Below are 106,154 nucleotides of genomic sequence, written 5' to 3' on the forward strand. Positions count from 1 at the left end.
TTCCAGACTACTCACGGTTTTGGGCCTGTAAAATGCCAGGGCGGTATAGGAACCCCACAAGTGACCCCATTTTAGAAAAAAAAGACACCCCAAGGTATTATGTTAGGTGTATGACGAGTTCATAGAAGATTTTATTTTTTGTCAAAAGTTAGCGGAAAATAATTTTTATTGGTTTTTTTTCACAAAGTGTCATTTTTCACTAACTTGTGACAAAAAATAAAATCTTCTATGAACTTGCCATACACCTAACGGAATACCTTGGGGTGTCTTCTTTCTAAAATGGGGTCACTTGTGGGGTTCCTATACTGCCCTGGCATTTTAGGGGCCCTAAACCGCGAGGAGTAGTCTAGAAAACAAATGCTTCAAAAAGACCTGTGAATAGGACGTTGGGCCCCTTAGCGCACCTAGGCTGCAAAAAAGTGTCACACATGTGGTACTGCCGTACTCAGGAAAAGTAGTATAATGTGTTTTGGGGTGTATTTTTACACATACCCATGCTGGGTGGGAGAAATTTCTATGTAAATGGACAATTGTGTGTAAAAAAATCAAACAATTGTCATTTACAGAGATATTTCTCCCACTTAGCATGGGTATGTGTAAAAATACACCCCAAAACGCATTATACTACTTCTCCTGAGTACAGCGGTACCACATGTGTGGCACTTTTTTACACCCTAAGTACGCTAAGGGGCCCAAAGTCCAATGAGTACCTTTAGGATTTCACAGGTCATTTTGCGACATTTGGTTTCAAGACTACTCCTCACGGTTTAGGGCCCCTAAAATGCCAGGGCAGTATAGGAACCCCACAAATGACCCCATTCTAGAAAGAAGACACCCAAAGGTATTCCGTACGGAGTATGGTGAGTTCATAGAAGATTTTATTTTTTGTCACAAGTTAGCGGAAAATGACACTTTGTGAAAAAAAACTATTAAAATCAATTTCCGCTAACTTGTGACAAAAAAATAAAAACTTCTATGAACTCACCATACTCCTAACGGAATACCTTGGGGTGTCTTCTTTCTAAAATGGGGTCATTAGTGGGGTTCCTATACTGCCCTGGCATTTTAGGGGCCCTAAACCGTGAGGAGTAGTCTTGAAACAAAAATGACCTGTGAAATCCTAAAGGTACTCATTGGACTTTATGCCCCTTAGTGCAGTTAGGGTGCAAAAAAGTGCCACACATGTGGTATCGCCGTACTCGGGAGAAGTAGTACAATGTGTTTTGAGGTGTATTTTTACACATACCCATGCTGGGTGGGAGAAATACCTCTGTAAATGACTATCTTTTGATTTTTTTACACACAATTGTCTATTTACAGAGGTATTTCTCCCACCCAGCATGGGTATGTGTAAAAATACACCTCAAAACACATTGTACTGCTTCTCCCGAGTATGGCGATACCACATGTGTGGCACTTTTTTGCACCCTAACTGCGCTAAAGGGCCCAAAGTCCAATGAGTACCTTTAGGATTTCACAGGTCATTTTGAGAAATTTCGTTTCAAGACTACTCCTCACGGTTTAGGGCCCCTAAAATGCCAGGGCAGTATAGGAACCCCACAAATGACCCCATTTTAGAAAGAAGACACCCCAAGGTATTCCGTTAGGAGTATGGTGAGTTCATAGAAGTTTTTATTTTTTGTCAAAAGTTAGCGGAAATTGATTTTAATTGTGTTTTTTCACAAAGTGTCATTTTCCGCTAACTTGTGACAAAAAATAAAATCTTCTATGAACTCGCCATACTACTAACGGAATACCTTGGGGTGTCTTCTTTCTAAAATGGGGTCATTAGTGGGGTTCCTATACTGCCCTGGCATTTTAGGGGCCCTAAACCGTGAGGAGTAGTCTTGAAACGAAATTTCTCAAAATGACCTGTGAAATCTTAAAGGTACTCATTGGACTTTGGGCCCTTTAGCGCAGTTAGGGTGCAAAAAAGTGCCACACATGTGGTATCGCCGTACTCAGGAGAAGTAGTATAATGTGTTTTGTGGTGTATTTTTACACATACCAATGCTGAGTGGGAGAAATATCTCTGTAAATGGACAATTGTGTGTAAAAAAAATTAACAAATTGTCATTTACAGAGATATTTCTCCCACCCAGCATGGGTATGTGTAAAAATACACCCCAAAACACATTATACTACTTCTCCTGAGTATGGCAATACCACATGTGTGGCACTTTTTTGCAGCCTAACTGCGCTAAGGGGTCCAAAGTCCAATGAGCACCTTTAGGCTTTACAGGGGTGCTTACAATTTAGCACCCCCCAAAATGTCAGGACAGTAAACACACCCCACAAATGATCCCATTTTGGAAAGTAGACCCTTCAAGGTATTCAGAGAGGGGCATGGTGAGTCCGTGGCAGATTTCATTTTTTTTTGTCGCAAGTTAGAAGAAATGGAAACTTTTTTTTTTTTTTTTTTTCTCACAAAGTGTCATTTTCCGCTTACTTGTGACAAAAAATAATATCTTCTATGAACTCACTATGCCTCTCAGTGAATACTTTGGGATGTTTTCTTTCCAAAATGGGGTCATTTGGGGGGTATTTATACTATCCTGGAATTCTAGCCCCTCATGAAACATGACAGGGGGTCAGAAAAGTCAGAGATGCTTGAAAATGGGAAAATTCACTTTTTGCACCATAGTTTGTAAACGCTATAACTTTTACCCAAACCAATAAATATACACTGAATGGGTTTTTTTTTATCAAAAACATGTTTGTCCACATTTTTCGCGCTGCATGTATACAGAAATTTTACTTTATTTGAAAAATGTCAGCACAGAAAGTTAAAAAAAAATCATTTTTTTGCCAAAATTCATGTCTTTTTTGATGAATATAATAAAAAGTAAAAATCGCAGGAGCAATCAAATAGCCCCAAAAGAAAGCTGTATTAGTGACAAGAAAAGGAGCCAAAATTCATTTAGGTGGTAGGTTGTATGAGCGAGCAATAAACCGTGAAAGCTGCAGTGGTCTGAATGGAAAAAAAGTGGCCGGTCCTTAAGGGGTAGAAAGCCCTAGGTCCTCAAGTGGTTAAAGTTCCCACTGACTTCAATGCTTGGTACACACGATACAATTTTCTGACAGATTTACCTGCCAGATCGATTTTTTCCAACATGTCCAATCTGATTTCGATAGATTTTCATAGAAGTGAACGGAAATCGATCGGTAAATCGATCCAAATTCAGATTGGAAAGAAACGATCTGGCAGGTAAATCTGCCAAAAAATTGTATCGTGTGCACCAAGCATAAGACCGCACCCTGCGTGACATGCTCGGTCTATACAGTGGAAGTACTCTTTACCTTCATTTTTGACAAAAGCTTGCTTTCAAAGAAACGAAATGAGGAATAATTTGGTCAGTTTTATTTGACATTTTTGAAAATTTTACAAACAGATATTTTATAAGCTGTTTTAAGGCTACATTTTGAATTCATAAATAAGAAACTGGATACGCAGCCACAACACTCAGTAGCTGGGATTTTTCTTTCTTTAAATAAGGATGTAAAGAATATATTATCATAGTTAATATTTGAAGATTTTAAATATATATATTTTTTTTAAAATACAATCAAAGAAAAAAATACTTATACTTAAAACTATAAAAGAAAATCAGCCACGATATGCATTTAAAAAACCCACATCTGCATACCGAAAATCATCCGAAGGGGAAATTTGACCAGGCTTTAGTGTTTTGTTTATCCTGAAATTTAAAGGACAACTGAAGTGAGCGTTATGTGAAAGCAGCCACCGGACAACGTGGGCTTGATTGACAGCGGCGCTTCTCACAGGCGCAGTAAGGACGACCTCGAGGTCATCCTCTGCACCGTGCAGGGACCCCCGGCTGGTGGCTGCGAACAGAGCTGTCTGCGTGGGACATTCAGCTGCGAGGGGCTGGAGGAAGCCCCAGGTAAGTAAATCAGGTTTGCCATTTACTTGCCTGATTATTCCTTTAAGGCTTACACTATAAAGAGTGTATGGGGTATAAAAAAAGATGTGGTTTTTCTATGCATTTAGGACCACATTAGTGTAGCATTTGCAGGTATTTATGCACATTTTAAAACACGTTTGTGTTTCTGTTTGCATTTCTGTTGAGGTGATACTTAACCGCTTTCGGATAGCAGTGATTGAAATCTACTCCCTGTTTGGAGGCTGTTATTCCTGCCAAGGAGTAGATTTCACTCACCACCGCCACATGCTCTCGCAGAGCAGAGCTCTGTGAGCCGGTCAGGAGCCGATTTAATTGGCTCCTGACCCTGTCATCAGGGGCGTAACTAGAAATCACTGGGCCTCCCTGCGAAGCACTGCACGCATTTTCTCTATCAATTACATTAGCTTCTGTGATAAAACGTGCATCTTTTCACACAGACACACGTGGTGTGTAGAAAACGCATACAGAAAACGGTCAGACGAGTGTGCTCCCAGCCTCAGCTTATTACACTCACTCTGTCCACCTCTGATGGAGCAGAACTGACTCTGCAGACTTCTCCAGCATCACTACAGTACAGAGCACTTGGGGAGGGGTAGAGAGGTTAGGGGCTGGGAGCTGTATAGAAGTGCCTGCTGCACACTGAATAGGGACTGTCTACAATTATTTGTCTGCAAAACTATAAATGATTCCTTAACAGTGGCTGAACAGATGCAGTAATTAGAACAATTGTGCAGAGAGCAGAAAGATTTCTTCTTATGGTGGCCATACAATAAAAACATTCGATTATCCCGTTTATTCAATCTAAATGATCGAATCAAATGAAAGTTGAAAATATTTTTTTTTTCGATCAAGAAATTCGAACGATTATCCCGTTTTTCTGAGAAAAATCAGATCGGACATGCTGGAAAAATCTTTATATTCGATCTAATGGAATAAATCAAACTAAATTATCTAATCGAAAAAAATTAAAGATTGTACCATGTATGGCCACCCTTAGTGCTCTTAGTTGTCTGTCTCTCAGGACAAGGCACCCTGAGGTTTCTGGGTCCCCCTGCAGCTGCATCCCTTGCAGGGTCTATTGTTACGCCCCTGCCGGTTATCAATGTGAGCCAATCTCATTAGCTCAGGGCCCTTTCACACTGGCACAGTGTGGCATCTTAAAGCGACCTACCGCTAAGGCAGTGTTAGTCTATTAGTCTATCAGGCCCTTCATACCGACGTGGTGTGGCACAATGTAAGTGATGTTTTCGCTGCATCCCCAACGCAGGTGCATACCTACGTTACCGCGCATCTCCAGCGGCGAACCAGAAGTTATGAAAGTCTATGTGTTTTTTAAAATGCCCGCCGCAAGCTTTACACGTCAAGCATGTGTGGAAGCGTATTCTAGCAATATGCTTCCGGGCACGTAATCGCTTCGGCCACAGGAAGTGAGCGTCACTTCCTGCTTGGCCGGCTGCCAGATGAGGATTACCGTGTACTAACGCGGTAATCCTTGAAGCCCTGTTTTTGGCAGTACGGTGTGGCCCCCACATTGATCACAGGGTCAGGAGCGCACACCATTACAAACCTCCCTTATGGGGAGGGGTTCTTTTTATTAAAAAAAACCAACACTGCTCAGTTCACTTTAAAAGAGCAAGTTTTTGCCAAAAAGCCTTCAGACTCTATTCCTGTAGCTAGGAATAGTCAGGAGAAGGTTTATTGGCCAAAGAGCTTACTCTTTTTCTTCTAAGTTATGATTCTGCTCTCTGTGGAAGGAAGGGGGGCGGATCGGTTGGTTGGCAGCGGCTGAGCTGATTGATCCAGCCACTACCCGCCTCAGGAAGCCGCTCGGCGCTGCCAAGGTCTCCAGAAGAGAGCCTGCATGTAGCCTACTACTGGCAGCTGCAGTAGTGAAGGGACGGCTCAGGACTTCGCAGAGCGGTTCTGGTGACAAGTGTAGTCAACTTGTCACCACTTGCTGCCCCACATTTGCTGGTGGATTCTGGTGCCCTAGGAACCAGCCTTGGGGGCCTTCCCACAAATCCGGCTTTGAAAATTGCGGCTTTCCGGAGAAAGCCGTCGGTTTTTCTTAGAGGAACACAGATCAATGAATGGGATCTGTATTCCCATTCATTGATCTCAGGGGCAGCCAAAGGCGGCGGGAGAGCACACTGCCCCGCAGCAGCTGTGCAGTCTATCTGGACGGATATATCCATCCAACAGGGGCACTATTGCGACAACAAAAACTTTTTAAAATAAACTTAAAATGTACTTGTAGGGAAAAAAAGTGCCCAGTTTAGATACTTAATACTGAGGCTTCCCCAGTCTTTCTCCGCCTCGCTGCTCCAGCCACAGGACCCCTTGAACTTCATGGGGCCACACTGCACAGCAGCAGAGGCACAGAGCCAATCAGGGTTGCCATCTTCTGCCTGGCCACGCCCATTCGTAAAACAGGAATACAGCTGTGAGTTTTCAGAGGGTCTTGGGTGGTGGCCTAGAATCTTAAAAAAAAAAAAAAGCGGTGGCCTGGAGGAGAACAGGAAGACTTTGGATTTTCCAGAGGCTTCCCGCTACGGAGATAAGTACCCATTTCTGGCACTTTTTTCCCCTTCAGGTTCACTTTAACATTGTATATAACTTTTTTAAAGTGTACCCGACCCGAAGCTGCGGTAAGAAATCAGATACTTACCTTAAAGAGGGACTCCAGTGAAAATAATGTAATAAAAAAAGTGCTTCATTTTTACAATAATTATGTATAAATGATGTAGTCCGTGTTTGCCCGTTGTAAAATCTTTCCTCTCCCTGATTTACATTCTGACATTTATCACATGGTGACATTTTTACTGCTGGCAGGTGATGTCACTGGAAGTAGCTGCTGCTTGCTCTTTTGGCAGTTGGAAGTAGCTGTAAACCGCTATTTCCCACAATGCAACGATCCTATTAAGGCTTCCCTCACAAGTTGGTGGCCCCAAGTTCCTCTTACTGGATGAAATGCGTGCAATAGCTGACTGATGCTACTGCACATGCGGGCTTGTGCGCAGTGGCGTAGCAATGGGGGGGGGGGCAGAGGTAGCGACCGTATCAGGGCCCTTGGGCAAGAGGGGCACACTCCTCAAACACATTATTAGCTCTTTATTGGTCCTGTGCTAATAATATCTTCTATAGCTGATTTGAATAGTAGTGATCATTAATACACACTTTTCCATCCCCTTCTTGCACCTCTGACACTGTGGTTGTCCTTGATTGGTTTTGGTGCGCCGTATCAATTGTTCTCTATAGCATGCTTGGGGGGCCCCAATACTAAACTTGCACTGGTGCCCGCGGCTTCTTAGCTATGCCACTGCTCACTCGGCCATTGCGCTCTTGATCCAGGAAGAGAAGCTGCGTGGTCCTGATGTGAAGGGGGGGCCACACTCAGTAATGGGGGGCTTGCAACAACCGAGGAAAGTCTCATTAGGATCCTGAGGCTTCCCTCTCTAAATAGTAAGTGTCAGATTTTGAACCTTAACTTCTGCTTGGGTTCGCTTTAAATATTTGGAATACCGAACATACTCTGTTAAAGGCCTCCATTTGTACCTTTTGTACCTTTGTGACTGTCACTCATGTTCACTATATGCACCTTGGGCATTTCATTGTGTTACACACGGACAGTAAAGTACTTGACCGTGAACTCTTCCCCACTCGAAGATCAAAGGACTGATCTCTCTGCTCTTGTAGGAATTTAGCCCATTTTTTTTCTCACAAAACGATGAAGTGCCACTGGAACAGGAAGCACAGGAAATGACCCGCCAGATATGGACCCCAACACAATAAGAAAATACCAAGGAAGAATCTAACACCTTCCCCCATTTAGTCCAACAGTAGAATGAACTTCATTGGTTGGAGATGGACTTCAAACGCTGTCCTGGAGTCGCTGACAAAAGATGATCGGTTTCACCGTACACAAACATGCACACACATTAAAGCAGATCCACCAATCAGGATTCCCATGTCAAGTGCTAGACGAGCCTGATTGGCTTAAAGAAAAGCAGGTCTGGTGCTGATACAGCCACCTCTGTCTGATGTCTCCTGCAGTCAGTATTATTCATCATGATCTCTTTTACAACCACCACCCCCTACAATCACGAGGCATAAGGAAATGGGGAAAGCAGGCTTTATTCAGGAAGTCTCCAGATCTCTATGGTTTGCTCCCCAGAAGCGGCAGCCACAGTGCGTCCGGATACACTGACCTGTGATAACATAAGAGAGATGGTTATAAGAGGAAAAAACAGAAAGTGAAAGACAAAAGACGAGGGGAAAAAAAAACACTCCAGCGAAAAAATAAGCAGTTAAAATCTGACAGAACTGACAGGTTTTGGACTAGTCAATGTCCTCATGGGGGATTCTCAGGGGTTTCTTTGTATTCAAAAGCATTTTCTGAACAACAGTTGCTAAATCTAACTGACAAAATAGTGTACAATTGAGTAGGGAGACTGGCTGGTTTCTTACTAATTTGGCAGTTAAACGATCAGGAAATGCTTTTGGAAACAAAGAAAACACAGAGAATCCCCCATGAGGAGATGGAGTAGTCTGAAACCTGTCAGTTCTGTCTGATTTTAACTGCTTACTTTTTTCACCGGAGCGGTCCTTCAAAAGAGGGGCTATAGTGACATATAGTAGAATGCAGTATGTATAAGAATTTCATCTTTTTTGTCCATGCCATTTGAAGGATTTTGCTAAATCAAGAAGCTAAAGAAAAAACTTGATTTGTTTTAGTTAAAGAGGCCCTGTAGTGACATATAGTAGAATGCAGTAGATGATTCAGAATAGCCACTGCAGAGCTGCACCTGACAGCACTAAAGAGGTCTCCACCTGTGATACATTTCAGAATGTAAATCAGGGAGAGGAAAGATATTACAATGGGCAAACACGGATTAAATCATTTATAGAGGATTATTGTGTAAAAAAAAATAAAAAAAAAATTTAGTTTTATTCATTGCATTACGTTCCTCTTTAACCTCCCTAATGTTAAAGGGGCACTATGGTGAACATTTTTAAAATTCAAAATATGTGCAAACATAGACAAATAAGAAGTACGGGTTTTCCAGAGTAAAATGAGCCTTAAATGACTTTTTTCCTATGTTGCTGTCACTTACAGTAGGCAGTAGAAATCTGACAGGCGACAGGTTTTGCACTAGTCCACCTCTTCAAGGGGGATTCTCAGCAAGGCTTTTATTCTTTATAAAGATACTCCCTAAAAAGGATTTAAACAATGATGCTGGTCAGCTTCCCTGCTCGCTACAGTTTTTTGACAGTTGTACAGAGCAACTGCCATTCACTAAGTACTTTTGAAAATAAATAAATCCCTTAAAAAACCCCTATGAAGACATGGACTAGTCCTAAACCTGTCGCTTCTGTCAGATTCCTACTACCTACTGTAAGTGACAGCAACATAGGAGAAAAGTAATTTATGGCTCATTTTACTCTGGAAAAAAAATGTAGTTCTTATTTGTATATGTTTGCACATATTTTCAATTTTACAATGTTTTGTCGTAGTGCCCCTTTAAGTACAAGCCTTAAAAATGTAGCTAGGAACAGTAAGGGCTAGTCAGGCTCATCCAGCAATTACATTTACTCACCTGCGACGTCGCTGGCGTGTGGGATCCCTCGCGGCTTCCCTGCAAGCGCGTTCCCCGAGTTTTCTCATCGATCTCCATTCTTCCTCCTTTGTCGCTTCCTGTCTCTCAGAGATCACATGTTCCCCGGCGTGTCCCTGTGACGATGCTGTGTGCGCCCCCTGGTGTCGGGCATACGCAGCGTCATGACATCAGCCGGTGTAATGTCAGATATTGCAGCCCCGCACGTTGTGCAGCCCCGCATGCGCAGTAGGAGCCTGCGCCCCATTACATTGTGCAGCCACGTGTGAAACGCCCTAAATATCTCCGCTTCCGCACCACGTACACCCCCCAAAATTTTCAGGGGAGGGAGGGGACCCCCACATCTAGCTCTGTGCCGAATTGCAGCCCCTGAGCCCCGATGGTTCCCAAGACTGATTGCAGCAAACCTATCTCGGGAACTAGCGGGGCTAGGGGGCTGCAATTCGACACAGAGCTGGATCTGGGGGTCCCCTCCCTCCCCTGAAAATTTCGGGAGTGTACGTGGTGCGGAAGCGGAGATATTTCAGCTAAATAATGTCTAACTTCCCACTGAGCATGCGCAATACTCAGTGAGGAAGGCTGCTTCCGGGCTGCAATATCTGACATTACACCGGCAAATTCATTTTTTTTTGTATTGGATGCAATACAAACATCCGTATTGCATCCAATATAAAAAATTCTAAGTACACAACAAAATATTAAGTGCTTTTTTATATTGTATGCATGCTTGCGGATAGATTGCAAGACCGCTATTGGTATAAAAATCATGAGTCAATTAAACGCCGCAGAGGTTAAAGAATTGTAACTATTTTTTTACAGAGAAGTGTGCAATCCATCATGCCCTATTTTGCTTCACAGAGGGACAGTTGTGTGGGAGGGGAAAATATCTGAGACATCTTTGTTGTATTTTGTGCCAGAACCCTGGACATACACCAAAACCCCACCCACCCCCATATGCAGAACGCTGTGATGTACTGTGTGTTTTGGCCCTAGTTAAAAATGTCTAGATACTTATGCCTGAACTATTTACCTATGACCAACACATAGGGCAGCATTCGTAAAGCTTTGGACGTTAAAAAAAAAAAAAAAAAAAAAAAAAACCTGTCGGGAAACTTCTGAATGCGATATTTTTCATTTTTTTAAGCATTTGCAAAGATTTACACAGGTGCGGTAGAAGTTTGGTAATTTACCGAAAAAGAACATTTCAACAACAGAAGAATGTGTGCATCAAGCGCCAAGTGAAACCTGATGTATCTGGCTTTGCAAACTTGGCCTAATTGGCTTAATCAAGAGGCATTGCTCATGTAAATTTGCCAGAATATGCAGGGTTAGTTGTAAAGGCGCATACACACGCCGTAGTTTTACAAGCGAGGGGTCCATCAGACCCTCCCGGGGTGCGGTCGTTCTGCTGACAGTAGCACGTGTGTACAAGCAGCCGGCAGTCTTATCAGTCTGCCAACAGCTTGTACACACGTGCTACTGTAGGCATAACGACCGCACCGCGGGCGGGACTGATGGACCCGTCCCTTGTAAAAATACGGCGTGTGTACCCGCCTTAAGACACTGCATATTCTGGCAAGTCAAATTTACATGAGCAATGCCTCTTGATTAAGCCATTTAGGCCAAGCTTGCAAAGCCAGATACATCAGGTTTCACTTGGCGCTTGATGCACACATTCTTCTGTTGTTGAAATGTTTCATTTCTTCCTTTGGAGGTGGGTGGCCCTCTCTGGGGGAGTTGTCTGCACCTGTCTCCCCCCCCCCCCCCCAGGGTGCGATGCGTGGGGGCCACCCCTGAGCCTTAACCAGCTTGGCGTGGCCTATACTTCACTCCCCTTTCTTGTGGTACTCCCAAGTCGTGCTCATTTGGCAGATTTTACATTAATTGCATAGACGCAATGCGTTACAAGGTAGGTACCTATCCTTTGGAAGGCGGGTCTTCCTGGCACTGGCCATGCTTGGGGGGCGCCTGCACTTCTGTCTCCTCCCCCCCCCCTCCCTGGGTTGCAACTGCAGGGTCTCTGAGCAGTGAGAGGGCTTGGAGCACTGTTTATGCAGTGCCCCGTTTCATTGGGGCATGGGGGGCCTCCAGGCGTCGCCCCTGGATAAGTGCTAAATGTAGCATGAACTAATCCCTGCATATTCTGGCAAGCGAAAGCAAATGCAAATTTGCACGAGCAATGCCTCTTGATTAAGCCAACTAGGCAAAGTTTGCAAAGCCAGATATATCAGGTTTCACTTGGTGCTTGATGCACACATTCTTCTGTTGTTGAAATTTACAGAAAAAGACCTGTGTGGTAACAGTTACATGCTGTTCTCCCACTGACAAGCAACGCAATATTAAAAGGCATCCCCAGAATCCATTTAGATGTACATGGTATATTATAATGGTAGAAAAGCTTGACCCTCCGGAGAAGGTGTCGCATCCTATCTGAGGGAGGTACTGGCTGTCGCTATTGGCTCTCTGCTCCTGTCATAGGATATCATACCCTGAAGGCATGTGGAAGCTTGCTTTCGCCACATAGTTACATAGTTATTTTGGTTGAAAAAAAACATACGTCCATCGAGTTCAACCAGTATAAAGTACAACACAGGCCTGCTCCCTCACATATCCCGCCATGTAATTAGGGAATGTTACTGGGCTTTATCGCATCTTCTAATCTTTGTGAATTGACATTTACTGACATGTGTTGAGGTATTTAACCGTGCAAGTCAGTAATTTACTTCACTGCTCGGTAATTTCAGCTTGCCCTGCGGTAACAACCTTAGAGAGTTGACATTTCACTAAATAATTGGTATCATCAGCTGTTTTCTGCATTACCGCACGCGGTAATGCTTTGTGATTGCTTGCCATAACCTTCAAGAAATTATTATTCACTTGTTGCCAAATATACCGTACTTTTCACCAGGGGCGTCGCTAGCTCTATTTTAGGAGGGCCCGTGCCCCCAACATGTCCTGAGGTGCCCCGCTGTCCCGCCCTGGCTGCCCACTAGTGCGGGCGCTAGGACCTAGCAGACACCGCACTGATATGCGGAAGTGACATCACTTCTGCATATACATCGTGGTGCGCCCGCTCTAACTGGTCGGGTCGCCCGCTGATCGAGGTCTGACGCTGCTGCTGCTGGCTGTCAGGTGAGGGGGCCGCCTGTCACTCACTAACTTGGGGTCCCTGTCACTACCTAACCTGGGGGGTGCGTGTCACTCGCTACCTAACCTGGGGGTCCCTGTCACTCACTACCTAACCTTGGGGTCCCTGTCACTCACTACCTAACCTGGGGGTCCCTGTCACTCACTACCTAACCTGGGGGTCCCTGTCACTACCTAACCTGGGGGTGCCTGTCACTCGCTATCTAACCTGGGGTCCCTGTCACTCACTACCTAAGCTGGGGGCGCCTGTCACTCACTACCTAAGCTGGGGGTCCCTGTCACTCACTACCTAACATGGGGGGCGCCTGTCACTCACTACCTAACCTGGGATTTCCTGTCACTTATTACCTAACCTGGGGGTCCCCGTCACTCACTACCTAAACTGGGGGGCCTATAAAACTTGTACACAATTGTTTAAGCGGGGCTCCATCCAATATTTCGATGGGCAGGCCCGTTATCTGTAGCTTACACCGCTAAGTTCATGTACATTTGGCCCCACCCATGGCCACACCCACTTACTGAATGGCCACACCCATTTTTTTGCCGCAGCCCCCACCTAGTGCCCACAGGTGCCCCTGATCTCCAAGGACCCTACGAACGCCCGTTTTTCACACTGTAGGATTCACCCGACTATGAGATGCACCTAGGTTTATGAGGAAAACAAGAAGAAAAAAAAAATGTCAGAACTATAACCCCTGTCTCATGTCACTACCTGTCCTTAAGATCTTACAGTTTTATAATCCCTGCCTCAGGTCACTGTCATTGTTAGTGTATCTCGTATCATTGTTAGTGAGGGATTAAGGTGTAAGGTCCTGAGGACAGTGAGTGGCAGCTCTGACTTGGGCTAATTTGCTGCTGGGGAATTTTTGATGTAATTGGGAGGAGATTGTTGTTTTATATATGTATATGCTGCAAATAGCACCTACACCTTGCAAAGTAATCCTGATGAAGCCCTACGGGGTGAAACATGTTGAGCATTGGGTGGTGTGGTCACTGTAAATACGTATGAACACCTCCATATTACAGTGACATTGAACAACCCAACGGTTTGTTACATTTGTTTATGGACTGTGGGTGGGCAAACCTGTCAGTACTATTAGGTGAACTGAGTGACATTAGGTTGTTGTCCCCAGTGGCATTTAGACCCCACTTGACACAGTCTCTCTATAATTGTGTGGTGTTGTTCGAGGACCTGGGGGATAGTTACACCCCACTCTGTGACATTATAGGAGTGGTGGAGGATCAACAAAGACCTCTCCAGGAGTACCTCACAAATTACCACACACAAAAAAAGTTGCTTTGTTTTATTAATAAAAGTGTATACATTTTCTATAGTAACATATAGGGCATTTTCCAGTGGACCGAGTGCAATATAATGACAGTTAGTTTCAGCAGGCAGTGATTAGATTGTAAGCTTCTGAGGACAGTTTGTGGCAGCAGGCATGCATGTACCCCTATCCCTGGCAGTTTAGTGGCTCTGCTCCCCCCCTTAGCATTTCAGTATGGCCAGAATGTCCCCCATTCTCTCCGTCCGCGAGGCACTTTTTTGGGGGGGGGGGGGGGGGTTCTTACGGTCCCTCCCCCCCCCCTCCCCCCACAAAAAGGGTCCCGTCCCTTGACGAGTGCCATCGTCCTATACTATAAAACCCCTGTGTCCCTGCATACTCTCCTGTCCCTGTGTCCGTGCTTTTGCACTACTGCACATGTGTAGCATGGGCGGCAGTTGGGACAGGAGGAGAACGGGGCCAGGGGGCGGGCGTGTGCAGTAGCACTGACATGCGGCAGTCATGGGCAGGAGGCGGTTGTGAGGGTGGCCTAGAGCCCGTTTTTAAACAGGCTTAGGTCTGCTAGTAACAACATAATCAATGTTACTCACTTCATCGGTCAGTGGTTTTAAAAGGAAAGGTAATTAAAAAACAAAAATCTACTTCCTCCAGCCCCTGGCAGCCCGCTTGTGCCCTCGCCGCAGCTCCGATCCCAGATGGTGGCCCGGGGGTCCCCTCCGGTGCAGATGCCGACAGGCATCTACTGCGCCTGTGTGAGAGCCGCTCGCGGTCACGCTGCCATCATCTGGAGTGTTCACCGGAGCCGCAGTTGGCATCTGCACCGGAGGGAACCCCGAGCAACCAGCGGGGAGCGGAAGTGCAGCGAGGGCACAGGACGGCGGCCAGGGGCTGTAGGAAGCCCTGGGTAGGTAGATTTTTGTTTTTTAATTACCTCGGACCTTCCCTTTAAGGTTGTGGCTGATCAGTGTAAAGGTTACACCATAGGGTTGTGGTTCAGAGGCCCTTTTATCCAAGTCCATTACCACACTTCCCTACCTCCAAATTATTGTCACAGACTTACCCCATTGACCACACTGTTGTGTGTCAGTGTGCACAGTGTCCGCGGAGGGTCAGTAGGAATGTGGATCTGGGAAAAGTGAAAAAAAGGAAAAAAACAAAAAAACAGTAAAAGCTATTAATTTCTCATATACACTTATAAAAAGTATTGTATATTGTATATATACAATTCCAAACCCTTATGTTCATGAATATTCAGAAATTCCTTCTCTTGCTCAGTCTTTACTGAGGAAATAAATCAAACAAACAACGCTGATGCTTCCTTTGTGTGTGTGTTTTGGTTGTTTTTTTAACTTTTATTCAGGCTGACAGCATGAGCCAACGTTTCAAGGCCTTAAAGTGAATCAGAGATACATTTTTACTCATTGCATAATTGTGCCCCTTACATATACTGTAGTTTATAGGGCATTCCTCAAGCCAAATACTTTTTTTGTTGTTGTTTTAATACTAATTCCCTATAAACTAAATAAGCCTCGCCCACAGCTCCTCCAGCGTCTAGGCATTCTGAGTCCCATGTAGCAAGTGCTCATGGGAGCTCAGTCTGGGGAGGAGGAGGTTTTTCACGAAGAAGGAGGCGTTACCAGCCAGAGATTTCAGAGGCAAGGGGGTGGAGAGAAGAGAGGAGTTAAGTTTTCACAGGCTGAGGGGTGGAGATGCAGAGCACCTTGCCTGTGTAATGATGACAAGCAGAATATGGCTGCTCTCATTGTATCACAAGAAGAAATAATCATATTCTGTTGAAGCTGTTTGCAGCTAGATTTGCTGTGTAAACTAAACTTTAGATAAGTAATCTAAACTTTAGATAAGATACATAGACATGTTACTTGTTATAGTTAGTTTTTCATCTCAGAGCCGCTTTAAAGTCTCTTCCTCAGGGCAAGCAAGTCTATAGAATACACCTAATACATATGGTTCGCAGATAAAAAGCCTAAAGGCACTCGCTAGCAAGTGATGTGTGCTGGCGAGGTCGAGAGGTTCATTACAGGGGGAAGAGTCCATAAAACATGCAAGTTGAATATTATTACGTAAAGGAGTTTAAAGAGGAACTCCAGTGAAAATAATGTAATAAAAAGGTGCTTCATTTTTACAATAATTATGTATAAATTATTTAGTCAGTGTTTGCCCATTGTAAAATCTTTTAAATCCCTGATTTACATTCAGACATTTATTACATGGTGACATTATTACTGTTGGCAGGTGATGTAGCTGCTGCATGTTTTTTTGGCAGTTGGAAACAGCTGTAAATGGCTATTTCCCACCATGCAACAAGGTTCACACAGACAGGAATCTGCCAGGAGTACCACGGTCCTCAGTGTTTCTTGTGGGAGGAGTTTCACCACAATATCAGTCATACAGCGAAATCACTGTATATTGAGGCAGACCGGGCACTGTCACTTTGTATGCTTTATTGCCTCTATAGCCATGCAAATGGAATATCTTCATATAGATAATACAACGTATCTGCCATACAAAAATGTAACAATCAAACCTTGATGATGCTGGTGCTGGGGATGGTGGTGACCAGGGAAGAAATGGACGGCACAACAGCCGTTTCACGCCTGACTGGCGCTTGCTCACGTGTGTCCTGTATAATGGCGGCACCACGCGGCTTCCATATATGTGTACGCAAGCCGCACCTCCGCCGCACGTCATTGGTTGGTGAAAGTGGGGGCTGTGAGGTCGGGGGTGAAGGGGCGGGGACTCGCCTTTGCGCGATTTGTAAACAAGGGCTAGCATTAGCTCCTATGTGCATCTAAGCTGCCAATATGCAGAAACTTCGTCTTTACGTGTCATCCATAAACTTGTGATTATGCATTCTTAAATCGTGCACTTAATGTGCTTACTATTAGTGATAAAATTGACAACTTGTGAAAACACACTATGTGTAAAACAAAATACAACAATTATTGTCGCATGTCGCGGCCATTATACAGGACACACACGTGAGCAAGCGCCAGTCAGGGTGCCGAGTGTAGTTTTACCCTATAGTGTACCTATCAGTCATACAGTGCCCCCTGATGGTCCGTTTGTGAAAAGGAATAGATTTCTCATGTAAAAGGGGGCATCAGCTACTGATTGGGATAAAGTTCAATTCTTGGTCGGAGTTTTTCTTTCAGATATCCACGATAACACGGGGAAGCCCTACAAAACTGCTCGACTCACCTTCATCGTTTTATCGGTAGACGTTGTGTACAGCGCACCAGTTGAATGCCAGATACCGGTGACTTGCGAGGTGTGACCTACATCGAAACACTGGGAGCAGGCAGAGGAGGGGGGACAAGAAACAGCAGGAGAATAAAGCAATGAACAAAGAGGAAACGATATGACACAACAAAACAAAAGGAAGAAATGGAGAAGGAACATGAGAAGGGAAATGGAAGGGCATTGAGGAAAAGGGACAATTGGGAATGGAGAGGATAAAGAAAAGGTCAAGTGCCAATGGGAGGGAAAAAAATAGGATAGACAGGTGAAAGGGTAAAACATATATAGTATAGATGAGAGAATGGAAGAAAAATAAGAGTTAAAGAGAGAGGAGAAATAAAAAGAAATATGATGGCCAGGAGGGAAAAAAAGGATAAGAGAGAAAGAGGTGGAAAGGAAGAGGATATAGGAGAGAGAAGATTAGGAATAAGAGGATGCATGGGAAAAGAGAGAATGGATGGCAGGGGAAAGGAGAGAATGGATGGCAGGGGAAAGGAGAGAATGGATGGGAGGGGAAAGGAGAGAATGGATGGCAGGGGAAAAGAGAGAATGGATGGGAGGGGAAAGGAGAGAATGGATGGCAGGGGAAAGGAGAGAATGGATGGCAGGGGAAAGGAGAGAATGGATGGCAGGGGAAAGGAGAGAATGGATGGCAGGGGAAAGGAGAGAATGGATGGCAGGGGAAAGGAGAGAATGGATGGGAGGGGAAAGGAGAGAATGGATGGGAGGGGAAAGGAGAATGGATGGGAGGGGAAAGGAGAGAATGGATGGGAGGGGAAAGGAGAGAATGGATGGGATGGGAAAGGAGAGAATGGATGGGATGGGAAAGGAGAGAATGGATGGGAAGAGAAAGGAGAGATGGATGGCAGGGGAAAGGAGAGATGGATGGCAGGGGAAAGGAGAGATGGATGGCAGGGGAAAGGAGAGATGGATGGCAGGGGAAAGGAGAGAATGGATGGGAAAGGAGAGAATGGATGGGAAAGGAGAGAATGGATGGGAAAGGAGAGAATGGATGGGAAAGGAGAGAATGGATGGGAAAGGAGAGAATGGATGGGAAAGGAGAGAATGGATGGGATGGGAAAGGAAAGAATGGATGGGAGGGGAAAGGAGAGAATGGATGGGATGGGAAAGGAGAGAATGGATGGCAGGGGAAAGGAGAGAATGGATGGGACAGGAGAGAATGGATGGGATGGGAAAGGAAAGAATGGATGGGAGGGGAAAGGAGAGAATGGATGGGATGGGAAAGGAGAGAATGGATGGGATGGGAAAGGAGAGAATGGATGGCAGGGGAAAGAAGAGAATGGATGGGAAAGGAGAGAATGGATGGGATGGGAAAGGAGAGAATAGATGGGAGGGGAAAGGAGAGAATGGATGGGAGGGGAAAGGAGAGAATGGATGGGAGGGGAAAGGAGAGAATGGATGGGAAAGGAGAGAATGGATGGCAGGGGAAAGGAGAGAATGGATGGGAAAGGAGAGAATGGATGGGAAAGGAGAGAATGGATGGGAAAGGAGAGAATGGATGGAAGGGGAAAGGAGAAAATGGATGGAAGGGGAAAGGAGAGAATGGATGGGAGGGGAAAGGAGAGAATGGATGGGAGGGGAAAGGAGAGAATGGATGGGAGGGGAAAGGAGAGAATGGATGGGAGGGGAAAGGAGAGAATGGATGGCAGGGGAAAGGAGAGAATGGATGGGAGGGGAAAAGAGGAGAGGATGGATAAAAGAAGGAGGTATAAGAAGATGATTAATAGGAGGGAAAAGCAGAGGTCAATGAAGGAAAATGGTGAGGACAGTTAGGAAGGAAAAGAAAGGGTTGAATGGGAGAGAGACGATAAGATAAGGGTAGAAAGTAAAATATGGAAAAGGACAGATGGAAGAGAGGAGGATAAAGATGGGGATGTAAAAGGGAAATGGAGGAATAAGAAGAGGATGGACGGGAGAAGGAACAAAAAAGAAAACAATCAATCAGGGATGTCACTATGGAGATTGGAGAAGAACTCTCACAACATATGGGTTGCTGCTCAGACAACCACGGTAAGGGAGTTTATCACGGAAGATTACCGCTGATCGGCGATAGCATACAGCGGTAAGTGGCAGCCTGCACACACCACATATCTCTTAGAGAGCCGGGTGGAAGTAGTCGGGGGGACGGGGCAGAGGCGGACAGGGGGCGGGAACGCGTGTAGAGAGGGACCGACAGCGGCAGGGTCACAGACTCATCGTAGCCCTCCTGCAAACCCCACACACAGCCGCAGGGACACAGGATTTTAAGCGAGATGACAACTGAAATTGCAGCATCCGGACCATAGGACGCAGGCACATTTCCCCCCCCCCATGTTTGGGGGAGAAAAAGTGCGTCTTATGGTCCGAAAAATACGGTACGTCCATCGAGTTCAACCAGAGAACAAAAGTACAACACCAGCCTGCTCCCTCACATATCCCTGTTGATCCAGAGGAAGGCGAAAAACCCTTACAAGGCATGGTCCAATTAGCCCCAAAAGGGAAAAAATTCCTTCCCGACTCCAGATGGTAATCAGATAATATCCCTGGATCAACATCACTGGGCATTACCTAGTAATTGTTGCCATGGATGTCTTTCAATGCAAGGAAAGCATGTAAGCCCCATTTAAAGAGAGACCAAAGTCTCCCAAAATACTTGTTTTTCGATAAATTCACCTTTAAAGGGATACTTAAGTCAGGGCTAAAAAATGAGGTTAACTCACCTGGGACTTCCCTCAGCCCCCTGCAGCTGATCGGTGCCCTCGCAGCTCCGGTCCGATGCTCCTGGACCCGCCGGCGACGACTTACCGGTTTCGCCGTCACCGGCCGACAGGCATGGGAACGCGAGTGATTCTTCGCGTTCCCAGCCACAATAGCACCCCTATACTGCTATTGCGGCAGAAGGCCGGGGACGGCGAAACCGGAAGTCGTCCAGGAGCATCGGACCGGAGCTGCGAGGGCACCGATCAGCTGCAGGGGGCTGAGGGAAGCCCCAGGTGATTAACCTCATTTTTTAGCCCTGACTTAAGTATCCCTTTAATATCAATGCCCTAACTAAAACGTCACATCCCCGCGGCTGAACACTAACTAAATCACCCCAAACTCCCCGGGGCACATTGCGGGGAGCGCTTCCATGAAGAGGCAGAGCTTTGGACTGTAGCTCTGCCTCTACACGCATCCATCTGCGCAGATCGCTGCCTCCACCTGCCCCTCTCAGTCTTTCACTGAGAGGGGTGGGGGAGAGGCAGATTGACGCGCATGGAGGCAGAGCTACAGTCCAAAGCTCTGCCTCCCCGGGCAGCAAAATCCACGACCAAGAAAGTCGTGGATTTTTTCCCGGCAGTTTGGGGTAATTTAGTTAGTGTTCAGCCGCGGGGATGCAGCGTTTCAGTTAGGGCATTGATGTTAAAGAGGTTTTTAAAAGAAAAACTTGAATTCTATGAGACATCAGAGTCTCTTTAAATGCAGATCTAGAATTTGCCATAACTACTTCCTGTGGCACATCTTAATCACTCTTACTGTAAAGAACCCTTTCCTAAATAAATGGCTAAAACGTTTTTCCTCCATGCGCAGATCATGTCCTCTAGTCCTTTGTGAAGGCCTAGGGACAAAAAGCTCATCGCCAAGCTTTTATATTGCCCTCTGATGTATTTATACATGTTATTTTGATCCCTTCGTCTTTTCTCTAGACTAAATAAACCCAGTTTATCTAACCTTTCTTGGTAAGTGAGACCTCTAAAACTGCAATATCCTTCCTGAAATGTGGTGCCCAGAACTAAATTCCATATTCCAGATGTGGCCTTACTAGAGAGTTAAACAGGGGCAACGTACGTTACGCTGTCATTGGTAGTAATGGTGAAATTGCCATGAACAGTTTGCACATGCCAATTTTACCGCTTTGTGAATCAGAGCTAAAGTCTACAAAGCAAGTGCTGTCAGCCAGTACTGAGGGGCAGAATGGGGGATCACTGCTGTAAAGCTATCCATTATATACGAAGGATGTGGAATAATAGGCTGTGATTGTACACAGATTGTACACAAATGTTCCCCAACCATGTACCGATATCACACTGTAATTTCCAGTACCCGCAGGTGCTGGAAGGTGCCTCCTTGGCTCCCGTACACGTGGATCAGTCCTTGGTTGCCTCCTGCCCACAGCTGAGGTGCTTCATAGGACATGCAGAATAGGTAATTGTTCATCTGTAGGAGAGAGGAGAATGAAAGCTGGTTATTACATTACACGGCACACATATTTCAGTGAACATGTAAAAAGGGCGCCGGAGATAGCCGCTAGTAGAATATCGGTAAAATTATTTTCTGACATTTTGCGCTAACTTTACCTAACTTTACCCTAACAATAACCCTCCCTCTCGATGCCTAACACCTACTGATCCCCCCCACCCAGCGCTGCCTAACCCTAAAATCCTCTGGTGGTGGTGCCCAACATTCCCTGGTGGTGCCTAACACTAGCCGACCCCCCCCCCCCCCTGCGTTGCCTAACTCTAAAACCCCCTGGTGGTGTCTAACACTAACGATCCCCCCTGGCACTGCCTAACCCCAAACCCCGCTGGTGATGGTTCCTAACACTAATACCCCCTGGTGGTGCCTAACACTAACCGATCCCCCCTGGCACTGCCTACCTCTAAAATCCCCTGGTGGTGCCTAACACTAAGGACTTCCCTGGTGCTGCCTAACCCTAAAACCCCCTGGTGGTGGTGCCCAACACTAGCCGATCCCCCGGCATTGCCTAACCCTAAAACCCCCTGGTGGTGTCTAACACTAACAATCCCCCCCGGCACTGGCCTAACCCCCCTGGTGATGGTTCCTAACACTAACCGATCCCCCCTGGCGCTGCCTACCTTTAAAAACCCCTGGTGGTGCCTAACACTAAGGACCTCCCTGGTGCTGCCTAACCCTAAAACTCACTGGTGGTGGTGCCTCACACCCCCTGGCGCTACCTAACCCGAAAACCCCCTGGTGGTGCCCAACACTAAGGACCTCCCTGGCGCTGCATAACCCTAAAACCCCCTGGTGATGGTGTCTAACACTAACACCCCCTGGTGGTGCCCAACACTAACCAATCTCCCCTGGCAATGCCTAATCCTAAAACCCCCTGGTGGTGCCCAACGCTAACTGATCCCCCAAGTGTAAAAGGGGCCTCAGTTTTTTCGATTCCCACACTTTAGTAGCACAATCTGTCACGAAAAAAAGGATACAATGAACTGATCTCCTCAACATCATGCACTTAGGGACCAATGATGACACTGACACATTTTCATCAACCTACCCTAATAACTTCCAGGCGATAATAAGAACTTTACTATACCCCCTCACAGTGGCACAGCTAAGGCGCTATGGGCCCCATTGCGAGTTTTACATTGGGCCTCCCCAAGCACCTTATACATAACAATTGACATGTTGCACCAAAACATTCCAAGGACAACCACAGTGCAAGAAGGAGATTGGGAACAGTTTGTTAACAATTACTACTATTCAAAGCATCTATAGAAGTAATAAATCCCAGCACAGATCCAATAAAGAGGGAATACTGTGGCTGATGGAGGGCCCGCCAGGGCCTAGATGCAGTCGCCACCTCTGCCCCCTATTGCTACGCCACTGCCCCCTCGTATAGACCATGAAGAGGGTCAAGCTGACTTCTTAAAGGTACCACTAGTCACATCCCTTCTGCCAAGTGGATAAGTGTGCAGAATTACTCAAAAACCTGCTATGCTGGAAACACTGGACTAGAGCTACATTCAAAATATGCTGGATTACAGGACTGGGGAGAGAAAGGTCAAGTCATAGTCATAAAGATCTAAAACCAGTAATATTTTACCAAAGGTCAATATGGCTAGGGGCACATGTCCGCATGAGAGCTCCAAACAACATGTACAGGAAGCACCCCTATCGTCTGCCAGACATGTTAAGAAAGGTTTAAGAAGCTATAACAACTAATAGACACAAATGCACAAAGCCCTTTTTCATTGAAGTGACACTGAAGCAAAAAAAAAAAAAGAAAAAAGTATGACAATTAATTGTATGTGCCATACAGATAATTCATAGAACATTAGTAGCAAAGAAAAGAAAAAAAAGGAGTCTCATATTTTCACTTTCAGTTATATAGCTTTTTTTTCTATAACACGGCATCATTCTCTAATAATTGCAGTTTACAAACTACACTCTGTATTTTAAACTATGAAACAGAGCAGAGCTAGTGACCCTTTGAACTTTCCTGCAGTTAAACTAAACAAACAAGAAACAGTGAGAGACGGTTTGAGATAAGGGCTTCAGAAAACAGCACTGTAGCTGACCAAGTTGGGTCGAAGAGCTCAGAGAAGCTCTTTTGCATAGAGAACAACTGAAGTTTAACTCTTCCTGTACTGGAAATAATATTAGACTCATATCTGTGCTGCTAATGGTCTATTTCTTAGCAGTACTACACAGACAATTCATTATATCATACGTTTATTTTCAATTCAGATTGCCTTTATGTTTGAATTTCTTGTTTGTTCCAAGCGGTTTTTCCAAGCATTTTGGCATGTTTATCATTTGGTTCCGCAGTGCAATACAAGTTCCAAATTATTATACAAATCCTATTTTTCTCTGAATTCCCTGAATAGTTGATGCGAGTGGCAGTCAGCATAATTTTCGAGTCATCAACCATCAGAGTATAATGTAAAGAGTAAAATGTTACTAAACAAACCTCCTAATGATAATGGTATGTTTTTCAAACAGAAAAAAAAAAACGTAAAATACACTGGTCCAAATTATTACGCACAACAGAGTTTCAAAACACATTATAGGTTGTAGAGAGGAGGGAGGGGGTTAGCGGAGGGGGAGGGGGGAGCGGAGGAGGATGGAGGGGGAGGAGGGAGCGGAGGAGGACAGGGGGAGTGGCAGATGCACGGGGACACAGCAAGGAATCGGCAGATTCCAATCGCAGAAAATGACGTTGGGATTCAAATCCACAAATCTCAAATATTTTACAAGATTTGAGGAATTTGTGGATTCGATCGACTTGTCGTCCCACCTCTACTTTGGACCATAGATGATTGAGTTTGATCCCACTTTAAAGCGGTTTTAAACTCTGACAAAATATTCAATAAAAATGTGTTTTCCTACTTTTTATAACCCATACAGTTATCATATTTGCTTTTGTGCACAAAGTATTAATATTCATTTAGAAATTATAAGCTCCCAAAGATCAGTTTATTTACTTTGAAAGCTGCTGGTGCATTTTATTCATAACTGTTGTATCTCTATTGTAAATGCAGCCAGTAATGATTTCTGAGCAGTGTTTCAGATCAGGACTCATTAGCAGAAGTTTCTGCACAGTCAGAGAATGTTTACTTAATTGTATCAAGTGAAGAATGTAAAAACAAGATAAGGTTATCACCAGTTCGGATGCGGCTGCCCCTGCAGGAGAAAAAGTCAGACCTGTGACTTAACCCTTTAAATGCTGGTTTTACTAAAAAAAAAAATGTGTTTGTGTGTGTATAATATATATATATATATATATATATATATATATATATATATATATATATATATATATATATATATATGCTATAAATAATCTATTAGAGCAAAGAAGAAATGCTGGGTTTCATTCCACGTTAAGCAATCATAAGACATGATCGGATTTTCCACGGGAGAGCAGCATTTTAGGTCGGGCATAGGTCCTTAACATAAATAAGTGCGAAAACTGATTTTTAAAGAGGCTTTAGAGTCTCTTTAAAGAAAACCTGTACTGAAAATAAAAGTCAAAATAGGCATACACAAGTCATACTTACCTTCCATGTAGTCTACTCCTCAGTGGCTTTCTCCTGTCCTGCGTCCTATTTGTTCACTATGATCAAGGGAATTTTGGCTGAAAATAGCCATTACCCATAACAGCTTTCTGATCAGCACACAGTTAAACTGTAACATCGCCCACTTGAGCCATAGGGAAACATGGACATTGCTTGGTACATCCGTTTTCCTCTCAGCTATAACTGACAGCAACTGATATATTTCAGATCTGACAAAATATTGTCAGAACTGGAAGGGATTATTGTCAGAAGAAAATGGTGAGCTTCTGAGAGGAACTGATGGCAAGGTAACTCTGTAATTTTCATTTGAAGTTACCTCATGTGTTTATTTTAAATATTTTTACTCACTACAGGTTCTCTTTAAGTGATAAAACAATGCACATTGCCTGGCTGTCCCACTGATGCTCCGCCTCCTGAATAAGTATGCCAATCAGGTCCTTCTGACTGAAGTCTGACTGGATTAGCCACATGCTTTTTTTTAGGTGCGTGATCCAGATACTTCTGCAGTCAAAGAGATCAGGAGGACTGCCAGGCAAATGGTGTTGTTTAAAAAGAAACAAATATGGCAGCCTCCATATACCCCTCAGTGCAGGTGTCCTTTAAAGACAGTAAAAACAACAAAATGAAGCAGAATAAGTTCTTATGTTCGGTATACACCATGAGTTTTTTTTGCCAGATAGATGGCTCAGTAGATAACTTCCGACAGGTCTTCTCTGATTTCGATCATTTTTCTGATCAATTTCTTAATAGTGAATGGAAATCGCCTGGAAAACCGATCAGAAAATCGACCATGGAAAAGGTCACCAGGAGACCAGCGCTGAGATTAGTCACCTCCCGTGAGAAGGCCTCATTACCTTTTGACATCCTCACGGTACCTGCTATACGGGTTACATTATCTGTCCCCGACTATTATGTGCCTGGGACCTTCTTGCCGCAAGGTAGTTTAGAGGAAATTATGGACATTTTTGTAGTTAACTCACTTGTACTCTTTTTCTTTTGCTGAAAGGCATTACTTGCATTCCTGAAGAACACGTCTGTCCTGTCTGCACTATATTCGCAATACATACATTAAAAACCTACTGAAGGGTAAAGTTATTTCACAATAAAGACAAGATACATACACACTAAATTCCAAAGTTATATAAAATTGTATGAAAGGGCATGCAGCAATAAAACGTGTGCGTGTTTATACTAAACATACACATATACTGTACATATACAGGTAGCTCCCTACTTATGAGTGACCTGCAGATACAAATGGCCCTAAAATGTGTAATATGATTGTGCGGTAACAAGTCAAAAACTTGATTTAAAAAAATTGTAAGAAAACCAGTGAAGTAAGTAGCTCCGTTGAACTGAGGGTACAGAAGGCAAGAGGTGACACAGTGGGGAGACAGAGGGGAACACTGAAGGCATGGGGAACAGATGTGACACAGAGGGGTACACTGGATGCAAGGGGGGCGGGGCATAGAGGAGGTACAGGGGACGGAGATGGCACAGTGTTTCGACTTATGGACAGATTCAGGTTAAAAATAAACCTACAGTTCCGATCTCATTTTTTTTCCACCTGTACTATATATATATACACACACACACACACACACACACACATATACACATATATATACATACACACACACACATATATACAGGTCCTTCTCAAAAAATTTGCATATTGTGATAAAGTTCATTATTTTCTGTAATGTACTGATAAACATTAGACTTTCATATATTTTAGATTCATTACACACAACTGAAGTAGTTCAAGACTTTTATTGTTTTATTATTGATGATTTTGGCATACAGCTCATGAAAACCCAAAATTCCCATCTCAAAAAATTAGCATATTTCATCCGACCAATAAAAGAAAAAAAAGTGTTAAAACAAAAAAGTCAACCTTCAAATAATCCAAGGTGGTGTTCTCTGAAATACTGCCAGTGCCACGTGCTACATCTGAGAGACAGAGGGAGCTTAGGGAGTTAAATAAGTGGCTGAGAAATTGGTGTAGGAAGGAAGGGTTTGGGTTCCTGGAGAACTGGGCAGACTTTGCAGTCGGCTACAGGTTCTACAGCAGGGACGGGCTGCACCTTAATGGGGAGGGTGCAGCTGCATTGGGGGAGAAGATGGCTAAACGGTTGGAGGAGATTTTAAACTAGGATCTGGGGGGAGGCGGGAGGATAAAGTCTCAACATATAGACAAGATAAGGTAAAAAGACAGTGGGAGCCTAACATTATGGGGGGTGGAGAGGGGGGTGGGGACAGTGTAAAGATTAAGGAGGTTGGTAAAACTTCAAGTAGCCCATTTCAGGTAAACAAAATTGGTAAATGTGGTGGTAAAAATATAAAGTGCATGATAACCAATGCTCGGAGCCTTGCAAATAAAATAGATGAACTAGAGTTCATTCTGAATGACAAAGGCTATGACATTGTGGGAATAACCGAGACATGGATGGATGAAAGTCATGACTGGATAGCCAATTTAAAAGGATACAATGTGTTCAGGAGGGATAGAACAGGGAAAAAAGGTGGAGGGGTTTGTCTCTTTGTTAAGAATTCTTTTACAGCTGTCCTCAACGATGAGATGGAGGAAGATTGCGAAGATGTGGAGTCCGTTTGGGTAAATATTCATGGTGGAAATAAAAGTTGCCAATTGCTTATTGGGGTATGCTACAGACCACCTCATATTAATGAAGCTGCAGAACTGCAATTACTACAGCAAATTGAAAAAGCGGCAAGTAAAAATGAGGTCATAGTTATGGGCGACTTCAACTTTCCAGACATTGACTGGGGTATTGAGGCTACCCATTCTGGTAAAAGCAGCAGATTTCTGGCAGCACTACAGGACAATTACTTGACTCAAATGGTAACGGAACCAACTAGGGGGAATGCGTTACTGGATCTGATCATTTCGAATAGACCAGATAATGTATCAAATGTGCAGGTTCAAGAACATTTGGGAAATAGTGATCACAACATGATAACGTTTGATCTGGTGACTGATAGGCCACGGGGCAGCGGGACCACTAAAACTATGAATTTTAGAAAAGCAAAGTTCAATCAAATTAGGCAGGCACTAAGTTTGGTGAACTGGGATAATGTACTACAAGGGGAGGACACTGAAGGGAAATGGCAAGCTTTTAAACGTATTCTCAATCAATATTGTAGTATGTATATCCCATATGGAAACAAAATGTCTAGGAATAAAAAAAGGCCTCTATGGATGAATAGAAAGGTTAGAGATAAAATGAAGAGGAAAAAGAATGCCTATAAGGTCCTAAAACAGGAGGGGTCCGAGGCTGCACTCAGCAATTACAAGGAGTGCAATAAAAATTGTAAAAAAGAAATTAGGCTAGCAAAGATCGAAGCTGAAAATCAAATCGCTAGGGATATCAAATCTAACCCAAAAAAGTTTTACAAGTACATCAACTCTAAAAAAAGAAAGGTTGACTGTATAGGACTCCTAAAGGATGAAGGTGGAAACTCAATGGTGGATGACCAAGGTAAGGCAGAGTTATTAAATGCTTTCTTTGCTTCTGTCTTTACAAAGGAAACAGCACTGTTACAAATTACAGAGGCGGAAGAGTCTCAATCTTCTAACTGTAATATTAAATACTTAACGCAGGAAGAAGTAAAGGCAAGACTAAATAAATTAAAAATAGACAAGGCACCTGGCCCGGATGGCATGCATCCTCGGGTCCTAAGGGAATTAAGTTCAGTTATAGATAAACCCCTTTATCTTATCTTTTGTGACTCTCTTGCAACTGGCAGAGTCCCAGTGGATTGGCGTACAGCCCACGTTTTCCCATTATTTAAGAAGGGCAAAAAATCAGATCCAGGAAATTATAGACCTGTAAGCTTAACATCAGTTGTATGCAAACTATTTGAGGGGTTACTAAGAGATACTATACATGACTTCATAGTAGAAAATAATCTTATTTCTCAGCATCAACATGGGTTTACTAAAGACAGGTCCTGTTTGACTAACATGCTCAGCTTTTATGAGGTAGTGAATGCTAATATGGATATTGGGAATGCTGTAGATGTGATATACTTAGACTTTGCTAAGGCCTTCGACACTGTTCCCCACAAAAGTCTGGTGCAAAAGATGAGGATGCAAGGACTGGGGAAGAGTCTGTGTGCTTGGATAGGGAACTGGCTAATGGACAGAAAACAAAGAGTTGTGGTCAATGGATCATACTCAAAATGGGAGACTGTTAGCAGTGGGGTCCCACAGGGGTCTGTACTGGGTCCAGTGCTCTTCAATTTATTTATTAATGACCTAGTGGATACAGTAGTGAGCAATGTTGCTATTTTTGCAGATGATACAAAATTGTGCAGAATCATCAACTCTAAGGAAGATAGTGTTATATTGCAACAGGATCTGGATAGGATGGCTATATGGGCACATACATGGCAGATGAAATTCAATGTTGACAAATGTAAAGTCATGCATTTTGGTCGTACCAATGGTCTAACACCATACAAAATAAATGGGATACAGTTGGGGACATCAAACTTGGAGAAGGACTTAGGAGTACTCATCGACAACAAGTTAAATAATCGTACTCAATGCCAAGCCGCTGCAGCTAAAGCTAACAAAATTTTGGGATGCATTAAAAGGGAAATAAAAACTCGAGATGCTAGCATAATATTGCCCCTGTTTAACTCTCTAGTAAGGCCACATCTGGAATATGGAATTCAGTTCTGGGCACCACATTACAAAAAAGATATTGCAGTTTTAGAGCAGGTGCAGAGACGAGCAACAAAATTGATACGTGGGATGGAAGGTCTCACTTACCAAGAAAGGTTAGATAAACTGGGTTTATTTAGTCTAGAGAAAAGACGCCTTAGAGGAGATCTAATTAACATGTATAAATACATCAGAGGGCAATATAATAGCTTGGCGGATGAGCTTTTTGTCCCTAGGCCTTCTCAAAGGACTAGAGGACATGATCTGCGCATGGAGGAAAAACGTTTTAGCCATTTATTTAGGAAAGGGTTCTTTACAGTAAGAGTGATTAAGATGTGGAATGCATTGCCACAGGAAGTCGTTATGGCAAACTCTATACCTGCATTTAAAGGGGGCTTAGATGCTTTCCTTGCGTTGAATGACATCCATGGCTACAATTACTAGGTAATGCCAATGATGTTGATCCAGGGATTTTATCTGATTGCCATCTGGAGTCGGGAAGGAATTTTTACCTTGTAAGGGTTTTTTCGCCTTCCTCTGGATCAACAGGGATATGTGAGGGAGCAGGCTGGAGTTGTACTTTGTACTGGTTGAACTCGATGGACGTATGTCCTTTTTCAACCAAAGTAACTATGTATGTAACTATGTATAATTATGTTCAGTTATGCACTCAATACTTGGTCGGGAATCCTTTTGCAGAAATATCTGCTTCAATGCGGCGTGGCATGGAGGCAATCAGCCTGTGGCACTGCTCAGGTGCTATGGAGGCCCAGGATGCTTCGATAGCGGCCTTAAAGGATACCACAACTGACCGTGTGTGGTTAAAATGAATGCAGCACTGTATAGGGTGTAATACGCACATACCTACTGTTCCTCCCGCCCCCCTCCGTCTGCCGCCGTTCACACTCTATACACTCCGGTGTGCGGCGACTTGCGTGGCCTCTGCCCCGGACATACTGCGCCCTGTGTGCGCATTATGTCCTTCCCCCTTCACTTCTGGCCGTCGCACAGCGCAAGGCTCATAAGCTGCTGTCCCCTCTGCGCTGCGTGTGCGCTCCATTACACCGAGCGTCACATAATTAGCATGTGACGCTCGGTGTAATGGAGCGCACACGCAGCGCAGAGTGGACAGCAGCTTCTGAGCCTTGCGCTGTGCGACGGCCAGAAGTGAAGGGGGAAGGACATAATGCGCACACAGGGCGCAGTATGTCCGGGGCAGAGGTCACGCAAGTCACCGCACACCGGAGTGTATAGAGTGTGAACGGCGGCAGACGGAGGGGGGCGGGAGGAACAGTAGGTATGTGCGTATTACACCCTATACAGTGCTGTATTCATTTTAACCACACACGGTCAGTTGTGGTATCCTTTAACCTCCTTAGCGGTATGGACGAGCTCAGCTCGTCCATTACCGCCGGAGGGCGGCGCTGGGCCGATTTTGTTAATTTTTTTAAAATCACGCAGCTAGCAATTTGCTAGCTGCGTGGGGGATTCGATCGCCGCCACTCGCCGCCGATACTCGCCGCGAAAGGAGCCCCCGCATACCCCGTGCGCAGCCCGGCCAATCAGTGCCAGGCAGCGCTGCGGGGTGGATCGGGATTCCGGATGACGTCACGACGCCGATGACGTCATCACGATCGTCGCCATGGCGACGGGGGAAGTCCTAAAGGAAATACCGTTCAGAACGGGATTTCCGGACGGGCTAATGCGCCGGCGGCGATCGAAGGGTAGGGAGGGACGCCGCAGGGAGAGGGGAATCATGTAGCTAGCGCTAGGCTAGCTACATGATTTTAAAAAAAAAACTACAAAAAATAGTGCTGCGTTAAGCTCATCCAGAGTGTTGGGTCTTGCCTCTCAACTTTCTCTTCACAATATCCCACAGATTCTCTATGGGGTTCAGGTCAGGAGAGTTGGCAGGCCAATTGAGCACAGTAATACCATGGTCAGTAAACCATTTACCAGTGGTTTTGGAACTGTGAGCAGGTGCCAGGTCGTGCTGAAAAATGAAATCATCTCCATAAAGCTTTTCAGCAGATGGAAGCATGACGTGCTTCAAAATCTCCTGATAGCTAGCTGCATTGACCCTGCCCTTGATAAAACACAGTGGACAAACACCAGCAGCTGACATGGCACCCCAGACAATCACTGACTGTGGGTACTTGACACTGGACTTCAGGCACTTTGGCATTTCGCTTTCCCCAGTCTTCCTCCAGACTCTGGCACCTTGATTTCCGAATGACATGTAAAAGTTGCTTTCATCCGAAAAAAGTACTTTGGACCACTGAGCAACAGTCCAGTGCTGCTTCTCTGTAGCCCAGGTCAAGCGCTTCTGCCGCTGTTTCTGGTTCAAAAGTGGCTTGACCTGGGGAATGCGGCACCTGTAGCCCATTTCCTGCACACGCCTGTACATGGTGGCTCTGGATGTTTCTACTCCAGACTCAGTCCACGGCTTCCGCAGGTCCCCCAAGGTCTGGAATCGGTCCTTCTCCACAATCTTCCCCAGGGTCAGGTCACCTTTTCTCGTTGTGCAGCGTTTTCTGGCACCCTTTTTCCTTCCCACAGAATTCCCACTGAGGTGCCTTGATACAGCACTCTGGGAACAGCCTATTCGTTCAGAAATTTCTTTCTGTGTCTTACCCTCTTGCTTGAGGGTGTCAATAATGGCCTTCTGGACAGCAGTCAGGTCGGCAGTCTTACCCATGATAGAGGTTTTGAGTAATGAACCAGGCTGGGAGTTTTTAAAACCCTCAGGAATCTTTTGCAGGTGTTTAGAAACAGAGAGAGAGAGAGAGAGATGTAATTATGGCAAATTTGGACTTAAAGAGGAACTGAAGTAAGAGGTATACGGAGGCTGCCATATTTATTTCCTTTTAATCAGTACCAGTTCCCTGGAAGCCCTGCTGGTCTATTTCTCTGCAGTAGTATCTGAATAACACCAGAAACAAGCATGCAGCTAGTCTTGTCATATCTGACTTTAAAGTCTGAAACACCTGATCTGCTGCATGCTTGTTCAGGGGCTATGGCTAATAGTATTAGAGGCAGAGGATCAGCAGGACAGCCAGGCAACTGGTATTGATTAAAATGAAATAAATATGGCAGCCTCCGTATACCTCTTACTTCAGTTCCCCTTTAATGTTACTTTTATTCAATCAGCAAGTCATTTTTTTTACGGTAAACAACATAGGTGTCTCCCAAAAGATAATAAGGTGATGTACCAGAATCATTCATTACTGTGGGAAAAAACATTTCTCAGCTTTTATTTATATTTGAGCAAAAAGAGTCCAGTCCAAAATTATTCATACCTGTCTCAATAATCAATAGAAAAGCCTTTATTGGCTATCACAGCAATCAAATGCTTCCTATAATTGCAGAGCAGCTTTTTGCAGGCCTCCACAGGTATTCATCTTTAGCAATGAGCTCCGAATCTTTCAGGTTGGTGGGTCTTCCTGCTATCATTCTGAGCTGTAGCTTCCTCCACAGATTCTCAATTGGATTCAAGTCAGGACTCTGGCTGGGCCACTCCAAAACGTTAATGTTGTTGTCTGCTAACCATTTCTTCACCACTTTTGCTGTGTGTTTTGGGTCATTGGTCATCCTGAAATTTCCACTGGTGCCCAAGGCCAAGTTTCTCTGCAGACTGCATGATGTGGTCGTTAAGAATCCTCATATATTGCTCTTTTTCATGGTGCCGTGTGCTGTGATTAGGTTCCCTGATCCACTGGCTGAAAAACACCCACAGCAGGAGGTTCCACACCACCATTTTTGACAGTGGGGATGGTGTTCTTTGGGTTGAAGGCTTCTCCTTTTTTACGCCAAATGAAGGAAACATCATTGTGACCAAACAATTCCATTTTTGTTTCATCTGACCATAACAGAAAAGACCAGAAGTCTTCTTCTTTGTCTAGATGAGCAGTTGAAAAAGACCAAGCGAGCCTTTGTGTGCCTTATCTGGAAAAGTGGCGTCCGCCTTGCTCTGCACCTGTGGAACTTAGCAGTGTGCAGTGTCCATTGGATTGTCTGCCTTGCGACATTGGCACCAGCAGAGCCCAGATTCACCAGGATGGCCTTGGTGGTGATCCTTGGCATTCTTTTTCACCTCTCTCATTATCCTCTTGGCCATCACAGGTGTCACTTTTGGCTTCAGACCAAGTCCACAGTGTAGAACATCTTGTATTTTTTAATAATACTTTACATGGTAGCCACTGGAACTTGAAAACATTTAGAAATGGCCTTGTAGCCCTTTCCTGACTTGTGAGCAGCCACAATGCGCAGCTTCTTTGTCTTAGCCATGGCTGTCCACAAATCAACTGCAGAGAGCTGCTGTTTTTCACCTGTTGAGTTGATTAAAACAGCTGTTACCAATTAATCAGGGTAATTAGGATGCTTTAGAACAGCTTGGACTATTTGGAATGGTATAGAACTGTGGATTTTCACACAGACTATGACAGTTTGTGAACGGTATGAATAACTTTGGACTGGACACTTTTTTCTCAAATGTAAATAAAAGCTGAGAAATGTTTTTTTTTTCCACAATAATGCCTCTCATACATCGTCTGTTGGGAGACACTTACGTCATTTGCCATCGAAAAAACTACTTGCTGGTTGAATAAAAGTAACGTTAAAGGAATACTATCGATACCCAAGTGTTCTAAAATGACAATATACAAATAATGTCTAAGTAGCTGTGTAAACATTTTCCTACTTGTCATGTTAAATATCAGAGGCAAAAGCTGTAATTTATTGAGGGTAGGATTTAGCTATATTGGGACAAATCAATTGCAGAAGGGGTGTCTGCTTCCATGTACAGCCAGAGTTGCATATCAGACTACAGAAAGCAAATATCAAACATATCAAACTCTGAAAGCAAAAACAGTATGAAAAAGTTGTGACAATTAGTTACATTTCCTCTGCTCTCTTCAGACACTTCAGTCAGAAACAGAGCTCCCAACAGCTGCAGCTCCTGTGTCCTGTCTCTCTCTGTCACACACAGAGCTACACATAGGGCCTGATTCACAAAGCGGTGCAAACTTTTCCGCGGACTTTTGCGCGCGCAAAAATTTGCGCGAATCGCGGCAAATTGCGCGCGCAAAAGTCCGCGATCGTGCGAATCGTGGCACTTTGCGCGCGCAAAAGTCCGCAAAAAAGTTTGCACCGCTTTGTGAATCAGGCCCATAGAGTTAACTGATCAAGTGTGAGGGGAATTTCCCCTCTCCTCATGGCTCAGTCAAGTCAGTTTTGGCGTCAGTAAACTTTGAATACAATACAATACAATAACATTTCTATAGCGCTTTTCTCCCATAGGACTCAAAGCGCTTAGGCTCTCTCAGATTCAGTAATTAGTAGGATGAAGTATTCACACAACAAAAGTTACATTTCTGCAAATGCCAGACTGAACAGGTGGGTTTTCAGTCTGGATTTAAACACGTCCAGGGATGGGGCTGTCCTGATCTGTTGAGGTAAAGAGTTCCAAAACGTAGGGGCAGCATGACAGAAGGCTCTGGGACCAAAAGTTTCTAAGTGGACTCTGGGTATGACTAGATTATTAGAACCTGTGGATCTGAGAATGCGGGGATTGCTACGCAGCTGTAACATATCTTTCATGTATCCAGGGCCTAGATTATTCAGGGATTTAAATGTCAGTAGGCCGATCTTGAATAGGACCCTCCATTCTATAGGTAGCCAGTGAAGGGAATGCAGGACTGGCGTTATGTGGCAGTGACGGGGTTGGTTGGTTAGCAGTCTGGCAGCAGTATTCTGTATCAGCTGTAGGCGGTACAAGGCCTTTTTTGGAAGGCCAGTGTAGAGAGCATTGCAGTAGTCCAGTCGGGATGTGATGAAGGCGTGGACTAAGGTTGGCAGACCTTCTGGGGGTATGAGGTGCTTGATTTTTGCAATGTTCTTCAGGTGAAAATAGGATGATTTCACCACAGCAGAGATTTGAGTTCTGAAGTTTAAATCCCCATCAATTAGAACTCCCAGGCTACGCACATGATCAGAGCTGCGTAGATCCGTGCCTCCTATTCCCAGTGGTGAAGACTGCAAGTTAAGTTGTTTTGTTATCATGCTCTGCCCTCCAATCAGAAGGACTTCAGTTTTGTCTGCATTTAGTTTCAGCCAGTTGTCATTCATCCATTGCTGTAGTTCACGTAAGCAGGAGTTTATAGTTAGAGTTGGGTCTGTCACACCAGGCTTGAAGGAAAGATATAGTTGGGTGTCGTCTGCATAGCAGTGGTATGTCAGGCCATGTTTTTGGATTAGTTTTCCCAACGGTAGCATGTAAATCGTGAAAAGCAGGGGAGAGAGGATTGAGCCCTGGGGCACCCCATACTTAAGTGTTACAGGGGTGGACAGGAAGGGCCCCATAGACACTTTGTGGGTTCTGCCACTCAAGAAGGATTGGAACCACTGAAGTACTATGCCATCAATGCCGCAGTATTCCTGTAGCCTGTTTATCAAGATGTCATGGTCAACTGTGTCGAAGTCTGCAGAAAGGTCTAGCAGTATGAGGATCGAGCACTCTCCTCTGTCTCTTGCCATGAGCAGGTGGTTGCATATTTGGATGAGGGCAGTTTCAGTGCTGTGGTGTTTCCTGAAGCCAGACTGGAATGGGTCATAACTGTTATTTTGTAGGATTCTGGCTTCTAGCTGGAGGTATACAGCTTTTTCAATTAGCTTTCCCAGAAAGGGGAGGTTAGAGACAGGTCTGTAGCTGGTCATTGCATCTGGGTCCAGGGAGGGTTTTTTGAGGAGAGGCCTGATGATTGCTTCCTTCAGTAAAGCAGGAAATATCCCTGATTGTAAGGAACAGTTAACAATTTTGAGGAATACCGGTACGAACAGGTCGGGGCAGTTCAACATGAACTGTGTTGGGCCAGGATCCAGGTCACAGGTAGTTAGGCGGACGTGAAGGAGGATGCTTGATGTGACTTCTTCATCAATTTCTTTGAAGTTTGACCAAGGTGTTACGTTGTCTCTGCTAATGGTCTTCAGCGCTATATTAGGCTCAGATGCTGTAAGTTGGATGGCGGACCTTATAGCGGAGACTTTGTCTGTGAAGAAATGGGCAAATTGGTCACAGAGGTCCTTTGAAGACTCGATATTAAGTTTTTGACATGCTGGGTTGCAGAGTTTTTCCACTGTGCGGAACAGTTGGGCTGGTTTGTTAACTGCATTTGCAATCTCTTGTGATAGAAAGGATGATTTTTTTCCCGTGATTACCTTTTGGTAGCTCTTCAAGTGGAAGATTAAGGCATGTTTGTCTTCTGGGGACTGAGATTTGCGCCACAGCCTCTCAAGTTTTCGGCCTTGTCTTTTCAGCTCTTTTATAGCGTTATCAAACCACTGTGCATGATGGTGTGAAGTAAGATATTTGGTGCGCAGAGGAGCAATGGTCTCAAAGGTGGAGGACACACATTTGTTGTATTTAAACACCAGAGTATCAGGGTCCAAGCTGGAGTCAGTCAATTCATCAAAGCTAAGGTTATCTCGGATATGTTGAGGTGTTAGCCCTTTTAAGCGGCGATATTTTATTTGATTCTTGACCTGGTGTTTGACGGCTGGTATTGAGAGGGAGAAGTGGATAGTGTGATGGTCTGACCAGGCAACAGGATTAATTTCCACATTGGCTATTGACAGCCCAGTATGGAATATAAGGTCCAGAGTGTGACCTTTCCTGTGAGTAGCAGAGCTGATTGATTGGAGGAAGCCCAGTTCATGTAAGGCACGCGGTAGCTCTTTTCCAAATTGTAAGGAGGAGTCGTCCACCCATGTATTGAAATCTCCAAGAACAATCCATCTGGGGTGTTCCAGTGTTAGGTTGCATAGGAGGTCTACAAGTTCCTCAAGGAAGTCTGAGTATTTTTCTGGTGGGCGGTAGATCAGCAATATGTTAATGTTTTCCTCAGCTGAAAGTTGCACCCCCAAGCATTCAAACGAGTTGGTAGGACCTACAGTAAGTGGTCTGATTTTCAAAGCTGATCTAAAGCAAAGTACTTAGCAGCACTTCCCAAACAATTCCTGTGTCAACTGAAAAAAATATGTGAATCGATAGTATTCCTTTAAAGGAATACTATCAAACTTCATCAATTTCTGGCAGTAGCATAAATCAAAATTCAATCAACAGTCTGATGGAACACAGCATATCTTTTTGCTGTGCAGTGTCTTATTTTATTTATTTTACCTTATAGATTGCGTCCCTTGAGAAACTGGCGGCGACGGGGAATGGGGCAGCTCATTATATGAGAGGGGATTCCTCTATGACAGTGTAGCAGTGCCTATCCTACTTTCCCCACACCATAGCGCATTATTCAGCGCATTACCCGCCTAAGTAGCCTGCTATGAGGAGCGAGAGACAAGACAACCTCTCTCGCTCCTACTCTGCCCAGCCAATCTGCCCCAGAAGGCTTCTGTGTGTCGGGCTCGGGCTGCCGCCGCATCGTCATTGCTGTTTGCTACGGAACGGCAAACACACATTAGCTGGAGGAGGGCGTGTCATGAGCCTTCCTCCCCTTCCGCTCCTGCTTCCAATGCTTTCAGGAGCAATGACACGCCCTCCTCCAGCTAATGTGTTTGCCGTTCCGTAGCAAACAGCAATGACGATGCGGCGGCGGCAGCCCGAGCCCGACACACAGAAGCCTCCTGGGGCAGATTGGCTGGGCAGAGTAGGAGCAAGAGAGGTTGTCTTGTCTCTTGCTCCTCATAGCAGGTTACTTAGGCGGGTCATGCGCTGAATAATGCGCTATGATGTGGGGAAAGTAGGATAGGCACTGCTACACTGTCATAGAGGAATCCCCTCTCATATAATGAGCTGCCCCATTCCCCGTCAGTTTCTCAGGGGCTCTCCAGCAGGTTATGTGACGCATCGAACCGCGCAAGGACGCCGCAAGGCAGCCGGGAGTGGCAAAAAGTGAAAAGTATGGCACTGGAGGATTCATAAGCAGTTTCTGCTGCACAACCCTGCACAGCTAATCCATTAGGGGGAAGTTGGTGTTATTTTAAATGCCACAGGCACATGACGGCCCACGTAGTAGAGCCCGGGTGCAATGTGCAGGCACATGACGGCCCAAGTAGTAGAGCCCAGCTGCACTGTGCAGGCACATGACGGCCCGCGTAGTAGAGCCGGCTGCACTGTGCAGGCACATGATGGCCCAAGTAGTAGAGCCCAGCTGCACTGTGCAGGCACATGACGGCCCGCGTAGTAGAGCCCAGCTGCACTGTGCAGGCACATGACGGCCCGCGTAGTAGAGCCCAGCTGCACTGTGCAGGCACACGGTGGACCGCGTAGTAGAGCCCGGCTGCACTGTGCAGGCACATGACGGCCCGCGTAGTAGAGCCCGGCTGCACTGTGCAGGCACATGACGGCCCGCGTAGTAGAGCCCGGCTGCACTGTGCAGGCACATGACGGCCCGTGTAGTAGAGCCCGGCTGCACTGTGCAGGCACATGACGGCCCGCGTAGTAGAGCCTGGCTGCACTGTGCAGGCACATGACGGCCCGCGTAGTAGAGCCCGGCTGCACTGTGCAGGCACACGGTGGACCGCATAGTAGAGCCTGGCTGCACTGTGCAGGCACATGACGGCCCATGTAGTAGAGCCCGGCTGCACTGTGCAGGCACATGACGGCCCGTGTAGTAGAGCCCGGCTGCACTGTGCAGGCACATGACGGCCCGTGTAGTAGAGCCCGGCTGCACTGTGCAGGCACATGATGGCCCGCGTAGTAGCACGAAGCCGCTCATGCACGGCTTTTGACTCCAATTCACACTTAACAAAATTTGGGTCCTGCGGGATTGCGATTTTTCACTCGTCGCAAATGTAAAGTTTTATTTATTTATTTTTAACGCCACTGCATTGGAATTGTTTTTGTGAAATCCTCCTGTTTTTTAAAATGGCCGGAAGTGCTGCATTTTGTTTGCATATGATGTGCAAATCAAATGTAATCAGTCAATTTGGTATGCAAATTTGAAGTTAATTACGGAACGTAAAATTGTATGTGAATTAATTCTTCACATGAGGAAAAGACATTCCCTCTGCGTTCCATGTACGCATCATTCTCAGTGAATTCACTACTAGTGATGGTCAGTGAAAGGCAAATACTGGTAATTCTAGCTTCCTTGCACATTTATTGCAAACTGTATTCAGCTTTGGACTGGCCCAATCCAATTCACCTCTTGTTGAGTTTAATTGGCCCCATTCCAAGCTTTACATAGTTTGTATTAAATCTGCATGCAAGTCAGAGCTGTATCTCATTGGCCATCTCTACTAATGGGGGCTCTGCACAGCCCTGGAGAGACCATTTAGCCAGATGAGAATCCGATAAGAGGCTCGGCCTCAGCTTACCCACCAGACAGCTGCCTAGTCTTAAGCTACGTACACACATACAACGATCGTTTGTTGTGGACGAACAAATTTTTAATTGACGAAAGAATGACCTAAGTAAAGTTAGCTTTTAAAGGTGTGTAACGATCTGATCGTTAGAACGAATGTTACATCACGTAAAGCAACTATTGCGCTTGCGCATAAAAATGAAAAGTTCCATGGAGAAATAGCGAAATGCGCATGTCAAGCCTAGTACGAACGACCGTTTTCCAACGATGTACTACTTTTGCAAACGATCGTCGTTGGAAAAATTCCGCCAAGCTACATTGTTCGTTTTTAACGATCTAGCTCGTCCGTCGTTAGACTTAATGGTCGTTGGCTGCTTTTTTTAAAACGATCGTCGTTTGAAATGATCGGGGAACGATCATTTCAAACGACTATAGTCGCATGTGTGTACGCACCTTTAGCATTGGTAAAGAGGCCCAGTGATGTCCTGAGCAGGGAAATACATTATAACAATATACACTATAACGCCTTGGTCACATTATAAAATCGCCAGCGCTATCGCAACCGCTGGCGATATATGGGGTGATTTTGAAAGCGCTTTCAGAGCGATTTCAGCTTAGAAAAGTGTTTTCTAAGCGCTTTTGCGGAGCGAAGGATTTTTCACTTCCTGATGTCGGTCAGGAAGTGAACTCTTTAACCTGGAAATTAATAAATACAATGTATTTATTCATCAAATCACTCAGGAAATCGCAATACAAAGCACTTTTTCTAGCGCTTTGCGATTTCCCTATACCTGCCATTGAGCCAAAAGGCTTAGAAAATGGTACAGGCAGCGCGTTTACGAATGTAACACTGTCATAGGAAATCATTACACAAGCGCTTTTAGAGGGATTTGCAAAATCGCCAGCGATTAAAATAAATAAAAAAAAAAAATCAGCAAACGCTTATAAAGTGGACAAGCCCTAAGACTGCATTGAAGTGGACCTGAAGGCAAAGGGAAAACATAAGAGAAATGCAGCTTGTATGTATTCAGAGAGTTTACCCTGTCTAATTCCCCCTCATCTATGACTAATTACCAGTGTAATTTGAGCTCTCCCCTGTGTCAGCTGACTGCCACGGCAGATAAGCTCTATGTAAAACACAGGATATTAACCTTATGTCTGCTTCCATGAAAGCAGGAAGTGGAAACACTGCAGATTTATTGCAGGATTTTTATCGGCTGTTACAAAGAAATGTTTCTATTTAAAGGTTATTATGCTGTTGTGTATCTTTTAGAGCAGAGAGGAAGTTCTGAGTTCAGGTCCACTTTAAAAGAGTGACTTTAACCCAGGATTGATCTTCATCCCAATCAGCAGCCGATACCCCCTTTCCCATTAGAAAGCTCTACTTTTTTCCAAATAGTGCATCAGAGACATTTGTATGGCTGTTAGTTGTGGTGAAACCCCTCCCACTGTGTGATGTCAGGGCCCTGGCAGTTTCCGGTCTGTGAACATCACTGCATTGTGGGAAATAACTGTTTCCAACTGCCAAGTAAGCAGTTTCTCCCTCTGTGCATAATATATATACATGCATAGAAAATGTATATAAAGAAACCCAACCTTTTAGCCAACAACAGTTAGGCTCCCTGCACACTGCATGCGAATCCGATTTTTAATCGTTTTTTTACATCCGATTCCGATTTTAAATCGTTACTGCGTGCTGCATTTTTCCTCCGTTTTCCTGTTGATTGCATTCAGGGAAAATCGGAATTGCAAAAACGGATTTGCAGTGTGCAGGGAGCCTTAGGCCCCCTGCACACGATTCCGATTTTTAATCGTTTTTTTACATCCGATTCCGATTTTTAATCTTTACTGCATGTTTTTTTGATCCGTTTTTCTGTTGAATGTATTCAGGGAAAATTGCAGTGTGCAAGGAGCCTTAGTGTGTGTGTTTATAGATAATGGCAGTTGGTGCCTTCTGTTTTTTCCCTTCTCTGTCAGCAATAAAGATGATAACCTGCAGGCTCAAACAACATGATTGAATTACACATTAAGTATCAATGATTTCTTGATCAATCACTGATTTGATTTGGGTTTAGTAAGGGCCCTTTCACACCAGAGGGCTTTTTCTGCGTTTTAACGCCACGGCCGAAGTTGGCGTTTTGCTTGGTAAAAGAAAGTCCATAGACTTTCATTTTACCATTCACACTAAACGCCGCGTTTTGGAGCGTTGCGTTTCAACGCTCCCAGGCGCTGTTTCTGGGCCTATCGCGGCGTTTCTTATTACAATTGATAGTGATGTATTGGCGTTAAAACGCCTTGAAAACGCCTTGAAAACGCCTGCAGCCAAAACGCAGCGTTTTAGCCTTTTACCGCTGCCTGTAGTGTGAAAGAGCCCTAAGTCTTGGAGTGCCTTATAGTAAACAACTACGTTGCCATTTGTTCTACAACGCTCTCCCCACAGGCATCTGTGAAAGGGCCAAGCAGAATTGTAACATTGTTACGGGTCCTCCTAGTGCTAATTAGACGCATTGCCAGGGCTGGCATGTGTCATTTTGCAACATGAATACACAATATAGTATAGTAGAATCCTATCATAGCAGAGAAATCTTCCATCACAGGGAAGGATGTTGAAGCCCCTCTCACACTTGCATTGGAATTCCGCAGGGTAAATTAACGACAGTGCTAGGCAATAGGGCCTAGCAAAATAAACAAGAAGGTATGGCTGCGCTTAAACATAAAACAACGATGAAACAGTACTTCAATTGTATGGTGGAGCGCCGTACTTGGACTTTCTGCAGTCACAATAGTTCCACATCCTAATCACCCCAGCGCTCAGGGTTTAAAAGACCACTATCGCTAAAAAAGTAGGCAGTTAAAATCTGACAGAACCAACAGGTTTTGGGTCAGTCCATCTTCTCATGGGGGATTTTCATGGTTTTCTTTGTTTTCAACAGCATTTCCTGAACATGTCGGTCCTGTCAGATTTTAACTACCTACTTTTTTCGCGATAGTGATCCTTTAACCTATTTTGGTTCCTGGACATAGAAACTACGTCCAGGAACCATGCGCGCTGCCGTGCGCTCCCGACCCGCGGTTCGTTAGCCAGGCAATCAGTGAATCGGGCTATGGTGCCCGATCACCGATTGCTCTCCCCCGCTGAAAAAGCGACAGCTTCTCTCGGAAGCTGCGCCTTTTCTGGCTGTTACCTCCCCCATGCGTCGCTCTAAGCGTGTGTTACGCTTAGAGTGACGTCATGTAAACAAACTCATGGCCGCCATATTGTGGCCAAAAAGTAATACTACAACTAATAGTTAAAAAAAAAATGAAAAATAACACACATTTACATTATAAACCTATTGTTTACCTCCCACCCTCCCAAAACTACCCAAATAAAATGTTTACTATAAAAAAAACAAAAAAACATTACAATTAAAAAAAAACAAAACAAAAAAACAAAACATGTAAATATTTACCTAAGGGTCTAAACTTTTTAACCAGTTCGGCCTATCTGGACGAGTTTCCTCCTCCAGATAGGCACTGCTACTTTCCCTGCGTGGTGCGCGCGACCCGCCGCTAGCCCCCTGATCAGTGAATGGGAATATAATTCGCAGAAATACCGACGCTTTCTCTCCAGAGAGCGCGGTATTTCTGCCCCCAGGAAACTTTTCCCCAGCATTTTAGTTCCTGGATGCGAGATCGTTCGCATCCAGGACTTTTTTCAATGTGCCATCTTGTGCCCAAATAGTAAACTGCACCCACGTACATTTTTTAGTAAAAAAAAAATATAATTTTACATTTAAAATTAGCAGTTTCCCTCCCACACCAAAAATTACCCACATACACTTTTTTTATTAAAAAAAAATAAAAAATAAATACAATTAAAAAAAAAAAAAAAACACAACACAAATAGTTACCCATGGGTCTGAACTTTTTAATTATGCATGTCAAGAGAATATGTTATTATATTATTTAAAATTATAAGCTTATAAATAGGGATGGACGCAAATTGAAAAAATGCACCTTTATTTCTAAATGAAATATCGGCACCATAAATTGTGATAGGGACATCGTTTAAATGGTGTAAGAACCGGGACAGATGGGCAAATAAAATACATGCGTTTTAATTACGGTACCGTATATTAATTTCAAACTATAATGGCCAAAAACTGAGAAATGATTTTTTTTTTCCGTTTTTTTCTTATTCTACCTGTTAAAATGCATTTACAGTAAAGTGGCTCTTAGCAAAATGTACCCCCCAAAGAAAGCCTAATTGGTGGCGGAAAAAACAAGATATAGATCAATTCATTGTGATAAGTAACAAAGTTATAGGCGAATGAATGGGAGGTGAACGTTGCTCGGATGCATGAGATTTTCGGCACTGCGGCGCTGAACCGGTTAAATATCAATGTAAAGATGAAATATTTCTATTTTTTTTATTTTAAACTTGTAAATAGTGATAGATGCAAAACGGAAAAAATGCACCTTTATTTCCAAATAAAATATTGTCGCCATACATTGTGATAAGGACATTTAACGGTGTAATAACCGGGACATATGGGCAAATACAATACGTGAGTTTTAATTATGGAGGCATGTATTATTTTAAAACTATAATGGCTGAAAACTGAGAAATCAATTTTTTCCGTTTTTTTCTTATTCTTCCTGTTAAAATGCATTTACAGTAAAGTGGCTCTTAGCAAAATGTACCCCCCAAAGAAAGCCTAATTGGTGGCGGAAAAAACAAGATATAGATCAGTTCATTGTGATAAGTAGTGATAAAGTTATAGGCTAATGAATGGGAGGTGAACATTTCTCAAGTGAAAACGACGGAACGCGAATGGGTTAAAGAGAAACTGTGACCAAGGATTGAACTTCATCCTAATCAGTAGCTGATACCCTCTTTCCCATGAGAAATCTTTACCTTTTCTCAAACGGATCATCAGGGGGTTCTGTATGGCTAATCTTGTGGTGAAACCCCTCCCACAGTGTGATGTCAGGACCATGGTGCTGACATTATATTGTGGGAGCCTTGTTGCATTGTGGGAAACAACAGCTGTTTCCAACTGCCAAAAAAGCAAGCAGCAGCTACTTCCACTGACATGACAGGCCAGCAGTAAAAATGTCACCATACAATAAATGTCAGAATGTAAATCAGGGAGAGGAAAGATTTTACAATGGGCAAACACTGACTAAATAACTTATGCATACTCTTTAAGCAAAACAACAGTCACAAAGCAGCAACTTTCCTTTCACCACACTGACACATTTAAAGAGACACTGAAGCGAAAAAAAAAATATATGATATAGTGAATTGGTTGTGTACTATGAATAATTACTAGAAGATTAGCAGCAAAGAAAATATCCTCATTTTTATTTTCAGGTATACAGTGTTTTTTCTAACATTGCATCATTCTCTAATATGTGCAGATAACACAACACTCAGCATTCAAAATGATTCTTTCAGAGCAGTCTGTGAACTAATGACCTCTCCTCTGGCAGAGAAAAAGTAATTAGTTCACTTACAGTTGAGATAATAAAAGTCAGATAACAGCCCTCTCCACGACTTTAAAAGTCGTAGAGATTAATGGCTTTTTTGCATAGAGATAACAACTAGAGTTTCTTAACTCTTCCTGTACTGGAAACAATTAGACTAATATATCTGATCTTAATGTTTTATTTCTTAGCTGTACTACACATACAAATCATAATATCATCATTTTTTTTCGCTTCAGTGTCTCTTTAAAAGGGATACTGTAGGGGGGTCGGGGGAAAATGAGCTGAACTTACCCGGGGCTTCTAATGGTCCCCCGCAGACATCCTGTGTTGGCGCAGCCACTCACCGATGCTCCGGCCCAGTCTCCAGTTCACTTCTGGAATTTCTGACTTTAAAGTCAGAAAACCACTGTGCCTGCACGCCCGTGTCCTCGCTCCCGCTGATGTCACCAGGAGTGTACTGCACAGACACAGACCATACTGAGCCTGCGCTGTGCGCTCTTGATGACATCAGCGGGATCGAGGACACGGCAACGCAGGCGCAGTGGTTTTCAGACTTTAAAGTCTGAAATTCCAGAAGTGAACCGGAGGCGGGGCCGGAGCATCGGTGAGTGGCTGCGCCAACACAGGATGTCTGCGGGGGACCGTTAGAAGCCCTGGGTAAGTTCAACTCATTTTCCCCTGACCCCCCTACAGTATCCCTTTAAGTAAACACAAGGCAGAACAGCATTTCACAGTGCAGACCTATGAATAGGTGTAAAACCACATGGGTTGGTGTTCCAAACTGCATCAACATGAAAAGCACAAAAGTGTTAATCTGTCACCAGGGTACAGGGGCACTCCCCCCTCTATGTCCCCCCCCCCCCCCCCCCCCGCTCACCAGATCAACATTTTGTTTCAAGGCATATTCAATGCTGTCACTCTCTTTCAAAGTGTTCAAAGCCCTCAAACAGAAAACGTACTAACGTGTAAAACCAGCTTTAATTCATTAAGGACACTAAAACCAATGCACGTATATTAAAATCACTTGTAAATGAGCCTTGAAACATATCACTGTCTTCCTGTGGATTGTTCCGAGCCGCGGCTTGTAGCCGCTTGCCTTGGTATGCTTCCTTATTCACGTCCATCGCGTCTCCCCAAGCTCCGCCCTACCGGTTTCATCAGCAAGACTGACTCAACAGGGCCTGGCAAACTTGCTGTGTCGGGTTGCACTGGAAATGCCCAATCAGCCGCCGAGCTGCCGCAAGTCAACAGCATGTCACCATCGGACTTCCCCGGCAATGGCAGTAATAATGTAAGTGTATAGTCAACACAGAAATGTTAAGTGCGGCAGCGGAGTGGCGTGCATGCGGGGAACGATGGGAATACCACGGCGAAACCTGGGAATCACAATGTACTTCCTGTCCAGCAGGGAGTACGTCACTAGGCGAGGGGTGTGCAGGGGAGCGGCGCTATGTGTATGGCCCTGTCGGCGCACTTTGCCGCAGAGTCATATGAATGACGTTTTGTGTGTTGCGATGCAATGGGGGCGGAGCATTGTACTGCAAACGCAGCGGCCAGGTGTAAAACCGGCCTAAAGATGAACTGTAGTGAAAATAACAATGAATATAATTGCTTAATGTTTTAATTATATTTATTTAGTCAATGTTTGCCCATTGTAAAATATCTTTCCTCCCCCTGATTTACTTTCTGAAATGTATCACTGGTGGAGACATGTTTAGTTCCTGAGAATAAGCTGACAGTGACATTTTGTTATCCATATAAAGCTAGTCCAACATACCTGCTCTCTGTTGTTTTTCCTACTTCAAACTAAGGATAAGACAAGTGGATTTTTGAAACCGTGTAAAAAGGCTTGGATTCACTTGCGTTTTGGCCAGGGTTTGTGTTTTGCCAAGATTCTCATTCAAGTGAAGGAGAGAGCTTTTTTTCGTAACGCAAACGCTGTGCAAAACGCTGCAAGTGGGTCCCGGGTGTTAGAGGCCTGCATCGGGTCGGGTACCCGCGGGTCAGGTTCGGGTACCCATTTTGATTTCAACCGGGTCAACCTTTGTGAGTATATCCTTAGCAATTTGCTTTTCTGAATCTTACACGATTCTGCACTATTGGGCTCCTGGTCTCCTTTTGTCTTTTAGATGAACCTGGGGCTGTTACAATCATAGGAATCATCCACATAACCAGGGATGTCAAACCGGTCCTACGAGGGCCGAGGTCCTCACACATTTTTGACACAGCTCAAATTAATTGATGGGACTGAATCAGGAAACGCGTGGTCCATCAGGTAGAACACATTCTTCTCTTTCTCAGTCCATCCTAAACAATGGCATGGATCTGGCCGTCCAGGCCTAGAGTTCCACACCTGTGACATAAGCTATCATTTATAGTTTGGCTTGCTGCCAGAAGTGAGATTATCGCTGGTATCTCCCAAGCTTGTTTTTAGCCTTGCGGTGCATGATTGCACCGCATCCACAACGCTGGTTTCTGGTGTGAAACTGGCCTCAGCAATTATCCCTATAACTCCAATGAGTTCTGGGTCACCATGAGCTTGCTGGTTAGTCTGTATCCCTATATCCTGAGAAGAGTCACTTGAGCAATGCAAACGTAGGCCTTGTTCACACTGGGTGGGTTCAGAAATGTATTTAAGTGCTTGAGAAAAAATGCATGCGTTGATGCGCATTTCATAATGCGTTCAGTGCGCTTTTTGTAAAGGAAACCAGGGCTGGTATAAAGCTAACGTTTTATACATACCTGGGGCTTCCTCCAGCCCCATACGCACGGATCGCTCCCACGCCGCCGTCCTCAATCTTGCCGCAGCTTCCGGAACTGGGTACCGTCACTTCAGCCAGTCTACGCTAGAGAAGTGCGCCCTCTACATATCTCTCCAGCGGCTGCTGCAGAGATACGCAAAGAGCGCACTTCTCTTACGTCAGACTGGCTCCGACTGATGAAAGTGATGGGACCCAGTACCGGAGCTGCGGGCAGCGGTGGACGGCGGCGTGATAGCGTATGGGGCTAAAGGAAGCCGCAGGTATGTATAAAACGTTTGCTTTATACCAGCTCTGGTACACTTTAAGCGGATCCATGCATTTACATGCGCCTACACATGCTTGAACGCATTTTTGTTCAGCATGTTTTGCTTATTTGATGTAGCAGTTGTCAAAGTTTTTTTTTTTTTTATAATTAGAGGTAAAAAATGCATCTCCAAAGCACATTGCGATGCGCTTCTATGAGCTACAAAAGACAAGACAAGACAAATAACATTTATATTGCGCTTTTCTCCTTGCGGACTCAAAGCGCCAGAGCTGCAGCCACTAGGGCGCGCTCTATTGTTATTGTTAGGGAGACTTGCCAAAGGTCTCCTACTGAATTAGTGCTGGCTTACTGAACAGGCAGAGCCGAGATTCGAACCCTGTTCTCCTGTGTCAGAGGCAGAGCCCTTAACCATTACACCATCAGCCAAGTGCACCCATTCCCTTGCATTGCTGTGCATTTCACAGTGCAACACACAGAAATGCTTGCAATGTTTCTCAAACGGACAATAAAGCGCATAGATGTGAACTTGGTACATTAGAAGCAATCACAATGTACTGTGAAAAGAGTACAGCAATGTCCCTAGGGTGAACGAGGCCTTATAGTGCCTAATAGCAGACCTTTGGTATAATTCCAGCACAGGTCTACTCCATCATGTACAATCTCCAATTCTAGTGAACCAACCTGTTTATTTTGCATCTCTGCTCTATTTTTTGTTCAGGTGCCCTCAGGTGCAAAGTTACATCTGTCTCACTCTACAAAAGAATAAACTGTGCTGCTATTATTTCCCTGTATATAGTTGCCCCGGAGGGAATAGTTTGACATTCCAGTCCCTGCAAATTTCACACACACAAAAAATGTTTTGTAACAAAATTACGAAACACTTTTTATTACATTTTTTGTAGACGCCATGAAAACATATTACACATGAAAAGTTCACTAGAGACACCCTAAAAACCATAAAGAGCCTGTAGAATTAAAATATTGTTTTCTCAACTTAGTACAACATAGGATAGTTGTGTTTATATTTATTGCATTTATAGTTTATTAAAAATGCACTACAATCCTTGCTGGTGTTTACATATTTAGTGTTCTTCCCAGAATTGTTTTCCAGCTGGGTGGCATGAAAAATTAGCCGGGTGGGGCAAGATGAGAGAATACAAGGTCGGGGCTTTTCTGCACAATTCTGCTTACAGCAGAGGAGGAAGTGAACCAATGACAGCCGGGTGCTCACCAAAACTAGCCGGGTGGAGCACCCGGCTAAAAGAGCCTGGGGCGAACACTGCAAACTCCCCCAAATTCCTGCCAAATATAAAATATAACATAATGTTTCGTTAATAAAGGATACATTTATATACAAATTGTTCATGCTTTCCTAACAGTAAAGAAGAAAACCCCACTGATCTAAATGGATAACTCATGCTAAAATTATGAACCTAAAATGACTGTCATGTGCGAGAGTAGTTTGCATAGATTTGTGTGCTTGAACAAAGAGTGTGTACACATGCACACATTTGTATGCAGTATGTATTAGGGGGCGGGGAGAGGGGATTTTATTTTTCTGTCTGAAGAGAGCTGACTGTCAGTACATTTTGCTAATGGGTACTCTTTAGAGAAAGCAGGGCATATCAAACATATGGGCCATTATCCAAATAACTTTTCCTGAGTTTTCTCTCAGGAGATAATTTTTCATCTTTTTTCATAAAATACACATAGGGCTTGATTCACAAAGCCGTGCAAACTGTTTAGCATGGGTATGCTAAACAGTTAGCACGTGAAGTGCCGTTCGCGGACTTTTGGGCACGCAAAGTGCCACGATCACGCGAATCGCGGCACTTTGCGCGCGCAAAAGTCCGCGAACGGCACTTAACGTTCTAACTGTTTAGCACACCTGTGCTAAACAGTTTCCACGGCTTTGTGAATCAAGCCCATAATGTGCACCATTACCCCACAAAATACTCATAATGCACAGTGTTTCCCCAGAAAATGCACATAATGCGGCAGCCTTTCCCACAAAATACACATAATGCAGCAGCATCTCCCCAGAAAATACACTTAACCACTTGCCGACCGCGCACTCATAATGCGTGTCGGCAAAGTTGCAGCTGCAGGACCAGCGACGCAGATCTGCGTCGCCGGCTGCAGGTTGATTAATCAGCAAACAGCCGCTCGCGCGAGCGGCTGCTTCCTGTCAATTCACGGCGGGGGGCTCCGTGAATAGCCTGCGGGCCGCCGATCGCAGCTCGCAGGCTAAATGTAAACACAAGCGGAAATAATCCGCTTTGTTTACATTTGTACAACGCTGCTAACAGTAGCAGCGTTGTACTAGATCAGCGATCCCCGGCCAATCAGCGTCCGGGGATCGCTGTCACATGACAGGCAGGAGCCTGTTAGAGGCTGCACTTCCTGTGCAGCCTCCGATCTCCGAGGAAGGGAGGGAGGAGAGGGAATCCTGCGGTGGAGGGGGCTTTGAGGTGCCCCCCCCCCCGCCAGCCACACGCAGGCAGGAGCGATCAGACCCCCCCAGCACATCATCCCCCTAGTGGGGAAAAAAGGGGGGGCGATCTGGTCGCTCTGCCTGGTGTTTGATCTGTGCTGGGGGCTGTAGAGCCCACCCTGCACAGATCAGCGAAATCAGCGCTGGTCCTTAAGGGGGGGGGGGTAAAGGCTGGGTCATCAAGTGGTTAAAGTGGACCCAAATTAAAAATACAAGATTTCAGAAATAAAATCTATTTTCTATATTATAATAATAAATAGCAGCCTTTTTTCAGCTGCATGATGACAAATATAAAATATTTTACATTTATTGGAGGAACCCCTTCCTTCCTTTCAACATTGCCGGGATTTTTACGGCAAACTGGTGGAGTAGGTGGTGTCCGGCAATGGAGGAATTGCTAATGGCTGCCCCCAGTATAGCCCTAGTTATGAAAAGAGAAGGGTGAAAAGCATGCACTGAAATGATCATAGGTTTGAAGGAGTGTTTACTTATCTTTGTATGTGTCAGAGTGCTGCAACTAAATATTTTTAATTAAAAAAAGGTTTGGTTTGGGTCCGCTTTAATGCACAGTGTTTTCCAAAAACATGCACATAATCCGCAGAAGTTTTGTGGGGTAACAGTGCCCAGAAAAAAAAAATGATGCCGCAGTGTTTTCCCAGAAAATAAATATAATGCGGCAGTGTTTCCCCAGAAAATAAATATAATGCGGCAGTGTTTCCCCAGAAAATAAATATAATGCGGCAGTGTTTTGACCAAAATACACATAATGTGGCAACATATTCGACCTTAAAAAAATAAAAAAATTATTAGGCAGCGTTTCCCCCATTAACCATAAGGCAGGTCATCCCCCCCGATGGTGCCCCCTAATAGCCCCAGTGCAACTTAGTGGTGCAGCTGAAAAGAGAAGTAGTCTACTCAACTGTCTCCGCCTCCAGCGTTGTTCCCTGATCAATCTTCCAGCTGCAAATCTCCAGCGCCGTGAAGGCAGAACAGGGCCATAGTAAAATGGTGGGCGGAGCCCAGCCCCAGAGACACAAATATTCTCCAGTGCTGGGCTCCAGACTCCATTTTTACCCTAGCCCTGCTGTTCCTTGACACTGTGGGAGAACGATTGGCATACAGACACCCGAAGCCTGGAACAGGTGAGATGCGGCCGGTGAACCGGCACTGCATCCGCTGGACGCCGCAAACCAGTTCACCTCATGGGGACACACACAATCCGCCCTGCATCGGCAGGACAAATGAAATAGCCAGTCGGCCATAGTTTGCCCACCCTTGGTCTAATTGGTCTACAGACGATGCTGTAAACACGTGTCTGCATTATTTGTCTGCACCTAGACTCCCCAGGAACTTATGCCAGAATTTTATTTGTGGATTTCAGCTCTGCATTCAATACCATAATACCATCGCTGCTACACAGTAAGCTCTCCCAACTATGCATACCTGAATCTATCTGCAAATGGAGAACCAATTTCTTGAACAACAGGAGTCAGCAGGTTAGACTTGGGAAACACACACCAAGCTCCCCGGGGCTGTGTGCTCTCCACACTGCTTTACTCACTGTACACCAAAGACTGCATCTCCACAGACCCATCTGTAAAGGTTCTGAAGTTTGCAGATGAAACAGTAGTTGGCCTCATACTAATTGGGGACTAGTCAGCATACAGGTAGTAGTGAGACAGCTTTCCCCTGGTGCAGCAGCAACAACAACTTGGAACTAAATGCTCGTAAGACCATAGAAATAATAGTCATTCAGATTTCTTGGGTCTACAATCTCCAACAACCTAAAATGGGATAACAACCCTGTCACTGTCATTAAGAAGGTGCAACAGAGGATGTACCTGGTAGTTGAAAAGGCTGTTCCGCTACACCAACTGGCTGGATTGCAATAATAAACTCCTTATTCTGACTTCATGGTACATACAGGTTAAAAGCTCACGCGTATCGGAGCAAAAGCATAGCTCCTTAACCTCCTGAGCGTTATGCCGCTCAGGAGGTTTTGCAGCCTCAGAGTCCCCATGGTTAATCTATGAGATCGAATGGCTGTCAAAGGTTTAGCTAACACTGGGTAAGCTAGTATAGGTGTCCAGCACCCCCCCCCAATGAACCCCGATCCAGCCGCTATATACATATACATATTACCCAGCCTGGTTCCAGCGATCGCCGCACAGCTCCGATCTTCTCTATGGGGAGGATCGTACATGACGTCACCGATGTTATGCGCAGTCACGATCCTTCCCATACAGAAGACCGGAGCTATGCGGGGAGGCTGCAGCGATCGCTGGAACCAGGCAGGGTAATGTATATAGCGGCTGGATCAGGGGCGATTGGGGGGGGGGTGCTGGCGACCTATACTTGCTAGCCTAGTGTTAGCTAAACCTTTGGCAGCCATTCAATCTCATAGATTAACCATGGGGACTCTGAGGCTGCAAAACCTCCTGAGTGGCGTAACGCTCAGGAGGTTAAGGAGCTATGCTTCTGCTCCGATACACATGAGCTTTTAACCTATATGTACCATGATGTCAGAATAAAGAGTTTATTATTGCAATCCAGCCAGTTGGTGTAGCGGCTGGATCGGGGGGAGCTGGCCACCTATACTAGCGAGCCTAGTGCTAGCTAAACCTTTTGCAGCCATTCAATCTAATATATTAACCCTGGGGACTCCTGAGACTAGTGAGCGGCATGCCTGACACAGTATCGGGCTTACCGGTCAGGAGGTTAATCAAAGAGCATGTACCACCTACGGCAGCTGAAAAAGTTTGGGCCAATGCAAAAAATAATGATGCAGTTTTACACTGTGATCATCGTGACATCATCTATGTCTGGTTCCGCTCCTGCTCAGTACTAGAAAAGATGAGACTACAGCGTATCATCCGTGCAGCAGAAAGAATAGTCGGCTGTAGCTTACCTTCCCTGCAGGATCTTTACACTTGCAGGTGCAGAAGGCGAGCGACCAAGATTGCCTCTGACCCCTCTCACCCTGCTCACTCCATCTTCCAGCTCTTGCCTTCAGGGGTGAGATACCGGTCAGTCACAACTAAAACTTCCAGGCACAGGAAAAGCTTCTTCCATCAGGCAGTAGCCATGCTTACTGCAGAACCATGCTAGAGCTGCTAGGAGTGGAAAGCATTACAGCATAGAACTGAAAATGTTTCTTACTCTGTTTCCTACCACTACACTTACATACTATCCTTGATTTGTAATATCTATACTGTCTATCCTTGTAATTTTTTTTTTGACTGTTAAGCAACTGCCAACTCAAATTCCTGGTAAGTGCAAACTTATTTGGCCAAATACAGTCAAACAGATTCTGAGAGCTTTGAAGGACACGGAGAGGACGGCTGCGGCCGGATCGCGGGGAGGCGACTGATCCAGAACATTGCTGCTCACTCTGCTCCCGGCCCCCTAAATTCCGAAGTATTGCTAATTGCGATGAAAAGAAACCTGGAGCTACCCTCAGGAATACCGCCAAGGGGGTTAAGCTGTACTCAAGTTTACCTACGCCAATAAGCTGCATGACCTACCTGTATTGTCTGCAGCACTGCATTAGCTCTGCGATCAAAGACCACCATCGTCCGGTCCTCCCCTCCTGACACGATGTGACGGTCATCAGCCACCAGGGACAACACCGGACTGGAATGTAACACCCTGGATTTCAGCAATGGACGAGTCGCTGGAAAAAAAAATGGATAAGCTCCCTGTGAGTAAAGGTGCGGTATGCTCCTATCGGGAGAGCCCAGAAGTGAAGCTGGGGCAAGTACTGAAGCACTGAAAGGAATGGTGACGTCACCAAGCCTTGTAATGTAACTATACAGAGAACGAGACTTTGGAGATGGAGGAGGAAGTGCTGCTGCCATCGCTGGAGAAAGCCCTCTGGTGAGTACAACTATTTACTCCATGGGCTTAGAGGGGGGGGGGGGGGGGGGAGATCAGGAGGGAGGGGGGAATAGGCCACCCGCAACAGCCACCATAGAAGGGGGATCCCCCCACCCGCACAGAGGGGGATCCATGCCCACAACAGCCACCATAGAAGGGGGATCCCCCCACCCGCACAGAGGGGGATCCCCCCGCCCACATATTATGGTGTATGCATACATTATTATACATTATGCTGGTGTATGCGCATGGTGCACATGGACACATAATGTTAGCTCCCTTGTGCGATTGGTAAGATGCACTGTCTTTCCCAGGAGAGGAAGTTAGGATGTGTGCTCCTAATCCATTGATAGGTTTGATGCAATGATTGTGTTTGCATGTCTGCACTATGCATGTTACAGGGCCAGAGTTAGGACACCTATGTTTACCTGGGTACTTCTGCGCAGTATAGGTGACTAAGCATAAGAATGCATTCTTCTGTGAACTAAAACCCTGGCTTTTAATTTAGCTGTAGGGATAACAGTTGTGCCTGGATGAGTAAATCTGTGAATGCATTTGTTTGAACATTTGCATGTGAGTGTGCGAAGGGTTAATTGATTTTTTCACCCGCACAGAGGGGGATCCCCGCCCACAACAGCCACCATAGAAGGGGGATCCCCCCACCCGCACAGAGGGGGATCCCCGCCCGCAACAGCCACCATAGAAGGGGGATCCCCCCACCCGCACAGAGGGGGATCCCCCCGCCCACATAGCCTCCGCATACAGGGGGGAACCCCGCACAATCCCTGCCCCGCTGGCTGCCCAGGGATTCCCTAGGGTGTGCTTGTTCTGCACGCTGTGGGTAGCACAGATCGCTACCCACAGCATGCTAGGAGGGGGGGGGGGGGGACCGGGAGGGGGACATCTGGCTACCTATAAATCTGGCTAAACACCTGGCTCACTATATACCTGGCTAAACACCTGGCTCGCTATACATCTGGCTAACTATACCTGGCTGCACAGCTGGCTAACTATACATCTGGCTAACTATACCTGGCTGCACATCTGGCTAACTATACCTTGCTGCACATCTGGCTAACTATACATCTGGCTAACTATACCTGGCTGCACATCTGGCTAACTATACATCTGGCTAACTATACCTGGCTGCACATCTGGCTAACTATACATCTGGCTAAGTATACCTGGCTGCACATCTGGGTCTTATACTCACCATTGGCATACTGATCTCTCGTCGCGTACCTCTGATAGCTTCCCCAGTGTCTTCTTCCATGTCCCTTGGCGGATTTTGCTTCTTCCTCAGCGATCACATGTCCCCCGTTGATCGGCGTATATGACACCAGGGTCACACAGCGTCATCAACATCTTGCAGAAAACACTTTTTTTTTTTAAAATTGAATTCAATACAATAACCTGTATTGAATTCAATATAAAACAAAAATTGGTTGCAAAAAAAAAAAAATGGTTGCAAATTATTGGAAATTAATTGAAACACTTTTTGCACGGAAATCCTGGGGAAACTGAACGCCAGGGTGGTTAAGGCACTTTATGGGAACTGTTGTCTTTTCTTCAGGTGGACTGCTGGGCAGAACTGACACAGAAACAGTCAAAGCTGCCAGTGCTGCAAAACATGCACGGCGAGTGAACACACCAAGAGGGAGAATAGACGGAAAGTGAGATGGTACATTCCAGGGCAATAGCCGAATGGTACCAATGATAATTGTACCCAACCCATTTGCTTTATGGGGGGAGAGAGGGGTGTCAGGAATTTAGAAAAGTGTGGGAACCTGCCCATATGTTTTAATGTAAACCGGAGATTAATTAAAAGTAAAAATTCATACATACTAGGGGCTTCCACCAGCCCCCTACAGCCTGATCGGCCCCTCGCTGCTGACCTCACTGTACATTGTAAGCCTTTGGCACTGCCCCCCCTTTCCATGGACTTACTTGGACTTTAATTGCTGTAAATTCACATGATCATGTATCTTATACTCTGTTTGCATGCGTAACCTTGTGATATGTTGTATGTTGGATACCCTTGTGCTACACACCCCTTGTAATCATTGTATGTATCCCTATTTATTGTCCAGTGCTGTGTAATATGTTGTGCTTTATAAATACAATAATAAAAATAATACCGAAAGACAGTAGTACAGGAACAAAAATAAATCAAAACCTTGCACAGTGATCACTAGTAATCTGTAGCCAACACAATATTTATACTTTTGATTATTAAGTATTTATATAGCGCCAACATCTTCCGCATCGCTTTACAGAGTCACTGTGAGTCTTCTCACTAACTGTCTCTCAGAAGAGCTCACAATCTAATCTCTACCATAGTCATATGTCCATCATAGTCTAGGGCCAATGTTGGGGGAAGCATATTAACTTATCTGTATGTTTTTAAGATGTGGGAGGTAACCAGAGTGCATGGAAGAAACCCACAGATACATGGTGAGAACGTTAGGAAATCCTCCTAATGTTTACGGTTTTTGTTGCAATATTTGTGCTGCTTGAGACTCCGCTGTACATTTTTTGGTTGTACCGATGTTCCTCTTGTCGTCTTATTGTGCTTTGTAAAGCACTGCAGAATAAGTTGGCGCTATATAAATAAAAAAAAAGAAGAAGAAGAAATATACAAACTGAACAGATAGTGCCCTGGCTGGGATTCGAACTGGGGTTCAAGTGCTGTAAGTAGAGAGTGCTAACCACTACGCCACCATATTGCTCACCGTACTTGGCTTTAACCACTTAAGGACCAGGCTCTGCTGCAGTGATCTGTGCTGAGCGGGCTCTCCAGCCCACAGCACAGATCGTGATTATGCCAGGGCGATCAGACTTCCCTCCCCTTTTTCCCTACTAGGGGATGACCTGCTGGGGGGGGGGGGGGGTCTGACCGCCGCCGGCTTGCTGCGTGTAGCAGAGGGGGGGGGGCTCCTCAAAGCCCCCCTCCGCAGCGATTTCCGCCCTCCGTCCCCTTCCCTCCCTCTACCTTAGCCTGTGGGCTGCGCAGGACGGATATCCGTCCTGCGCTGCTTAGGATAGGCTTTAGCCTATCAGATGGCTGCGATCCCCGGCCAATCAGAGGCCGAGGATCGCCAATCTCCTTTACGGCGCCGTACGCAGCTGCGCCGTATGAAGTAAACAGTGGGGATTTCTTCCCTGCGTGTTTACATTTAGCCTGCGAGCCGCGATCGGCGACTCGCTGACTGTTCACTGAGACACCCTCCGTGAACTGGCATGGAAAGGGCGCTCGTTGGTTTCCATGCTATACCACTAACGATCCGCCGACGCCTATTGGCGTTAGGCGGTCGTTAAGATCCCTCTGAGGGACGGTGAGTGATATGTGAGAAATAGGCCTTGTTCAGTGCAGTCTGTAAAATGCTGCAGGGCAAACTGTATAAATATGTAAAATAAGTGTATCTATGGCAGGCTTACCTCTTGGATCGTATATGCTCACTTTCTTATCATATGATCCTGCAACCAAGATATCAGGAAGGTAGGCCAGACACAGGACAGCTGCCCGTCCCCTGAACAGAGAGCGAGAGATGGAGACGTGTGATCACAGAGAGCAAGAGATGCAGACGTGCGAGATCAGAACAAAAACAAAACAAAACACACCAGTGACATAGGAGGATTAAAGTGTAACTGACGGGCATAAAATAAAAAATCAATTATTTATTTTTATCTGGTAAACAAGTAATAAAGATGCTAACCAGGCAATCCAAAAGTTAAAATTACTATTACTTTTCTTGTTGATAAATGATTATTCCCCAGTTTACCTGACTCTTATTTGGTACACACAAAATTTGGTACACAAAAAAGGAAGTTGCAGGGCATGCTGGGTTGTCCTTTTTTGCTTCTCTACTTCCCCTCAGACTTAACTAATGCAGCCTGATTGGCTGAAGCCTCTCTCCCTCCTGTTTTCCCTCCCACACCTCTGTTCCTCTCCGATTGGCTAATACAGTATTTCTCATGCTGAGACAATGCACTTTCTATTGTGAAGGTCAGGCAAATCAGGCAGAGGAGAGTAAGGGAGGAAATTACATCAGGATTGGCTTCAAAATAGCCACACTTAAAATGGGAAATGCTAAGAAGGCTTTTCTATTTTTTTTACTGTAGTACAGTAGAAAAATCACTAAAATCAAAATGTGGACAGTGCAATACAATATGTTATGTAAGTAGAGCAAGTATTTATCTACTTGTATATGTGTTTTTTTATTCTGAGATAGTATGGCTGACAGCTCCTCTTTAAAGGGAAGCCGACTTGTGTTTAAATATATAGATTCTTTCTACACAGTCACTTTTCCCTTGCTCAAAGTCTATAATAATGTCTTCTGACGGTGCAGTCTCTCGAGTATCAAGGCAGCCTCTTAATAAAGCATAGTTAAATCAAACAAGGCAAATTGCAGTCAGGATGACAAATATAAACAGTGTATAGAAGTGAAGTGCTTCACACAAATCTGTTTTATGGACCAAATGTGCTTGGAAATTCAATACAGCTTGCTTCCTCTACTCTCTGGATTAACCTCCCCGGCGTTCTATTGAGATCACCAGGGAGGCTGCGGGAGGGTTTTTTTTTAATAAAAAAAAAATCTATTTCATGCAGCCAACTGAAAGTTGGCTGCATGAAAGCCCACTAGAGGGCGCTCCGGAGGCGTTCTTCTGATCGCCTCCGGCAAGCATAAGTAACAAGGAAGGCTGCAATGAGCAGCCTTCCTTGTTTGGCTTTCCTCGTCGCCATGGCGACGAGCGGAGTGACGTCATGGACGTCAGCCGACGTCCTGACGTCAGCCGCCTCCGATCCAGCCCTTAGCGCTGGCCGGAACTGATTGGTCCGGCTGCGCAGGGCTCGGGCGGCTGGGGGGACCCTCTTTCGCCTCTGCTCGCGGCGGATCGCCGCAGAGCGGCGGCGATCAGGCAGCACACGCGGCTGGCAAAGTGCCGGCTGCGTGTGCTGCTTTTTATTTGAGGAAAATCGGCCCAGCAGGGCCTGAGCGGCAGCCTCCGGCGGTGATGGACGAGCTGAGCTCGTCCATACCGCTCAGGAGGTTAAGCTGCTGAGCGGGTCAATCAGGTGTGGCCTAAATTAGGAACAATAGGTTCCAGACTACACTTCCCAGCATCCCTATAAATCAGTAGAAACCATTTGTCTGCATAAGGATGCGGGACTTGCAGTTTTCCAGGAAGTAGGAAGTGAGAAATTGTAAGACCTCAGCTCTGGTAACACAAACTGACAGGGTGGAGAAATCTGAATCATTCCCAATCTAGCTGCATGGTAGATCCTGACACTGGCCTGTGTGATGGTGAGATTGCATCGGGTTGGTTCAGATGCTCTTTATATAATCTGTACAAATTAATCTGGTTTTGCTCCAGATTGGATTTATGAGAATCGTTTATACAAAGGCCCAATGAAGGGCACATCTTGCCCGAGACGAACGTTGTCATTGCCTAAACAATATATGCTCATTACGTCAAGCCTGATTATATGTTCTGTCAGCTTCATGAAGGATTGTTTTGTCCTATTCATGGCTTCGGATGCTATGCTCATTCAGGAGGGTTGAACGTTTGGATCTATTATGAAAAGGATTATTTTTGTGCTAATAAAAGTGAACTAAGTTTTCTACTGCAATATTTTGTTGTGGGGTCTTGTGGGGAGCTCAGTCTGGGCAGGAGGAGGAGGAGGTTACTAGCCATTGATTTCAAAGGCAGAGGGGAGGAGAGAGGAGGAGAGGGGACTGAATTACACACAAGAAAGCTGATAAGCATCTCCAGCCCTCAGCCTGTGACAAAGTGACAAACAGAACATGGCTGCCCTCATTGTATCACAGGAATAAATAATCATAAACTTTTGAAGCTGTTTGCAGCTAGATATGCTGTGTAAACTATCTAAACTTTAGATAAGATATATAGACAAGTTACTTGTTATAGTTAGTTTTTCATCTCAGATCCGCTTTAATAATTGAATAAGTAGAAACAATGTTGCCAGGCCAGCACTAGCTCTGAGGTTTACCATGCGAGGGGCTCGGAAAAGGTACAGTCAAATCCCTTTATAGTAAACTCCAAGGAACCAGGAAAAGTAGTTTTCTATATCAGAATTGGTCATACATTGAATATTTATACAGATGCATTTGCTAGGGACCTGTGGACTGAGTTTACTATATCCAGAGGTTTACTAGAACGAGATTCAGTTGTATCGCCACGTAACATCATGTAGGTGCACAGATAGGAAGTGGAGGTTCCAATGTCAGCAAAAGCAAAGAAATCTGGCAGAGATCATTAAAGGGGCACCATGGTGAATAATTTTAAAATTCAAAATACGTGCAAACATATACAAATAAGAAGTATGTTTTTTCTAGAGTAAAATGAGCCATAAATTACTTTTCTCTTATATTGCGGTCACTTACAGTAGGTAGTAGAAATCTGACGGAAGTGACAGATTTTGGACTACTCCATTTCTTTATGGGGGATTCTCAGGAATTTATTTATTTTCAAAAGCACTTAGTGAATGGCAGTTGCTCTGTCTAACTGCCAAAAAAGCTGTGTAGGGAGCGGGGAAGCTGGCCAGCATCATTGTTTAAATCCTTTTTAGGGAATATCTTATAAAGAATAAAAGCCTTGCTGAGAATCCCATATGAAGAGATGGACTAGTCCAAAACCTGTCACTTCTGTCAGATTTCTACTACCTACTGTAAGTGACAGCAACATAGGAGAACAGTCATTTATGGCTCATTTTACTCTGGAAAAATGTACTTTCTTATTTGTCTTTGTTTGCACATATTTTGAATTTTACAATTTTTCGCCATAGTGCCCCTTTAATGTATTGGTATGCTGTATGGGAGCTTGTATCTGTGCTAAAAGCCATGCAGGGCGTGATGCAAGCGCAGAAGTGGGACATTCCACTCAGCACCTCTACCCACAGTGTATGAATGTATTTTTTTTATTGTCATTTTTTACACTTGCTTCACGCCCTGCATGGCTTTCAGCACGGCTACAAGCTCCCATACAGCATACCAATAAATGTAAGTATTTATATAGCGCTGACATACAATATTACGCAGCGCTGTACAGAGTATATGGTCTTGTCACAAACTGTCCGTCAGAGGGGCTCACAATCTAATCTCTACCATAATAAAAGTTACCGTAGTTGTTCTTGATTAATTTAATATTACTTTTCTTACCTTAATTATATTATATTTTTGCTCTTTAGAAGCTTAAAAATGTAACACAATAAAAAAAAAAAAAAGTAACAAAACCGAGGAAAACAGGTGAAAAAGCTTGGTATTCTGTCTAGCACGCTGCCTATACACTTTTCATATCCACTATTATATCTGCTATTAGAATTTGCTTTGTATAATTTTTCAAAAGCATACAGAGCAGGATACAGGGTGACAATTGTAGTTTGCTGGCCATCACAAGTCTCTAATACAAGGTCTATAAAATAACAAATTACAAATGAAACTAATGAAGGCATAGAATAAGTCCTTCATACCGGATAGCCATAACTTGCTGACCATCCGCTGCAATGTCCCAGATCTTCATACTGCTGTCCCAGGAACCCGAACAGACGAAGTGATCACAGGCAGCCAGTGACCAGGCCCATCCCTAGAACAAGATGTGGTAATTAAATTCGCAACTCTCACCAAGGGGGACAGGAGGAGGACAACAACAAGGGGGACAGGGGCAAGATACCAAGGGGGGAAATGAGAAGGACACCAGGGGGGGGGGGGGGGGGGGGGGAAGGAGGAGAAGGACACCAGGGGGGGGGGGGAGGAGGAGGAGGAGAAGGACACCAGGGGGGGGGGGAGGAGGAGAAGGACACCAGAGGGGGGAGGAGGAGGAGGAGAAGGACACCAGGTGGGGAAAGGAGGAGAAGGACACCAGGTGGGGAAAGGTGGAGAAGGACACCGGGGGGGAGGGGGGAGGAGGAGAAGGACACCAGGGGGGGAGGAGGAGGAGGAGAAGGACACCAGGGGGGGAGGAGGAGGAGGAGAAGGACACCAGAGGGGGGAGGAGGAGAAGGACACCAGGGGGGGGAGGAGGAGAAGGACACCAGAGGGGAAAGGAGGACAAGGACACCAGAGGGGAAAGGAGGACAAGGACACCAGATGGGAAAGGAGGACAAGGACACCAGATGGGAAAAGAGGACAAGGACACCAGAGGGGAAAGGAGGACAAGGACACCAGAGGGGAAAGGAGGACAAGGACACCAGAGGGGAAAGGAGGACAAGGACACCAGAGGGGAAAGGAGGACAAGGACACCAGAGGGGAAAGGAGGACAAGGACACCAGAGGGGAAAGGAGGACAAGGACACCAGAGGGGAAAGGAGGACAAGGACATCGGGGGGGGGGGGGGGGGGGGAGGGCAAGGACACCGGGAGGGGGGGAGGAGGAGAAGGACACCAGGGGGGAAAGGAGGAGAGGGACACCAGGGGGGGGGGGAAAGGTGAAGGACACCAGGGGGGGGAAGGTGAAGGACACCAGGGGGGGAAAGGTGAAGGACACCAGGGGGGGAAAGGTGAAGGACACCAGGGGGGGAAAGGTGAAGGACACCAGGGGGGGGAAAGGTGAAGGACACCAGGGGGGGGGGGGGGAGGTGAAGGACACCAGGGGGGGGGGGGGAAGGTGAAGGACACCAGGGGGGGGGGGGAAAGGTGAAGGACACCAGGGGGGGGGGAAGGTGAAGGACACCAGGGGGGGGGAAAGGTGAAGGACACCAGGGGGGGGGAAAGGTGAAGGACACCAGGGGGGGGGGGAAGGTGAAGGACACCAGGGGGGGGGGGGAAGGTGAAGGACACCAGGGGGGGGGGGGAAAGGTGAAGGACACCAGGGGGGGGGGGGAAAGGTGAAGGACACCAGGGGGGGGGGGGAAGGTGAAGGACACCAGGGGGGGGGGGGAAAGGTGAAGGACACCAGGGGGGGGGGGAAGGTGAAGGACACCAGGGGGGGGGGGGAAGGTGAAGGACACCAGGGGGGGGGGGGGAAGGTGAAGGACACCAGGGGGGGGGAAAGGTGAAGGACACCAGGGGGGGAAAGGTGAAGGACACCAGAGGGGGGGGGAAGGTGAAGGACACCAGGGGGGGGGGAGGTGAAGGACACCGGGGGGGGGGAAGGTGAAGGACACCAGGGGGGGGGGGGAGGAGGTGAAGGACACCAGGGGGGGGAGGAGAAGGACACTGGGGGGGGGGGGGAGAAGAGGGACGCAAAAGTAGGCAGGAGGAGGACAATGATTGCGGGTAGAACTTCTACAAGATGCTCCCAGACCATGGATGGTCCAAGTTTAGTGTATATTCTTTTTCCCTGGTTCTTGCCCTCTAAACCTAGGCGCAGCTTATAATCTGGATCATCTAATAGTTTAAAAAAAATATGATAACTCCTGGGAGGAAACTCCAAGCTAGGTTCACACTAATGCCGGATGCACAACGGTGCATTCACAGCGTATCCCGAGCGGATGTGTGCCCAGTCACAGCGTCCAGTGAGTGATTCACACTACTCACCGTTGTGCATCCAGCCCTCTGCACTGCTGCTGGGCTTGGAGACAAGTACCGGCGAGCACAGAGCCCCCGGCACAACCATAAGGCTACTATTGTATAGATCAATGGGAAACCTACCTAGCAACAGTGAGGATTTGCTCTGGACCACTGCTGAAAATCCTCCCTGGTTCTATGGAGGATTCCCATTGGTCTTTTGAACTCCAATGTTAGTCCTATGGTTGTGCTGAACTCAAATGGTGACCAAAGACACAGAAGACAGGTGAGTAGATTTGGAACAGAGGGAGAATCAGCCAAGTGGGAACAGAGACTTATGTGAACCTAGCTTGGGCCACAATTGGAAATACTCGTGTTCATGTCTAGCACAGGGAGTAATTAGTTAGTTATGCTGCCTGGAGTTCTGATTTGCAGATAAGGTACAATTTGTTTTTGGCCAATGTTGTATTCATTTGTTTTTGTGACAAATTTATCAAGAGAAAAGTTACAACGTCAGTTAGAACATATCACAGTGATGGCTAACCTTGGCACTCCAGCTGTGACAAAACTACAAATCCCATCTCTGCCTCCCCGTGTTATGCTTAGAGCTGTCAGAGTATTGCAATGCCTCATGGGACTTGTAGTTCCAGCACAGCTGGAGTGCCATGGTTAGCCATCACTGACATATCACAGTAACACATTAGAATCTGTAATCTTCTCACTCTTTTATGGTTTTCAAATTGCAAAGCAAACCTAAACTCAGTCCAAGAAGAGAGAAGATGATGGGCATCTGCTGCATAAAAACCCTTTATTGTGGTGGGTAGACACAGTGGTTACAGCAGGGGGGGGGGGGGAGTGATGTCTGACAGCTGTTTCGCAGAGGTAAACTCTGCTTCTTCAGAGTCTGTCAGACATCACATACCCCCCGCCCCCCCACTGCTGTAACCACTGTGTCTACCCACCACAATAAAGGGTTTTTAAGCAGCAGATGCCCATCATCTTCTCTCTTTTTGGACTGCAATTTGAATGTTTGTGGAGCACGCTGCAGGTAAGACCATTTGTGGTTATATCCTCCCTGCTGCATTTAGTACCGGTGCTTTTTCATCTCTACTTTGTATGAATCAAACCTAAACTCAGATCCAGAAAGCAGTACGGTACAGGTCCTTTTTGTACAAGTTCCCCTCTAGCAATGGGTGAAGCCAATTGACTTTCCACATATCCAATTCTTGCGCACACGCTGGTTGTGCCGCACGCTCTGCAGCACATCCACACTTCCAATGCACGCTCTGCAGAACATCCACGCTTCCAATGCACGCTCTGCAGCACATCCACGCTTCCAATGCACGCTCTGCAGAACATCCACGCTTCCAATGCACGCTCTGCAGCACATCCACGCTTCCAATGCACGCTCTGCAGCACATCCACGCTTCCAATGCACGCTCTGCAGCACATCCACGCTTCCAATGCACGCTCTGCAGCACATCCACGCTTCCAATGCACGCTCTGCAGCACATCCACGCTTCCGATGCACGCTCTGCAGCACATCCACGCTTCCAATGCACGTTCTGCAGCACATCCACGCTTCCAATGCACGCTCTGCAGCATATCCACGCTTCCAATGCACGCTCTGCAGTACATCCTTGCTTCCAATGCACGCTCTGCGGCACATCCATGCTTCCAATGCATGCTCTGCAGCACATCCACGCTTCCAATGCACGTTCTGCAGCACATCCACGCTTCCAATGCACGCTCTGCAGCATATCCACGCTTCCAATGCACGCTCTGCAGTACATCCTTGCTTCCAATGCACGCTCTGCGGCACATCCACGCTTCCAATGCACGCTTTGCAGCACATTCACGCTTCCAATGCACGCTCTGCAGCACATCCACGCTTCCAATGCACGCTCTGCAGCACATCCACGCTTCCAATGCACGCTCTGCAGCACATCCACGCTTCCAATGCACGCTCTGCAGCACATCCACGCTTCCAATGCACGTTCTGCAGCACATCCACGCTTCCAATGCACGCTCTGCGGCACATCCACGCTTCCAATGCATGCTCTGCAGCACATCCACGCTTCCAATGCACGCTCTGCAGCACATCCATGCTTCCAATGCATGCTCTGCAGCACATCCACGCTTCCAATGCACGCTCTGCAGCACAGCCACGCTGCCAATGCACGCTCTGCGGCACAGCCACGCTGCCAATGCACGCTCTGCGGCACATCCACGCTTCCAATGCACGCTCTGCAGCACATCCACGCTTCCAATGCACGCTCTGCAGTACATCCTTGCTTCCAATGCACGCTCTGCGGCACATCCACGCTTCCAATGCACGCTCTGCAGCACATCCACGCTTCCAATGCACGCTCTGCAGCACATCCACGCTTCCAATGCACGCTCTGCAGCACATCCACGCTTCCAATGCACGCTCTGCAGCACATCCACGCTTCCAATGCACGCTCTGCAGCACATCCACGCTTCCAATGCACGCTCTGCAGCACATCCACGCTTCCGATGCACGCTCTGCAGCACATCCACGCTTCCAATGCACGTTCTGCAGCACATCCACGCTTCCAATGCACGCTCTGCAGCATATCCACGCTTCCAATGCACGCTCTGCAGTACATCCTTGCTTCCAATGCACGCTCTGCGGCACATCCATGCTTCCAATGCATGCTCTGCAGCACATCCACGCTTCCAATGCACGCTCTGCAGCACATCCACGCTTCCAATGCACGCTCTGCAGCACATCCACGCTTCCAATGCACGTTCTGCAGCACATCCACGCTTCCAATGCACGCTCTGCAGCATATCCACGCTTCCAATGCACGCTCTGCAGTACATCCTTGCTTCCAATGCACGCTCTGCGGCACATCCACGCTTCCAATGCACGCTTTGCAGCACATTCACGCTTCCAATGCACGCTCTGCAGCACATCCACGCTTCCAATGCACGCTCTGCAGCACATCCACGCTTCCAATGCACGCTCTGCAGCACATCCACGCTTCCAATGCACGCTCTGCAGCACATCCACGCTTCCAATGCACGTTCTGCAGCACATCCACGCTTCCAATGCACGCTCTGCAGCACATCCACGCTTCCAATGCACGCTCTGCAGCACATCCACGCTTCCAATGCACGCTCTGCAGCACATCCACGCTTCCAATGCACGCTCTGCAGCACATCCACGCTTCCGATGCACGCTCTGCAGCACATCCACGCTTCCAATGCACGTTCTGCAGCACATCCACGCTTCCAATGCACGCTCTGCAGCATATCCACGCTTCCAATGCACGCTCTGCAGTACATCCTTGCTTCCAATGCACGCTCTGCGGCACATCCATGCTTCCAATGCATGCTCTGCAGCACATCCACGCTTCCAATGCACGCTCTGCAGCACATCCACGCTTCCAATGCACGCTCTGCAGCACATCCACGCTTCCAATGCACGTTCTGCAGCACATCCACGCTTCCAATGCACGCTCTGCAGCATATCCACGCTTCCAATGCACGCTCTGCAGTACATCCTTGCTTCCAATGCACGCTCTGCGGCACATCCACGCTTCCAATGCACGCTTTGCAGCACATTCACGCTTCCAATGCACGCTCTGCAGCACATCCACGCTTCCAATGCACGCTCTGCAGCACATCCACGCTTCCAATGCACGCTCTGCAGCACATCCACGCTTCCAATGCACGCTCTGCAGCACATCCACGCTTCCAATGCACGTTCTGCAGCACATCCACGCTTCCAATGCACGCTCTGCGGCACATCCACGCTTCCAATGCATGCTCTGCAGCACATCCACGCTTCCAATGCACGCTCTGCAGCACATCCATGCTTCCAATGCATGCTCTGCAGCACATCCACGCTTCCAATGCACGCTCTGCAGCACAGCCACGCTGCCAATGCACGCTCTGCGGCACAGCCACGCTGCCAATGCACGCTCTGCGGCACATCCACGCTTCCAATGCACGCTCTGCAGCACATCCACGCTTCCAATGCACGCTCTGCAGTACATCCTTGCTTCCAATGCACGCTCTGCGGCACATCCACGCTTCCAATGCACGCTCTGCAGCACATCCACGCTTCCAATGCACGCTCTGCAGCACATCCACGCTTCCAATGCACGCTCTGCAGCACATCCACGCTTCCAATGCACGCTCTGCAGCACATCCACGCTTCCAATGCACGTTCTGCAGCACATCCACGCTTCCAATGCACGCTCTGCGGCACATCCACGCTTCCAATGCATGCTCTGCAGCACATCCACGCTTCCAATGCACGCTCTGCAGCACATCCATGCTTCCAATGCATGCTCTGCAGCACATCCACGCTTCCAATGCACGCTCTGCAGCACAGCCACGCTGCCAATGCACGCTCTGCGGCACAGCCACGCTTCCAATGCAGCACATCCACGCTTCCAATGCAGCACATCCACGCTTCCAATGCACGCTCTGCGGCACATCCACGCTTCTAATGCACGCTCTGCAGCCCAGCCACACTTCTAATGCACGCTCCGCAGCACATCCCACTTCCAATGCACGCTCTGCAGCACATCCACGCTTCCAATGCAGCACATCCACGCTTCCAATGCAGCACATCCACGCTTCCAATGCACGCTCTGCGGCACATCCACGCTTCTAATGCACGCTCTGCAGCCCAGCCACACTTCTAATGCACGCTCCGCAGCACAGCCACGCTTCCAATGCACGCTCTGCGGCACATCCACGCTTCCAATGCACGCTCTGCGGCACATCCACGCTTCCAATGCACGCTCTGCGGCACATCCACGCTTCCAATGCACGCTCTGCAGCACATCCACCCTTCCAATGCACGCTCTGTGGCACATCCAGGCTTCCAATGCACGCTCTGCGGCACATCCACGCTTCCAATGCACGCTCTGCGGCACATCCACGCTTCCAATGCACGCTCTGCAGCACATCCACCCTTCCAATGCACGCTCTGTGGCACATCCAGGCTTCCAATGCACGCTCTGCGGCACATCCACGCTTCCAATGCACGCTCTGCGGCACATCCACGCTTCCAATGCACGCTCTGCGGCACATCCACGCTTCCAATGCACGCTCTGCGGCACATCCACGCTTCCAATGCACGCTCTGCGGCACATCCCACTTCCAATGCACGCTCTGCGGCACATCCACGCTTCTAATGCACGCTCCGCGGCACAGCCACGCTGCCAATGCACGCTCTGCAGCACATCCACGCTTCCAATGCACGCTCTGCAGCACATCCACCCTTCCAATGCACGCTCTGTAGCACATCCACGCTTCCAGTGCACGCTCTGCGGCACATCCACGCTTCCAATGCACGCTCTGCGGCACATCCACGCTTCCAATGCACGCTCTGCGGCACATCCACGCTTCCAATGCACGCTCTGCGGCACATCCACGCTTCCAATGCACGCTCTGCGGCATATCCACGCTTCCAATGCACGCTCTGCGACACATCCACGCTTCCAATGCACGCTCTGCGGCACATCCACGCTTCCAATGCACGCTCTGTGGCACATCCACGCTTCCAATGCACGCTCTGCGGCACATCCTCCCTTCCAATGCACGCTCTGTGGCACATCCACGCTTCCAATGCACGCTCTGCGGCACATCCACGCTTCCAATGCACGCTCTGCGGCATATCCACGCTTCCAATGCACGCTCTGCGGCACATCCACGCTTCCAATGCACGCTCTGCGGCACATCCACGCTTCCAATGCACGCTCTGCGGCATATCCACGCTTCCAATGCACGCTCTGCGGCACATCCACGCTTCCAATGCACGCTCTGCGGCACATCCACGCTTCCAATGCACGCTCTGCGGCACATCCACGCTTCCAATGCACGCTCTGCGGCACATCCCACTTCCAATGCACGCTCTGTGGCACATCCACGCTTCTAATGCACGCTCCGCGGCACAGCCACGCTGCCAATGCACGCTCTGCAGCACATCCACGCTTCCAATGCACGCTCTGCAGCACATCCACCCTTCCAATGCACACTCTGTAGCACATCCACGCTTCCAATGCACGCTCTGCAGCACATCCACGCTTCCAATGCACGCTCTGCTGCACATCCCTTTATTGTGGTGGGTAGACACAGTGGTTACAGCAGTGGGGGGGGGGGGGGGGGGGGAGGGGAGTGATGTCTGACAGCTGTTTCGCAGAGGTAAACTCTGCTTCTTCAGAGTCTGTCAGACATCACATACCCCCCCCCCCCCCACACTGCTGTAACCACTGTGTCTACCCACCACAATAAAGGGTTTTTAAGCAGCAGATGCCCATCATCTTCTCTCTTTTTGGACTGCAATTTGAATGTTTGTGGAGCACGCTGCAGGTAAGACCATTTGTGGTTATATCCTCCCTGCTGCATTTAGTACCGGTGCTTTTTCATCTCTACTTTGTATGAATCAAACCTAAACTCAGATCCAGAAAGCAGTACGGTACAGGTCCTTTTTGTACAAGTTCCCCTCTAGCAATGGGTGAAGCCAATTGACTTACCACATATCCAATTCTTGCGCACACGCTGGTTGTGCCGCACGCTCTGCAGCACATCCACACTTCCAATGCACGCTCTGCAGAACATCCACGCTTCCAATGCACGCTCTGCAGCACATCCACGCTTCCAATGCACGCTCTGCAGCACATCCACGCTTCCAATGCACGCTCTGCAGCACATCCACGCTTCCAATGCACGCTCTGCAGCACATCCACGCTTCCAATGCACGCTCTGCAGCACATCCACGCTTCCAATGCACGCTCTGCAGCACATCCACGCTTCCAATGCACGCTCTGCAGCATATCCACGCTTCCAATGCACGCTCTGCAGTACATCCTTGCTTCCAATGCACGCTCTGCGGCACATCCACGCTTCCAATGCATGCTCTGCAGCACATCCACGCTTCCAATGCACGCTCTGCAGCACATCCACGCTTCCAATGCACGCTCTGTAGCACATCCACGCTTCCAATGCACGTTCTGCAGCACATCCACGCTTCCAATGCACGCTCTGCAGCATATCCACGCTTCCAATGCACGCTCTGCAGCACATCCACGCTTCCAATGCACGCTCTGCAGCACATCCACGCTTCCAATGCACGCTCTGCAGCACATCCACGCTTCCAATGCACGCTCTGCAGCACATCCACGCTTCCAATGCACGCTCTGCAGCACATCCACGCTTCCAATGCACGTTCTGCAGCACATCCACGCTTCCAATGCACGCTCTGCAGCATATCCACGCTTCCAATGTACGCTCTGCAGTACATCCTTGCTTCCAATGCACGCTCTGCGGCACATCCACGCTTCCAATGCATGCTCTGCAGCACATCCACGCTTCCAATGCACGCTCTGCAGCACATCCATGCTTCCAATGCATGCTCTGCAGCACATCCACGCTTCCAATGCACGCTCTGCAGCACATCCACGCTTCCAATGCACGCTCTGCAGCAAATCCACGCTTCCAATGCACGCTCTGCAGTACATCCTTGCTTCCAATGCACGCTCTGCGGCACATCCACGCTTCCAATGCATGCTCTGCAGCACATCCACGCTTCCAATGCACGCTCTGCAGCACATCCACGCTTCCAATGCAGGCTCTGCAGCACATCCACGCTTCCAATGCACGCTCTGCGGCACAGCCACGCTGCCAATGCACGCTCTGCGGCACAGCCACGCTTCCAATGCACGCTCTGCGGCACAGCCACGCTGCCAATGCACGCTCTGCAGCACATCCACGCTTCCAATGCACGCTCTGCTGCACATCCACGCTTCCAATGCACGCTCTGCGGCACATCCACGCTTCCAATGCACGCTCTGCGGCACATCCACGCTTCCAATGCACGCTCTGCGGCACATCCACGCTTCCAATGCACGCTCTGCGGCACATCCACGCTTCCAATGCACGCTCTGCGGCACATCCACGCTTCCAATGCACGCTCTGCGGCACATCCACGCTTCCAATGCACGCTCTGCGGCACATCCACGCTTCCAATGCACGCTCTGCGGCACATCCACGCTTCCAATGCACGCTCTGCGGCACATCCACGCTTCCAATGCACGCTCTGCGGCACATCCACGCTTCCAATGCACGCTCTGCGGCACATCCACGCTTCCAATGCACGCTCTGCGGCACATCCCACTTCCAATGCACGCTCTGTGGCACATCCACGCTTCTAATGCACGCTCCGCGGCACAGCCACGCTGCCAATGCACGCTCTGCAGCACATCCACGCTTCCAATGCACGCTCTGCAGCACATCCACCCTTCCAATGCACACTCTGTAGCACATCCACGCTTCCAATGCACGCTCTGCTGCACATCCACGCCTCCAATGCACGCTCTGCGGCACATCCACGCCTTCAATGCACGCTCTGCAGCACATCCACGCTTCCAATGCAGCACATCCACGCTTCCAATGCACGCTCTGCGGCACATCCACGCTTCTAATGCACGCTCTGCAGCACATCCACGCTTCCAATGCACGCTCTGCAGCACATTCACTCTTCCAATGCACGCTCGGTGGGACATCCACGCTTCCAATGCACGCTCTGCGGCACATCCCACTTCCAATGCGCGCTCTGCGGCACATCCCACTTCCAATGCGCGCTCTGCGGCACATCCACCCTTCCAATGAAGCACATCCACGCTTCCAATGCACGCTCTGCGGCACATCCACGCTTCTAATGCACGCTCTGCAGCACAGCCACGCTTCCAATGCACGCTCTGCAGCACAGCCACGCTTCCAATGCACGCTCTGCAGCACATCCACGCTTCCAATGCACGCTCTGCAGCACATCCACGCTTCCAATGCACGCTCTGCAGCACATCCACGCTTCCAATGCACGCTCTGCAGCACATCCACGCTTCCAATGCACGTTCTGCAGCACATCCACGCTTCCAATGCACGCTCTGCAGCATATCCACGCTTCCAATGCACACTCTGCAGCACATCCACGCTTCCAATGCACGCTCTGCAACACATCCACGCTTCCAATGCACGCTCTGCGGCACATCCACGCTTCCAATGCACGCTCTGCGGCACATCCACGCTTCCAATGCACGCTCTGCGGCACATCCACGCTTCCAATGCACGCTCTGCGGCACATCCACGCTTCCAATGCACGCTCTGCGGCACATCCACGCTTCCAATGCACGCTCTGCAGCACATCCACGCTTCCAATGCACGCTCTGCGGCACATCCACGCTTCCAATGCACGCTCTGCGGCACATCCACGCTTCCAATGCAGCACATCCACGCTTCCAATGCACGCTCTGCGGCACATCCACGCTTCCAATGCACGCTCTGCGGCACATCCACGCTTCCAATGCACGCTCTGCGGCACATCCACGCTTCCAATGCACGCTCTGCGGCACAGCCACGCTTCCAATGCACGCTCTGCGGCACAGCCACGCTTCCAATGCAGCACATCCACGCTTCCAATGCACGCTCTGCGGGACATCCCACTTCCAAAGCACGCGCTGCTGCACATCCACGCTTCCAATGCACGCTCTGCGGCACATCCACGCTTCCAATGCACGCTCTGCGGCACATCCACGCTTCCAATGCACGCTCTGCGGCACATCAACCCTTCCAATGCACGCTCTGCGGCACATCCACGCTTCCAATGCACGCTCTGCAGCACATCCAGGCTTCCAATGCACGCTCTGCAGCACATCCAGGCTTCCAATGCACGCTCTGCAGCACATCCACGCTTCCAATGCACGCTCTGCAGCACATCCACGCTTCCAATGCACGCTCTGCAGCACATCCACGCTTCCAATGCAGCACATCCACGCTTCCAATGCAGCACATCCACGCTTCCAATGCACGCTCTGCGGCACATCCACGCTTCCAATGCACGCTCTGCGGCACATCCACGCTTCCAATGCACGCTCTGCGGCACAGCCACGCTTCCAATGCACGCTCTGCGGCACAGCCACGCTTCCAATGCACGCTCTGCGGCACAGCCACGCTTCCAATGCACGCTCTGCGGCACATCCACGCTTCCAATGCACGCTCTGCGGCACAAACACGCTTCCAATGCACGCTCTGCGGCACAGCCACGCTTCCAATGCACGCTCTGCGGCACAGCCACGCTTCCAATGCACGCTCTGCAGCACATCCACGCTTCCAATGCACGCTCTGCAGCACATCCACGCTTCCAATGCACGCTCTGCAGCACATCCACGCTTCCAATGCACGCTCTGCAGCACATCCACGCTTCCAATGCACGCTCTGCAGCACATCCACGCTTCCAATGCACGCTCTGCGGCACATCCACGCTTCCAATGCACGCTCTGCGGCACATCCACGCTTCCAATGCACGCTCTGCGGCACATCCACGCTTCCAATGCACGCTCTGCGGCACATCCACGCTTCCAATGCACGCTCTGCGGCACATCCACGTTTCCAATGCACGCTCTGCGGCACATCCAGGCTTCCAATGCACGCTCTGCGGCACATCCAGGCTTCCAATGCACGCTCTGCGGCACATCCAGGCTTCCAATGCACGCTCTGCGGCACATCCAGGCTTCCAATGCACGCTCTGCAGCACATCCAGGCTTCCAATGCACGCTCTGCAGCACATCCAGGCTTCCAATGCACGCTCTGCAGCACATCCAGGCTTCCAATGCACGCTCTGCAGCACATCCAGGCTTCCAATGCACGCTCTGCAGCACATTCACTCTTCCAATGCACGCTCGGCGGGACATCCACGCTTCCAATGCACGTTCTGCGGCACATCCACGCTTCCAATGCACGCTCTGCGGCACATCCACGCTTCCAATGCACGCTCTGCGGCACATCCACGCTTCCAATGCACGCTCTGCGGCACATCCACGCTTCCAATGCACGCTCTGCGGCACATCCACGCTTCCAATGCACGCTCTGCGGCACATCCACGCTTCCAATGCACGCTCTGCAGCACATCCAGGCTTCCAATGCACGCTCTGCGGCACATCCAGGCTTCCAATGCACGCTCTGCGGCACATCCAGGCTTCCAATGCACGCTCTGCGGCACATCCAGGCTTCCAATGCACGCTCTGCAGCACATCCAGGCTTCCAATGCACGCTCTGCAGCACATCCAGGCTTCCAATGCACGCTCTGCAGCACATCCAGGCTTCCAATGCACGCTCTGCAGCACATCCAGGCTTCCAATGCACGCTCTGCAGCACATCCAGGCTTCCAATGCACGCTCTGCAGCACATTCACTCTTCCAATGCACGCTCGGCGGGACATCCACGCTTCCAATGCACGCTCTGCGGCACATCCACGCTTCCAATGCACGCTCTGCGGCACATCCACGCTTCCAATGCACGCTCTGCGGCACATCCACGCTTCCAATGCACGCTCTGCGGCACATCCACGCTTCCAATGCACGCTCTGCGGCACATCCACGTTTCCAATGCACGCTCTGCGGCACATCCAGGCTTCCAATGCACGCTCTGCGGCACATCCAGGCTTCCAATGCACGCTCTGCGGCACATCCAGGCTTCCAATGCACGCTCTGCGGCACATCCAGGCTTCCAATGCACGCTCTGCAGCACATCCAGGCTTCCAATGCACGCTCTGCAGCACATCCAGGCTTCCAATGCACGCTCTGCAGCACATCCAGGCTTCCAATGCACGCTCTGCAGCACATCCAGGCTTCCAATGCACGCTCTGCAGCACATTCACTCTTCCAATGCACGCTCGGCGGGACATCCACGCTTCCAATGCACGTTCTGCGGCACATCCACGCTTCCAATGCACGCTCTGCGGCACATCCACGCTTCCAATGCACGCTCTGCGGCACATCCACGCTTCCAATGCACGCTCTGCGGCACATCCACGCTTCCAATGCACGCTCTGCGGCACATCCACGCTTCCAATGCACGCTCTGCGGCACATCCACGCTTCCAATGCACGCTCTGCAGCACATCCAGGCTTCCAATGCACGCTCTGCGGCACATCCAGGCTTCCAATGCACGCTCTGCGGCACATCCAGGCTTCCAATGCACGCTCTGCGGCACATCCAGGCTTCCAATGCACGCTCTGCAGCACATCCAGGCTTCCAATGCACGCTCTGCAGCACATCCAGGCTTCCAATGCACGCTCTGCAGCACATCCAGGCTTCCAATGCACGCTCTGCAGCACATCCAGGCTTCCAATGCACGCTCTGCAGCACATCCAGGCTTCCAATGCACGCTCTGCAGCACATTCACTCTTCCAATGCACGCTCGGCGGGACATCCACGCTTCCAATGCACGTTCTGCGGCACATCCACGCTTCCAATGCACGCTCTGCAGCACATCCACGCTTCCAATGCACGCTCTGCAGCACATCCACGCTTCCAATGCACGCTCTGCAGCACATCCACGCTTCCAATGCACGCTCTGCAGCACATCCACGCTTCCAATGCACGCTCTGCAGCACATCCACGCTTCCAATGCACGCTCTGCAGCACATCCACGCTTCCAATGCACGCTCTGCGGCACATCCACGCTTCCAATGCACGCTCTGCGGCACATCCACGCTTCCAATGCACGCTCTGCGGCACATCCACGCTTCCAATGCACGCTCTGCGGCACATCCACGCTTCCAATGCACGCTCTGCGGCACATCCACGCTTCCAATGCATGCTCTGCGGCACATCCAGGCTTCCAATGCACGCTCTGCGGCACATCCAGGCTTCCAATGCACGCTCTGCAGCACATCCAGGCTTCCAATGCACGCTCTGCAGCACATCCAGGCTTCCAATGCACGCTCTGCAGCACATCCAGGCTTCCAATGCACGCTCTGCAGCACATCCAGGCTTCCAATGCACGCTCTGCAGCACATCCAGGCTTCCAATGCACGCTCTGCAGCACATCCAGGCTTCCAATGCACGCTCTGCAGCACATCCAGGCTTCCAATGCACGCTCTGCAGCACATTCACTCTTCCAATGCACGCTCGGCGGGACATCCACGCTTCCAATGCACGTTCTGCGGCACATCCACGCTTCCAATGCACGCTCTGCGGCACATCCACGCTTCCAATGCACGCTCTGCGGCACATCCACGCCTCCAATGCACGCTCTGCGGCACATCCACGCCTCCAATGCACGCTCTGCGGCACATCCACGCCTCCAATGCACGCTCTGCGGCACATCCACGCCTCCAATGCACGCTCTGCGGCACATCCACGCCTCCAATGCACGCTCTGCGGCACATCCACGCCTCCAATGCACGCTCTGCGGCACATCCACGCCTCCAATGCACGCTCTGCGGCACATCCACGCCTCCAATGCACGCTCTGCGGCACATCCACGCCTCCAATGCACGCTCTGCGGCACATCCACGCCTCCAATGCACGCTCTGCGGCACATCCACGCCTCCAATGCACGCTCTGCGGCACATCCACGCCTCCAATGCACGCTCTGCGGCACATCCACGCCTCCAATGCACGCTCTGCGGCACATCCACGCCTCCAATGCACGCTCTGCGGCACATCCACGCCTCCAATGCACGCTCTGCGGCACATCCACGCTTCCAATGCACGCTCTGCGGCACATCCACGCTTCCAATGCACGCTCTGTGGCACATCCACGCTTCCAATGCACGCTCTGCAGCACATCCACGCTTCCAATGCAGCACATCCACGCTTCCAATGCAGCACATCCACGCTTCCAATGCACGCTCTGCAGCACAGCCACGCTTCCAATGCACGCTCTGCAGCACAGCCACGCTTCCAATGCACGCTCTGCAGCACAGCCACGCTTCCAATGCATGCTCTGCAGCACATCCACGCTTCCAATGAAGCACATCCACGCTTCCAATGCACGCTCTGCGGCACATCCACGCTTCCAATGCACGCTCTGCGGCACATCCACGCCTCCAATGCACGCTCTGCGGCACATCCACGCCTCCAATGCACGCTCTGCGGCACATCCACGCCTCCAATGCACGCTCTGCGGCACATCCACGCTTCCAATGCACGCTCTGCGGCACATCCACGCTTCCAATGCAGCACATCCACGCTTCCAATGCAGCACATCCACGCTTCCAATGCACGCTCTGCAGCACAGCCACGCTTCCAATGCACGCTCTGCAGCACAGCCACGCTTCCAATGCACGCTCTGCAGCACAGCCACGCTTCCAATGCACGCTCTGCAGCACATCCACGCTTCCAATGCACGCTCTGCAGCACATCCACGCTTACAATGCACGCTCTGCAGCACATTCACGCTTCCAATGCACGCTCTGCAGCACATCCACGCTTCCAATGCACGCTCTGCAGCACATCCACACTTCCAATGCACGCTCTGCAGCACATCCACGCTTCCAATGCACGCTCTGCAGCACATCCACGCTTCCAATGCACGCTCTGCAGCACATCCACACTTCCAATGCACGCTCTGCAGCACATCCACGCTTCCAATGCACGCTCTGCAGCACATCCACGCTTCCAATGCACGCTCTGCGGCACATCCACGCTTCCAATGCACGCTCTGCGGCACATCCACGCTGCCAATGCACGCTCGGCGGGACATCCACGCATCCAATGCACGCTCTGCAGCACATCCACACTTCCAATGCACGCTCTGCAGCACATCCACACTTCCAATGCACGCTCTGCAGCACATCACTTTTAGGCCTAGAACCCAGTAGAAAGCAATAGCTAACAATTTGTCATAGCGTTTTGCAAGTGATTTTGGGAGCGAGTTCCCTGTTTCTATACAATACATTAGAATGGAAACGCTCCTAAAATGCTGAATGTCCTGCGTTTGCGATTTCCTTAATTGCCATTGCTCTAGTTGAATCTGTCCCATCCATTTACATTGGCAGAGCGTTTAGGGAAAATCTCTAGCGATTTAAAGCGCTCACTAAAAAGGCTAAAAAACCCTCCAAAAAACACTCTAGTGGGTTCCAAGCTTCATACAAGTTCAGCATTTACAAAATTGCTGATTGTAGGTCGCCCTCTAATGTATACAATTGGTATGGCAGACATCTTTACCTTGTGAGTGCCTGTTTTCTCAGTTCCCAGTATTTTGCCTTTTGCTTTTTCTTGTTTGTTCCCCAGTTGTTTCAGGTCCCAGAGAATGACATTTCTGTCTCGGGATCCAGAGACACACAGTGATCCTCTCTGAAGAGATAAAGAAGAGGTTGTGACATCACTGCACACTTATTGTGCTCATTAGGCAAGCATGTGTGTTGATGCCTGACTGTCCTGCTGATCTTTCCTGCATCAGAGCATCTGAAATCACACACCTGAAACATGTATGTGGCAAGTGCAGTCAAACATCTGATCGGCATGCTTGTTCACGGTCTGTCACTAAAAGTATTAGAGGTGGGGAATCAGCAGGAAAGTCAGACAATGCGCACGGTTAAAAATAAAATAAGAATCCATATCCCTATCACTTCACTTAAGAGGCATCAATTACAAATGCTATTCTTATCCAATGCCCAAGGACGGATCTGTAGGAGGCACGGAAGCTGGGGGGGGGGAGTGGATGGACACTCTGGTTTGCTTTGAGATGTCTATGGATGAAAGTTTCACCTTCAGACAACATGGCGGCATTGTCATCTGACAGAAGCAATAAGGTGACATTGTGACCCACCTCCAGGAGCAGCACAGCATCTACAGGCGCATAGTGGCCATAGGACAGCGAGAAATGCTCCGTCCTCTTCCCGTTGTCGGACCAATTAGAGACTTGTTCCTCCAATTCAATGCAAGCAGCTGGCCAATCAAAATGTTCTTCTGTAGAAAGATCACAGAAATCTGTATTAGCATGGAGTGAGAGGTCATTGCATCTTGAGATCTGTGCATTAGGTGAGCTCAATGTCTCTGAGGTCTGTGCATTAGGTGAGCTCAATGTCTCTGAGGTCTGTGCATTAGGATGGGCTCAGCGTCTCTGAGGTCTGTGCATTAGGAGGGCTCAGTGTCTCTGAGGTCTGTGCATTAGGAGGGCTCAGTGTCCCTGAGGTCTCTGCATTAGGTGAGCTCAGTGCCTCTGAGGTCTGTGCATTAGGAGGGCTCAGTGCCTCTGAGGTCTGTGCATTAGGAGGGCTCAGTGTCTCTGAGGTCTGTGCATTAGGTGGGCTCAGTGTCTCTGAGGTCTGTGCATTAGGAGGGCTCAGTGCCTCTGAGGTCTGTGCATTAGGAGGGCTCAGTGCCTCTGAGGTCTGTGCATTAGGAGGGCTCAGTGCCTCTGAGGTCTGTGCATTAGGAGGGCTCAGTGCCTCTGAGGTCTGTGCATTAGGAGGGCTCAGTGCCTCTGAGGTCTGTGCATTAGGAGGGCTCAGTGCCTCTGAGGTCTGTGCATTAGGAGGGCTCAGTGCCTCTGAGGTCTGTGCATTGGGTGAGCTCCGTGTCTCTGAGGTCTGTTGTGAGAATCCGCTCAGCTGCCTGCGCAGGCAGGCAGCCTTTTGACCATTGTTTAGGTTTGCTTGCTGCAGGACTCTGGAAAGGAGACCTTCTGTCAGTTGTGCAGCTTGTGTTGCTGAGGGATTTTCATACATTAGTCATGCAAATCCGTTACCTGCCTTCTTTTGATGACTGGCACTATAAAAGCATTCTGCTCCCAGAATGCTTTGCTGGACATTTCCCTTTCATGGTCTGTTCCTGATGGACACTCCTGGAGTGTCAGCCATTCCCGTTTGTTAAAGTTATCTTAGTGTAATTCGTGGGGATGCACTAGGCAGGTTCCCTAGTGCAGTTAGGATTGCATTATCTGTTTTGCCTGTTCCGTCTGTCTTGTGTTTGGATCGCACAAGCCCTAGCGTTAGCGTCTGTGGATCCTTCTGATTGAGTCTGGAGTGTAGGTTGGAACAGCGGTTGTTTCTGCCTACCTCATCTGTTCTGTCTCCTGGGATCGCGCTAGCCACTTTTCGCTAGTGCTGTGGATCCTATCTCTCGCTTGTCCCTGTTTTCGTGTGTCTGTCTTGTCTGCTACGGACGCTTGCTGGAGGCTCGGTGAGGTAACCGTTAAGCAAGCGTTCGCGTCCTCTGTTTCATGTTTGTCTGTCGATGGTTAGTTAGGCGTGCTTGTCTCTATTGTGCTTATCACGTGGAGACCGCGCATAACCGCATGCACTGTTGCGAATAAGTGCGGTGTTCGCGGTTAGCTAGCGTTTGTTATTTTCCGTATCTCCTCATTGTATGATTTGCTGTGCCTTTGCTACCCTTGTGCGCTGTCCTGCTCTGTCTTGTGTCTCTATCGGCAATCGCCAATCTTGTGATTGCGTTCCCACTTTGTTTCCCCTGTTGTGTGTTCACTGTCGCTGGGTGGCGGCTACTTTGGTGCACACACATACATCCTGTCCCTGTGCTCTTTCTCTTTAAGGGCTCTTCAGCCCCGTTTATCGGGTTCTGTACTATTCCCATCTGGCATCTGTGGCTGTGCAGCGGCGGTGTTCGTCTGCACTACACAGCGCCATCTGCCGGTGGGAATTGCCCTCTGCGGGTGCATAGCACCTAGCCTGGGTTTCCCAAAATCATACGCTGGTGGAGGGTTTTCGTTGTGTCAGTGTGCGTCTTGTGCGCTGACCACGAAAACGACCCCACCACCGTTACATCTGTGCATTAGGAGGGCTCAGTGTCTGAGGTCTGTGCATTAGGTGGGCTCAGTGCCTCTGAGGTCTGAGCATTAGGTGAGCTCAGTGCCTCTGAGGTCTGAGCATTAGGAGGGCTCAGTGTCTCTGAGGTCTGTGCATTAGGTGGGCTCAGTGCCTCTGAGGTCTGAGCATTAGGTGAGCTCAGTGTCTCTGAGGTCTGTGCATTAGGTGAGCTCAGTGTCTCTGAGGTCTGTGCATTAGGTGAGCTCAGTGTCTCTGAGGTCTGTGCATTAGGTGAGCTCAGTGTCTCTGAGGTCTCTGCATTAGGAGGGGGTCAGTGTCTCTGAGGTCTCTGCATTAGGAGGGGGTCAGTGTCTCTGAGGTCTCTGCATTAGGAGGGGGTCAGTGTCTCTGAGGTCTCTGCATTAGGAGGGGGTCAGTGTCTCTGAGGTCTCTGCATTAGGAGGGGGTCAGTGTCTCTGAGGTCTCTGCATTAGGAGGGGGTCAGTGTCTCTGAGGTCTCTGCATTAGGAGGGGGTCAGTGTCTCTGAGGTCTCTGCATTAGGAGGGGGTCAGTGTCTCTGAGGTCTCTGCATTAGGAGGGGGTCAGTGTCTCTGAGGTCTCTGCATTAGGAGGGGGTCAGTGTCTCTGAGGTCTCTGCATTAGGAGGGGGTCAGTGTCTCTGAGGTCTCTGCATTAGGAGGGGGTCAGTGTCTCTGAGGTCTCTGCATTAGGAGGGGGTCAGTGTCTCTGAGGTCTCTGCATTAGGAGGGGGTCAGTGTCTCTGAGGTCTCTGCATTAGGAGGGGCTCAGTGCCTCTGAGGTCTGTTCATTAGGAGGGCTCAGTGTCTCTGAGGTCTGTGCATTAGGAGGGCTCAGTGTATCTGAGGTCTGTGCATTAGGAGGGCTCAGTGTCTCTGAGGTCTGTGCATTAGGAGGGCTCAGTGTCTCTGAGGTCTGTGCATTAGGAGGGCTCCGTGCCTCTGAGGTCTGTGCATTAGTTGAGCTCAGTGCCTCTGGGGTCTGTGTTACAATTCTTGTTGTATCATCTCTTGCCTGCTGGTGGTGGTATTGAGTTGGACTGCCCTGGACTTCCACTATCCACCAGCAGGTGGCTTATCATTACATCTAAGGACTTGCAGTTCTTTGTATGGCCTGCAGAGGCCTCTAATGTGTCTCTGATCAACTACCACCAGCTGCTTCCTATTACATGGACTATATAAGTCTGCCTCTTCCTGCAAGTCATTGCCAGAACTTCCTATGTTACAGGTCTGAGTCTCTGGTCACCTCTGTTCCTGATACCTGGTTTCTTGTACCCTGCTCTGTGATCTGATTACCTGCTGCTGACCCTTTGCTTGTCCGGACTCTGCTTCTGTTTATTCCTTTGTACCTTGCATGTATCTGATTACCCGTTGCTGACTCTGTTATTCCGTTTTGACCTGTCTCCGCCTGCTCCCTTTGATACCGTGTTATTGTATATATATTTTTGCTTGTACATATATATATATATATATATATATATATATATATATATATATATATATATATATATATATATATATATATATATATATATATATATATATATATATATATATATATATATATCCTGCACGCCGTTTGTAGATAGATAGTCAGGGTTTGGGTTATATGTGTGCACACTGTTTTGTTTGGTTTGCGGGAGATTCACTGTATATATTGTTTGCATATGGTTGTAGGTTATTTGCATGATTTGGTTCTTAATAAAACACCTTTTTGCACATTCCTGTCTCAGTATCAGTGTTTCTGCAAACTGTGGTCATTCCTTGCAATACCTGTTTATTGTTCCGTAACAGTCTGCATTAGGTGAGCTCAGTGTCTCTGAGGTCTCTGCATTAGGTGGGCTCAGTGCCTCTGAGCTCTGTGCATTAGGTGGGCTCAGTGTCTCTGAGGTCTGTGCATTAGGTGGGCTCAGTGTCTCTGAGGTCTGTGCATTAGGTGGGCTCAGTGCCTCTGAGGTCTGTGCATTAGGTGAGCTCAGTGTCTCTGAGGTCTCTGCATTAGGAGGGGGTCAGTGTCTCTGAGGTCTCTGCATTAGGAGGGGGTCAGTGTCTCTGAGGTCTCTGCATTAGGAGGGGGTCAGTGTCTCTGAGGTCTCTGCATTAGGAGGGGGTCAGTGTCTCTGAGGTCTCTGCATTAGGAGGGGGTCAGTGTCTCTGAGGTCTCTGCATTAGGAGGGGGTCAGTGTCTCTGAGGTCTCTGCATTAGGAGGGGGTCAGTGTCTCTGAGGTCTCTGCATTAGGAGGGGGTCAGTGTCTCTGAGGTCTCTGCATTAGGAGGGGGTCAGTGTCTCTGAGGTCTCTGCATTAGGAGGGGGTCAGTGTCTCTGAGGTCTCTGCATTAGGAGGGGGTCAGTGTCTCTGAGGTCTCTGCATTAGGAGGGGGTCAGTGTCTCTGAGGTCTCTGCATTAGGAGGGGGTCAGCACCTCTGAGGTCTCTGCATTAGGAGGGCTCAGTGCCTGAGGTCTGTGCATTAGGAGGGCTCAGTGTCTCTGAGGTCTGTTCATTAGGAGGGCTCAGTGTCTCTGAGGTCTGTTCATTAGGAGGGCTCAGTGTCTCTGAGCTCTGTGCATTAGGAGGGCTCAGTGTCTCTGAGCTCTGTGCATTAGGTGGGCTCAGTGTCTCTGAGCTCTGTGCATTAGGTGGGCTCAGTGTCTCTGAGGTCTGTGCATTAGGAGGGCTCAGTGCCTCTGAGGTCTGTGCATTAGGAGGGCTCAGTGCCTCTGAGGTCTGTGCATTAGGAGCGCTCAGTGCCTCTGAGGTCTGTGCATTAGGAGGGCTCAGTGCCTCTGAGGTCTGTGCATTAGGTGGGCTCAGTGCCTCTGAGGTCTGTGCATTAGGAGGGCTCAGTGTCCCTGAGGTCTGTGCATTAGGAGGGCTCAGTGTCCCTGAGGTCTGTGCATTAGGAGGGCTCAGTGTCCCTGAGGTCTGTGCATTAGGAGGGCTCAGTGTCCCTGAGGTCTGTGCATTAGGAGGGCTCAGTGTCCCTGAGGTCTGTGCATTAGGAGGGCTCAGTGTCCCTGAGGTCTGTGCATTAGGAGGGCTCAGTGTCCCTGAGGTCTGTGCATTAGGAGGGCTCAGTGTCCCTGAGGTCTGTGCATTAGGAGGGCTCAGTGTCCCTGAGGTCTGTGCATTAGGAGGGCTCAGTGTCCCTGAGGTCTGTGCATTAGGAGGGCTCAGTGTCCCTGAGGTCTGTGCATTAGGAGGGCTCAGTGTCCCTGAGGTCTGTGCATTAGGAGGGCTCAGTGTCCCTGAGGTCTGTGCATTAGGAGGGCTCAGTGTCCCTGAGGTCTGTGCATTAGGAGGGCTCAGTGTCTCTGAGGTCTGTGCATTAGGAGGGCTCAGTGCCTCTGAGGTCTGTGCATTAGGAGGGCTCAGTGCCTCTGAGGTCTGTGCATTAGGTGGGCTCAGTGTCTGTTCATTAGGAGGGCTCAGTGCCTCTGAGGTCTGTGCATTAGGTGGGCTCAGTGTCTGTTCATTAGGAGGGCTCAGTGCCTCTGAGGTCTGTGCATTAGGTGGGCTCAGTGTCTGTTCATTAGGAGGGCTCAGTGCCTCTGAGGTCTGTGCATTAGGTGGGCTCAGTGCCTCTGAGGTCTGTGCATTAGGAGGGGTCAGTGTCTCTGAGGTCTGTGCATTAGGCCAAGAAAAGGATGGATACATACCAGGGCTGTGGATTTGAGGAGTCGGAGCAATTTTGGGTACCTGGAGTCGATTCCACAGCCCTGATACATACGAGATGTTGACAGCTTTCCTGATCTACTACAAATTGTATAATGTATGGACAGCTTTAGGAGTAGTTGGGAACATATGGGTCTAGGCGTCAGATCACTCACGTTCTAGTACAGGAAAATTTCCCCCTATCCTCTTCTGAACCCGTAGCCTCCAGGTAATGTCATCGGCCACGATATGCTGGAATGTGCGGCAGACAAGAGGTAATACGCCCAGGATGAATCGTGGGTCCAGGTAAGATAATATGTGCAGGATCAGCTCCAGGGGGAGGCATAGCAGCAGTGAGGACAGTTCCCCACTGCCTCCCGTCACTGGAGATTTTTTGAGGTCCAGTCCCTCATGCCTGATCCCGTCCGGAGTCTCTACAGGCAGCATGTAGGGGGGTTGATGGGCGTTCTCCTGCAGACACACACTGCTGAGCACCCGGGTCACATAATCCAATGCTTGTCTTTCCGGGTCTTGAGAGATTTCACCGTCAGAGCCGTTATCAGAGTTCACCTCCCGGGCTGTCGCCATGTTACAGGTCAGAGGTCATGGGAGGTCCCATCAGCGTCTATCGTTGCGTCTATAACCTGGCATCAATGAAGAAACATGTATTCAGAGTTGGTACATTATTCATTACAGCATTGCATTGTACAGTATATGGGAAGTTTCCAGGCTTTAATACACAAGCTAAAAAAAACATTTTCAGAAATAAATGCATAAGCATCCTTTTGCAATCCCCAAAAATTGTGGTCATGTGGCCGATGTACCTGTTTACAATACTCTATTGGTCAGTTCACAGGGAGGGTTCTGGATTGCCTCCCCCAGCCTAGTGTGATGATGCACTTGTATGTCATCCGTCTGGGTGCTCCAATTTGCTCCAACGTGGGAAAGGAAAAGATTTGTCATGGGAAACTGGTATCAGCTACTTATTGGGATGAAGTTCAATTTTTGGTTATGTTTTCTCTTTAAATAAGAGAGATCTCTTCTTTAACCACTTGAGGACCACAGTGATAAACCCCCCGAAAGACCAGGCCATTTTTCTGCAAATAGGCCACTGCAGCTTTAAGGCCTTGCTGCAGGGCCACACAACTCAGCACACAAGTGATTCCCCCCACCAACAGAGCTCTGTTGGTGGGGTCTGATCGCTCCCCCTATGTTTATTTTATTTTTTTAATAAATATCTTATTTTTTAAATGTGTCCTTTTTCTGTATATTTTTTTTTTCTCCAGCCCGCCCTCCCTCCCCCGGTCAGCGAATGGTGGCGATCGGCAGTCATAGGCTTCAGACCCTTTTTAGAATTGAGCACCCTATTTTTATTCACCACTTGTAGGTACTATTGTGCATTTTGGGGGGGGAGGCCCCTTTTTAAATTTGAGCACCCCATTCTTATTCATTATGCCATTTTGACTACAGTGGAAATGTATTGACTAAAATGTATTTAATAAAATTGCTTACTGTTTACAATATTCTTTTATAAAATTATTTAGTCAGCGTTTGCTGACTGGTGACAAAGTGCATCACTGGGAGGGGTCTTCATGTTAATGCTGCTGAACTAACAGTTACCAACATTCTGCAGTCACGTGACAAGGGGTGCAGGGATATCTTGCCTGGCCATACTTTCCACTGATTTTAGAAATTCAAGGAGGATTAAAAGGGGTTTTATGGAGGGGTTAAATAAACAAAAACCAACACTTACCTGAGGCTTCTATCACCCCCGTCCCGCGCCGTCCTCCTACGATCCTCAGTTCCCTGCCGCCAGTCCCCGTCTAATATTCATCTAACTAGACAAATAATGCTCGCTCCCGCGTGTATCATTGGGAGCGTACTGCACAGTACAACGTTTTCTTGTACTGCGTCTGCACAGTAAGCTCCCAATGACACATGCAGAAGTATAGCACGGCCGCACAGCCGCAGTCTAGACAGACTGGCAATTAGACCGGGGCCAGCGTGAGGGAACGGAGTATCGTAGGACGGCGCGGGACATGACAGCTGCAGGGGGCCTATGGAAGCCCCAGGTAAGTGCCGGTTTTTGTTTTTTTAAACATGCCAAAGAACTCGTTTTAAAGGGACCCTGAGCAGTGTAGTAAAATCAAAATCGGCACCTACCTGGGACCTGAACAGACATGTGGAGATAACAAAAAGTGTACAAGTAATACCACGCCAGCTTAGAGCTTCCTGTGTTCACTTTACCTTTATTTATGAACTGCAAAGTTAAAAAAAACAAAACCATATACACAAAAAAGTTCTTAATTATTTTTGATATTATTGCCAGCTCAGTTTATGACCGTTCAAAGGTCCTATCTGTATTTAAACTGCGCACAATCAATTGGGAAGCAGCCTCGATTGAAGCGGACGGACAGTCCTGCGAGCGCGTAAGGCGTCATCCCCACACCAGGATCATCTATTTACTAGTGAGCACCTTTAGGTCTCTGACAATATAAGCACTTTTTTTTGCAATAGTTGCACAATTATATTTATTGATGGATTTATGCACTTTATGAGCACTGCTCTTGTTATACTGGTCTGTGGGTTGTGGTCTGTGATACATATCCTGCTTTTGATGTGTGTTACAGTCCACAAACACAGCCAGCTTATGGTGATTATTTATGTATTGTCTGACACGTAGCACTTTAGTTTTTATCACTTTGAAATCAGTACCTGAGGTGTTGTGGACATATGTACCTTATTTATTCATGTAAAAGACTGGTGGTCCTCTTATTGTGGGACGTATGGGGGTAGTTTATGTATTTTAATGTTCTTGATTGTGGAATCAATAAAAGAGTATTCATATTTTTGATATATGCATCTGCATTGGTTCTTTATAGCAATTGGGCCCTATGAGTGAGGGGTACTTTTTCTTTTCACTAATATATATCTAGCTATATCCCTGAGTGGAGAACCTTTATTATATTGAAGTGAATGCTCGCTAAAATAGATTAAGCCATCATCTGCAGATCAGACAATTATCTGCAGATCTGAAGATCCAACCTGGTGGATCTGATCTGCAGATAATTGTCCGTTAAACAAGGTGTGTATAAGATCTGCAGATATCATAGACTTTGAATGCATTTTGCAGGAAAGGATCTTTTGCAGGAACTGATCTTTTGCAGATACTGATATGTTGCATGTGTACAGCATCTGTGTGTACAGCATCTTGCAAAGATTTTTATCTGATGGGGAGTTCAGCTCCATAGAATAGACTGTGTAGAGTATGGCTCTCATACTACATGGAAGGGGGTAAAATTGATCTGTGATGTTTCATTTTCCAAAGACTTTTATCTGACGTGTGTATACCCACCTTAAGTCCATGGGGATATGCAAATCCCCTCCCCCTCTTGGGTAATTCTACAGTGTGCTGTGCACATATCGTTACTATTGAAACAGTGCCAAAAAGTTGCATTGTCCATTAGATGTGTGATGCAACAGTACAGTGATAGTATCCATCGCTGCCACTGTGAACACAAACATTGCCCAGTAAACCCTGACCCACCGCACCCAAAGTAAAGGTACCATAGAAACATCATTGCATTGCCATGATATTGCTTGCTGCGACAGAACATAACGGATTCAGTGTGAAAAAACCCTAAATTCAAAAAGCTTGATAGAGATATCAAGGACAAGAAGTAAGGGCTGGGACTCACTAGGAGTGCTTGGCTATCGCCAGTGATTGGCAAAGAGTTATGCCAGTGGATCACTATCTTGAGGATCCCCTTCCCCTGCATTTATTTTTCAGGAGACATGATCTTTAAAACTAGGCGAGGCTGGTAATTTCACTACCTCCTATTGCACTGACACATTATACTGTGCTCATTATTATTCTGACCCCAATAAAGAGCTTCTTTTTGCAGTACTCCCTATTATAATATGTTCTATTATACTTCCCTCACGATGGGGTAAAATGCCAAGAAACCCCTACAGAGTCCTCCAGGAACCCTGGGGTTCCAGGGAACCATGGTTGAGAAAGCCTGGCCTATCTAATAAAGCTGCTTACAGTATTTTGTGAACGATCACATCAGTGGTTACAGTACCCAAATGGCAATCATTCCAGGAAATCGCGGCACTTTCACAATTTAGCAAATCATGGTCGCTTTGCAATTCCACAAAATGCCTGTACTTGGTCCCAGCCCTAAGGGAAAACCTAGCAAACACAGACAGAAATAAAATCCCCCCCAAAGTTTCTACCCTCTATATCCAATGCCTAAATAAAAAAAAATGCTTCTCCATAACAAATAAAGGATATCATAGTTGCAGCAGGACATCAGAGATCTGCATTTTCATAGCAAATAATAATAAAATACATATATATTTATGACAGATGAATAAAGCATATTTATTCCAGCCAGTGACACATGCCTGAAAAGCAGAGTTTCTGTGTCAGCAAAGGTGTGATTACTAGAGTTGGGCCGAACCTCCGATTTTAGGTTCGCGAACCCTGTTCGCGAACTTCCGCAAAAGGTTCGGGAAAAAGTTCGCGAACCGCAATAGACTTCAATGGGGAGGCGAACTTTCAAAGTTTTAAAACATTCTATCAGCTGGAAAAATGATAGAAAACATGTTTCAAAAGCTCTAATACCTGGAGCCACACCTAATTGAGTGAAATACACATCACTGCTGGAGGACCCACCCTCCTCCCAGCAAGGTCCTTTATACCATTTGCCTATCTACACTAATTAGTTATGGGACAGCTGCTACACACTCTGCTAGGGAGATTTTAACCTCCCTCCTCCCTCCTCCCTCCTCCCTCCTCCCTTCTCCCTTCTCCCTTCTCCCTCCTCCCTTCTCCCTCCTCCCTCCTCCCTCCTCCCTCCTACCCTTCTACCTATTCCCTCCTACCGGAGGGAGGAGGGTCTCTTCTGCCAGGGAATTATACTATTTTAAAAACCAGTATACATCATACCATAGCTGGGAATACATACATGAGTATACATCATACCATAGCTGGGGATACATACATGAGTATACATCATACCATAGCTGGGAATCGAACCCAGATCTCACTGTGTGGTGGGCACGTCACCCTAAGCACTGTACCACTACAGAAGTAAGTGAAGCTTGCCTAAAATTTAACATTTATGCTCAATGCAATAGAACCATTAGGTTGCTTAAAGGAGAACTGTAGTGAGAGGTATATGGAGGCTGCCATATTGATTTCCTTTTAAGCTATACCAGTTGCCTGGCAGCCCTGCTGATCTATTTGGCTGCAGTAGTGTGAATCACACCAGAAACAAGCATGCAGCTAATCTTGTCAGATCTTACAAAAATGTCAAACACCAGATCATACCATAGCTGGGAATCGAACCCAGATCTCACTGTGTGGTGGGCACGTCACCCTAAACACTGTACCACTACAGAAGTAAGTGAAGCTTGCCTAAAATTTAACATTTATGCTCAATGCAATAGAACCATTAGGTTGCTTAAAGGAGAACTGTAGTGAAAGGTATATGGAGGCTACCATATTGATTTCCTTTTAACCACTTGAGGACCCACCCTTTACCCCCCCTTAAGGACCAGCGCTGTCTTAGCTGATCTGTGCTGGGTGGGCTCTGCAGCCCCCAGCACAGATCAGCGTGCAGGCAGAGCGACCAGATCGCCCCCCTTTTTTCCCCACTAGGGGGATGATGTGCTGGGGGGGTCTGATCGCTCCTGCCTGCCGGGTGTTGCGGGGGGGGCACCTCAAAGCCCCCCTCCGCGGCGAAATCCTCCCCCTCCCTCTCCTACCTGGCCCCCCCTGGAGATCCGGGCTGCACAGGACGCTATCCGTCCTGTGCAGCCAGTGACAGGCTGTCTCCTGTCACATGGCGGCGATCCCCGGCCGCTGATTGGCCGGGGATCGCCGATCTGCCTTACGGCGCTGCTGCGCAGCAGCGCCGTACAATGTAAACAAAGCGGATTATTTCCGCTTGTGTTTACATTTAGCCTGCGAGCCGCCATCGGCGGCCCGCAGGCTATTCACGGACCCCTCCGCCGTGAATTGACAGGAAGCAGCCGCTCGCACGAGCGGCTGCTTCCTGATTAATCAGCCTGCAGCTGGCGACGCAATACTGCGTCGCTGGTCCTGCAGCTGCCACTTTGCCGACGCACGGTATAAGCGTGCGGTCGGCAAGTGGTTAAGCAATACCAGTTACCTGGCTATCCTGCAGATCCTCTGCCTCCAATACTTTTAGCCCTAGACCCTGAACAAGCATGCAGCAGATCTGGTGTTTGACATTTTTGTAAGATCTGACAAGATTAGCTGCATGCTTGTTTCTGGTGTGATTCACACTACTGCAGCCAAATAGATCATCAGGGCTGCCAGGCAACTGGTATAGCTTAAAAGGAAATCAATATGGCAGCCTCCATATACCTCTCACTACAGTTCTCCTTTAAGCAACCTAATGGTTCTATTGCATTGAGCATAAATGTTAAATTTTAGGCAAGCTTCACTTACTACTGTAGTGGTACAGTGCTTAGGGTGACGTGCCCACCACACAGTGAGATCTGGGTTCGATTCCCGGCTATGGTATGATGTATACTGGTTTTTAAAATAGTATAATTCCCTGGCAGAAGAGACCCTCCTCCCTCCGGTAGGAGGGAGGAGGGAATAGGTAGAAGGGTAGAAGGGTAGGAGGGAGGTGGGAGGAGGGAGGAGGGAGGCCAATTAAAATCTCCCTAGCAGAGTGTGTAGCAGCTGTCCCATAACTAATTAGTGTAGGCAGACAACTGAGTCAAATGGTATAAAAGGACCTAGCTTGAAGGGAGGGTGGGGTCTTTAGCACTGAAAGCAGTGTGTTTCACAATAACATGTCTGCTGACAGTAAAATGGAGGCGAAAATTTTTGCTCAATACAGCTTTATGGGGCGAATCGAACTTCCGCAAAAGTTCGCCTGATGCAGGCGAACCGTTCGGCCCAACTCTAGTGATAACTACAATATACCTCCCAACTTTCTGAGATGAGAACGAGGGACATTTAAGCCACGCCCCTGGCACACCCCTATTGAAGTATACCATAAAGATTTCATAAGAAAAATATGTTTTATAATTCAAGCCACACTGGTCCTTTCTATCCTGGTTCATTTTCCTTCATATTAACATTTGAAAATAAGAAATATAGCAATTTAAAAAATAGGAATTGTTTAGAGCCAATTAAACATTTTTTTAGTAGATAAATATATTTACATAGAAAGGGGGACAAAGTCCTGAAAGAGGGGCACATGAGGAGGAAAGAGGGGCAGAGGAATTGGGTTCCCAAAGATGGGAAGTTGGGAGCTATGCTACAGTGCCAGGCTAGACTTTAGTAGGCGGGAACACCCTGGCAAATGTATGCCACCTCCACTGTCATACATTATACTTCTTCTGTAACTTCTGTAATAAGCTGCAACTCAACACGTATGTGAGCACTCCGCCTGACACACACTGCATGTCACTTACACTATTACAACGTTTACTACTACGGGTAACAAAAATCAGTTCGTAATCCAAATCCATAACATATATACATTTAATACACACCTGTCTCCTAGGACACCGCCCATACTTCCGGCGGTTGCTGATGACGTCGAATGACAGGTATTTTAGCGGGCTCTGTGGAACGCATACCGGCTGTCGCCTTGGAAACAGCGCGGCGCTCGTAACGTCCTGAAGCCCGCGAGGTCTCTGAACACGTGACGGAAGCATCCTGTGGCTCCGAGTCCCCGGCTGATGCTTGGCTGTTGCCAGAACAGAAGTCTGAGCTGATCAGAATATAATTATGCCGCCCATCCCCCAGTTGTTATGCAGTAGATCATCTATGCGAAGTCTTTCTAACCCTCATTTAATTTGGTCCAAGACCTTCCCTTTCATAAGAATGTCGTTTTTATGGAAATATACAGATATATTGACGGCTGTTTACTGACCCTGAACTCAGAACTTCTCTTCTCCCATAGCTCCCAACTGTCCCTTTTCGGAAGGACAGTCCCTTTTTGGGAACCCTGTCCCTCTTTCACCCTCATTTGTCCCTCTTTCTATGTAAATATATATATTTCTCTACTAAAATTGTGTTTGATTGACTCTAAACTTTATTCCCAACCTTTAAATTGATATATTACTAATTTTAAAATGCTACTATGAAGGAAAATGAACCAGGATAGAAAGGACCAGTGTGGTTTGAATTATATTGAATTATAAAACATATGTTTCTTATAAAATCTTTATGGTATGCGTGACTAGAGGTGTGGTGAGGGCGTGTGCAGGAGCGTGGCTTAAGTGTCCCTTTTTCTCATCTCAAAAAGTTGGGAGGTGTGCTTCTCTAAAAGATAAGCAACAACCATGAGCATCCGCACATTGGGAAAAATGGGGCGCGCGGCAGAAGGAGGAAGCAACACAAAAGGGGCTACGGGGACAGCGGGGGGGGGAGGGGCAGACCCCCCCCCCCCCACCTGGGTCTCCTCATTCTGGTGCTTCCCCCCCTACAAATTAGCAGCAGCAAACAGAAGCGGGTGGAGAGGAATTACTCACCTTTTTCCTGCATTTCAGCCAGGTGATGGTACGCAGCGCCTGATTAGCTAGAGTGACCAGATTTTTGTGGGTCCAACCTAGGGGGGGGGGGGGCGAAAAGTGGGGAGGACTGAGGAGCGCGCAGCGGCGAAGACTGGGGGGGGCTGCGGCGCGCGCAGCGGCGAAAAAATGGGCGTTGCCATGACATAATATGGGCGGAGCTAACGAAATGATGTAACAGCGAGGCATAAGAAAGCAGTGTTTGCGCCATGATGTGGACAAACGAGACTTTGCATCATGGGTGTGCAGAAACTGTGTGATGCTAATAGTATACCGTAACCACAAAGCAGCAAACATAGCCATCTATGACCATTAAATAATAAATGCAGTAACAGTTACCCCGGACACCAGAAAATAAACGCAATAGGCAACATGTCAGCACAAAATAACCGCAATGCGGGCAACATGTCAGTATAAAATAAATGCAATGCGGGCAAACATGTCAGTACAAAATAAACGCAATGCGGGCAAACATGTCAGTACAAAATAAACGCAATGCGGGCAACATGGCAGTACAAAATAAACGCAATGCGGGCAAACATGTCAGTACAAAATAAACGCAATGCGGGCAACATGTCAGTACAAAATAAACGCAATGCAGGCAACATGTCGGTACAAAATAAACGCAATGCGGGCAACATGTCCGTACAAAAGAAACGCAATGCGGACAAACATTTCACCAGAAAAGAAACGCACTGCGGGCAAACATTTCACCATAAAAGAAACGCACTGCGGGCAAACATTTCACCAGAAAAGAAACAATGCGGGCAAACATTTCACCAGAAAAGAAACAATGCGGGCAAACATTTCACCAGAAAAGAAACAATGCGGGCAAACATTTCACCACAAAAGAAACAATGCGGGCAAACATTTCACCAGAAAAGAAACCTAATGCGGGCAAACATTTCACCTGGAAAAGAAAGCATTTACTCACCTGGCAGAAGTCTCCGGCCTCTGGCGCGCTGCTCCTGGGACCGTCTTACTTCTCCTGCAGTCTCCCGCGCTGACAGGGCTACGGCAAGATGGCGCCCGAAGCCCTGTACTGGAGACACAAATAGGTCTCCAGTACAGGGCTTCGGCAGCCATCTTGCCGTAGCCCTGCTCGCCTGCCGGTGTCGGAAACAGACACCGGAAGAGGAGGCTGGAGCGGGGCTGCAGGCAATGAACTGGCACGGCGTCTATAGACGCCGCTGCCAGTTCATTGAGGAGAGAGTGGCCAGAGTCACGAGGCCGGGACGTCCCGATGCTGAAAGCGGGACGTTTCCCGGGACCTCATGCTGCCTGGGACAGCGGACCCCGAATCCGGGACGTGTCCCGGGCAATCCGGGACGTCTGGTCACTCTAGATTAGCTTAAGCACAGTGAGCGGCGGGGAAGTCGGAGACCAGTGTCACGTGACGTTGACACTGCGCGCCATCGCCTGGAATGCAGGAAAAAGGTGGGTAGTTTCTCTCTGCCTGTTGATGCTCGATTCTGTCTGCTGCTGCTAATTTGGAGGGGGGGGGGGGAAGCACCAGAAGGAGGGGACGCAGGTGAGGGAGGTGGGGGGATCTGGCCCCCCTCCCTGCCGCTGTCCCTCCTTCCAAGCTTCCCCCATACTGCCGGCAACTATACTATACTGGGGGCAACTATACTAGCTACACTGAGGGCAACTATACGCTCTCTGCCTTTCTGACGTCTCTCTCTGCCTTTCTGCTGTCTCTTTCCGCTCTCTCTCTGCCTTTCTACTGTCTTTCTCCCTTTTTGTGCTCTCTCCCTTTCTGTGCCCTCTCTCCTCTCTATCTACATTTCAGATCTCTCTCTCTCTGCCCTTCTGCTCTCTCTCTCTCTCTCTCTGCCTTTCAGCTCTCTCTGCTGTTTAGATAGTGGAAACGGAGCTGAACTCTTGCACAGGACAGAAGGAAAACAGAGAAATGTGCCATGTATGTATTTAGAGAGCCTGTCTAATTCCCCCTCCTCTGTGTCACAAGTTGTAATTTGATCTCTACACTGTGTCACCTGACTGCCACAACATCTAAGCTCATTTAATTGCACAGGATGTTAAAAATGTCTGCTTCCATAAAAGCAGGAAATAGACACACTGCAGATTTATTGCAGGGTTTGTATCAGCTGTAACAAAGAAATGTTTTTATTTAAAGGTTATGTTGTTGTGTATCTTTTAGAGCAGAGAGGAAGTTCTGAGTTCAGGTCCACTATAATTAGAACAGAACATTCAAAGTAGGTCTTGACAGGATGTTTGCTACTTACCTGTTCTCTGTTTTGGATGGGCTTCTCTCCATCGCACTGCCCTGCCACCTGTTTGTGGCTCCGACTGTAGCCAGTCGCACAGAGGACAAAGGCACTCCCTGTAATTTCTCGCTCCTGCCCATGGCCGGTACGGAGGGCTATTACACTGCAGGGTCCCGGCAGAACTGCACGGAGGGCGCGGATGGCGTCCTCCGTGCATTTAAACGTGATTGAGGAACTTCACTTTTTTAAAGTTTTTGGGCTTGTAAGTCCTTTAAGACATGTAAAGCTGTTCTAATGTATAAGAAAATATGTAGACTTAAACTTTAAAAACCTTTTTTTTTTACGCTTCTAAATATTTTAAATGTTACACAACCTAGTGTTCTGTATAGCTACAATCATTACATTTTTAAATCTTAATAGGACCCAGAGACATGTCATGTGCACAATGGCTATCATTCATAAAGCATTCCCGCATGCGGTAATTCTGAAAACAGCTGACTTTACCGAGCACTTAGCAAAGTGTGAATTCATAAAGGCGGTTTCCGCATGAAAAGCTGACATTCCCGAGCAGAGCGGTGAATTGCCACCTTGTGTGGTGATTATCTAAACACGTCACTAAAGCTGGCCACTAATGGTCCAATTTCTAGCGAAAAATCGTTCGAGCGATCAGAAATTCTGATCGTAAGTGAAATATTGTAATACATCGTTCACTACACCATCAACGAACCAATCTTTGATTCCTATCCATCACAACCAACAAGAAAATCCAAAATTTTGGTTTGACGAAAATTCATTTGGACGACATTTTTTTCACTCGTTCATAATCGATTGTGTCCACCAATGGAGATTATTTACAACCAATCCTATCAGAATTTCTGATCGCTCGAACGATTTTTCGATAGAAATTGGACCGTTAGTGGCCACCTTTAGGCTGGTTTCACAGTGGGACGTTACAGGCGCACGTTAGAGCAGCCTGTAACGTAGCCCACCACACAGTAATGAAAAATCAATGGGGCTGTTCACAGTGCGGACGTTGCGTTACATTGTAACGCTGCGTCACAAGGCAACGTACTGCATGCAGTACTTTGGACGCGGCTGAGCCGCGTTAGACTGCTTGCACATGCTCAGTAATGTTGGGGAGGAGCGGAGAGCGGCCAGGCACATGGCTAATTAATATGCACTGCACTCAGTGACGTGCAGTGTTTACTTCCTGGAGCGGCCGCTCTGTGCGGCGATTGGCCGGTGGGACCACGTGATGCCGCATGCGCACAAGAGTGCGCATCACGGCATCACTGACGCCAGAGTGAGCTGCACAACGCGGCTCACTCTGACGTCCAGATCCAGCACCACCAGGCGTTGAGTTAGGGGGACGTTATGCGACCTTAACGCCCCCTCTAACGCAACGTCCTGGTGTGAAATTAACCTTAAAGTCAATTCAAAGCAATTAGTATTCTCCGACCTAAATACCTCCTGGTCTAATCTTTATGAAGAAGCAATAAGCATGCAGATAACATGTGTTTTTTAACTTCTTGGGTACCTGTTTTACGATATATTCCACATCAGAAAGCCTGCATATGTAACATTTTTTGAAGTTCTTCTAAGCTGTGGCAATTAAATAGATTGTTTAGAAAGACTGATAGACAGATTCAGGGCAAACAGAGGCAGTTTAAAGTGAACCAAGCACCTTTTTAGCACTCCAGACATTTCTATAGCACATGAAAAATGCATGCCAACAATCTGTTTCATTATTAAAATAAACTTTCATTTTACCAGTGGTAAACAGCAAAGCGCTGAAAAGTGCTAAAGTGTGAACTAGCCCTGACTACACCATCCTGCCCTTCTGGGAGGGGAGTTGTGGCTAAGCTGCTAAACACCACCCCCACCAATCAGGCTTTAGGAGAGGCGGGGTCTGCCACTCAACCCACACTTTCGTAGAAGTCTCCACCCGACTACTTCCATTCCCATAAAAACAAAAGTATTCAAAAGGACACTTGAAGTAAGGGCCCATTCACACTACAAGCTCTTTTCTGAGCACTTTGGGATTGATTAGCGCTTTTCAAAAATCGCTCCCATTCACTTTCATTAAAATTGTGGTAAAAACATTGCAATTTTCACGTACGTGATCATGAAATCGCAGTGGTTTTTTTTACACAATTTTAATGAAAGTGAATGGGAGCGCTTCTAGTGTGAATGGGCCCTCAGAGGGATAATGGGGGCTGCCATATAAATTTCCTTTTAAAACCAATACCAGTTGCCTGGTGTGGGCTAGCAAAAAAGGGCGCACAGGGATAGTGGACAAAAAGGGCGCCGCCATAGACTGCAATGCAAAATATCGGCTATTCGGCGCCCGACAGGAAAAAAAGGGCGCCCGAGAAATAGCGTTTTACAGGGATCGTGTTAACAAAAGGCTCCGTTTACAGGATAAAGTTTATAACAAATATCGTTTACAAGTTCGTTTTGACTTTGTATTATACTTATTTTTTCGTTTGTAAATTTAGATTTATGAGTTTTAACTAGTTTTTTCGTTTTAAAATTACGCTTACAAACCTATTACAACTAAAATTTCGTTTACACTTCTTTTTGCATTAAAAAATCGTTTTCATATGTATAATGCTTAAATAACGTTTCTGAACCTGATTGTATTAGAAATACATCGCTTTTGGTATTAACTTTGTTTTTACATTTATAATGTGTTGATTATAGTTACTAAAATATCGCTTTAAATATTACTGTTATTTTAAGATTTCTAATGCATAAGTGATTTTAAGGTTATCTATTGTATTGTATGTGTATATATTATATATACCTTTTTCTACTTCTAATATTATTAATGTATACGTGATTTTAAGGCCTACTATTCCATGACAAATATATAAATTATTTTATTCATGTTATTTGGAGTGAAGTATTTTAAGGATTAAATATATTATTGTTTATATGTGTTTAGCGTGTTTGTGCAGTGGGGATGGTTAGGTTTAGGCATTACTAGGGGGTCTAGGGGTTAGGGATAGGTACAGGGAGGGTTAGGTATAGTTACAGTGCAATATACACACCAACAGGGGGGTGGTTAGTTTTAGGCACCACCAGGGGGGTGGTTAGTTTTAGGCACCACCAGGGGGGTGGTTAGTTTTAGGCACCACCAGGGGGGTCTTAGGTTTAGGCACCACCAGGGGGGTCTTAGGTTTAGGCACCAACAGGGGGGTCTTAGGTTTAGGCACCAACAGGGGGGTCTTAGGTTTAGGCACCACCAGGGGAGGTCTTAGGTTTAGGCACCAACAGGGCGGTCTTAGGTTTAGGCACCAACAGGGGAGTCTTAGGTTTAGGCACCACCAGGGGGGTCTTAGGTTTAGGCACCAACAGGGGGGTCTTAGGTTTAGGCACCAACAGGGGGGTCTTAGGTTTAGGCACCAACAGGGGGGTCTTAGGTTTAGGCACCAACAGGGGGGTCTAGGGGTTAGGGATAGGTACAGGGAGGGTTAGGTATACTTACAGTGCAATATACACCACCAGGGGAGTGGTTAGGTTTAGGCATCACCAGGGGGGTGGTTAGTTTTAGGCACCACCAGGGGAGTCTTAGGTTCAGGCACCACCAGGGGAGTCTTAGGTTTAGGCACCACCAGGGGGGTCTAGGGGTTAGGGATAGGTACAGGGAGGGCTCTGTGTGAGAGTAAGGTTAGGTATAGTTATAGTACAATATATGTCATATATACAATTTATTAAATTATGTGCATTTACACAAAAGGGGGGTCTAGGTGAGAGGGATAGGGATAAGGAGATATATCTGTGACCCTAAAGTTAGGTATAATTGTAGTAAAATACCTGTAAAACCTACCATTCTAATACTATGCTTAATACACGTGTAAATAGCGTTTTTTTTTTCTATAGACGCTATTTGACGTTTTATTTCAGAATTTGTTTACTGTTATAGACGGTATTTTGCCATTTCATTTCCGTTTATTTAACCTATTTAGTACTAAATTATCGTTTATAACATATTAAACGAAAATATGGTTTTGCATTCAAACGTACAATTTCGGCTACACCCCGCGCCCTTTTTTCCACACGCCCTTTTTTGATAGACGCCACTGACACTGCTGATCCTTCATGCATCAGTAATCTGGATCACACACCTGAAACAAGCATACAGCTTTTCCAATCACACTTCAGTCAGAAAAATCAGAAAAATTTGATCTGCATGCTTGTTCAGCGTCTATGGATAAAAGTATTATAGGCAGAGGATCACCAGGGCAACCAGGCAACATGCATTGTTTAAAAGGAAATATTTCAACCTCCATATTCTCACTTCAGGAGTCCTTTAAAAAGGTTTTTTCTTTTACTGATTGAATGAGATGTGAAAGCATTAAATTAAATTCTGCCCATTAGAGACTGTCACGGAGATGCACATAATTCCAAGTTCCCAGGGGCGTAGCAATAGCCATAGTAACTGCTATGGGGCCCTGGAGAAGAGGGGGCCCAAATGGGTACTTAGTGTATTCACCATTAACTTTCTTGTGTTTCTCCACCCTCTGACTTTATCAGTGCCCAAGAACTATGTGCAGTGTAGATTGCATGAGAATGTGAATTGCCCAGTTATCTCATATCCATAGGGTGGGGGCAGGTGGCATTGCTTAAGAGCACCCCATGAAAGTTTTGCTTTGGGGCCCCCCATGTTCTCCAGCTATGCCACTGCAAGTTCCTGCATGATACCGATTGGTCCATTTTCAAGCTGTATACCGGTACATTTGAACACATCATTTGCTTAATCCTGCATCAACTCAGAATGAGTTCCATCTCACTGACCATCCCTTGTGTCCACTAATGATACAATCTTAATTGTATAATTCTACCAAAAAGAATAACCAAAACCAGTATAGCTGCACTCAAAAGAGCTAGAGTGCAGCTACACTGGTTTTGGTTGTTTTTGGTATTTTGTGATTACCACCACCGATGTTTAATCTATAATTTGGATGAACATCTTCTTTCGTGTTGTATAATTTGACCACTCTTATGTAATATGAGAGTACAGTATATTCATGGTTTATCCTTCAACTACAATCATCGGGTAACATTGAATCGTTGATGTGCACCTTGAAGGGGAACTGGAGTAAGAGGTATACAGAGGCTGACATATTTATTTCCTTTTAATCAATACCAGTTGCCTGGCAGCCCTGCTGGTCTATTTCTCTGCAGTAGTATCTGAATAACACCAGAAACAAGCATGCAGCTAGTCTTGTCAGATCTGACTTTAAAGTCTGAAACACCTGATCTGCTGCATGCTTGTTCAGGGGCTATGGCTATTAGTATTAGAGGCAGAGGATCAGCAGGGCTGCCAGGCAACTGGTATTGCTTAAAAGGAAATAAACATGGCAGCCTCCATATCCCTCTCTCTTCAGTTGTCCTTTAAAGCTTTTTTTTTATTTTTTATTTTTTTTTTAGTTTGCCGGATGACTCCTTTACTCACCTGGGGCTTTCTCTGCCCCTTGCAGCAGACTGTCCCATGCAGACCACTCTGCTCTCCGTCCCCGTCCCGGGCTCCCCGCACGGTGCAGAGGTTGGCCTTACTGCACCTGCTTGAAGCGCCGCTGTCAATCATGGCCACGTTGCCCACAGCGGCGCGGGACAGTCAGCTACAAGGGACTGGAGAAAGCCCCAGGTGAGTAAAGTTTGTTTTTCAATTTTGCCTGATGACTCCTTTAAAGTGCACCTCAACTAGGTTGAACATTTTGACTTGTTTACCTGGGACTTCTTTCAACACTCCATAGTGTCAGCGTCCTCTGGGCCCCTCCATTTTCTTGCTGACAGCTCCAAAAATATTTGTGACTGTTGCACCAATTGCACATTTGTAGTCCCGCCTGCTGCATGATCACACCCGTGTTGCATGTTGCACATGCATGGTTCTGAAAAGAATAAACTGCATGTGCGCATAATGCTCCCGGCAACAATAATATTATTGCAGAGCACGTGGACAGGACATGTGCAGTTGGTGCGACTAGAACAGCAGTTGCAGATATTTTGAAGCTACCAGCCAGAGATCAGAGGGGACTCAGAGGGACCTGACACACTATAGGGAGCTGGAAGAAGACCCAGGTAAGTAAACGTCACATTTTTCAGCCTAGTTCAGGTGAACTTTAACCTTCCTGGCGTTCTGATTCCCGCGGCCCTGCGGCTGCGGGAACGTTTTTTGCACATTATTTTTTTTTTAAATTTTTCATGTAGCTAGTCTAGCGCTAGCTACATGAATCCCCCCTCCCTGCGGCGTACCTTCCACTCCTCCGATCGCTGCCGGCGCAATGGCCGGTCCGGTAATCCCGTTCTGAACGGGATTTCCTGGAGGGCTTCCCCATCGCCATGGCGACGCACGTCGTGACATCACAGGGAGACCCGATCCACCCCTCAGCGCTGCATGGCACTGATTGGCCAGGCAGCGCACGGGGTCTTGGCTGGGAGGGTGCTGTATCGTGGCGGGTAGCTTGCTGCGTGTTTAAAAAAAAATAAAAATATTCAAATAGGCCCAGCGGGGCCTGAGCAGTCACCTCCGGCGTCTCTGGACGAGCCTAGCTCGTCCAGAACGCCAGGGAGGTTAATATTCTTTGCCTCGAAAGGCTTGGCTCTTTCACACTAGTGCGTTTCCACTGCATTGCATTACCCCTTTTAAAATGCAAGGTGACTCTAAAGCAATTCTATGGGACATTTCAAATGGGATGCAGTGTGATGAGCCGGAAGCATCCGATCTAACGCTAAGTCATCAGCGCGGTATGGCACAGCATCTACGGTACCAAGTTAACCAGAAGACATGCAAGTCAGTGGTGCTGCAGATATATTAAACTTTGCCTCTTAGGGTCGCAGTGCACATGCGCCAATTTAATCTGGCTGTGCGACAGAAAAATTGCTTGCAATACTCATTTCCACCACAGGAAGTGAGCAGCAGAGAACCTCACTTATGGTGTGCTTAGCTGCCAAGAATTACATTAACAATGGTAGCTACGAAGCTTGTTTTTAGCAGTACAACCATCCGATCGCACCACAGTAAAACCGCTGGTTGCCAATTTGAAACCAGCCGAAGGCCAGACACCCACTAGGAGCGATTTTCTGAGCAATTTGAAAGCTCTTACTAATGTAATGCTATGGGTGTGATCCCTCTTGAGCAATGTGATGTTGTATAAATTCCCAATAGCATTGCATAAGCTTTTTCAAATTACTAGCGCTTGGAAAAGTGCTACGAGTGGGTTTCTGGCCTAAGAGATTTTTCTGAGCGCTTGTGATTTTAAAAGCTCTTGCTAATGTCATGCTATGTGTGGATTCTCAAAGGAGTGATGTGATTTTATAATTATCACCCATATCATTGCATTAGCAAAAGCATTTCAAAGCACTAGAGCTTAACCACTTGAAGACCGCAGTCTTTTCACCCCTTAAGGACCAGAGCCTTTTTTCCATTCAGACCACTGCAGCTTTAACAGTTTATTGCTCGGTCATACAACCTACTATCTAAATGAATTTTACCTCCTTTTCTTGTCACTAATACAGATTTCTTTTGGTGCTATTGGATTGCTGCTGCAATTTTCAGTTTTTATTATATTCATCAAAAAAGACATGAATTTTGTCAAAAAAAAATGTTGTTTTTTTTTTTACTTTCTGTGCTGGCATTTTTCAAATAAAGTAACATTTCTGTATACATTTTTGTCCAGATTTATTGTGCTACATGTCCTTGATTAAACAAAAAAAAACAAAAAAACATTCAGTGTATATTTATTGGATTGGGTAAAAGTTATAGCGTTTACAAACTATGGTGCCAAAAGTGAATTTTCCCATTTTGAAGCATCTCTGACTTTTCTGAGCACCTGTCATGTTTCATGAGGGGCTAAAATTCCAGAATAGTATAAATACCCCCCAAATGACCCCATTTTTGAAAGAAGACATCCCAAAGTATTCACTAAGAGGCATGGTGAGTTCATAGATTTTATTTTTTGTCCCAAGTTAGCAGAAAATTACACTTCGTGGCAGAGTTCATTTTTTTTTGTCACAGACTCGCCTTGCCCCTCTGAATACTTTGGGGTGTCTACTTTCCAAAATGGGGTCATTTGTGGGGTGTGTTTACTGTCCAGGCATTTTGAGGGGTGCTAAATTGTAAGCACCCCGGTAAAGCCTAAATGTGCTCATAGGACTTTAGGCCCCTTAGCGCACCTAGGCTGCAAAAAGGAGTCACACATATGGTATCGCCTAACTCTAGAGAAATAGGATAATGTGTTTTTGGTTGTATTTTTACACATACTCTTGCTGGGTGGGAGAAATATCTCTGTAAATTTTTTTTCACACACAATTGTCCATTTACTGAGAGATTTCTCCCACCCAGCATGGGTATGTGTAAAAATACACCACCCGAAACACATTATACTACTTCTCCCGAGTATGGCGATACCACATGTGTGACACTTTTTTGCAGCCTATGTGCACTAAGGGGCCCAACGTCCTAGAAGTACCTTTAGGATTTCACAGGTCATTTTGAGGCATTTGGTTTCTCGACTACTTCTTACGCTTTAGGGCCCCTAAAATTCCAGGGCAGTATAGGAACCCCACAAGTGACCCCATTTTAGAAAGAAGACACCCCAAGGTATTCCGGTGTATGGGGAGTATATAGAAGATTTTATTTTTTGTCACAAGTTTGTGAAAGTGTCAGAGGCTCCCTTAGCTCACTATCCTATTTGGCTTGGCACTGCTATAGGCCTGAGGAAGCGGGCTTAGACCCGCGAAACGCGTCGCCACCTGTGCTACCAATAAAATCTTTTGTTTATGCAAAGATTTGTCATCATTGAGGTAAGCAACCTCAAACCTTTTTCCGGTTTTAAACTGCTTTTAAACGCTTTTATCTACAACCTGGGCGCCTCTTTCAACCATACGGTGTATGGGGAGTTCATAGAAGATTTTATTTTTTGTCACAAGTTTGTGAAAGTGGCATTTTCCACTAACTTGTGACAAAAAATAAAATCTTCTATAAACTCACCATACACCTAACGGAATACCTTGAGGTGTCTTCTTTCTAAATAGATGGCGCTATTGTGGCCAGGAACGCGAAGAATCACTCCCGTCCCCAGCCTGTCAGCTCCTGTCACCGAAACAGGAAGTGGCTGCCGGCGGGGCCAGGAGGATTGGAGGGAGACGGTGAGGGTACCGGAAAGCTGCAGGGGGCTATTGGAAGCCCCAGGTGAGTAAAACGCATTTTTTTTTTTTTTACTTAAGTGTCCCTTTAAGTGCGGGCTGGATGGTGGTGTTTGTTGCTCTGCAGTGGAGACTGCAGTCTTGGTGCTGGATATCCTTCAATTACAGGATATTTTCATCCGAAAAGATAGAGTAACCCAGCCGCCCCCAAAGGTGAGATGACTATCTCTTTCGGAGGTTTTGTCACTGATAATGCATTTTTGCGGTTTTATGCTTATTGCTATTTTATATTTATTTTTTCAGGTTAAAACAGCTGAGGCAGGAGATAGAAAACCTCCTCCTACTTATAAGCGATGCCCTATGTGTAATGTGAAAGTGCAATTGCCTTGTGCTAAAACTTTATGCCAACAGTGTATGGAGAAAGTTTTGGGAGAGCAGTCGGGTCCTTCTGTGCAAGAGACCTTTCAGGCTTTTATGGAAGAGATTAATTCTTCTTTAGCTTCATTTAAATCTTCTTTATTAAATGCAGGTGCTTCTACTTCTCAGGAGACTGTGGCTATTAATCCTGTTACTGAAACTGAGAATCAGGCAG

The 106,154-nt window shown here is 47.2% G+C and overlaps 1 protein-coding gene across 3 annotated transcripts; it reads right to left on the reverse strand.

Annotated features, from left to right (window-relative positions):
• Positions 1–8,041: 8,041 nt before the first annotated feature.
• FBXW9 (F-box and WD repeat domain containing 9) lies at positions 8,042–93,266 on the reverse strand. Of its 3 annotated transcripts, none has more exons than XM_068274215.1 (11): positions 93,159–93,266; positions 85,790–86,257; positions 79,981–80,120; positions 79,377–79,505; positions 62,411–62,523; positions 58,357–58,448; positions 54,567–54,715; positions 21,316–21,429; positions 17,194–17,283; positions 15,035–15,100; positions 8,042–8,134 (listed from the first exon to the last, which is right to left on the reverse strand). In XM_068274215.1, the coding sequence occupies exons 2-11, from the start codon at positions 86,199–86,201 to the stop codon at positions 8,060–8,062; spliced, it is 1,380 nt and encodes a 459-aa protein (XP_068130316.1). In that variant the 5' UTR covers positions 86,202–86,257; positions 93,159–93,266; the 3' UTR covers positions 8,042–8,059. The 3 variants fall into 3 exon arrangements, with proteins under 3 accessions (XP_068130316.1, XP_068130317.1, XP_068130318.1); XM_068274216.1 differs by lacking the exon at positions 93,159–93,266 and adding an exon at positions 93,078–93,111; XM_068274217.1 differs by lacking the exons at positions 8,042–8,134; positions 15,035–15,100 and having other exon boundaries at positions 17,195–17,283; positions 21,290–21,429.
• Between the last annotated feature and the right edge of the window lie 12,888 nt (positions 93,267–106,154).

This window comes from Hyperolius riggenbachi, chromosome 3, assembly GCF_040937935.1.
Source record: "Hyperolius riggenbachi isolate aHypRig1 chromosome 3, aHypRig1.pri, whole genome shotgun sequence".
In the NCBI taxonomy this organism is placed as follows: Eukaryota; Metazoa; Chordata; class Amphibia; order Anura; family Hyperoliidae; genus Hyperolius; species Hyperolius riggenbachi.

Coding starts and splice junctions, on each gene's coding strand:
- FBXW9 (XM_068274215.1), bottom strand. CDS start 86,201: ATGGCGACAGCCCGGGAGGTGAACTCTGATAACGGCTCTGACGGTGAA. Junction 58,449..62,410: donor CAGCAAGTTATGGCTATCCG/GTATGAAGGACT, acceptor CTCTCTGTTCAG/GGGACGGGCAGCTGTCCTGT. Junction 54,716..58,356: donor GAGCATATACGATCCAAGAG/GTAAGCCTGCCA, acceptor TTTTTTTTCCAG/CGACTCGTCCATTGCTGAAA.